At 38.1% G+C, this 144,179-nt stretch overlaps 5 protein-coding genes across 5 annotated transcripts; 2 read left to right on the top strand and 3 right to left on the bottom strand.

The window, feature by feature from the left end:
* The first annotated feature begins 3,245 nt into the window (after nt 1-3,245).
* Nucleotides 3,246-6,139, top strand: LOC139741623 (uncharacterized). The gene is made up of 3 exons (XM_071652201.1): nt 3,246-3,470; nt 4,216-4,465; nt 5,226-6,139. Exons 1-3 carry the CDS (start codon nt 3,246-3,248, stop codon nt 6,137-6,139), a joined length of 1,389 nt encoding a protein of 462 aa, XP_071508302.1.
* Nucleotides 6,140-9,933: 3,794 nt separating this feature from the next.
* On the bottom strand, nt 9,934-20,183 carry LOC139741622 (uncharacterized). Its single transcript, XM_071652200.1, has 2 exons — nt 19,517-20,183; nt 9,934-10,421 (listed from the first exon to the last, which is right to left on the bottom strand). The coding sequence occupies exons 1-2, from the start codon at nt 20,181-20,183 to the stop codon at nt 9,934-9,936; spliced, it is 1,155 nt and encodes a 384-aa protein (XP_071508301.1).
* A 25,550-nt stretch (nt 20,184-45,733) lies between these two features.
* On the bottom strand, nt 45,734-64,559 carry LOC139741621 (uncharacterized). Its single transcript, XM_071652199.1, has 2 exons — nt 63,722-64,559; nt 45,734-46,608 (listed from the first exon to the last, which is right to left on the bottom strand). The coding sequence occupies exons 1-2, from the start codon at nt 64,557-64,559 to the stop codon at nt 45,734-45,736; spliced, it is 1,713 nt and encodes a 570-aa protein (XP_071508300.1).
* A 12,762-nt stretch (nt 64,560-77,321) lies between these two features.
* LOC139741635 (MMS19 nucleotide excision repair protein homolog) lies at nt 77,322-102,586 on the bottom strand. The gene is made up of 22 exons (XM_071652214.1): nt 102,505-102,586; nt 99,879-99,927; nt 97,179-97,282; nt 96,567-96,652; nt 95,723-95,867; nt 94,788-94,913; nt 93,574-93,722; nt 92,317-92,469; nt 91,941-92,091; nt 91,345-91,499; nt 90,417-90,709; nt 89,726-89,823; nt 89,007-89,120; nt 88,127-88,373; nt 87,349-87,457; nt 86,292-86,490; nt 81,976-82,085; nt 81,022-81,259; nt 80,203-80,453; nt 79,411-79,470; nt 78,590-78,690; nt 77,322-77,346 (listed from the first exon to the last, which is right to left on the bottom strand). Exons 1-22 carry the CDS (start codon nt 102,584-102,586, stop codon nt 77,322-77,324), a joined length of 3,045 nt encoding a protein of 1,014 aa, XP_071508315.1.
* A 1,307-nt stretch (nt 102,587-103,893) lies between these two features.
* Nucleotides 103,894-133,444, top strand: LOC139741613 (ubiquitin domain-containing protein 2-like). Its single transcript, XM_071652193.1, has 3 exons — nt 103,894-104,036; nt 120,701-120,937; nt 129,064-133,444. Exons 1-3 carry the CDS (start codon nt 103,961-103,963, stop codon nt 129,450-129,452), a joined length of 702 nt encoding a protein of 233 aa, XP_071508294.1. The 5' UTR covers nt 103,894-103,960; the 3' UTR covers nt 129,453-133,444.
* The last annotated feature ends 10,735 nt before the right edge of the window (nt 133,445-144,179 follow it).

Genomic DNA, 144,179 nt, shown 5'->3' with positions numbered 1-144,179 from the left:
TTCAGCGGTGTTTGCGGATAGAGCCTAAAAAGTGAGTGAAGATGCTACCCAATCTGTGTTATATTGCCACAACGATCGCATAATAGTCAACCAACATTTTAAGCAACTATCATTACCATCACAATCATCAACACCACATGAGCAACAAAGGCCACTATCTCATCACAATCAATATCTGTATCCAGACTCTCAGTGCATATTTGCAGCACGGGAGGATATTGATGTTTAACAAAAGTGAAATTTGGTACCACGTCAATGAACAATTGCATTTATTTTCCCTTGAGCTAATGCATGACTTCATGACGTCACAAAGACATCAAGAACTTAATGCCAAAATCAGTATTCAGTAGCGAGGACAAAGGCCCGGATATTTAATTTGCATAATATCTCATCTCTGCCCCAACAAGGGACTGTCATCAAACTAAAGGCAGACCAATTTCCCAGGAATACTTCAATATTTAATCAAAGGTAGCCATGGATTATAAGGGGGGTTTCCGGCCCCAGGTACCCTTTGACGTGTAAAATTTTGAAGGAATGCCAAGGATCACTGAGACATTTATATCGGTCCTAAAACGCAATAATGAAATGTTCTTCAGTTGATTTTAAATGCAGAATATTAAAGCAACACCTGCTGGATGATTTCAATAAGATAAATCATTGTTTCATAATGTGGTCATTCAACCGTAAAATAAACCACATTGCATGCATAAGCCATTGTTAGCTTTCAAAAACATAAATTCCTCCTCTTCACATGAACTTACCTTGGGGATTATGGGCAAACTGCCAATTTTTCATTATGTCGGGTACAAAAAGGGTTTCCAGCCTCACGTGCTTATTGAAGCGTGACTGAAATGTCAGGTGGTCACTGATATGCGTGTGGGTATTAGCACAATATAAAAAAAGCATCATACAGTTTATATTAGTGCGTAAATTATCGCAATTCTTACTGCACAATTTAAACTGTCATTTTTCTCCGGTTTTAATGTGCTCATTCAACCGTGAAATTACGTGAATTGTGTGTAAAAACTGTTCAACACACGAATTCAATCTAAATTGACAGAAATTACCACGACAAACATGTCAAATCGGCCATTTTGGTAATTTTCACCCCGTGTTCACTCAACCGTGAAATTTTGTGCACAAGTCACATGGTACGATAAGAAGCACATAAATTATCGTTACATGCCTTTTTTATCCCGGAAAATTGAAATTTGTTTCGATATCACCAAATCAAAGTTGCAAAATTGGGCTTGTGAACTTCAAAAAGTGACCATTTTGACTTTAATTCATGCTTACTCAAGCGTGACCAAGTGATATCAACTGCATTTCACATGAAAAGTAGCCGAGAAATACAGCTACAAGATATTCAGATTTCCTCAAAGGTTCCTGATTGATAAATTACAGAGGGTTGTTTTAGGGGGAACTTACTTTTTGTTTAGTGTTTATATTTGTGTGTGTATCTTATCATAACATATGTATCATAAATCATTATATAAATATGTATATATATAAATATATATATACATATGTATATATATATCATATATATTATATATAATTTAATATACAGATACTGTGTGAAAATTTTGTACAAACTTGTTGTCATGTAAGATATCGTGTGTCTTATTCTCCTTCTCTTTATTTTTTTTCTCTGATTTACTGGAGGTTTGATTTCATGTCATACGTGCAGAAAATAACAGGCACAGCAAACACGTCCATCTTAATTACGCCATTTAAAATGACATGATCACTATGATGTGCATGCAATATAACATCCGGGCTCCCGTTTCATATAGATGTCTGCAGCCATGGTGAGTGCATGGCACTTTCAAACAGTCGCAGACATATCATGTGTGAAATATAAAACGTGATAATACGTTTTGGTTGGTTCCATACTTTCGCAAGTGTAAAAATTACAAAGGTAAATTCCCCATATATAACTGTTATTGACAAACATGAACTTAAATGGTGGCGGATTAGAAAAGAAGAAGAAGAAGAAGAAGAAGAAGAAGAAGAAGAAGAAGATAGAAGCACTGAAATAACCGCGAAGGCTGAACAATTCAAATATTTGGAGAAGTGAAGAAGAAAGGAAGCCCATTGATTTTGAACAGGTACCGTATACGAAAAAGTCCATCCTTATTCATAGCAGGGAGGTGATCTTCGTCTTACCTCCCTGTTCATAGCGACAAGGGTTCCATGACATTTGCTCCTGCGACAATTGCTCCCATGAAATATCTGCACGCTAAACCCATCATAAATTCTACACAAACATAACCCTAACCCTAATCATCATATCAAACTAAACCTAAAACCCTATCACAACCCTAACCCTAAGGCCTTGGAGAAAATAAGACCGGAGCAATTGCCTCAGGAGCAAAATGTCGTGTCACCAGCGACAAGATTATACGCGGTTGAAATGTGTGGAAGAACTATGCTACCTTCTGATTTGTCCATTCTAACCTCAGTCCTTGATTCCCGGATGTCATGCCGATTACTCCTGCAAGGTCCGGTTCCCAAGTTACAAACTGAAAACGATTACCGTCGTAGGTAACGAGTCTTGTCTAGATATCTGTATGTACCGTATAGAGGAATCAAATGGCCTCTTGTTTGAGTCCCGCTAATTACCCAATATGATATTGTATACTCAATGTTGAGTCCTGAGACACTCGTACACGTCATGACCAATTGCCGTTTACGTGAACGCAGTCGCAATTAACAGTTCCTGCTCTGGACAAAGTAGCAATTACTCCTTGAAAATCACTTATGTGACAGCTACTCTTACACGCGGTAATTATTGTCGATACACCATAATGGCTATGTCCACAAGCACATTCTGAAGACGCAGCACGCACCGCTTGCTAATTACTAAATTGCAAGTCACATGTAGAGAACGAGTTGCGTCTACGCTATCATTAGTGGTAGTATTTGTTCTGCATTCGGCATGTTTCAGTGACAGACGAGTCATTAAAGCTAGAAAAATAAGAACATATATAGCTACATTCTTGTGACGACAATATTATATAAAAGGACGCCAGCCAACGTTCGCCGCCGATCTATTTTCATGAAATGTGCAAGAAAATATACCGGCACTTCAGGTGTTAAGACCTGCGTAGTGAATGTTGAAAGAACCTGGAAAAAATGCTGTAAATAATGAAATCTTGGTGAGATTTTGTTTAACTTTGCTCACCCGCGAGCTCCTGTGTTCAGTGTGAAGATTTCCCCTAGTCTACCATCACTTGTTCATCATGGCGACTTCAACCAGGAAGAAAGAAAACGAGAAGGAGGAAAAGATGCCTGTCGCCATGGTTGCGAGAGACGGGCGTCGCAGTCTGATTATGAACGTTCTCTGCTGTGTGATATGGACGACGTACTTGATCGCTGGATCTTTTCTCTTCGTCCATCTCGAGTACGACAACGACATGGAGGAGAAAAGGGAAAAGAGGCTGGATATCCACACTAAACTACATCAGGTGGGTCATATTCTCGTTGCTTTTACTGTATTGTCGTATTTTTGATCAACAATGAGCCTACGGATGGGGATGTTTTCTTTCATCAACATGGATTATTTTGAAAGGTATATTTTGGATTAGAGATGATTTGCCGGGTATTGTTTTATTCAATGAGAAAATATCAATGTGTTTGTTCTGAAGCTTTTATATCTTTAGTGACAGTGATCAATTGTAACTTAATGCGTACTCTAAAATTTGAACTCTAAGGGCTCACTGAAATGGGTAAACATGGGAGGTTACAACATTGATGACACAACATTTGCCCCTCGACAATTCTCCGGTTTTATTTTCTCCAAGGACTTACGGTTAGGGTTAGGTTGTGAAAGGGTTTTCTGATGTAATGATTAGGATTAGCGTTAGGGTTATGTCTGTGGGTTGAATTAATGTTTGGCTTAGCGTGCAGACATTTCACGGGAGAAATCACACCTATTGTCGCAGGAGCAAGTGTCATGGAACCACAACATTATGCATTTCAGTTCTGGATCCCGCAAGCACTATAATAGGTTATCAAGAATACACGTTGCATTACAACACTTGTCTTGTGTAATCATATTACGAGGTAACGACTACACGATACATGTATAGTCAGTATAAATTAATTCTATTCAATTGAAACCCTTTCCTACTGCACTTACACACATACATACAAACGCACACACTCACACAGAGAAATCTCGCATCTGTGTCGTGATCCATTTAATCGCAGATATGGGCTCTTGGGGTGCGTGCGGGCCGTATGCACAGTCAACTCCATGACAACGACAACACGACGATCATCGATGACAACGGCACGACAATCATTGACGAGGTCATCCCTAAGCTCCCTGACGACAACGACACATCGGTCATCGATGACATCCTCTCGGAGCTCTCGGAGGATTTAGGCATCGACACGATCCACACATGGAATTTTTGCAACAGCTTCCACTTTTGTCTTTCAGTTGTCTCCACCATCGGTGAGGAAAAGGGCGATGTTCGATATTCCGAAGATTCGTTATTCCGAAGCGCACATTTTTCTCTAAACCTTGATGTTCGTTCATCCGAAAATGAAACGAGATTCGTTATTCCGAAAAAATGTTAATCCGAATGAGGTGTAAGGTTGTTAATCTCAAAATGAAAAGAAAAAAAGTTGCGTACTTTGCGTACTTACGAACTTTCGGAATGACAAACCTTATTTCATTTTCAGACAAACGAACCTTTGGAATGGCGAACCTTCATGTTCGGATAAACGAATCTTCAAAATAATGAATCTTCGAAATAACGAACTGTAACTGAGGGAAAGAAGGAACAAAATTCCTCAAACAAACAAACAAACAAACAAACAAACATCAAAAGACAGAAGAATCCTACAAGTACTATAATAGTAAACGAACAAACGTTTATACAAAGGAACATTGCTACAAAGGAAATGTTAGAGGGCTACGTTCACAAGTGTAGTGAATACTGTCATTTCAATCACAGTATTGAAAAAGACCTATCAGTCTATACCACAACATACTATTCATTTTGTGTGTGTGTGTGTGTGTGTGTGTGTGTTTAATAAATAGATTTTGTGTTTACTCAATCATGTAGATAAAAAGAATGCTAATCATTTTCCAAGAATTAATCTTATCGTTTGTTTTCTCCATCTCGTGCTTCTTTCTTATTTTCTCTGTCTGTTTATGTCGTCTATTCTTTTTTTCTTCTCATTCTTCGGAAAATAAAACTTCACTACAGGCTATGGATATTTGGCTCCAAAAACGCGTTTCGGTCGCCAGGTTTGCATCATGTACGGCGTCATAGGGATCCCACTAAACATTGTGCTCATGAGAAAGCTTGGCCGGATCAACCAATCTGCCGTCAACTTCCTTTACCGTCGTCTAACCAAAGTCGCCTCCTTGTGCTGCTGCGTATCGACGGCTAAAGTCCACGGACAGACGACCTCGGCGATCCAAGATGGCGCCTCTGGGTTGGTTACTGAAGATCAGAGTGACAAGCGATCGCGAACAACGACGCGTGCTGCAGCATGGGCGTTGCAATCTAGTCGGCCCGAGCATTTCCGTGGCATCAGGGAGTCGCATCCAGCTGAAGGTTTAGCGATGGGGACGAATGATGACATTGGCATTGATCGATCTACCCGGTATGGCTTATCGCAATCGGCAGGGGTTGATGCGAGAATGAGTACAGTAGCTACCATAACAGCGACGTCGGAGCAACTATCAGAAGAACACATAAAGAAGGGAAATGAAGAAGCTTATAGAGGTGGGGACAATCGTAAAGTAAGGTCACCTCTCTGGTTCATTTTTCTCATCGTCTTCATTCATCAAAACCTTTGTGCTCTCTTAATGAAATACATCGTCACCTCCGATGAGGGGTGGAGCTACTTAGACTGTCTCTATCTCATTTTTCAGATCACATCAACAGTCGGGTTCGGCGACCTTGAATACGTCAAATACGATATGAATGGCGTTGCCTGGATGATCTGCGACACGGCGTTTACCGTCTGTGGCTTATGTATGTTGAGCGCGCTGTTTGACGCGGTCACGTCTGCGGAGAAATGTTTGCCTTCCCTGGGGGAGCTTACGGCCTGCACCGCCAGATTTTGGTCGTGGCTTTGTCGTACCAAACACAGGCCAGAAAATCACCAGTAAAAATATGATTTCTTTCTGTGAGTAACATCTTATGTGTTCATCTAAAGACAAATATGCATGTTTAATTACCCGTACGACTGGTTAAGTGTGGACAATTTGCCCTCCCTTGTGGAGAGCAGACGTTAAAAGGAAACCATGGAATGACACAAAAAGGATACAAAATCCATGTTATCTCATGGTTATAATATTCAAATGGTAATCGATCACCAACCTATATGAATGAATAATTGACGCCAAGGCACATTTCATCGTATTACACTGTATATGTCATACTGCAGGGCAATTGGGTTTTATAACAAGAATGTGAACACATAGGCCCATTATTTAAGAATTAAAGAATTAAGAATTTCATTTATGGAAAATAAAAAGTAAGTTTTATTATCTTGCTTTATAAGTTACATGTATTACATGTCTTACATGTCTTACATGACTTACATGTACATGTCCATGATTTACAAGTATTCCTTATCAAATTGCTTGGAAATAGTATTATGTTTGAATTAAACTCTGATCAAAGTTAGGCGAATTGCTTGTGTTCTCCCAATATCAAATTGAACTTTTAGCATGATGATACCGAGAGCCAAGTTTAGCTGTGAGTCAAGATTAGTTTCGTTACCCCCCCTTTTTTTTTACAGGTGGCATTGTTAATTCATTACTTAATCCCTTATTTTCTCTTTCTTGCAATGGTTGATATTTGTACATGTATGTATATGTGTATATGTATGTATGTGTATATGTTAAGTGTTTGTGTAGGCCTATTGTGTCTGAGTTTGTTTGTTTGTGTGTGTTTTTTTCTAAACAATCATGTATTAGGATATATATTACTCATGTTCTAGGTCTGTGATGAAGGACATTATTCCGTGTTCAAAATATAAGAATGCAAGGCACGTACACCTACGTACATCATAGTTGCTACATTATGATGCCAAAGGCGTACTAGATAATGTGCACAGCGCGTCACGTGACAGCGTGAGTTGAAGTTGCCCGATTGGCTGAAAGTTTTAACCGCGATGACGCCCTCAATAGCATTATCCGCGTGTAGAGCTGCATGGAAACGCAACAGTGAACACCGACACTTTGTCCTAACCTATTTAATTGCATAGGGTGATACAATGAAACTTAGCTTGATATTCCTAAACATAACACAGTTTCACAAGATATTATGCACAATTTTCCAGATATAGTAGCTTAATTGTGTTTTATTTATGGTTGCTGCAGCACTTTACACATTTCAATGTTTCCATTTGTCTAAGTGTTTTATGTGCTGTTCATTGTCAATGATATGCTGAAACATACAGGCTAATTGTGTAATGTATTTCAATTTTCATGGCTCTGTTGTAAAGTAGGCCCCTAAGATCTGAACCAGGCCACCCTGTGTATTCTTGTACAAATATCGAATCGATGAATAAATAAACATAAATGAAATTACGGTGATTATTTGACAGAAACAAAAGACAATATAGAACAACTACTCGTAACAATGTTTCAATAACTTTATTCTATCAACTCGGATGATGGTTAGATTTCCATAACGTGACGGTATTCACATCAAATGACTACTACAGCACTAAAATCTGATCACCAGGCTTACAGAAATAAATTGTTACATGCTTTTGTCGCATTGTAATCAAATCATCTAAATTAGCATAACACCATAACCTTATAGCATCAGACAAAGAAACGTAATTACATGTGAGAGTTATAGCGTTGGGAAAGTAAATGCAATGCACATGACCGAAATAACCAGATGATATCAATCATAATGAAGAGTCTGATTACAAAACGAGCTATCTCCATTTGTTTTAATTTGAGATATTTGCGATTAAAGCTGCTAAGAAACAGAGAAAATAATGAGAAAATACGGATAATTTTAGTCGTAACTTCAAGAATATTCCTTGTTATGTAACAAGATTTGATCGTTGGCAAGATTTTATCTTGGTCTATCTGATGATGGACTTACTTTGAAATTTTTTAAAATGCCGCTTATCCCGTTTTGCAATTAAACTCTTCATATTTGAGCCAGAAAAAAAAAAAACCCTCTTCACGTAGGAAGATAATCTATGTCAATGATGTATATCAGATTTAGGGTTGTTACACTGTACATTCACTGAGATGACGTCATTTTCATAATTAAACCATAAGAACAGTTGGAATGCGACAAAATAATGAAAGCAAGGAAGAATTATGGTATTTTTGGAATGCTTCATTCACGAAAGTTTACAATCGTGGCAATGCTAGTCAATATGCCATTTATGACATCCTTGTGCTGTTGTTTTGAGTTGTCGACTTTAAAATTGTCGACTATAAAATCAACTGGTTACTGTCAGCACACCATGTAAAGGTGATGCTTTTAAAGCTCTCGTTTGCAAGGTGTTGTTGTTGTTTTTTCGAAATCGTCACACCTGCGTGTCTTCTAATACTATAAGAGACATGTAAATATATGGATCATAGTGCTGTTTAGCTCAAATTTTTGCCCCGGGAAACACGTGAGTTTTTGATATCGTACGAGTAAATCTGTGAAACAGATTTATGTTCACCTCCCTTGTAAAATTTGAATGGAAATATCACCCGAAGAGGAGAAAATCGTGGTGATTTATCCAGATTTTCAGCAGTGATCGATAATAAATGATATTTATGCATTAAACTTATAACTTTCAGTTCCACATTGACTTCAATCGACAGCACATGGAATTAATTATGTTATCAAAAAGATAGTACGGCACATTTCGTTTGGCTATTGTTTGATACTCCTATTGCTGTCGATATAAATAAGTATTTGAATAAAGCGATATCTGTATATAGGGTTCACTATGATGTAGACAATGGGTGAATAAAACATTCCTGCAAATGACAGTAATAAACGAGTTTCGGAAACGTACTGCCTTGTCTTTATCGAAGGCAAAAAACATAGAACTTTTATTTCAGGAGATGTCACATGGTCGAGAAGTTTCTTCTTTTATAGATGTTTTAAAAAAATCGTCTTTACCTCTATCTGTTTAAACGGCAACACATGGCATGAATTAAGTTATCACAAAATATAGAATGGCACATTTTGTTTTGTTTATGTTTGATATCCTTTATGCCGTCGACATAAACAAGTATCTAAATAAAGCGATTATCTGTGCACAAAACTGTGTACTTTTCTTAATACATATACTGCACAACAATTAGGCATATACCAAGTGTGAATGAACATGGTTAGCATCTAAGAAAACTGATCACTATTAGTTATAGTTTTGTCTTTTCATTACTTGACAGGAAAGATGTTAGCCTTTTGCAAAGACAGCTCGCAATGGACTCGCATACAGCGAGCAGTGGACTCGCACGCACACAGCGGTCGGATTGGAGCGAGCACTCGTAGCAGCTCGCCGGTCGCGCGCTGTGTGTGCGAGTCCATTGCTCTCTGTGTGCGTGTGCTGAAATCATAGCGAGCTGCCTTTGTAAAAGGCTAGAAAGACGCCGATAATCTCCCATTTCACACATCTTTTGAAGAAACTGCTATATACATGCGGTACCGAAATCACAATAGTCAAATTGTTTGTCCGAATAGCATAATAATAATAATGTAATATTCAAGTGGCAAGTATATATTGAAAGCACGCGATTTCATGTATGATGTAGAACAATGCAATACAGTTAATATCCTCGTCTTCACTGTATCCTTATGACTGTTACACATCAAAACAGCCATCATAGGTGCCGCTGGTTTTTCTCGAATTGTCAAAGGGTCTTCAATGGGTTTCTAGGTCTCTGTTAAACACGTTAGAAGGTAATCTAAACTAACGCTTGTTCCTTCAAGTCTTATAATTACTCGATTCCCACTCTCGCAGACTCGCCATTTGTCTCCTTGCGTATCGCTGGCATAACGTCGTATCGAGAGATGACAACCACTTCCTCACTTTCGTGTTCAAATTCGCCTCACTCTCTTCATCATCATTGTCATCATCGTCTTCTTTCGACTCATCCGAGGTCTCGTTATCATCGTTCTCGGCATCGTTGTGGTTATGGTCAGTTTTTCTGGCACTGCTCTTTAACGTCCTCTCCCTCGTTTTAGTTCTTTTCATCAGAAGTTCCGACGTCGGCTTCTGCACCGCCACGCCCTGCTCGTCTTCGTGGTGGAGTTGTGCGCGTTGCTGGTGGTCGGGCTTGGCGGCGCCCTGGCTGGCCCGGGGTTTGGGCGCTGCGGGTGCCGAAGTGTACCGCGTTTGCGACTTTGCGTTGCCGATGTTGAGGTGTGAACTCGCATGCGGAGAGAACCCGTTCGGATGACTGCCTTGTTGATCTACATGCGAATGAAAAGTTAGAATTATTAAAAGTATTGATTGATAAGACTGATTTCTGAAAAGATTAAGACTCATGATGAGGCTGATTAAAAAAAAAGATAAATATCGATTAATGAGAATGATTTCTCAAAACTCTTATTGACATAAAAAAGCCAAACGAATAACAAATTTTGCAACATTTTGAACATACTAACGCTCTATTTTTTCCAAAGATCAAGGATTTATTTTACTTCAATATTGGATCATGATAGGTAACCTCCCAGCTATGTTTTCATCGGTGTTTCGATTCCTCATATAATTTTCACATATATTCATCTTCTTATTTGTTGTATTCGACAATGAACACATTCAATTTCTTGGATTCTTTATGGTTAACTTAATACTTGTAAAACATGGTATATGGAACAATAAAAACAAACACAAGATATGTCTCAAATGTATCAACATCAAACTGATTTGGTATTAATAAGAAATAAAGTCACTTGACCATTGCTTGGGTCCAACTTTGGAAATGGAAAATTCCTGCCTGGGAAACATGTGATTAAGATGATGACATATACAAACGAGATTTGTAAGCATTATGATTATACATGTACCATCTAATGTCTTTAACATTTTGAATACACTCTTCATACTACACATATGTTTGGATAGTTACAGTGTGTTTAGTTATTGCTTCGTACGAATGAGACTCTGATTTTAGCCAAAGTGCAGCATGTTGTTGAGATCTTTGTTTGTTAGTGGACAAACTTGCGTTAAGCGGGGACCACATGGATAAGGCAGAATTTTGTTTATCTTGGTCTATTCTATTTCTAAAATATAAAGCAAAAAAAAACGTGCAAAACCTCAATAGATATGTATGATGCCATGGCTATGGATTTGGTAAAGAATTTGAAGGGCATAACAAGGAAAATATATGCATAAAATTAATGTTTCCATGCGTGCATCAGGATATCTAGAGATGAAAATAGTTGCAGTACATTTTTGTAATCATGAGTGATAATGTGTGAAACAGCAAAAAGAAAGTCCTTTAAGTCTTGGTTAAGTTGTCCTTCTACGACTCTTCAGTTTTCCCCCAGAGCCATCTCGATACTTTTGGGACAATATATATTGCGACAGTTGTGAGGTGTCGTCAAACAAAGGAGAACCCTTCTTTTAACCCCCTTGAAAGCAGACGATTGAGCTGGCGGTATCGATCCCTCGCTCGAGGTCAACACAAGTCGATCGAGCGTCCATAATATCAAATGCTGGCATTTTCAAGTGGAACTCTGAGGCTCTGATAGAGGTTTATTTTTGACGGTATCGATAATCTATCAACTCGGCTTTTTGTCTATCAAAGAATCTCATCGGCAAATCAAGCAAGGTCTGGTCTTTCTATAGGTCAAAGCAACCCTGCATGCCATTGCAGGTGCCAAAATTATGAAACACGAGCTGGTGATTAAAGGCTTCAAGAACTAATGAGGTTACATACTCCAGATTTACAATCGACCTGCCTAATTCTCTGAGTCTGCCCCTAAAGTTTAGAGCATCTAACATTTTACCACCTTGACTATCACGACCACTACCTGGGAATTTACTCTAATTACATATACATTGATGAATTCATAAGAACCTACTCAGAGATATCAGTAAAACATCAGCGAAATTTGGAGGAAGATCGGACACTCCGTTAAACAGTTATGACTTTATTCCAAGTTTCAGCGTATTACATCGCTGGACAAGTAGGTTATAACAGTTTTTCATGTCACAGTACAAATGGATTATTTTATTTTAAAAATGTAAAGAGAATTCCAATCATTCTTATTTTTCTGAAGGGTAAACGAAATCATCGCCTTCTGAAGGCATGCGGGGGAAATAACATTACTCTTAATATTCATTGTAGTTGTTGTTTTTCATATAGCTCTGATATACTGTGCATCATATCACCAACTGCTGGAGTTTTCTTAGAAGCCAAGACATCAAATGGATAATCCAAAACTTTGAAATTCATAACCTTGAATGAATGGTTCGATTTTCCTTTAACTTAACGGATGTGTTCCACTTGGTTCTACTTATATTTCTGCATTCACTCAATTCATGACACGTGTATATACTTATAATGTAAATTTCGATATCTTACCTAACAACATTAAGAGTAACAGCATTATTATATCAACATCAATATCGCCCGATTTCTCGTTTTTATTGTCTTTGTTTTACTTGTTTTATGCATCAGTTCCAATCGATGCTTTGCTTCAGAGTCAATGCTGATTAATACATCGAGTTATCCTTTATCTGTTTTTACTCTTATCGACATATTATCCAGACCTCTTTTTACTGCGGAAAAGCATGTTACTGTTTGGTGTATCTTTAAAAGCCAAGATTGAATGAATGTTTCCCCAAAGGTAAGTCTTTAACTAGTTCACTTTTGTCATCCAATGAAACGTTTCAGAGATTCTAAAAATGCCCAGAAAGTATCGTCATTAACGTGATAATGCAATTGAGTGCTGAAGCAAAGAAAACTGCTACATATCGATGTTTGATTCGATTTATCAGTTCGTCTTTCAACTCCATTTATTCCTAAACTTTGTGAGTTCCTCACGCTGCCAATACAGTGTCATTACCAGCACTCTCCTGCATGGAATCGACGCAAAAAAGCAAGAAATCATTCAAGTACACACCAGACCCTCATCGTTGTACGAAAGTTATGATAATGATAATATTGATAATGATGATGAAATAATAATAATAACACATCATTTGCTGACCGCAGAAACTATACCTTTAACCTATTACATTCTACTGCCCTAGACTGCAAGAGCTCCTTAATGTTAATTTGCTGCACTGTCCCATATAATTTGAATAAGTAAGTATTAGATAAATATCAGATCCCTTAAACATATCAATCGACTATACTGATTTGCTAAACAGAATAAATAAATGATTAACCTCACCATAACAAAGCAATCTTAAAAATATATGAGTGGGGGGAAGAAATGCAGGAGGCCTTGTGAATAGCCTGAAACCTATCGGGACAGGTGCCTGATCTTACTGCTTTGTTCACCGCTTTTTAGGGAAATTGCCCATAGGGCAATCCCAGCATCAGGCTCAATTGCGCTGTATAATTTAGGCTAAGGTACTCCCTTATTGAAAAAAAGGTATATACATGGATTCATGCACATTGAGAAGTATTCATACATAAACAATGAACACAATACACGCACACACTCGTGTTATCGTAAGCAATCTCACGAAATATACAATGTTATCCAATACAGCCACTCGTAGAATTATCAAAAGAAACTCAAGCGTATAGATAAATCCAAATCCAGCTGAAAATTCAGATAAGATTGACGGACATGACACGGATCGATTTTTTTTCCGCTTCAGTCTGACATCATTTCGAAAGAACAAAAAACACACCTCACAAAGTGCAGCAGAGCACACCTTTGAATCGCACAATAGAGAGTTTCACGATGAATGGACAGTTTCATGATTTATTCAAGTCTTTTTGACAACAAGCTGTATCCATGACAACATTAAATTTTGTATGATGCCTGAATAGAGTCTAGACAAGTCCAGTCGTAGGTAATTCTTTTAAATGGAAACTATGTGCAAGGACTATTAAACATAACTATTACATATTAGAAAACAGCGCTTTCTTCTTTTTTTATATTGTATGAGCAGCTGATGAGGTGTGAGTAGAGTTTAGACAAGTCCAGTCATAGGTTATTCTTGTAAAAAATGGAAACCGTGTGCAAGGACTAACAATTTGTTAGAAAACAGCGATATTTTTTTCTTTACTGAATCACAACCTATGGAAATCTTGGAATTTGAAGATTATCTTTAAGCCTGATGAAGCCTGTATGAATTTGAAGTCTTCATGAAACCGTTCTTTTCATCTTGAAGATATAGAATGATGGAAAGATGTACGAAATGAAAATACAAAGTACAAACTCCCAAGTTTTTTAACCCATGACAGCAAAAAGAATGACCCGTGCATACAGATTTACACTTCCATTGGGACGCCGCGAAATATTTCAAACAGGCACAACACTTCACGTTCATCAATCACTCAACAGGAACATTAAATTACATAGATCAATATTAAACTATAGCAAAAAAAAAAAAAAATCTGTTAATCACGGGGCAAAATGAAATGAACACGTTGCACCTGTTGTTTCGACAGGTGTTTTGCATGAACTTGCAACTGCAGCAAATTGCACAACAACAATGGATGTACTTCACACAGGATCTAACATACGCAAGACGGTACACAAAGGTTTACTTCTTTATCATATTGGAGAAAAGCTTTGTAGTCTGCGGACCGTTTTTGGGTGGCACTGTGGGAAATCAATTTGAAACATGAATGCATTTAAGTTTCCTATTTGACTAAGACATTGGCAGCTCATAACAAAACGAACACTGGAATATCACAAGTTCTGCCGTCAAAAGTGTGTGTAAAATGAAAAGAAAATAATAATTCATGCTTTGACTACAACATGCGTTCATAGTACTGATCATAAGAGTAATTCACTATTGTGTAAACAAAATCGTCCATATAACGTGATCACAATCATGTACGTAACAGAATATGGGAATGCAGCAAGTTCCTAAATAAATGTATGATATTTTCTATATGTATGGGTGGCTAGATAGTTTCAAACAAACCAGAAGAAAAAAAAATCAAGACAATAATGACATAAAGATAATTTTATACAACGCCCAAGTAGATCCTTGTAATTTGATTGGAGGATTGTTGGTGACGTGATATTCAATAAGTACTCCATTCAACGCGCCGTGCAATTTTGGTTCTATTTTTGCGTGCAACTTGGTTCGATTTTTTCGTTCTATCGGTTCGAGAAATTGTACGGTACTGCATGTACTGTGTGTTGCATATTGAGGATCGCGTGCAGCTAGCGCAGTGTACGTGTGCGGTACATGCATGCGCGTATGTAGGCCTACGTAGTGCTAGTGTATGTGTATGAGCGACCTGTATCTACACTGATTGCACAAGCCAGCCAGAAAGAGAATCGCAGCGGATCCACATGTAAGTATGGCTATATTTTTCATACATATATAGACTTCTAGGCCTACTTAGATCTACCCAACAATCCTCCAACCAAAAAGATCTACTTGGACGTTGTATAAAACAAATAGTGTATGGTCTTTACTCGTGCAATGGAACCTCTCGTACCATTGCACTCGTGACCATTCACTATTTGTATAATAATAGCATGCCGTAATATCTTGCAAAACTGTCCTTCTTTCCTTTTTTTTTCTCTTTATTTTTGGGGGAGGGGTGGGGTATAGTGATGAAGTATGTGTATTTTTACAATACTGCAACCAAAAGTATGACATTGTACTACAAATTAAATTCCACTAGAATGACCTCAAAATAAGCTTCATTTTAATGAATAATGACTTCTTGATATTCAGGATTGTACAGAGAGACAGTGCAAAAAAAAGCTCTGTAAAAATTCAAATCAGAAAAAAAAAATTATTTTGTGTACATTCCTATAGGGAAATCCACTGAAAATGCTTGGTGTCCTATGTAACAACCGTTACATAGAATATTGAAAATAATTTTAAACACATATTGTTGATCACAATATATTTATAAACTTGATTTGTTAATAATGTAACTAATGTGTTGTGATAACAGTGCAGAATTTTACTGTTTGTACATATTTTAGGCATTTTCCAAATATGCGTAACGCGTGTCGCAACGCGCGTCGCGGTTGGACACCAAAGAGAAAGAGGCAAATGGTTTCTTCCCAAATATTTCATATAATTTATATTCTTTTCTTTTGGAAACCTATCCTGGAAAGGAACTCAGAAAAATCAGAAAGGCCAGTAAATAGTATTGGAAATGTACAAAATAAAAGATCAAATCTTCATGTGTAACGGTGGTTACATTGGACACCAAAAAATTGCTGATTTACCATTGTTAATTTTGACATAAAGATGTAAATATTTTGGAACAAAAGTTACATATTTTTCATCCCCCATTGAGCTCATTAAAACAGCAAAAATGCATTGATTTTCAGAATTCCGATCAACCTTTTCTAGGATATCTGCGTAACGGTTGTCGCGTGGACACCAAGCGTAACACGCATTACGCACTGTTTATAATGGCATTTTAGGAAGGAAAAAGGTTTATTAACAGGATTTTTTTTTTACATGTCATTCCAAATAGGCATGTTCTGGAATAAGATCAGTCAAAAACACTCATAGAAATATATAATTTAGTTGAGTATGATGCATTTGATCTTAGGGGTACTAATCATGTTACAAATTTGGTGTCCTAAAATGGTCAATTTTTAAGGCATATTGTTGTAAGGTTTCATTTGATTTTATCTCCACTGTCTCTCATGTATGTGGGCTACATATCCTGAAAGTTTTAAATCTTAATTATGTTTAATTTTTGAAATAGGGCTAATCAAACTTAATCACCTTAAATCTCTGCAGTATTGTAAAAATACACATATCAAAAATATATGATACAATTTGAATATATAATATCGATCTTTTAATTTGCGTCCAGCTATTTTTAAATACGAGGAACAAATTCTTTCTGGGTGAATCTTTGTGCCTTGTTACTAAAAGGTGGCCTCAGAAAATGATGCTCTCTAGCGCTTAGCTGTAACTTATATGCCATCGACGCACATGAAACACGTTTCATCAACGTGTAAAAGGCGTCACCATTCAATAAAAAAAAAATCATATTATCATGTTCGCCCATTGTTTCTCATTGTTTCTAATTGTGTTTATGTGGATCATTTGAACAGTACTCTGCGTATCAGCATCGAGAATAAACAGGTACCTTCTTCATTGAAATGTGAACAAACAAAACTTGTTCTGTCAAATCATGCTCACGTTTTAATGCCCCCAGGAACGTGCGATTGGATGTGAGCACAACAGACAACCGACAAGCATTATTTTCAAATAATTCAGGTGATTCTATTCCTAGAACATGTTGAAGTGATGACGAAGATAACATCATTGCTTTGTAATAATTCCTGAGTCTATTGAGGCCGGTTTCCTTGGCTACCAGCTGCAATCAAAACAGCAGGAATGCTAGTCTACTCACACACACACACACACACACACACGCACACACACACAGATATGTATCGAACCCATGGCAGTAGTCAATGGGAATCAGCACATAACATCAGTCATCTATAAGAGCCACCAAGAAATATGACATTCATTTATGGAATAGACCCTCCTGAATATTATCACCAAAGACAATGAAATAAATCATGGAACATTAAAGGTGATAAGTCTATACCCAAACAAAGAATTCAGTATAGGTAACGATAGTAGTGAAACATTCTGTGAAAAGTTTGAAAAAAGTCAGATAACGCAGTTGAGACGTTATGAATTTGTGATGTTTTGGTTAATTCCATGTGTTATCTTCACTAGATTGAAACTCTACAACAATATGTGTTATTCCTCTAGTTGAACGCTGTAACGAAGATTTAAGCAGAATTTCATAAAAATTCATTTTTTAAGGACATCAAATAGCACTGACAATTTGGCTGCCCTAGCTGGCATGGCATGCATAGCATTGTGGATAACAATTAGCACTTATCTGCACACCTCCTTAAAAGGTCGAATTTTATTAACATGTCGTATTTTTTATTTTTTAAATTCTATCTATCTTCCTTCAATATCGTTCTACTATTATAACATCAGACATTATACATAATAAATAGTGCTGTTTTCCATGATGCTGCCCTCAGCGGCCTATGGTCAATATTTCTTTCCCTGAGAGTGCCCGATGATAAAAAGATATATAGTAACGTAATCTATCTATTCAAATAAAAACGTATATTTTGACGTTTCACTTTAAAATTGTCTATTGGGGATGATAATAGAGCAGTTTGATGGACTGACACAAAGAAAACTTTAATGTGCTAGATTGTCCCCCTGGGTCTAAGTAGAAATCCGAGAGCTATGCTCTTCACGAAAAAGCCTCCATTTAGCCGTTTCAGGTTAATGGAATACAAGATAGTATTTCATTTTCTGATTTTTCTTATTATTATTGCCGCTGTCGTTTACAATTTACAATTTACAATGATATGAATAGCAAAGCGTTTGCGTGAAAAATAACTGTGATTCAACACCTTCATCAAAGGCATACTTCCCTAGACTCGCACTTGCTTCGCGTAAATTTTCTAGTAGCAAATGCCTTGCTGTATGAAGAATGTATTGTAATTTGTTAATATTTTGCAGCCTATAAAATTCTAGTCAAATAACTGCGTTCCTTAACATAGCCGATGGGGTTTAGTGTTCATTTCAGAAAATTTCTTCGTCAAATCGCCATTCGACGGTACAATGTACTTGAGTTTAAATTTTCAAAACAATCCATACTAACTACTTTTTAGTTGGGCTATTTTTTATTTAATGATATCTCATTTAATCTTTGGTCGTCCAATGGTGATGTGATAATAAAGCGTTGTCTGAGATGATAAACCGTTTTCTAAACAGAGTAATTATTTAGATTTTATTTTCTTTGATGTATCACATTTTTAAAGATTCACGTCAAGTTGTCTGTGTTGGTGAATTGTATGATACTTCGTTAATTTAAAAGAGCTGCGAGGAGTACTTTGGTGACGATATCAAGATAATTTTCATTCTAAAGTAATTGGTTCCGCCAATTGATCAGGGAAAAATATTTCTCAGCGTTACAACTATGGCGACAACGATGATTATGATGATGATGATGATGGTAATATTGATAATGAATAAAGCGCTGCATCCACTTAATTCTAGTGCATAGTTGATTTACAGAAATGAACATCAAAGAAGTGCATAACATAGAAGACAGAAGATAATAAAAGGGGTCTCTATTTTTTCTTCATCGCATAATCTTATTACTGTCAATTATTTTCCAGCTGATGAGAAGGATTTATCGAGAAATGCAGTCACCCCAATGACAGGTATAAGATAAAAAGTAAATATGACACGAGTAACAGAATTCAGGGAATTACGTGAATTCCGTGTAGGCCTAATCTATACAATTTCGTAGATTAGGCCTACTCCACCTTTACCATTCATTTACTTCTGCCTTCTGGGTTTGTTAGTTCTACCATTGTCTACTTACCTCTCAACAGATGGACGTTGCGATGACTGTATGGTCGTGACGAGAGAGGGTAAGTTACCCATGATCCCACAGAAGTCCGTCCCCCAGCGTTGACATCCGATGAGTTGGTCGGGTGGGAGGACACGAGACTTCCATCTGACCTTTGCCACACCTCCGGAAGTGATATGGCCACGTTTTTGAAATGCGAGTGGCCATGGTCGCCGAAATCGGATCGAGTGCCGGACTTGAGAATACCTCGGGGTGGTCGTTGATCGGGTCCCGGCCCCGCTGGGGAGCCGTACTTGGCATGAGTGACTCGCAAACCGCTGTCGTCGGCGGATGAAGACGTCCCACTCCCGCGCAGGTGCATATCGGTGCTGAACGCGCGCCTCCGCAGGAAATGTTTCGTCATCACGGCAGGAAAATTGCGCGCGTTGATCATGTCTATGCTGCGCGTCCCTCCGCGTTGGTTCCCGTTCATGGAGACAGGCTGTTCCTGCGGCCCGAAGGCGAATAGCCTCCTGGGCTGAGTTTCGTCGCCCGTACTGGTACGTAGCGCCATCGAGGCCGAGTGCCGCTGGCTTAGATGGCGGCTGATGGACGGGCCGGGCTCGGAAATGGTACGCCGCAGTACGGGAAGAGCGATAGCGTTGTCGGCAGTTGGCGGCGGTCCTTGTTTCGAAATCATTAGGTCGTATGTCGACTGTTGTGCGACTAACATTTTACCATGCTACTGCGGATACTTTGGGACTTGAGTACAGTATGACAGACATCACAGGTACCGATAGCATGAGTCGTTCTTTATGAAAGTCAGCTTTGATGGTGCATGTAACATTATGGACGCGATGCTCGCCATATTCACGAATCCATTCGTAAAATCTGTAACGGTAAAACAAAAAGTGGATAGTAATGTGAGGTACACGCGTGTAATTTTGGACTTCGACTTGTACTGAACTAAAGAACGTTTTACTCTTCATATTATGAAACAACTGACAAGTTTCAATGGAAGTTGTAAGGAAAAACATTTATTTCAACTCAATTAAACTAGAAAAACTAAGCATGAACAATGTGAAGAAATGATTAAGAATATTCCACCAGAATCAGAGAACGAAAATATTTCGAGATATCATATTGCTATAGGAAAGCTTTTCTTAGCATATCATATTCGTTTTCAATCTTGTATATATATATATATATATATATATATATATATATATATATATATATATTGGGAAACAAATGCTGTTGTAATTATTTTCCCGTACATATCGTGTGGGTGTGTGGAGGTGTTTATGTTCAGAGTTATACTTGCGTTCATATAAAACAGCAATTCAAAGATGGATGAGATACTGTTTTTAATGCGTGAGTTCATAAAAAAAGTCAGACAAAATCATGTACAAGCAAAACCAGTCAATAATGTGAAAGATTTTGATCAAACAGAAATTTGAAAGATGTGTTTTTTTTTTCTACAGATGACTTGAGAGATCTGATCAGTGCAATAAATGATTCCTATCTGTTGAATAGTATTGCTAGCTATATTTCACATTTGCAACTTTGCAATCGGCTTTAGAAATCGGCAGTGTTAATGCGGATAAGATCACAATGATGGATGTGCCTTGCCTCTCACATCAGTCAAATTTCGAATCACCCCATTGTGGATCTAAATCTATTTTGTATTGTATTTCTGTACGTATTCTCTAGTTTTGTTTCGATGAAACAGGGCAGTTTTTGGATCTGTGACGCTAATGCTACGACATGCCATTATAGGCAAAACATGTTGTTCTGCGCATGTGCGAGACAGCTGTTTCCAAAAGAGCTCACTTTCTCAAAACCAGAGGGAAGCGCGCCGTAGCATTGAGTCGGAGTACCGCTTCCTATCAAGACTGAATCAGACATCATTTGCTTGATCTGATTATGTTAGATTTGATTCATTGTGTCTGCATGGCAGCATTTACACCGTGATGGATAGAACACGAAGAAATAATGTATCAACGATATTACACTGAAAGCAGTTGAATTGGTTAACAAATAAACAGGTCGTGTAGGTATAATCCCAGAGGGAGTTCAGGTTTACCTTTTTTGGCGATCTTATTATTCTTAAAGCTATTTCAAGCTATGGTATTTCCAGAAAGCAGACATAGGACGATGAATCACTTTTTTTCTATTTTGCAACATTGAAACTCAGAGAATTATCAGTATGTTGATATTTTCTGCACAGATGGGCCAGTAGCTTTATGGGGTGTTGAAATACAACAACGGTGCTTCAGAAATGTGAACTTGTACGTGACCGTCAAAATTAAACGCTCGTTTCACATATTGTGCACGTACACTGGTCGCAAAATCTATGATAGGCTCCTTAAAGATAGAGAGGGCAAAGGTGCATGTATAACATCATGACATAAGTTGTTTGCAAAAGAAATTTAAGTGTTTATCAAGCAATGTAAGCTTTTATTACCCACGCGAAAGAATAAATAGCAAAAGAAACACACACACACACACACACACACAAATCAATTGCTCAGAATGAGATAAGATTGTGAGGTAAATTGAGGCCGGATAAAGAACATGTGTGAGCAGAAAACACACACAACACACATTATACACACAATTATGAAAACATGGAAGAGTGTATATTGCAAAGTTATTGCGTTTTGTTTGCTTTGTGTCACAACACTTTTTTTTGCTTGCTTGCTTGCTTTCTTGCTTGCTGCTGACAACTCAATGGCATCTCCTTTAAAACCCAGCTTCATGATAGGAAAAAAAAAATCATGAAATGTTCTGGTTGACTTTAAAGAATAAAAGAAAGTCTGCCAACAGCAACTTTATCGCGAAACTTAGACAGACTGAAAGTATTCAACTTATCAAACTTAAAAGTTTTTATTTTCATGACGCAGTGACATCAGTCGCAGCCACGCATTCGAATAAACCGAGGCAAAATGACATGTTGTATATGCGATTTACCGACGAGAAAATCTTCACCGAATTTCGTGTCGTGTTTTCCTAACATTCCCATCGATTTTTAGCTCACCTGAGCCAAAGGCTCAAGTGAGCTATTGCGATCGCCCTTCGTCCGGCGTCCGTCGTGCGTCGTGCGTCGTCCGTCGTCCGTCGTCCGTCGTGCGTCGTGCGTAAACTTTTTACATTTTCATCTTCTTCTTGAAAACCCCATGACCGATTTTCATCAAACTTGGCAGGTAGCATCCCTAGGGGGTTAGGAACTCAATTTGTTAAAATGGGCACCATGACCCACCCAGGGGACCCCCAGGGGGCCCAAACCCCCCAAAATAAAGGAATCTGTAAAAATCTTCTTCTCTAGAACCAGAAGTGATAGAGCTAAGTTAATACTATGAGTTAGTACATTGATGACTGTAGTTTCAAGTTTGTTCATGGCAGAATCAGGGGTGCCCCCCTTGGGACCCAGGGGAGGGGGGTGGGGAAGGGTTCTAATGGGGCCTAAATTGTACATTTTCATCTTCTTCTTGAGAACTCCATGACCCATTTTCACCAAACTTGGCAGGTAGCATCCCTAGGGGGTTAGGAACTCCATTTGTTAAAATGGGCACCATGACCCACCCAGGGGACCCCCAGGGGGCCCAAACCCCCCAAAATTAAGGAATCCGCAAAAATCTTCTTCTCTAGAACCAGAAGTGATAGAGCTAGGTTAATACTATGAGTTAGCACATTGATGACTGTAGTTTCAAGTTTGTTCATGGCAGAATCAGGGGTGCCCCCCTTGGGACCCAGGGGGGGGGGGGGGGGTGAGGAGGGGTCCTAATGGGGCCTAAATTGTACATTTTTATCTTCTTCTTGAGAACCCCATGACCCATTTTCACCAAACTTGGCAGGTAGCATCCCTAGGGGGTTAGGATCTCAATTTGTTAAAATGGGCACCATGCCCCACCCAGGGGGCCCCCAGGGGGCCCAAACCCCCCAAATGAAGGAATCTTTAAAAATCTTCTCTAGAATCAGAAGTTATAGAGCTGAGATAATACTATGAGTGAGTACATTAATGACTGTAGTTTCAAGTTTGTTCATAGGAGATCCAGGGGTGCCCCTCTTGGGGGTAGGGGGGGGGGTGGTTGGAAGGGTCCAAATGGGGGCCTGAATTGTACATTTTCATCTTCTTCCTGAAAACCTCATGATGGATTTTTGTCAAACTTGGCAGGTAGCATCCCTAGGTGGTCAGGATCTCAATTTATCAAACTGGGCACCATGCCCCACCCAGAGGGCCCCAGGGGGCCCCAATTCCCCCAAATTAAGGAATCTTGAAAAAAATTGGGCCCTTATTGTACATTTTCATCTTCCACTTGAGAATGCCTCGTCAAATTTTGGTAGAGCTGTGAATAATTTAGATTAGTGACTGCGTGAAAGGTGAACTTGCGATACTCAGGTGAGCGCTAGACCCGCGGGTCTCTTGTTTTTTTTTTTTTGTGGCAGAATTATCATAACCTATCAACAAAGGCAATATTGGGATGAGGGTTGTTGTCGAAAAGTCCGAGAAAATAAGATTGACTTTTGACTTTATAAATCCATTACAGAATTTTATGAGGCAACGCATTCCTAGGCTAATAAAATATGCACGGGTTTTATCATCTCCCTCTTAAATGTATACATGTATTAGATTTTTATTACAACGTACTTCACGCTGATCGCTGGATTTCATTCTGCTAAATAAAGCCACTATGAACTCGGTATGACTGTTAGACTGGAATTGTTCTTAATAGGAGTTATTTGCATACACATCATATATCATCTCCTGAAATTGAACTATTCGATCAAAAATATTAACATCTAAACGTACATGCGTTTTGTTTTTCTGTTTTATAACGCTTCTCATTCAAGAGTAGATTTAAGTTGATTTAATGACAGATCGGGTTAGAAGCTCCAACTTCCGTGTTCGTGCTCGGCATTTCACATTAGTCGAGTTACCATTCATACAAAAGGAATGCGCGTTTTGTGAATGCACTAAACTATTGATCTTGTGCTGCGTTACATACAAGGGGTATACAGGTGTCAGCGCCCTCTGAAAAAGTGCATAGCTGAAACCACGATTCAACGGTTGCCATAGCAACGCGAACATACGACCAACCGCGTAATTTGCAAGATCAATGGTACACTCCAGAATGGTAGCAGCATATCGAATTAGTCATGGCTTTTTCGGTCTATGATTATATCTACGGGCCGGATTTGAAAACGTTTGAACATGCTGAATGATTTCATGAATATGGATACACTGAACCTTGTACCTACCAAAAATTTGTATTGGCATTGTCTGTGCTTGACCAACTGTTAGGTTTACATTGTCTTTGTATAATTTCAAAGAAGCTCTCAGAATCAACAAGGAAAGTCCTCCATTTATATTTTTTTTTTCTCGCTATGTGTTCAGACAATGCCATTGCCCCTTATATCTTCGTCGATAACGTAAAAAGGCAAAGCCATCATTTTTTTTTTCAATCAAAATCTGAGTACGTTATTGCATTGATTCAAATCTGCAGTTCTTCTTTTTTTTATTCCTGAAGAACGAAGCATTCATCAGTGTTTTATCAGTAAAAAGTAAAGACTTCATTATTAAATTCTTCTACGCAAGTAAAATTTATCATGCATTCCGCAGTCGGATGACGAAAAAAAAACAACTAATTCACCCTCATTTTCCATAGTAAACATGGAAAGATAAATACAACAACAAGTGTGATAAGATACCAGGGGGTGTTTGTCAAAGCTGACAACTTGAATCACCATAGTAACAGTCAGTGACCAGAGCATCTCAGCCAATCAAAACCAAGGATTTTGCTGAAAATTTGTCAGCGCTGACAAACGTTGACACCCCTGGTTACTCTTATCTAAAAGCTGTGAGTTGACTACTTTTTTGTTTTGTGTTGTTTTTTCAAGTAACACAATTGATTGCATATAAACGGCATTGGTCTGTGCATGCCACACTGGCCTCTCACCTGCTCACGGAAAAGAAAAAGAATGATAAAAATAAAACCCTGAATGAAAATCGATTCATCCACACCAATGTATTGTCACCATGTTTTTGAGTTATTTTTTGACAGCAATGTGGCTAATCTTTACCAGGTAGAATCAAGTAAAAATAGCGTAGATAAGCACGGACATTTTTTTTTTTTTTTTGGCGCCAAAACGTGGCAAATTTTGGCAATCACGTGTGACAGAAGAGAAGATGGGAACAGGAAAACAACAGCCACGTCTGCACCCCAGCACCGCCATTTTCGCTCCTTCGCGCGAATTTTACCTTCAGTTCCGTTCCATCGAGTTCAACCACCCGAGTTATGCTTGTACCACGACGTCTGACTTGGACGGAAATGTTCAGAAGTAACATTTTCCACCATTCTCGGCTGTGGCTGTCGAAAGTTACAAGACGTTCACCTGCCGAAGTATTCTTTCGATAATATTGTGAGTCGACCTATTTGTTTGTTTTGATTACTTTTTCTTTCTGTCCTTCCACAAATCTTGCTTAATCTCTCTCATTACCAAGGGTAAGTACTCACACTGATTTTTCAAGATCTTAATGGTATTCGAAGATGTGGCTTCAGGCGAGTTTATTTTTTAACGAATAGTAGAGTAATATCTTCATGTACCATCCAATATTCACTACGTTAACTGTTTCTCTACCCCGACATTCAAGCCTGCTGCGAATGAGTTGTACGTACACGCTTTGTGCAATGTATTGATTATTACGCGTATCATAGTTTTTTTTTTTTTTTTTGGTTTTTTAAGTATCATTCATGAATTACAAAGTGAAAAAACAAACAAACATATGATATGGTGATGGTGGAGATAGCGTTGATGATTACAACTTTGTTGATTGTTTATTACTTTTGCTAGTATTATCATTACAACAACAACAAAATTGCGAAAGAATAAATGTTTACAGAATAAAAATAAAACGAAAGAGGAGGAAATTGGTCCGTTACAATTAAGAACCAATACCACAAAAGTGTTTTTGCTGTTTTGTGTTTCCCACCCAGCATCATGACAGGCAAGGGAAACGATATGTCAACGTCACCCTATTCTCTTATCTCTTAGCAACAGCTTAGAGTTTTAACAATGTTTGCAAGGCTGTCATTTGGAATGTGACAAAATTTCGACAAAACAGCAGACGATGAAGACCCGCTGCATGGCCGATAGAAAACTTGTCACTATAATCTATGCTCGCTGAATCGGAATGACGAATGTGTCAACTTGAATGGTGTTTTGTGGTTTTCAGGTTAAATTTGACGTTGCTGCTAGATTAACAGGCGGGAGGGGGGGGGGCTATAAGTCAAGGACATAAGAACTTTAAGTCTGTTTGCTACACTTTTCTTTCCCTAAATCCAGAAGAAATGTATGTTATTCATATCAATGGAATGTCATAGGTTTATGACTTGATGGCGATCACAGCATACTTCGATACTAAACACAAGCGATACAGTATCGATCATTATCAACTGTAACTGCAAATCTTCAGAAAGGCTATAATTTTTGTTAGTATAATACGTGAATTGCCCCAAGGAGCCACACTGCAACGTGTGTATAAGCAAGGAGATTTGAGAAATGGAGTACGGTCTCATTCCCTTTGATCCCATGTTTCATGCCGCCATTCAGAAATATTTGAAGTATGTGCTAAATTGGAGCTGCCTCACAGATAGGAAGACAATTGATTCATGGGGCATTGCATCATAACTCGTCGCTCTCAAAGGAAGATATGTCTTTATGATAGTAATTGCTTTTCGCCGTCCCTTCTTAGAAAACAAGCGGCACATTACAGGCACGGGGATGTGCGAATAAAAATTGTACAAAAATTGCTGAAATGAAAATGAAAATTATTCATTTTTACATGACTTTACACTAATCTAACATATAAATGAATAAAGAACTATACTCGAAAATTATACCATATCAGTTTCATTTGTCGGAAGCGATCGGAAAGATGATAAAATCGGCTTTGTAGTGAGAGTACAGTTTCAAATATTTTCAAGCCATACAGCTCAGGTTTACTTTTTTGCACATAATCTTGGACGGGATTTAATTTTGTTTCATATGCTTTATAATTAAGAGAACATTCATTCTATTTGATAAATAAACAAGTAGAATATAGACGATGTAATGTTAGAGTTTAAAATGGATCTTCAGATTGCTCAAAAAGACGGCGGCATGGAACCCTGATCATCAAAGGCACAAGTGCACCTGTGGAATTCTTTTGTGCATCAATAGAAAAATGGCAGCTGTTTGAATAATTACAGCCAGCTGGAACTCCACCTCTTAAACCTCCTTGGTATAAGTAGTTCCATAATAATTAACCTGCTGCCCAGTTAGGGGAACATGTCGTATTCTACACAAAGTCTATGTATGAGACTCGTAAGGAACGGGTTAAGCTCGTTCACAGGGCCAAGGCCGAGGGAATATTGTGGCGTCCCCGCATGTGTTTTTTATAGCATTCCTTTAGAGCGGCGTATTTACACTATTCGAAGATCGTGATGCAGCCTTCATTTATTATGTACTAGAAGAGAAGAACTTTGCATTTCATACCCATTTAACTACGGTCAAAGTAAATTGTTTAATTGTGTCATAAACGAGTTTTGTGTAAAGGTTACGAGCAAGTGGGGTTTGACAAATATAATTATCTTGGCAACCTGAATTATGTAGAATCGACTGATGATATGATTTAGCTAATGCAAGCTGGAGCACAATACCGCATTAGACTGTCGTTGACGTGATATAAGATACAAATTGTATAGAATAAAGATATATTTATACGATATTTTCATAATACAATGTTTATTTGTTGTTATTTTTCGTGGAGGATCAAAAGTGAGTGAGTGTGTGTGTGTGTGTGTGTGTGTGTGTGTGTGTGTGTGTGTGTGTACGTGGTGAGAATGGGGATGCAGCAGCCTCCCCCCCCCCTTCCGCGGCACCTGTCCTAGAAAACTAAAACGCTCTTTTATCATAGATTCGATAGCAGGTGTTCATCAGCGGCTCGTGACCAGACAATCCCCGGTTAGCTATATATGCTTTTCACATTTATCAATCGCCTTCTCCTACTAGCTTAATGGAAATTTAGCTCACAAAACGCCACCACAGCGGGCTTATGTTCATCGTTCATGCCTTCCTACAATGTTACGATCTTCTTTGATTATTCATGATTAACTTGCATTATTGAGGAACCACAGCTTGATTGCGCCAGTTCGAACTCATTGTAGATGCGTGGAGTGAAAAGCTACTCGAAAGAAAGGTGCTCCTCAGAGGAGCTATGCAATTCAATGCAAATTCATATTTATTTGTATTGATTCATAATACCCATGTCATGTCTCAAATGATTATATAATGGCAAATAAAACTAAAGCTAACGTTATGCGCTATATATTTTATAAAATTTTCCCCCCTTTTCAGATTAATTGGATAAGCATACAAAAGAAAAACAAAAAATACATTCCAAATCAAGATTCTGTCCATGATATTATTTGTCAATCACTGATAAAGTACTGATGACGAAAGACATTCGAATGCACCTTTCCGTATAGACTGAGTATTTTCCTTGCAATGTCTTTTTGTTAATTATAATCATTAACATGGAACTATCCAAGGATGACCAGTATTCGCAACGCAGACATTGCCATTTTCTTTTAAACTTTAGAACGCTGAATGAGCATAAATCAATAAGAAAGGAAAATGATCAGTGAAATTAAAGTCAAACGATTAAAAAAGATATTCACAATATCAGCATTTCCTAGAATACAGTTTTCAACAGGTTCAATGTAAGAGTAACTTGGCGAACAGATACTTTCTGCAAGGGCTATTCATCTAGCGAGTGATAGATGAATAAACTGTTTACTGCCACATGAGTGTAAAATGATACTTTCCTCTGTAAACATAAAAAGAACATCGAATATAGTGTAGCTTTTCTCAACTATAAGTAAAAATTGTATCCTTCTGTAAGAACATGACCTGTGCAAGCATCGTTTTCTTGACTTTATCTTGTCGGCGGGAGTGCAGCTGGGTGCTCTGAAATTTATCGTTAGCGAGCTAGGGAATATGAAGCAAAATGAAGACATTCCTGGCAGAAGTCACATTTTTAAAAACATATTATTGATCACTGAGAAAAAGAAAAGGGGAAGAACATAATGGGCTTTTAGGGATCGAGGTTGAAGCTGGGTCAAAAGCCGACTCGAAGTCAAGGAGAGGCACGCACGTCATTCTATAGCTCGTCAGATGTTTCTGACCTCGCCTCGAGCCAAATGCATTGAGCGTGATTTCTCCGTAGTACATGTACAGGAATACCGACTGAATTGGGTCAAGACTTAGTCCCCAAATCATATCATTTCACTGAAATTGGGGATTTCCCTTTTATGAGAATCAGTCCCCCATATGAGATTCTGATCCCCTTGGTTTGATATATACATCTAAAGATAAAGCCATAATAATTCTTTCACAAAATCACAAACCGCAAGCAAACGAGAATAGTAGATAAGGAAAGATAATGATATGTTTTAGGCAAAACTCTCGCAGATGTTTCATTATGATTAGAATCAATCATATCTACTGAACAATCACCAAAGTTTTATCTAATTTAGTTATACAAAATTAACCAGCAGAAGTTGACTGATCCTCTACACGTTCTCTCGTAATTCCAATTTTAATTTCCCTCTGAATAAATACTGCAAATTATGGCAAGTCCAATCTTCTTTTCCCTGGCGCAAACATGTTGACAAGCCTGCGCCCCGAAGGCGACGGAAAATCCATTCAAACACTCACGGCTGTAATGGGTAAATAACTGCACCTTGAAATTGCAAATATTGATTCGTCGATTCTTCCAGTGGTCATCGCCATTGTACTGTGGGCAAACCCAAGGCTGCAATCACTAATGAAAACAAAGGGCCAACAAAGCTGTTTGTACATGATCCATTGAGATCAGACGAGGCGTCTCATCTCAGACGATCTCTGCCATTGATTTGAGCACCCTAGTCAAGAAACCACACTCTTGGGGGTTAGAAATAGGTAACGATTTAGTGCATGCTGAGAAATCTGAAACATGTTACACATTGTAATGACCTTTCTTGTTTTGTTTTTCATCATGATTTTTGGAACTTTTGTCACACCCAAGAGAGGAATATCTGCATACTTGCCAAAGCAAGTGAAATTTAATCCTAAAAAGAACTTCGCATTGTGTTTGATAAAAGAAAAAAAAACTTGAATAAAAGTTTGATTAATGGTATTTCATTTATGGATGGATGTTCTTAAAATACAAACACCCCCGTCGCCCCCCCCCCCCCCCCAAAAAAAAAAAAAAAAAAATTATAGCCTACTTGAACATGATACCTGTATCAAATTATGACATTTCTGAACGGCTCATCTTTAACGCACGAAGTTAACGTCATCATTAAAAAAAATAGAAACGAAACCAAAAACCTGATAGCCGAAAAATGTGGGACCCTTTTCACATGCATAGTATATAACGATCATTCCTTCCGTAGTTATAAAAACAGGTGCTGTCCAGTGTCATAATTCAAAAATCTGCATAAAGCTATAGCTTTCCCTCCACTTGTTTCATTGCTCTTGTACTTGCTAATAATCTTATAGTATTTCCGTGAAAACGTATGAATGATGAGATTACTAAATCATTGTTAAAACAAAAGCTGTCACAAGTTTATCCTTCTCGACATACACCAAGGACAGCAAAAATGAAATACCAAACAAACAAACAAAAGCACATCCAGTAATGTTATTGGAGAAAAAAAAACCCAGCTAGAAATCATTACGACAAAAGACAGAGTGTAGTTTTAGTCTACAAGATACGAAATATCAACATCCGGATAACAGCGCTTTGTCTTGCAGCATCAAGCATGTAACAAGTTTCACTACGACATGAATATCAATGCCAAATGAGTGACTAAATCATCAGTGACAATTGCTCATTTTATCAAGCTCAGATTCTCTTTTACTTTGATGACAATGAATTCATATTTATGTCATTTAATTTCGGGTTTATAATTCTCAGGTTATATTTTAATGTGTCCGACCCTATCCACCCACAATATACCGACGTAGTTGGCACTCTTGAAAGCATGTTTAAACGTTCCAGTTATTCATTCATTAAAATCATGTATTTCCCAAATATAAAACACAATATTCAAACTACAGTCTTTTCCCATATAGTTATCAGTCATGTTAAGGAGTTTGGACAAAAATTACTAAATTTCTGAAACGCTAACAGGATGGTACACAGTTTAAAATTGTATTCTCCGCTGGCTTCATCACCATATAGGCGAGTATCAGCTCATGATCATGATGCTTATGAAATGTATTTTATTTTGTGTCTATGTACTTATATTTACTTATATTTCATTTATCTATGCTTTCGAAGACGCGATGATATCGTTCAAACACACTGAATGCCACTTCATTTCATTCTCTGCTGGATTAGATTGATACGATAGTGTAGGTATCGCGGGTACAAAACACGCACATAATGACCAAAACATAAAAGCGGCTGAATAAAAATGCACGCTTTGTAACAGTCTTGGTAGCTTGAGCCGCTCGGTACTCCCTTTTTGTAACTGTATGGTTCTACAATACTAAAAACTGTGTCAATTATATATATATTATATATATATATATATATATATATATATATATATATACATATATATAAGCAAACATGTATAATGTCGTATGCAATGTTTATTGCATAAACCGCGTATATCATACTGCTGCCTTTTTTTTTGGGGGGGGGGTTGATAATTCTGTCGTTTTCAACATGGCAACGTAGTTCTTGTGATCATGCAGGTATCAATGATAAAAAGAACAAAAATTATAAGAACAAAAATAATAGTAATAAAAAGTAAATTGAAGCGATCTTCATCAAGCCGCAGTTTTTACGGTATTGTAACTCTGTTTATATACAATTTTTTTCTGAATTGACCAATACCAGGCGCAACACTATTTTTTTCTTTTCGACGCACAATATTTTACAAGAGCGTATGCAAAAATAGATGAGAACCCATCCTTGATAAGGATCTTGTCAGATACCGCACTAAGCTGTCATGTTCAAATTCCAACATGGTTTTTAAATACAAGTGAGATTTTTTTCCGTGAGTTCCTTCTTCCAAACTTTATATCCATTTAATATCAATACTTATGTTTTTAAACAATGACAATACTGTGAAACTTCATGACGTACAAATTAAATTGACACTTTAGCGAGTCCACGAAACTAACATGCGACTGCGAACAGTCACCATGTTCCAGGAACGCAAAACCCTTTTGTCACGTAATTTCAATAATTAGAGCTATTCATTTTATCTTGGGTTCGTATACTGGTAGCAATAGATACGTCACTAATATCAAAGGCATTTGCGTGTTAACTTCATATAATTTGGAGAAAAAATTAATATCTAAAGAGCGATCATGAACCTCATTTACTCACTCACTCTGTAAATCTTCGCTAATCTACCATTTATGCAAGATTGCTCAACTAGACAGCCAGAACAATTCATGTTCATGGTCTCGTATAATCATTCCAACAATAGAGGAGTTTGATGCTTACCTGACTGATCCGACTGGTTCGTTGAACATATCTGCAGCGAGTCTTCAAATGCTTCTTTAAAATGTTAGCGGTGACGCGGTGGAACTGTTACATCCTGGAGGGAAGAACGGAGGAAGGCCAACAACATCAGAACGTCCTGTTGACAAGACCGAGTGGAGCTCATTGTGGTCCCCAAGACGATCCGAAGTGTTCGTCCCACTGTACTGCGGTCCAGCGCATCCTCTTTTCACTATGTCTTGCATGATGTGAATCTTACAAAGCTCATGTCTATAAATCGATAGGAAGCACTGCTGTCCATTCACACTAGGTCTTATCTATGTCGCCACAAATATGTTATAGGGACTCCTCCAAAAAGAGCAGGAAACGGAGATGTAATGACCTGGAGCTATCTTTGCCTTGTGACATCCACCTTACGAACTACATACTCGCTTTCCTCTCGTCGAGGTTACGCGGATATTCGGGCGGCATTGATACTTCTGTTTTTTGCACATTCGTCGCAGGCGCGCCGCCGCTCGCGTTTACAGAAGAGCTATGATTTGGCGATTGTTGGGCAACAAAACCTGAATATTGTGTTTATACCGACAACGGTATTATGGAGTGCTACAATGACCCAAAAGGTCCGCCTTTGTTCTGCAGTCACATAAGCGCAGCCTTTCATCCCCCCTCTGGATTACAATCGGTTCGACCGCCAAACACCAGTCTAAAATCGCGATCAATATCGACTGTTATCGATCGCATGATGCGCCGAGCTGGCGTAGACAAAGGAGGGAAGGAAAAAAGCTGGGAGAAGGTTTCAGAAAGGGTGCGAATGCTCAACATTAGTCTCTTGTGAAGAGCCACGGAAGAAAGGGTCCTATTGTTTCCATATCCCAAGGAGATCGATGAGAGGGTGTAGGCAGGGCTTAGAAGGGGTGCTGATAGTCGCTCATCTGATAGTCGACCTTGATTTGATTCGGATAAATGAGATGAAATCTTCTGGATGCCCTCCCATCTATAAGATAACTAAAAAAATGGGAACCTCTGGAAAATTAAGACTTATCGATTACAATGATAGGCGCCATCACTCCGAGAGATTGGGCTTAGATTACTGCACCAGCTTGAAGAGACAATTAGTTGTTATTGGTCGTGACATGTTGTCCAAAGACATTAATAAAAATGGGTTATCAGCGATTTCGATCATACATTTCCTATGATGAGTGGAGATGGCCTACGATAAGATGGTATGCCCTAGTGTGTACAGAAATGAAAATACGGATTTGGATTTAAAGGTTTTTCGTCGGTCGAAATTACTATTCTTTTAAAGAATTGACGACGATAACGCCAATATTCTTTCCACAAGGACGCTTTATTCTTCTGCGCGCCTATTTTACGTACATTTTGTTAGCACACTTTTTGCGGTAATTCAAAATTCCAGATATTTGTCCTTCTATCTTATGATCTTCCTTGCTGCCTGATATATAGTTGTTTTTTTCTTCATCGATTTTTTTTTTTTGACCAACGGATGGCATGTTTATTTTTATAGTTGCAAACATGATTAAAAACGGTCAGTCGAGTAAAGACTATCAGCAAATGAAATAAAGATATCAAAAGAATACTTTGACCGAGGTCAAGCATCGATGGCTGAGTTAGAATTTACAGGCAACTAGGCCCTGTTTCACTCTTCTTCCTACAATAACAACAAAAACAACAACAACAACAACAACATTCCTTCCTAAAATTGTAATTACTGTTAAAGCAGCAAGACAACAACCAAATAATGATACAAGCATTAAAATCAGCGTCATGTCTGTTATAGAAATGCAATTTTTAACTCGCAAGTTGCAAATTGCACAGTTAAACAAAATGATATACCATCTCAAAGTTGTAGACTTAGGGAGGGAAAAGATAATAGTCTGAGAGCTGGCTGCTGGTCAATTTACCCCATCAAGCCCATAAGGTTTGACCCCTCAGAGTTGCTGGGGCCACCCTCCTCATTAAAAAAATGCCCGTCAGCCTGGTCCCTGAGGGCGGGTTCGGCCCCCAGGGACCCCCCGAAAAGGCCCTCCGGCGGGTGTAATTTACCCCATGGAGCCCATGGACCAAACTTGGCCTATATGAATGTCCTATGGGTGTACATAATCAAAATATAAAAACTGACAAAATATCTGGTCGGGAAAGGGGTTGCCAGACCGCTTGTTTGCAGGCATAAAACCTGTTTTTGGTCAAGGAGTCTGCGCCAAGACTACACTGTCCCATAGGCCCTGTACTGTAACGTCTCCCAACAGGCTGATGGACAGTGCCAGTTAGTGCATGTAGTAGTCTTGGCGCAGACTCCTTTACGCCCAACAAGGGTTTGTGCCTGCAAACTACCCGTTATACCCTGGGACCCAGGGTAGTTTGCATGCACAAATTGACCACACACACACCCACACCCACACACACACCCACACACACACGCACACACACACACACACACACACACACACACACACACATTCACACATGACTCTATGTATACTAAGAATACCGTAACACAAAACATGACCAGTGGTTTCTCCATACAGCCATGATACCTTGCACATACCTATAATTATTATGTTCATAACTTTTGAATGTTTTACATCGATACTATCAGTGAACCTTCAAGCAGGAACACTGAAGAGATTTTGAAATTTGTGTGAAATTGTATTCTGTTTTACTGGCCACACAACCTGCTTACCCTTTATTATGTATCCACCATATAAGACAAATATATATATATATACATATATATATTTGGAAAATGCTGAAATAAACCCTTTGTTGTGAGTAGACGTCAGTTTGTCAAATCATGCATTATACTGTATGATAGACTAAAATGTGAAATTATGTTTTATATTATATGAAATAAATTCATGCCAAATACTGGTCAGTTCAGGAATCATAAGACTGCAACTGAAACATGTGCAATGCTTATCATAGGCCTACATTATACGTAATTTATGTAAGCTTTAGTCTTCCATAGAGTGTGATGCATGGTTTGATGTGTAATTGCCATGGTTTTGAATGGCAACTAAATCATAAATATGAACTAGGACCTGCATTGTAACTGTATATAGAATGGTATGTGACACCCTGGAAGTATTATCTTTTTTTTTGGGGGGGGGAGGGGGGTAGACAAAGTATCTCAATGAGGAGTTGACAAAAATTCTAATATAAAAGAGAACACAACATGTAAATGCTCTCAACGTGCATGCTATTGTTAAAGAAAAGAAATTAAGCTAACATTTCATTTAGCTGGTAATTTTATGTTTCACGTTGTGTGTATATGTCCCGGGTTAACGGCAATCATAATGATGCGCTCTTTGCAGTGTGTGACACCGTAGGTTGAGTTTTGTTTGTGTGGGGCTGGGGAACTGAAGATGAAGTACAGTGTATCTCCAGAAATAAGGAGTTGACAAAACTGCTGATATAAAGAGACCACAAGACCAAGTTAATACTTTCAGCCTATATGCTATATAAAAAGAGAGCTATTATGTTTCAACTTGGTGTGTACTGGTCACGGTCATTGGCAGTGTTTGCAGTATGTGACACCATTTGTGTGGGGCTGGGAACTATTATAAATAAAATGTATCTCCAGAAATAAGAAGATGACCAAAAAAAAAAAAAAAGCGCTGAAGAGATGAAGAGAACACAAGATCAAAGTAAATGCTCTTGGCCTGTTTATTTCCATTACAGAAAGTTAGCATTCTATTGTGAAGCTTGTTATTTGAGGTTCCAAGGAAGAAATACATGTATATAGAACACCGTAATTACATGTTCATTAGTATTATAGATATGCAGATATTTGTCCGAAACTATGAGGTGACATGCACTACTGAGTATGAAAATTGATCAATATCATTTCTAAAACCATTAAGCTCCTTCCTTATGTTATGCAGTTTATTCTGATTTGGAATTTATTAGAGTCAAATAAAGGAAATGTTGGCATGGATGCTGTAATCCTTGCCTATTTTATACATCAAAGGGTGGTTTTTATCAGCCAAAAACACAAAAAGTTATTAGTTTGAGGTTTTCAAAGGAATCTTACATTAGGATTGAGACTTGTTATTTGTATCTAAAAGAGGATATCAAGCAGGAGAAAAAGAAGTAATCCAAGCTACATCCCACTTGTTGACATAAACTTTATTAGAGTTATGTTTAATGCACGGTTGATGAACATGTTTACTTAAATGTGTTATACAACTGGCCTTTAGCGCTGTTGTGGTTGGTCTTAAACTGAAGTTTACTCACAACAAAGGTTTTTCAGCATTTTCTGAAAAGCTCTATTTGAGTCTCATAAGGTGAATACATCATACAGAAAGAGTAGGCTGTGTGGCCAATAAAACCTAATACAACTTCACACAAATTTCAAATTTCTTCAGTGTTCCTTAAAGGTGTATCAATTGATAGCATCCATGTAAAACATTCAAAAGGTATGAACATCTTATAGGTTTGACATTTATTATGTGCAAGGTATTATGGCTGCATTAATGAAAAACCTATTAATTGTAACATGTTTAGTGTTATGGTATATACAGTTGTACATAGCGTCATGTGTAAACATAATTGTGTGTGTGTGTATGTGTGTGTGTGTGTGTGTGTGTGTGTGTGTGTGTGTGTGTGTGTGTGTGTGTGTGTGTGTGTGTGTGTGTGTGTGTGTGTGTGTGTATGTGTGTGTGTGTGGGGGGGGTGGGTGGGTGTGTGTGTGGTCAATTTATGCATGCAAACTACCCTGGGTCCCAGGGTATAACGGGTAGTTTGCAGGCAATAACCCTTGTTGCGCGTAAAGGAGTCTGCGCCAAGACTACCACATGCACTACTGTAACTGGCACTGTCTGTCAGCCTGTTGGGGGACGCTACAGTACAGGGCCTATGGGACAGTGTAGTCTTGGCGCAGACTCCTTGACCAAAAACAAGGTTTTATGCCTGCAAACAAGCGGTCTGGCAACCCCTTTCCCGACCAGATATTTTGTCAGTTTTTATATTTTGATTATGTACACCCATAGGACATTCATATAGGCCAAATTTGGTCCATGGGCTCCATGGGGTAAATTACACCCGCCGGAGGGCCTTTTCGGGGGGTCCCTGGGGGCCGAACCCGCCCTCAGGGACCAGGCTGACGGGCATTTTTTTAATGAGGAGGGTGGCCCCAGCAACTCTGAGGGGTCAAACCTTTTGGGCTTGATGGGGTAAATTGACCAGCAGCCAGCTCTCAGACTATAAGAGAAAGAGAGGGAGAGTTAGACTGATAGGTGAGAGGGAGAAGGAGATAGGGGAGAGGAAGGGGGAGGTGGAAGGTAAGAGGGGATGCCGTGTTCTGTCACACTGCAGTGGCGGATCCAGGGGCGCACCTGGCATGCCCCCCCCCCCCTTTAATTTTTTGACAAATAAAAGAAATAAAGAGAAAAAAATTTGCACTAGAAAATGCGCTGAAGCTTTTTTTTTTTTTTTTTTTTTTTTTTTGCTTGTCAGCTGATCAAACCCGGAAGTGGCACTTAAATATCTTTTTTGGCGCCCCCCTTACGGAATTCCTGGATCCACCACTGCAGTGACCTGGGAGATTATAATCATCATCGATCGTAAAGAAAAAACAATAACGATGATCTTTGTTCATTCATATCTTTCATTTTGTAAATTTCACCTTGGGTTATTTTGCTGTCCTTTCTCTGAGCTTAGCTGGTGTGTATGAAGAGCTAAAACTTCGAAAGTTGTTTCAAATTTGTTTTCACTCTAAATACAGCAATGAATTCAAATCTTATGCGATCATATCCAGTTAATATCTCTCCCTCTCCTCCCCCTCTCTCTTCGTTGATCTTTAAGTGGTGTGAGCGTGTTGCATCAATAATGGTGAAATGCTCCACATCGATTCTAATAGATAGTATGAATCAGTTAAACAGAATGAAAGAAGTTTTATTCAATCGGACGTAGAGTAATATTGTCAAGACGCGGAAACATTGATGGCGACCACAAAAGCACTCTTTGTTAAAGAAGAATACATGGAAATCCTGTGTATAGGGGTGTCGATATGATTCAACAATAACGGCCTATAACCCCTTGCCACTAATAAACCTTTTATTGCTATGTCGTAGCAAGTATGTATATCCTGCAGTGGTGGATGGGGGGGGGGGGGGAGGTAGGCGGTTTACCCCTCCCCCTGCCTATTTTTTCTTTGTTTTGTTTTGGGGTTTAGGGGTTAACCCCCCTTTGTTTTTTTTGCGTTTGTCTGTTTGTTTATTAATTTGTTTGTTTGTTTGCTTATTCATTTGTATGTTTTTTGTTTTGTTTTTGTTTTTGTTTTTTGTTTTTGTTTGCTTGTCAGCCAATTTAGGGAGAAAGTGGCAGCAAAAAAAGAAAAAAGAAAAAAATTGGAGGAGATTTGTTTTTTGTTTGTCATGAGCCACTTCATTGGGTCAACCACCCCTCTTTGCAAAAACAAACAAACAAACAAACAAACAAATAACAAAAAAACGAGATACGCCCCTGACCTACTGCGAAGGGTCGATGACATCATTACCTCTTCTAAGCGGCAAATGTGATTTTGACACATGTGACATATCATTATTTCATGGAAACACTGTGAAACTTTAAAACAGACTATTGAATTTGTGTCCGACTCAACAAATAGCTAATACATGTAATTGGACATTTGTATAGGTACGTGTGAACACAGCATTGATTAAAAAAAAATCGTCTACTTAATATTACCTGATAGGAGAGTATGAATAGCGCCACCTACGCTGCATATCGTGGCATTTTCATGTTAGTCAATATCAGAGTCTGAGACAACAGGTTGACGTTATGTCTTGTTTGAGAGTTTTTCTTCATTATGGTGACCTGTATCAACTTATCATGTTATTGTCCATTCTGTGTTCGGTTTTGTTAAGTTCCACGTTGTTTCAGGTTTATCATGGGTTTATGCAATTAGGCCTACTGTACTTGGGTGTCTTCGTTGGCATAATTATACCTATATTTAAGAACCATGATACATATGCTGTTCGTATTGTCAGTATCTCAAAGCTCGTCCCATTTTCTTCGCTGACGTTTTGATGATACTTGCAATCTATATCGAATTATGATTTTCATAGGCCCACTCTTTATATTAAATGTAGAATCGTACATCTGATTATTACACCTAGTCGTTTTGCAGTGGAAGTATTGTCACGTGTATAGGCCCTACATTATTATTATAATAATAATGATGATGATGATAGTGATAGTAATAATAATAATAACAATGACAATAATAATACTTATTATTGTTATTATTATGATTATCATCATTATTATCATAACTATTTCTATTATTATCATTATTGTTATTATTATCATTATTATTATTATTATCATTATTATTATACTGCTACTACTACTATCAAAATTATCAGTTTTACTAGTTTGATCCTGCGTTTTTCATCCCTGATATAAATATTTCTTTAACTTTCATAACGCGCGTCAATGAAGTTGATATAATATTGTCTGCCTTGGAATCCATGGTTACAGATATCATCATCAACTATAAACTACTACTACTACTACTACTACTACTACTACTACTACTACTACTACTACTACTACTACTACCACTTCTACTACTACTACTACTACTACTACTACTGACTACTACTACTACTATACTACTACTACTACTACTACTACAACTACTACTATAATACTCTCGATGTTATCATTATCACTAGTATTTGCTCCTGCGTTTTATTTCCTTGATATACAATATTTCTATCACTTTCATAACGCGTGTCAATGCAGTTGATATGATATTGCCTGCCTTGGAGAATCTATGGCTACAGATATCATCTGTTTGTGGAATCAACCTTCACAGGGGCAGGTGTCCGTTGTAATACTACCATCGATCATCCCACTTCCCTCTCAATTGTGTAAGTGGAGAAGGGAGCAGTTATAAAACAGAGCAAGTGAGCCCACGTGCTGTCAGTTTAAAAAGGAAGTTTAACGCTGCATGTCAGAGGTATAATGGATAAAGGGGATGAACGTAAGTCAAGGTCAGTAAAGTATCACTTTTCAGAGATCCATTCACAGGCAAATTCCCAAATAAAGTTCCTGACTCTGCAATATAAGCAAGGACATGTGCGTGTATGTGTGTGGGTGTGTGCTTGTGTGTGCGTATTTATATGATATAGATAGATAGATAAACAAAAAGATAGACAGATATGAATATAGCCGAATCTATTCCTGGAATTTCAAAGGAAAGTAAAAAAGGCCTTGATCCTGTGAGTCTCCTGACTCATTAAATAAACATTATACAGCTAGTCGCTTACTCTCTAAAAAAAAGCGAGTGAAAATTTTCACTCTAAAAAGAGTGAATACAAAAAATAGTGAATTTCGAGTGAAATTGGAGTGAATTTTGAGTGAAAATGCTCATTTTCACTCATTTTGGTGTGACGTCAGGGATCACTCGAAGATTTTGGAGTGATCCCTGACGTCACTCCAAAATGAGTGAAAATGAGCATTTTCACTCAAAATTCACTCCAATTTCACTCGAAATTCACTCTTTTTTGTATTCACTCTTTTTAGAGTGAAAATTTTCACTCGATCTTTTTTAGAGAGTACTTTAGATACATGTATAATTTTATGTACAACTTTCCTATGAGCACATGCATTCTTTTAACTTTAATGGGGTTTTTTCTTCCCATGGATGGTTTAGTGTATTCAGATTTCCCGAACGAATACAACGATGATTATCGTTAAACTGCATTCTGAAAAAGATATGATAACACAGTATGGTGGTAATGTCATTGACATAATGATAATGATATTATAGTCACAATGTTGATTTTTTTTTATGATAATGATGAGACATTAGGAGTTTTCACATCAGCCCGATGTTTCGAAATAGCGCGCTATTTTCTGACTTGGGAAGTTAAAAAATATCTCGAGCTTGGATTTTTTTCTGGCTGATGTGAAAACGCCTAATAAGGATGTTCATCCTGAGTACCTCTTATCAGGAATGGCAGAGGCATATAACGCAGATCGGTACAGAGATTGGTTAAGTGCAAATTCAAGGTAAATCTAAAAAAATAACAACATTTAGTCAGTAATAGGCCGACACACAATCCCAGACAAAGGACAAAAGAACAGGAACACATTCTGTCTGTTGACATTTCGATTTTTATCGTTGACAAGTTCGACATTCCATGATGTTAATGACATTATATTGAAGACTTTTTTTTACCTGTTCCAATCGAAAGTTTATCTTGCAATTATTTCATTACTCAAATTCGCCGACAGGACGAAATGCTGAAGAAGCAAATTTTCGCCAGTGGATTTTGCTACTATGTATTTAGGGTAATATGAGGAAAGGGAGTGATTGGAGATACTAATGGTATATATACGATCTCTATTTTCATATATTATCTAGCATGACACCAAAATCATTCTGTTTCACGTTGATCACTGTTGATTCTACATAATGAAGACTTCAAACTTTGATAGTTGGTGTATGTCTTTAACACATCTCATTTCTAATATGAATCATCTTCTATTTGGTAAGATTTGTGGGCAGCGTTTATACAAACTAAGTTTTGAAAACTGGCAATCAATATATAAAACGCATACACATCAAAAATATACCAGACCATAGAGACAGGACATTTCGTCTTACAATCTACTAACGCTGGTTCTTTCTGTGTAGAATGCCACGTGCGACAAATGAATGGATGCTAAGGTGACAAGAGATTATCATTGCGACGATGTGGTCTAAGGACTTGAAAGCAAAATCAAAAGGATGGTTATCGTTCTGGTTGAGATGGGAGATTCAGGTTTTTTTTTTCTTTTTTGCGAAATGAATTGAAACCACTTTAACATGACATCAAAGAGAATACAACGTACTCTAAGACGAATTCAACATTTTGTATTTTATAATGAAATTCGATTTCGAAATGGCTGAAATATCCTGAAATAAAATAAAACATAATGTTCCTAACAGACAACTTTTTTACGGATATTTCAGCCATTTCAAAACCGATTTTTCATCCATCACGCGTTCCTTTTAGAATTGTATGCTTCTTCATGGCTCATAAAAGGTTTCTCATTATGTCACAAAAAAGTGAAAACCTGAATCTCCCATATCAACCAAAACAATAACATCCCTTTAAGGGCTTGTGTCAACTTTGCATTTTGGTATCAGGATACTGTAATACGTGTCAACTTTATCTCAAACTCATAGCTTGTTAAGCAGTAGGAAGATAAACGTTTGTTACGAACGTCCTTGGATAATATTCCTGCATCCACTGTAGTCTTCGAGACGGCTGTCACATTATCAGCGTGACTGATCGAAACAAAAATGACATGCATATCTCTTTGTGATCCCAAACAAACTTCTTTCTTCTCATCCTCAGCACGATGTTCTGAAAATTAGGGTTATTGCATCTACCATCATTGTTAACTCACACAGCATTTTTCCGTGCATCACAAGTCTAGTTTCCAGACCCTTTGCCAACTAAAGTCCCTTCAACTAACTGCACCCGACGGCTAAATCGCTCAACCTGCTATTTCCTTCGTCATTAGAGGGCGTTAATATTCTAGATAGCGTTTTAATACAGTAGTACAAGCAGATGGTCTGGAAGCCAGAGTAATCAATACATCACGAACCCCTGCGATTGGCCTTCACGTGTATTATACGAAAGAAAAGAGTCTGAAATTACACACAAGAAGAGTGAGAATACCCAAAACCAATATCACTCGAATATTGTTATCTCCCCAAATCATGCAAATTATTACATGGAACAAGAGAATCACTCGCTAGTGAGACAAAAAGAGCGCAGTTAATCAGATTGCAGGAAAGTACTTGATACATTAACATGCACGGCAGACTTTCTTCTATAGTAGTGATGGTTTAGTGAAAAAGTTAAAATGACCATATTTGAACAGAAAAGATGGTTAATTTAAATAATTACACTGATTTCATAATGGACGTTTTCATCTTTGTCAACCTTAAGTAAACCGATATAGTTTTAATTTAAAAAAAAAATTCAGCAAAATACTATATATGATAGACATGCATTTACAGTGAGTGTCGACTCTTTCGTCAGCATAATGGCTACGTCATAGGAACAGTCCAAAGAAGGTCACACTACTTACGTCTACATTTCTAAAGTTGTTGCTGCGTGAAATTCGAAAACTATGTAGAAAGAAAGGAACGTGACATCATACAGTGTAAATATTCACCTCCACTGAGTTGAAACAAGACGATCCACAAAGCGGCCTTTGGGGGAAGTTGGAACTTACATGGCAGTTTTCCCCTTGCACTTGTACCTAATAGGCCTATAGTTTGATTATTATCAGATTATGATACAACGCTCTTATCAATATTGCAGCTCGCCCGATGAATTACAAAACATGGCTTTGCTTTTGAAACATTACTTGCGCAATCATGGCAATGTTCAGATTTTTCTTTTAACAAAGAAATCTAACTATTACACTGAATGTCTTTCGAACATTAAGCACTGGTTGCGTAGATAGGTCAGTTAAAAATCGTGAACAAAAACAACCATTAGTTTAAATAGCAACTCAGTCCAGGCAGAATGACAAACTTCGCTTCTTTGATTGTACCTGTGTGCACTTCATTATCCAGTCGCCCATGCGAATTTTGATAAGCCCTGAACAAAGTCTCCAGAAATTTCAGAATTTCGTTGGTAAATGGTGAATGACCTTTTTTTTTTTCATGCTAGAAACTTATATCTTTTTTTGCATGCCAGAAAGTATCACACACTTATATACACTTTTGTGCGATTCTTTTTTCTAAACATTATTCTGTTCACCTGTGTAAGAGTTATAATTATGCCGTTTTACTTCAGTGTAGCGATTATGATGTGCACAGCGTGGTATTTTAAGAATACTTTAAGAATTTACTTACACTTTTTGTATAGTATGTTGGTTTATTTGTATTCCACTCCTTAATTTTCCTACCGTTAGTTTTCGCCCCCCCCCCCCGCAAATTAAACCAATGATGCATGCGCCTTCTAGTGATTATGAAAAATACTCATTGCTCCACATGGTTGCATCGCGTTGCGTTTACAGAGGGACATCTACATTGTCGATGAATTACAGCAGAACCCAGAACCAACCACATTTAAGAATGAATTTGTTCACTTTGGTTCAATGTTCGATGCACCTAGATTTAACCTGTTGTTAGATTTTGAAATCCCAATATACTTTGGACAAAGCTTACTAGGCTCTCGAAAACAAACAGGTTTAGAAACCGTCGGTATGGCAGTGTATGGTATGCATAACAACATTTGTTTAACAAACAACACTTACGATTATACTTTATTAATCATTGTCGATAAAAGATATGTAGTCGTCGATAGTTGCACGATTCCATTTAAACATACTAAAGATTCATTCCATATTTTGATGAATGTGACGCTGCCCAGACATTGTTTTTGTATTAAACTCATAATGTACGATATCACCGATACATCATTCTATAACATACATTGCATAATGCATAGCTATTGATGATAGCGGAAGTTAAAATCACTACATCAGCAATAAGGGTGTAGCTGCAAAGATTTGTGCATTGCCAAATTTTTAAAGTACAAACATGATATAATCACTCCATAACAAGGTTTCTCTAATGGATGACACGAACATCAAAGAAAGCAAGAAGCTTGGTGTTAAGATAATTACTGTGCGTTTCAGATGCGATCTCCTTGGCGGGATTAGCTAATCTCTGGCAAAAATCGATCGATTCTTGAAGTGTTCTCGTCCGTCGGCCGCTCTAGTCCAGCGAGCCAGTTTTTGATCCGCGATTTCGTCGACATCGGCGCCTTTTGGTATTCGGGAACGTTCTCGTCATAGCTGTCCTCATCATCGCTGTCGTCTCCCTCCTCATTCTCTTCTTCATCCTCCTCTTCCTCCTCTTTTTCTCCTTCTTTCCCTGTATTGTCTTCGCCAGCTTCATTTTCTCCGGCAACTTCGTTATTGTTTCTTTCGCTTGTTTCTTCTTGCTTTTCGTCTTTAATCTCATTGTTAGTGTGAGGCGATATATCATTATTCATTGTTTCTTCCTCGGTGTCTGGGTGGCTGACTGCCTGGCATTCCAACTCGAATTTTTCGCTCAGGTTCTGCATCTCCTCCGCCAGTTCCTTCGCCTCGTCGATATCGTACAAATTGTTTCCCAGTCGTCGGCTGGGGTCGTCGCTGGACGCCTCGTCGGCCTTCAGTCGCTCGCTGCCGCTGCTGTAGCCGCTCGTGTAGCTGTCACGAATGGTCTCGTGGCAGTCGATCAGACCGACCTCGCGAGTCGGCGAGTTCACTGGCGGCGGACTGCAGTCGACATGACCGTTCCTATCCGCCCAGCCTGTCCCGTTGACAGTTGATGGCGGATGTTGGTGAGGCAACTGTTGATAATGATGAGGGTGGTGGTTCACGAGCTGGTTCGGCTGCTGCTGCTGTTGCTTGCGTAGTGGATAGTGACCACGTGTGTGAGCGTTCCGGTCGTCATGGATCACGTGTTCTGCGGTTTCCGCATAGCCGACATGACCAGCGTTCAGCCAGATGCCGTCTTCGTCGCTGCTTGTTGATCTCCGATTTTCTGGAATGCAAAAATATGAAAAAAAAATGCATATTATAAAAGAGTCTTAGTATATTGGTTTTGTATTAATATTATATTCAAGTCTTATGCATACCTTCAAACAGTGGTTGCCCTCAACAATCGGAAATCTTGCCAATAACTTGCCCGACACAGCAACAAATTCATATTCTTTATCGATCAGACTTGCTCATTTCCTCTGAGGGTACAGGATTATGATGATAATGATAATCATATGAAGTTCTGGCTTCATTTGCCGAAGGTAGCTTCTTCAGAGCCAGCACGGCTCTGCATGGGGGTCCGATTTAAACGATTTAAACGATTTGAAGAATGCAAAGATAATATATGTAGTTATAGTAATCAAACTAGTAGTAGTAGTAGTAGTAGTAATAGTAGTAGTGGTAGTAGTAGTAGTAGTAGTAGTAGTAGTAGTAATAGTAGTAGTAGTAGTAGTAGTAGTAGTAGCTAGTAGTAGTAGTACTAGTAGGTGAAGTATATAGTAGAAGTAGTAGTGTGATGGTAATAAAAGTAGCACTAGCAGTCGTAGTGGTGGTGTGCCGTAGCTCAATGGTCGTACTTATTGTATTTCAGGTTGTTGCGGTATTTGTAGCAGGTCTACATGCACTACGCAACAGGTGTAGTTGTACGTAGTAGCTGTGAAAAAGGGTGAAAAAATTGAGAATGATCAAGTAGATATTAGAGGCAGTTGTAGAGAAAGATGTAGCGAAAGCAAGGCAGTAACAATAGTAGTGTAAAAGAAAGATAATAAAGATGAAGTATGAAATGATATGGATCTCTCGAGCGACGCATACAATATACATCTCCTACTCTCTTGTACCGCCAGATCCTGTCCACGGAGCATCGTTTCTTTTTCCAATATATATAGATCGCTGTGACTGCATTCCCCCCCCCCGGCACCTGTTAGTGTTAGCATGAATGGCATCTCCGACGATCTTATTTCTCTGAATTTTACCTATGACCTACTGCCAACAGACAATCCTTTATGCGTGCGCGCGCGCGCGCGTGTGTGTGTGTGTGTGTGTGTGTGTGTATGTATGTATGTCATTGCCATGGTTGACGGTTTAGTAAAAATCTTTTGTCATCTTTGTTTCCATTATTCTCAGGTGGATTTTATCAACATGGATTTGATAAATTGATTATTATCTACAGCAACACTGACTGTTCAGTCGATAGCTTTGAGTGGTTTTGTAAACTAGGTCGAAATTTACTCTTTTATACAACAGCGACTGAGCAATGAATAGCGAGCTTTACTCAGGCGCTGCCTCTCGGGTTGAACAATGGACACAGCTGTCCCGCGCATGTGCAGAACACCTTTTTTTTTTTCTTCTTTTTTTTTCGCCTTATTAGCGTTGTCTTAGTATTTGCGTCGCAGATCTAGGGCTGGCTAATAAGTTGAGCGCGTGGAGTACCATAAGGCCGACGAGCTTTCCCGGTTGATATCTCTAAAAGATACAACACACAAAGAAACAAACAAAATGCATTCAAAGCAAAGTATTTATGTAACCTGAGGTGACAGACAGTACTGTGAACGTTGCGATGTGTCAGACAATCTATTGACTCCATGTATCAGAATGCGTTTGTTGTGAAAATTACAAAGGTCGATATTGGGAACAAAAGAGCAAGGTTAAAGCTAGCACTGGCTCCTTCTCCCCTTCCTGGGCCCTCCTTTGTGACGAGGAGAAAGAAATACCTGGATACACATTTATTGATTTTTAACTCAAGTAACATCAACAGATGCACCTGGTTGTTAATAGCGCTATATAAGTATGTGGTCGAGCAATGGCGTGGAATTCACATGTACGATTATACGAAGAAGCTATTTATGAAGGTGTTTCGTCAGTTTCAGATACCAGTCACACTACAGCAAGTCTTCATTATACAGTGTAAATCTTTAGTACGATATCAAATGTCCTTCCTTTTAATTTTTCAAAAATACTATTATAGACATATTCATTGATTATTCTTGGATATGCAGATGTGTGTACAGCTTTGCTTTGGCAAGGAAGTTGTTGAGTATACAAATTTTAGTACCATATTCCTCACATCATGTCGTAAAATGCGTGTCTTCGTGTTTCTCCGTTGATGACCTCTGCAAAATACAACCATTTGCAGTAGAAAGTCGCTGTGGACAAAATGATTATTCACGATTGGGCAAGAATAGTTGATAATCGAATGTTGTACAGTTATGACCAGATATTTGAAACATCAGTCTCAAGTTTCCCAAAGCTGCCAAAACATTGTATTTTTCTTTTGATTAGCTTTGCCTTTCGAAATTCCCTCAACAACTGCTTGATAGTCTGAGAAGATAATTCAACTTCTCTTGCCCAGCCATCGGAATCGTTTGATGCAAGGACGAAATTTGATCGAGGGCCAAAAATCGATATACTATTGCCTCTAGGCCTAGTACTTACTCATGAAAAATTCAAAGATAGCATACGATGTGAGTACATAATATCTTGGTGGGCCATGTCGGGCTGCGGTGTTCATGTGCTTATGCGCGTTCCCCTTATATAGGTAATTTCTTTGCGGATTTAGTAACTCTTTAATATTCTATCTCGCATGTGCAATGTCTGTAAGTCACGTTGTCGCGCTCATCAAAAGATGATTCAAAACAACCTTTGTCAAACTTGCCCTTTACTGTCTTCTCGTTAAATATTTAGCAAATATTTAGTCGATATAGAAAAATAATGAAAGTTTGACTTCAAGAATTTCCCAGGGTTTCTACAAGGGCTGTGCCGTGTGCATTTGTAAGCAAACATGCTATAAAAATGGGCCGAATGCTCGACGCCATGATTATGACGTATCAAAATGCACAAAATGACTTGTTTGATGTACACAAACTTCTCTCAAATCACTGTTTGCAGACGCACATCGTGTTACAATGATCAGCACACACACACACACACACACACACACACACACACACACACACACACACACACACACACACACAGCGTTTCTAGCATTTAATATGTAGGAATGTGTACATCATGGACGTAAAGTGACAGCATGCAGCTATTAAACATGTTTAGTAGCTTCATGGTGACACACAGGCGAGAAAAAAACGTACATGATGTGTTAATGACACATTTGTAAGCAAATTTGGATATATTAGAGTAGACCTTCGGATATTTGCTTTCGGGTCGTTGTAGGGGTTTTTCTGACCAAGATATGTATTCATTAAACATTTATACCAAATAGCGGCGCCACCATGCCTATAGCACTACGTCACGACAGCTCCATCCGTAACAACAAGGCAAGTGCACGTTGAGAGTTAGTGACTACAATGTTAGAAGCAAAATACACCGGCAGGGCTAGGATGGTGGCAGTGAAAATAGAAACGATAATGCTGAACATTGTATAGCTACAATAAACGTGAAGACTATCATAATGATATTAACACCGTAAAATACGAAACGAATTACGAAATGTAATCTCATTACATGATTTGCGTATGTCTCGATGCATTATCAATAGAAGATAAAGCTTAAAAATGAATAAGACATTACGTTCTGAACACCAAATAAGGTTGTAAACGAACTGGATGCTTTTCTCTTTTTTTTTCTTTTGAGAAAAAAATGGTCTTAGCAAGCGCCATAAACTCATCAAGTGACAAATCGGTACACACATACATACATACACACACACACACATACACACACACACACACACACACACACAAACAAACAAACAAACACAGTAACATACACCCCTTAAAGATGGCGCTTTTAGGAAGAGGCGTTCGAGGCTCTCTATCTGTCATGGTCTAATTGTCGTGGTTATGGCCGGGGCCCTTGTTGCACTGGGGCGATTAGGACCCACGGAAAGAACCGCGACAAAGGGAGCGATTCGGTATTAAAAAAAAAATACACACACTACATAGACTGTGACTTTCCATGCATTTCTACAAGCGCGAGATTGCTTTGGCTTCTGTTTTGTCCGTGCCAATAAGACGGGATAATTTAACGAAAAATTTAGACGAGCAGCCAAGTAATTTCGAGAACATAATAACAAACGGTGGGTGTAAATAAGTCAAAAAAGGGTTTGGAGTTTTATCGCCAAGAATTTAAGAGTTTAACAGGCATTGATTGTATACAAAAACGCATTTTTCTTTTGCCGAAAGGGTCGAAAATTGAAAAAAACAACAACAACAACACACGAATGAGTCATGTGACTACCTACCCTGCAAGGTGTGCTTTCATCTTGATCAGACTGTTTTTTTTTCTTTCAAATGTGAAACGTACCCTCCATATAACTCAAAGAGAAACCTGACAAATGACTTTGGGGCATTTGCGTCAAACAGATTTAATGGTGTCGCCTTTATTGTCCAACTGACCTAATGGTGTCGCATTTGCTGAAAGTCCCTGTAGTGTGACAGATTAATTCTGTTCCCTGGATTTTCATCAGCAAATACTCGGAAAATCTGAAGCGATTTCGTTTCCCAAACATGATTGACATGTCTTTCTTAATTTGCTGTATTGTTTGTTTTTTTTTTGTGTACAGTCGTCTTCTCTCTATATCCCTATAGACATGGCGAATCTCAATAAATTTATAACGTGTATTTTATTCTTTACTTCGTTAGCTGAAAATTCGCTTTATGGTTGTACGCTACTTCATGCAGATACTTTCGACAGTTTCAAGAGGCTCCTTGAAAATCATGGTTTAGTATGTATACTCGTTTGTTTGCTTTTCCACTCTCGTTAACTCGACATGGACTTCAATTTCTCATTGGTGTTATAATATTTGTTATGTTTGTGCAAGTTTGAGTGCTGTGTTACAGCACTTTTTATCTGGTGATAAAAGGAACTTCATAAATGATAGTTATGAGAAGTAAGTACGTATGTTGGTATATAAGTCCACGCTAGGATAATATGAAATATTTGTGATTGATTGTAAAGATGGTATTGGGAATACCTCTCTGAGCAAGTCAGTACAACTTCAGAGTCACCAATTCCACCAAGGCATGAATTCATCGTATTAAGGTACGGCAAAGGTCTGGCCCATGAATGACACAACAGACTGGTCTCTTAAAATATGTCTTCTGCTGATGGGAACGTGTAAAACCAGAGGCAATTATCAACAAGGTGACTCACTGTAACCTTGGGATCAACATTAACTCTTTACTCATGGTTCTATTTTCATTGTAGGGAAACGGGAAACCATTTTCGTGCCGCCGATCAGATAATACCATTTAATTGAACAGTGACGACAGATTTCTTCAACGACTGAACTTTGCTTTCAGCCAAAACAGCTCAAACCTGTCGACGGTGTCATGTGAGGGACTTTTGCAGTTGAAATAGAAATTCGCTCATCCGCGAAGCTATTCAATACTATTATGTGACTAGAAAATTGTGAACAAGTTATCAAGGGGAAAGCGTTTTTCTGAAAAGTTGCATTTTGTTTGCTGTGAAATGCAAATTGAAAAGTATTGTTGTTTTTGCGTGGTCGTACGTGTTTTTTGTTTTCAGAAATATCATGTTAAGATATCCTGTTGATTCGCTGCCATGATCTCATAACAATGACATTCAATCAAAGCCTCCACCTTCAAAACCAATCTACGAAGGACACATGTGACCTCCAGCAAACAGTGAGGGATACTTTTGTTAAAATCAGGAAAGAGCAAACAAACATACAGAAATCAATCGAGAGAATAAAAGAACCATTCATTTCCCGCTATGACGCGTTGGCCCAACACTAAACAATACGACCATCGAACTGTGTCTATCTATGTGGCAGTCACGTTCATCATAATACAGACCCTATATACCAAATTAGTTGAATTCATGAGCGATAAGTTACCTACAGTGGTTCACTCCGTTCGTTCGTTAACCAAGAACTGATATGAGACCCGACCAGTAGTCGTACTTGACCCAGATCCTCAAGATTAGTCTAATCCTTTACAAAAGCGTCCAAACTACCCACTTTCAAAGAAACCTGAATGCCCCAAACCTGTCAAAAGCCGGGTGGGACCATTAGGTGTTGTGGATAGTTTCTCAATTGCGGGGTAAGTCAAGCGTTTTGGTCAGCAGGGGAAACAGCTTTTCTACTAATTTTGTTAAGCCCTTTTCGAGTGCAGTCATAGCTAATGTACGATGGTTATGTCAAATAGAAGATCGGGAATTTGTAAACATATATGAACAAACCTGTTCACTCTGAATGTTATGATTACACGCATCAAAGCTAAACGTCTTGGGGCATGTGATAATCACAAGTTCCTGTGCAATCGTTAATTTTAACTCGAAATCCATTGGAGTGTTTACAAAAAAAATGCATAATTATGTACGATGGATAACTGAACAGAAGATGATCAAAGTCTCGTGCATTGCAATGTTGAGATTCGACGTTATGTTGTCATGGTAGATTTTCATATTTTCAGGTGTAAAGAATTCTTTCCTTTTTAATGGGGGTACTTAAAACAATATCTCTTGGCGAAAAGAACTTTCAGAACTTTGGTTTACCTAAATAGAGTGCGTTCCTCCGCACAGAGGTACGAAAACACTCGAGAACGAAGGGAGGGTGGGGTTCTTACTCGATTTAAATTCGATTGTGAATTAATACGAAATTACTTTATCATTCAAAGTAAATCTCCCTCCCAAAAATTAATGGCTCCATTTCATTCGCGTTTGTACGAATCAAAGAATTCATTATCACATGTCTCTTATAGACTCGTATACCATCACGACGAGAAGTTAAAATAACACTATATTTCTGTCATTAAAATCAGTCAAAAACACGAAAACAATAAACTCATGAGGCAAACAGAAAATAGAGACAGAACACGAAAGGGAAAATTGTGGAAAGACGGTAAGCTATAGCAAGAAGGCTAGTTCACACCTTTCGTTCACTAATAAGTGATAATTAAAGAGTGATTTGAAACCACAGACTAGTAGTAGTACTCGTACTTGACCCAATTCTTCAGGAGTAGTCTTATCCTTAAAGAGTCCAAACTAGTCTATACCCACTTTCAAAGAAACCTGACTGCCCCAAACTTGCCAGGTGGGACAATTAGGGATTGTAGTTTCTCAATTGCGCGGTAAGTCAAGCGTTCTGGTCAGCAGGGGAAACAGCTTTCCCACTAATTTTGCTAAGCCTTTTTCGATTGCAGCCATCGATGCATGCTATCATGTACAACGGTGCTCTCAAATACGAGATCGTGAATAATGCTTGGGTAATTTTTAGAGAAAAACAAGATCATCTGTCTTCCATAAGCTAAACATCTAAACAAACGAGCAAACCTTGGTACACGCATCGGAGTTTAACATCTTGAATCATATGACAACCATTTATCATATTCTTGTTCAATTATTTATAAGAAAAAAAATCTACAAATTTACAAAGAATATCTAAACAGAAAGGTAATGAACGCCTTGGTGCATTGACGTTACGTTGTCATGGTAAGTTTCCATATTTTTATGTGGAAAGAAAGGGGAGATTGAACATAAAACGATAAATATATAAGCTATAGGTACAATATTCTCTTTTCGCAAAAGGACTTTCGGAGCTTTTGATTAACCAGAGAAGAAGCGTTCTTTCGCACAGAGGTGAGAAGACAACCTCGAACGAAGGGAAGGCGGGGTTCCTGCTCGATTTAAATCTGGCGATGAATTAGGACGAAATTACGTTATTATCAAAAAGGAGATTTCAATCACAGAAATCACAGCATTTCATTAACCATCTGAAATAAGCTTGTTTGTATAAATTAAAAAAAAATCATTATCACTACAACATACCCTAGTTGTCCTTGCAGAAGTACCAGCACGACGAGAAGTTTTGTTTGTTTGTTTGTTTGTTTTGGGGGCACTATCGTATATATTTTTATTATCAAAGTCAGTATAAAAACAATAACAAAACAACAAACTTATGAGGCGAACAAAAATCCAGACTGAAGATAGCTGGGAAAATTATGGAAACAAGCTATTGCTATGATGAATGCACATAAACATTGTTAGGAAGAAATGAAACAGCATTAGAGCATCCAAGGTTTTATCAGACAAGGCGTATGGTCTACACAAATAATCCATTTGATTCTTCCAAGAATATGGAAACAAACACCTTGAAGGTGAATCTCCAAAACATTTATCTCATACAGCTTTCTTCTTGATTGAGAAGTTCTGACAGTGCGATCAAACAGGGCACAGCAGGTATATATTGAAGAAGTTTCGTCTACAAATCGCTATACCCTTCAATGACAAACGTTTAGCATCCCTGGTATAGTTTCACTCAGAAGTGAAATCGTAGAAAATCTCTCATGTTTTGACCACAACATTAATCGTAATCCTTAATTGGCTCACACCCCAAACAGATGTCATGCGTGTATTCCTAAGAGGCTTTAAAGACAATTTTGTTTTCTAGAAAAACACTACACGCATCACGGTCCCCAGGCTGGGTGTATCGACAGTTCTTGTTACTCCCTTTCACAATGTTGTATGATTGTGTCACTGTCTTGACTGTCATTGACACAGCACTTGTTTAGCTCCTGGCAATTAAGTCCTACGTTCATAACATCAGATACGTGATATGAAACACATTACACAAGACTTTGCATAACTATGAGTTGGATTCTTATATGTATTCAAGGGAAATCATAGGATGAGCGATCATTTTGTTGTATCTTACAAATAAATAGTGCTTTTTTTTTGGGGGGGGGGGGTCGCATTGTAATCGCGACTATATACGGATCAAAGCATTTGCTATATGATAATATACTGCGGATAAGAAAAGTTTATTTAACACCGTCAAGACCTGTAAGATAGACAGATACAGCCGAAAGAGAGAGCTGTTGTCAAGATGTCAGCAACCATTTCTTATTTGGTTGATTATTTGATATGTCAAAGTGGAACATTTTAAATGCTGTATCTCATCTCGCCAACGTCTAGACAGAATGGTTCATCAAAAAGGGACATACTGTGACGCGAAGTCCCACAAATGCTTTATTCATTGTGAGGGTTGAAGAGAGGCTAATGGATATATACAAAACGCCATAATTCGTGGAAATGAATGGTTTGTTACAGATTTCTCAGGCCATTCACTTTTGAAGCTGTTAATGAAGGTCTGTCTGTATCATTGGTTGATTTCTATTGCGCGAAATGCAAGGCCAACTCCATCTTGAGGATCGGGTCTATTTTCAAACAGCATTTTCACAATACTTAATAGGCAGAAGGTCTTAGTTAAGATAATTAATAAGATTTGAGGAAAACTTCCAAGTGATTATGATGGGGTTGAAAGTATATAACATTGTTGTTGTGTAGTCGACGCAAGGAGAAGAAAAATAACCTGCTCTCTCAAGAAAACAAGGCCGAGGCTTAAAGATATTATTTTTTTAAATATAATAAATAGTCCATTTCAATTTTGTTGGTAAACGGCAAGGTAGTACTTTTGTTTTCGGAAAGCCTTTTGAGAAATGGCAAAATCTAACAAAACTGTATACAGTCACCCTGTGCACAGGTAGGCCCTGTATAATATAAATGTTGCTTTATGAACTGTCACGAAGATCTTTGCGCGAACTAAAAGAAGTAACGATCACGTTCCGCTCACTAATGGGCAACAGACTCGTTAGATATTGAATCTGATTTAAAAAAAGGCTGTAAGATCTAACATAACATTTAAATACACGAGCAGCTTCTTGACAGTGCTGGGTGAATTCTTGCAAGAAGTATTCACGGTATAGGGCCTACTAAATTAGATAGCAGTGTCCGAGAGCTTACGTGTATCTAGGCCCATATTGGCACATTCACGACAGTCATATTATATTCAAGAAATTATAATCTGAGTCTTGATCACGAGTAGTTCGCTGTCTTTGGTAAATATGAAAACGGGATGTGGTTTTTCATACCATTTCTGCAAAAATTTACAATGACGCGTATCAAAAAGTACGTAATGGAATAAGCGGGTCAATTCAGACACTGAACCCAAATAACCTATACTGCGGCCTCAAAGCATGAAAACAAGCTGGTGTGAGATTTCGATGTCTTCTAACCTTGCTTTAACCCTTTGACCACTATCCCAAATCCCAATGCTATTGAACAATGATAGTCTCGAGATTGGTTGTAATGGGGTTAATTTGAAAAGAACTATAATGACCAGGTATATGAGGCATTCCGGGTTCTCTATCTCAAAAGAAGGAAGAGTGCATGCATCTGCATAAAGTGCGTTCTTTCAAAGTTGATGTAAAGAGACAATAAGATTGTTTGTAGACAATTGTAAGTATATATGTATAGTTAAGAACAAAGAACAAAGGGGAATGACGTGAGACGGTTGTAGTTACAGTCTGTTGATCACGTCATGGGGTATACTTTCAGCTGCAGCAACCTCGCCTAGTGAAGGGTGAATTTCGGGATCGCGATCCTAACAATTGTTCCGACGTCGTATAGATCAATAACTCATTGGTGTTTTTCTGCAGGTACAAAAGTTTGTCCTGTATGTTAACCACCTCATGAGAAGCTTTAGACCATAATATCAGAAAGGGGTCAATAGACAGGGATAGGGGAGGGAGAAACTTATTCGAGACTTCCAAACAACTTTTTATAGCAAAAGCCAGGGGATTAACAGTAATAAAAAAGAATCGAACTGTAGAAAAGTTGATACATTTTACGCAGCTACGACGTCAGTACCTATCAGTAGCTAAATGCAAAAGGAAAACAAACAATGTGTTTTTTTTAATCAAAAACTGGATGTTAACTGTTGTGAGATTAGGTCCGTATCATTTCAGCCATGACGTACATGTAGATCGCCTTGCTACCTAAGTTGCGTTTCTGAATGTCTCTGTAAGCAGTATCCCGAAAACGTGTGAAACAATGAACTCCAACACATTTAATGGTAAGACTTTAAACCTCTATCATTGTGTTGGTTTGATTTTACCCTGTTTAAAGCCGGCTTGAGCATGGAGTTAAATTTTTCCCATGTAGATCTTGTAAGTTTGACACGATTTAAACGACCCCATGCGTGGCGTTACCTATTTAAGATTGTCAGTGCTTTATGATGGCTACACAGGAATGAGATTGCCTTTCCCAGGGTTATTTGTTACGACAACGGACCTGCATTATTGAGAGTTGCAGGTGACTGGTAGAGTGGCGTCAATCGCAACTGATTATGTCCAACCGTGTAGAGAAGAGAATGTGAATGCAGCATCGTATACCATAGCACAAAGAAAATTTCATATAGTCATCAGGTGTTATACTTCAAGGTTAGATAAAAAGACAAAATGTCCACAGATGAAAGTAAATAAGAAAGAACTACATGAGTATTTACGAGAAGAGGATATAGGGCTAATGTTAATATCATACTTATGGCCAGGATTGGATTAATCTTCCTCCTGCGCAGACCAATACTGCACCACAACCAAGAAAACGAATCAGCGTATTCAAATGGCGCGCCCATCTTGAGCGGAATAACTCTCTATATATGGAACAACGTCAACAACAGAAGTACGAGTTGTTAATATGCATATGTATTTTGTAAAAAGGCGTCAGCATACAATCTACAAGTACATAACATAAAGAGAGAAAGAGAGAGAATAATATGTACGCATATATTTTGTCATCAGGAAATGCATTCTGAGAGAGATCTACAAAACGAACGATAAATGTTATCCGTAACACACGGCACGGTATATTTGTGATAAAGAAAAAAAAAATCTCAATGTCAAGAGTATTTCTGTATTTTGACAGATTCACGACAAGGAATGGTGGAGGATAATGGAAGAGATGAGCAAAGCCCGCTCCGTTTTTTCCCCGTCCCTGCATCATCACCAATATAGGGCCTACTTTGCCTACCAAGCCAGTCTCGCCGGCGGGGCAGGTGGCAGAGGAGGTCACCCCTTCCACAATACCCATGGCATGCCATCATCATCCACGCTGCCGCGAGCATGGATCAATCGTTGCCAAGTTGAAGCCAAACAACAGGTCCGCCAATTCAGGCTGACGCGCACGTAATCCAGCATTAAAGCTACTCTATCACCTGTCGCACAATAGTGCACACGCACCCCGGGGCGCTCGATTATTATTATTATCAAAAAATGAAATCTAGTCGTTAATTTAATCACAGCTGGTAGTTTGGACGTGATACCACGTAATACATAACCATACCTAATACATGCACACGTATACACACACATACGTGATACACCCACACACAATGGAACCAGCGAAAATATTTGTGAGTAACTTAATATAGGCACAACATTATCATCAAACCTTCCATGTCATGATCTCAATGTCAAAGGTTGACATTTTTGGCATGTGCACACTTAAACAACTCCCGTATCGATTACACTAACAATGCAAGATTTTGTTCTTTCTAAGAGGCTAGAAAAAGACATCATACTGTATGTATTATCGACAAGCCCTGATGGGAAATATAGTATAGTATCATTCATTTATTCACTGAAATTTGAATTATACACCATCATGATATCTTATCTTGTTCAAAAGCATTATCTTTAGTTTCTGGCCCAGAAACAATGTTGACCAACATACATACAAAGGCAAACATACTTTTCTATTGCATCTTCCGAAGATCTTGGTTTTTGTTTTTGTTTTTACAAGCGGGATTAAAGGGGGGCGTGGTTTCTTTATCAAAATGTAATGCTTGGTTTAGTAATTTCTATCCCTCCCTCTCTTCTATTGTCACAATTATGATTGGGCCTATTCGTCGCTCAGAATTCTCGCTCCCTCTTTTATTTTTCTTTATACCTGAAGTTGCTGGTGCAGGACCCGAGAAGAAGGGCAAGTGAAATGAGAGTTCACATCTTTGATTAGATATCAAAATTAAAAAAAAAAAAAACGTACCTATTCGCACTTCTGCTAAGCTGTTTGTTCGTTTTTTAACTCTTTGAAGCATCCTTTTCATTGCTTTCGAATGTATGATTATAGACCTTAGGGAAGAACAACAGCAACAAATGAGAATTTAAGACCAAAATACTTGCACTTTCACGTTTAATTAATATTCAAAGTCCAACAGAGAATGTTTCACATGAGATATTTTAATGATACCCCCCCCCCTCCAGACAGAGGTGAATACTGAAAGGTTGCCGAGTTTTTCAGCAATTTTAAGTGGAATTTCCCATTTCTCACTTTGTAACCTTACCCCACATACCTCTTTCTTTGTTGCAGTTTTCAGCTAGTCATTTTCAAGGTTTGCGAGTTTAGATACGAAATAGCTCTTGCCATGCTCATCTTGAAAGATAATACAGTCAAAATATGTTTACCCATATTAGGATTTTTTTCTTCTAAAAGCTTATAGTTTCAGTAGATCTATTTTTCTCGTTTGTTTGTTTGTTTACTTGTAATGTGCTTTCCCCCCCTTGGGTGTAGTTTCTTCTCAAAGTAGCACGACTACAGAGTAGATTGGATCAGGTATAGGTTTTGAGTCGTAATTAAGGCTTCCCCCTTGTAAAAGAAGTATAGGCAGCGGATTTGACGATTTTTTGTAGACATATTATTATCTGTTTCATGGAGTCATTCTTTCAATCAGCCAAGTCATGGCGAGATTTTGCTGCAGAAATTACCATCTCGTCATCATCAAGTTTGCACTTTTTAATTTCACTGCACACTCTATATCTCATATCAGAGAACGATCAGATAAAATGGATTAAATTCCTTAAGTCTTCACAAAATCAGAAGTGAATTTTGCAGAAAATCGTCGATCGGAAGAGGAACCGGAACTTGAATATCCTAAATACAATGAGAACCAGATATATATCTAGCCGTTGAGAGGCTGTTGAAGACTCTGCAACGGAACAAGATAATTTTTTTTTTGAAGAACGAATGGCTAAAATGATTTGTAATTTTCTGCCCTACCTCAAGAAACACTATCATCGAATTGTGATAATCACAGGAAGGAGATACAGCATCAATCCTAGAAAAATGCAGTGTCTGGGGCTTGAAGGGTTAATAAGCCAGTAAAGCAGCCAGTGGGAGAACAATCCTGCGCGATGGCCCGCAGGATTTTAAAACAGTGGTTTTCAGTGGTTTAACCCTTTGTGTGCTTTGAGAGCTGATTGGCAGAAAACCCCCATGCTGTAGCTTGGTACACACTGTCCAAAGTCCTTGGTGCAGAAAGGGTTAAACAGCGAGAAAATGTACTCTGTTGACACCAACCAGTTAGAAGCAGCTCTAAGAGATTAGTTAACTCTCATTCAGGAACGCCTGGCCCAAATTGACATGAGTTCTGAATAAGGTTGCGTCAAAAGCTGCACTCGATGGACTCGAGAGTGTACAGAACATGTCACCTGTGTTTGCGAAATGTTAAAAGGTGGCATTGTGTTTCGGCGTTTGAGCCTCGGGATGTGTGGGTCTTCACATTATGGTATCCATTCTAAGGTGAAATAACACTACCACTGATATATAGCACTTCAATTTTCCTTTCTCCTCTTACATTCTATGCTCTTTGACTAAACTGTAATTCACCAGTAATTGAGGTCGTAAGCTTCACTGAATACAACTTTAGAGAACGTATAAGACGAGCAACGAGTTTGTCGTACTACTTGGTAACGTGTCCCAAGTACTTTTGTTTGCATGGCACGTCTCAACAGCAAAAACAAGCACTTAACATACTCTGGAATGGAAAGTACATTAACAGAAGGTAATACAAAGCGGCTCCGCATCACTGTACGCGAAAGAATTGACAAGATATCTACAAGCAACCTCAGCCATATTGTATACTGCTGGTATATATATATAATAATACATATATAATCAACCAGTGAATTGACATTGCTCCACAAGAACATATTAGTATTCAGGGGAAAAAGATGAATAACAGATACAAGTGTGTTATGTCAACTCTACTGGCATTAAAGAAGATCGAAAACTGTCTGAGACATCGCAAACATATCATAATAGCCATCAGAGCATTGAGGCGTCGGATACATTAAACATTTTCAGTTTCTCGTCTCTTCTCTTGAATGAATATACTTCACTAAAACTTCAGAAGACGGTAGAGAAATATCGCCCTTTTCCACCGCTTCTTCTCTGATGTGCTGTAAAATAGCTTGTTAAAATGACACGAAGAATTGAACACCACAATAGTAAGGCATGCAGACGGGAGGTTGAATAACGTCATTTTAAATCGTTAAGCAAATACAGGCACGATGACAGGGTCATCATATTTTGTCTTATTTTCATTTTTCGGTCTTACTTCCTTTTCAGTTACGTCAGGTATTTCGAGCACAAGCATAAGAAGAAGCAGAACAATTCTTATGTGCCCTTGGTGGTATTTGTATATCAGATAGTGGGAGTAGCGACAACATTTAAAGTAGCATTATTTATAATTGATGAAAATTCCTGCACAGCGATATGATTATATTCCTCATTCCGCAATATGTTACTCCTGGTTTTCTTCTTCTTCTTCTTCTTCTTCCAAGTTAGTGCATCCCTCTTGCAGAGTATTGTCGCACTTGATAGTATCAAACAAAAATCAAATTAGAGGGCTCGTTAATTTTGGATATAAGCAAGAATGTTATAAAGGACTTCTGAATTTTCTCATGTTTCCATAAAACAGTCATACTGTAGTTTCTTTGTTTGATTTCCTCCATTATGGAGAACTGCTAAGGTTGCAGGGTTGTCTAATAACATGATGTATTCTAATGAATAGTTGACACTGTCACAGGTTTACAGCGATGATTACACAATATTTAGTACGTTTGGTAGGCATGTATGTAAAGAAGAAAGTTAAGGGAGAGAGAGAGAGAGAGAGAGAGACGGAGAGGGAGACTATGAAACAGAGAGAGGTTTCTCCAGTCTGAGAGGGAGAGGGAGATGCAAGAGTTACAGAAAAATCCAAGTAGAGTGAGCCTGGTAAAACATATCAGCTGTTGTCGTTGTGGTTGTGTCTTTTACATCGCTTCGGCAACTTGGTAAGAAAGTTGTCTTTGAGGGTTTCGTAGATTGAACATTCACCCAACAAGTAGCAACGGGTAGCAGGTAGCAGCAGGTAGCAACTATGATTATGCAATTAACTTGAAGACGTACGTTGAATACCACAAGTCTCTTACTGACCCTTTCGCAAGTCTTCATTAAGTTTTATTTTTCTGAAAAGAAAAACAGTAGGCTGTATCCATCGCATCAAATCATTTTAGACTGGTAATAAACTTGCAACAATATATTCATATTTATACGTTTTTCATGTGATGCATTATAATTTAGCCTTCGGGCTACTACTTTGCATGTTTGTTCCAATAAACCATTATCAATCAATCAATTCATCAGATGGAGAAGGATTATATTTCACAATTTTTTTCCACAAACCATTATCTTTAAATTTATGGCGCTTTTGAAGGGAATGGTTGGAGAATTGTGAGGTGATTGCATTACGGTGTTTGTGCAATAAGAAATAATTTATTAGTTTGTGTATTTGTATTGTAAAGTATTCTTTGTTTTGTGTTTTCTGTAATAATTGATATGAGTAATTGGATTTGGGGAATTGACGTTAAGTTCAGTTAAAAATGAATGCAAACACAGTTATTTGAGTATCAAAGTGTTAATGGTTAATGAGGTTTTTTTCTTTTTTTTAAACAGATGATACGCATAATATATTTATTGAATTTTTATATTGCATTGAATTAATCATAGGGAAATGTGGTGTATTTGTAATGGTTAAAATGTTTATATAATGTCTGTTGTTTGATGTAATTTATACGTTTTTCATGTGATGCATTATAATTTAGCCTTCGGGCTACTACTTTGCATGTTTATTCCAATAAACCATTATCAATCAATCATTATCTCCCCTCTATTTGCTTGTGTGGTTGCGACCAACAATATGAAGTGAAAACATGTGGAAGTTTGCATTCAATAACTTTCTTATATACATTTGTCCGATTGTAATAAAACTTTTACAATCTTTTTCACTTGGTTTGACTTTATTATTAGGTTCATCATAAAGATGGTATGCCATTGAACTTCAAGCACATGCAGAAGATAATTCAAGTACCGGTAATCGTATAGTTGTGACACTGATGTAAAAGATCGTCGGTGGTCGTGGTCAGAGCGATGTCGGTAGTTCCAATAAGGGTTTGGTTGTGGTAAGTGCACTGTAAGTGAAGGTAGTGCAGTCACAGTGTATAACTATATGATATGATGACATTAATACAACTTACCATGTGACTGGTGTGGATGTGATACACAGCCATCCACGTGTCCATTTACGGCCGGAAGTGGGTCTACCGAGCTTGGTGTCACCGGGTGCATTCTCAGAGCAACTCCTCTCGCTAATGTGAGCGTGGGGGGCATTCCCACGTCAGGTCTCGAACTCGGGGTCTCGAAGCCAAAGTGTCCGACCGAATGAGACCTACCTGGCTTCTGGTGTTCGTTAAAGTCCGTTGGGATTGCGGGGGAAGAGGGAGGTGGTACGGTGATGGACATAGATCGCTTGATGATTCTAGGCGAATTCTCAACAGACCTGGGCGTGAGAGGAGAGTTCGGCACCTGGCTGGCCCCTTGGAAGGACCTCATCCTGCGGAGGATCCGAGGCGAGTTGCAGTCCGAGCCGTTCTGAGATCGGGGAGAATCCACCGGCGGAGGACTCGGCGGGATCATCCGCCTAAGACGACCTGGACTTCCTAGTCCCATTGACAGTCCTAGCTCTCTGGCAACGATCATGTCCGGCTCGGACTTTTGTCGCACCAGAATTTTCAGTCGTCGGCGAAGTGATGGACTTGTTTGACGAACCTCGTAGAGGCTGGTTGTCCGTGTGCTCTTCAGTTCATGGTTCGGCATATTCTCCTTTGCTAATAATCCGTTAGTGTTTTCGGTCACCGCGTATCGCGACGACACGGCACTTGTCGGGGCACCGACCAGGGGCGGCAGATCGTGCGTGTCGTCATTGGAATGCTGACTTGCCGTCGACGAGTCCAATGTATGTCGATTCTGTTCGCTCTCCGATGCATCGCTGCCGCATCGGAATTTACGATATTCTTTCCTCGGCTCCTCCGCCATGATCAGGGGCAAGAGACACTTCCTCAAGCACCGGTCAAATCATTATTTGGGAAGGAACATCTTGCACATCACTTGAAAGATGAATCCACCCGCGTTGCTCACTTACAAGTCACAATAGTAACGCATGAATATCGCTGCTTAATCAACACCGGAGTATTCGATCCGCTCCAGACAACAATGACAAAGCGGTGTGAGGAACCCCCTGCGTGCCTTCACCTATACAGAAGGGCCACTTTCATGCTATTATATTGTCCATCCCACACAGCTGTAAGCAAAGAAAGCTTCTTTTTAAAAAGGGCGAACTGCGAGAGTAAAGTTCACGATCACGAATCGAGGATACTTTGTGAGGAACAATCAAGTCACGTACTTACTGCAGGACAACTGAGAATTTACGAATGCCGAAATTGATTAGCATAACAAGCATCCGGGCCATTATGAGCCACAGCCGAGTGAAGAAGATGTGAAGCTAGACTCTCGTGGGAGAGGCTAAAGAACCTTGATATGGACGGGTCTCGAAAAGAAAACCAATATCGATCATGTCCCCGAGCTAACCTCTCGTCAGCTTCCCTTACTGAGAGGACTAGCTTGGAGGTAACCGTATCGAATTATTGCAAGGTCCGCAAAGATCGTCAACTCGCACTGTATGAAAAACCAGCGTAGTATAGCGTTGAACAAAGAAAGGGGTGACGTACACGGCGATCACAGAATTGTTATCGTTAATAGTCCTGATTATTATTATTATTATTTTTTTTTTTGGGGGGGGGGGTTACTGGCCAGATACGATGTTAAGTTCAAGGTTTTGAAATCCCACAAGCCATGAACTGCTCTGAAAAAAAAAATGGGAAAAAACTTACAAAAAGAGCCGCTCATCCGTGAAAGCCATTTCAGTGTCCAGTGCTTATCGGGATTATAATAATGCCCTCAGTGGAACTAACAGTGATGCTTGTGCACATCATACAAAGCCACGAAAGTAACTCGAGTCGAGAATTCCTTAGGTCTCTTTGTGATGTCAGTGATCCATACTGTTTTGGTCCTTTATATCCGTACTTGTGTGGAGGCATTCCGTCACTGTTCCCTGAAAGCAAATGACTCGTTCCCTTTTCTTCCGACACCAAACTATACACTTAGCGATCGATAGGCCTGCGGGCGCAAACCGGTAGTAGAAGTGCGCAGGACGCGGCGAGGGGGTGATGGCCCATTTCGCCTCCCTCTCTTTACGTTGCCATGCGCACGACCCACGCTCACGTCCCTGGCCGTTATATAGTCTGCTTGTATGATGCTTCAATGTCTTCATGAAGTCATGGGTATGGAGTGTCGTGGTAAATCTGAACGATTATCTACAATACCAATCCTCATGCTTAAAATAGTGACAGCCTGCTCCGTGGTTTTAACACGGTTATCTTTCCACAGAACTTGAAATGAAAAGTACATTCCAAACCGGTGCGTAATTTGCAATTAGGGTCTGAGGAGAGACTACAAGGATCCAAACATGGCAGCCACCGTAACCCCAAGGTTTGGGTCAGATGACGTGATTTTCCGATAGGTCACCTGTCCTTCTTTTCACCCCCTTGCTCCCGAAGAACGAGGGGAATGCAGATTGTGTGGCGTCGACATACGACACCAAATTCTGACGAAAACAGAACGATCCTCGAGCCATAGAATCTATTCAAATATGCCCGATTTATACCCCGTCCAATTCGGTGCTCCTCCCTCAATAAATGTCTGCTTTATCGTTTTATGGGACTTGTTTGATTTATGGAATTGGAATGTGTGTTTTGATTTGGAAACATAAGGCTCAAAAGTCAAGGATAGGTCATTCCCCTCGTTCAAAAATAAGAAGCTCCGACTAATTGGATGACATCCATAAATCTGTCGATCACGTAATTTTGAATATAATTCCTTATCTTCTTGTTTTACACGGAGTTCCGGGGGGCGGAGGGGAGGGGGAGGGGGAAGGCCTCGAATGTCATGGCATATCTTGGAGACCCACTAACCAGTATTATAGAGAATATTGATTGAACGTGTATTCAGCAATGAATTACACTCTAATAACTTCTAATGAAAATTCCCTTCATTTTGAATTGACTTTAATGAGGAAGATAGAACAAAATATGTAAGAAATCTGAAGTTTTTCCTCAGAGTGAGACTTCCTCTAAATCATACACACACACACACACACACACAAATATATATATAGATATATGAACAGATAAAGATAGCTAGATATACAAATGAATAAAAAAAATGATGAATAAGTACATGAACGGAGATTACATTGCAGCCAGTTAAAAAGTTCCTTTGGGTTTTTTTTTTACGAAAACGATAAATAATCAATAATGATGATATCGTGCAACTTAGGTGCAGCAGTGATGATGTAGGTTATGAATAAAAAATACTGTCGAAATCGTATTTGGTCTCTAATTTAGCAGCTGTAACTCTCCCCCCTTTTTTGACACCATGAAAGTGCTTTTCCACTACATCAAGTTGTCTTTAGTATCTATGCAGAGTAAATTCAAACGAGCAGAAAGTTAAAGATTCATGTGGATTGGACCTTAAATTACAAGAAATCTATAGCATTTAAATCGTCACATGTATCTAAAAATCAATGATATTATTCACAATCACGTGACATGCGCAAGTTGAAGAGGTCCTTATGTCATTATCTCATAAATCGTCCACTATTTTGAAATTCACGAATTTCTTTTTTGCGTGATATTGACAGGAATAAAATGGTATCCTTTGTATCAAATTATTGAAGTCAGTCTATTACATAATCTCGCGACGATGACATTTATTGTAAAAATTGGATGTGGATGTTAAATTTCAGATTAAAAACGTGACTTTCACAATGCTTTTGTGAACAAACTAATATGAAAGTTATGATTGGAAGACATCTTCAGATCTCTTTTAAATTACGTTTGTAGTTTGCGACTTATATCACTTTTTTTGTGTGTGGCAAAGTTAAAAATTTTGTACTTCGTAGAGAATGAGAACACATTCTGTTTCCCTAATTGCATCTTTATGAAAGGCAACTTGAAGATTGTGATCAATAATTTAAACAATAAAGCTCTTGAATGATATTCATAATGATTCTTCGTCTTCTTTTGAATTAATTTCTAATTCGAGGTACAGTGAAGAATTGTGTCAAACCAATGTGAAACCTTCGAGGCCATTGCATGAAAAACAAGGCTAGTTTGTATTCCTGACTGTGAGCTATATCACCCTCACGTTAGAGAAAAAAAGATAACTACGAATTCATCGACTTTCTTATCTATGTCCAACAGTCCAATATCAATTAAGATTGCTCTGTTCTGCTTTCTTCGCCGTTGTATGCATGATTCTTTTTTAATCAGTGTAAACGTGAAGTAGAATTTCCTTTGGTAGAAAAGATTATATGCTTTCCAATATCAATTAAAATTGCTCTGTTCTGCTTTCTTCGCCGTTTGTTTGATTCTTTTTTAATCAGTGTAAACGTGAAGTAGAATTCCCCTTTAAAGAGAAGATTATATGCTTTAGGGAAGTAAGTTATTACATCGAGAAAGAATAATTCTGTTCAAATAATTGATGCCTCTGTGCGATTGTAGCAGGGCATTTGATTTCTTTAACCTGGCTCTTTCATCGGGTCGAGATCTCATCTCGAATTTTCCAGTGCAAATAGACCTAATTGATTGCAATGCGAAGTTTGTGTTCATTATCATTCTCATCGCAATTTCCATATACACATCGTGCGTAGGTCTTGGCACCGTCCTTTCATTCATGTGCAAATTAATCCTACATGTGTTTTCGCAATCATCATTAACAAACACGCATTACATTGCACGGATATGCGAAACGCCATGGCACTGTCGACTATTATGCACACTTATTAGAGAAGGGAAGGAAAATAGAAAGCAAAGGAATTGTATAACGTCATACAGTTCACTACAATTTAGTTCCCGTATCTCTATTCTGTGCTAGCTAGCTGTTTGTTTGTTTGTTTGTTAGCTTGTTTGTTTGTTTGTTGTTGTTGGTTTTTGTTGTTGGTTTTTGTTTTTTTAGATTCGGGTATTGGGTACAAGAAATATTTATTATAGTCTCATAGAAACATAACGCTTTGTTTGTATCTTCTATCTCCAGCCGTAAGTCAGGATACAAACAACTTCAGTGTACCAAAATATGCGGATTTTTATCAAAAAACGCCAGTTGCTTAAGATTTGTTATTCACTGATTGGTATCCTTTTTCTATGATAAAATTGAATATACGTAGGCCTACTCAGTAGGTCTATATCAATTTTACAAGTTTTGTTGGTTCGTGAACATTACGCATGAATAATTGTCATCCAACATGCTATAGTCCCTGCCTTTGCCAAAGACAATATTTTATTTTATTTCATTTTATTTCATTTTATTTCAACATAATTTTTGACAGGATAACAAGATCAGCAAGTGAATGCTGTTTTACATCAAGGTCCTGTACAATCCAACTATATAAATACAAAAATCATGTTACATAAATATAGGCATAAAAACCACTACAATCAAACAAGCAATCAGAGCTGAAAGGAGCAATACGTTAAATTGAAATCAGTAGTAACCAGTCTAAGTATGACATAATGAAACAATATGATAAAAAAGGATATATTAAAACAGTGAATAAAATGATGCAAGATCATATACACAATCATACCATTTGATGTACAAATTTAAAGGAATGTAAAAACTCTGCCAGAAAGGACTTGAATCAACAAGCCAACGATCATAAAAAGCAGATAGAAATTCTATATAAAAATCTACAGATTACATGCAATCTGGCAGTCATGCCCGTTTAACCTAAACAGTCGAATGCATGTATACCCATAACACACATTGAAGGATTCACGCACACATAATTTGCACCAGGCAAATTTGGGTAACACAGTGTGACAAAAAATAATATGGTACATATTATGTAAAAACAGGGCGTTTGATAAAATCAGTGAAAATACATTTTCTTATATAACAATTTAAAAACTGACAATGACTTTGATTTCTTTAGAACATTTGGTAGTGGGTTCCGTACCTTTCCTCCTGCATATCTAAAGCAGCTTTTAAAACACTCTACATTCGGTTTAGGTGGTACCACATTCAATATCTGATTTGCCGAAATAACACGTCTTCACCCCCCCTTCTTGTCCCTCCATCCTCCTTCCTCCCCCAAATCCTCACATTCTTCGGGACGTTGGACGGCTTGGTGATAGTCTTTCCTCTGGCTACAAATCTAGAGCAAAACTTCTGTTCTGCCTGGCTGTTTTGTGCTACTTTGCTCTGAATTTGGAGTACCAGACAAACATGAGGTCTTTCCTGGCCTGATTATTGTCTATGTTAGTTTTGTTGTTCTTAGTGCTTTTTTATTTATTCATTTATTTTATTTTCAGTTTCCCCGAGAATGCACGAATCATTCGATTCTGATAGAGTATAACTTTGCATACTGTAGAGTTCGGCCTCCGATTCCCTCCCCGACAAAAGAAAAACAAAATATAAAGGAGAGAAAACAAAAACAAAAACGCGTTCCTCTAGTAAGGAAGAGGATGCGTTGTTGTCATCCTCCTCTCCTTCAGGAAGCTGCAGTTCATATAGCTTTGAGATGACCTCTTCCATTCTTGGCCTGTGATGACAGTCAGCATTATGGATATCTGTCACATAACAAAGTACTACTTAAGTAGGAGAGTAAGTAAAAATGCGCCCTCTCTCGCCCAATGACCATCGGCAGCCTTCCTAAATACAAGGACGTCACTGGACATCGAACAAGACTTCCCTGCCAGCACACAGGTTCGTCATTCTGAAGATTCATTAATCCGAAAACGAAATAAAGCTATTCCGTTATTCCAATACTTAGCAACACCTTTGCATCGGAGCTATAAATGTACATGTACTTCATAATAATGGAACCATTTAATCTGTTTTGATTGTGTAAGTTGTAGAAGAAAAACGGTGAGCTACAAGAGCGGAAAATATGGAAAGAGAGTATTTTTTTTTAATTGCAATTCGGAGTAGAGTGAATTCCATCACGTATTAGTCTGTAAGTCACTCGCGAGTTCAGACAGTAGCATCAGAAAATACTGTCATTGATTGAATAGATTAGTCACCTACAGGTCCTCCGTTGGTGAGTTGTTCTTTTCCATTTCTGTGAACTGCAAGACTCGAGTTGGGAAGCGTCATTATAGTTTCTGAGTCGCCTCCATTTTCCTTGATGCAAGCTAGCAACATGTAGACACATTTTTAGGGGCTTCGGGCTACCGCAAAATCTGCAAAAGACACTGCAGGAAAGCATACAAGTTATGCTCAGAGTAGGTGAAGGTGCAGTCCAATGCTTTTTAAAAACTTATTCGCACTGCAGCAGTGATTGACAGATGACGTCATCGACAGAAATTTGGCTTTGAGTTTGTCGGTGTGTTGTTTTTTTTTTGTGTGTGTGTGTGGACGTATATCCAAGTTATCTGAAGATTAACAGTGAGAAAAAGTTGTCATATACTGTAACATACTATGGCACATATCACAATATCCATTCTGATCAAGGTATTAAAAATCAACACATGCCAACATCGCACAGATCCTTTAGATTGAAAGTCACAGAATACAGGGCTCGCAAGCTATAAAGCCAGCACATACATCTCCCGCGTATAAATGCGCATGTCTGTATGCATCGTCTCACGGCGTGGAAAAGTTGCTTCTTCTCTTCATCAACGGCCTCCATGAGGTTATTGACCTCTGACAGATGTGCCTCCTTCCATCTCGCCGTGACGTCATCCAGGATGTTAGATTCGTCACTTGGGAATTTCAAGCCAATGTCTTATCATTTTCAAGGCTGCCGACAAAGAAAATGGGGTGGAGGGGGTGGGGGTGGGTGGGAGGAGTAATAAAGTCTGGTCAATTTTAATTGTGCTAGCATTGATAATATTTTTGATCAGTGATATCAAATGAAGGTTGTTTTCTACAATGCTTTAATTTTCAATATATCCTGTGTTCTGATATTTGGTATTGCAAACCCGCATCGGCAGTCAGTGTTATTTCAATTGCCATAACAATTTTTTTTTCACAGTAGTGGAGTAGCGCCTACATGCTCCATAATTACCATTCCTTAGGCCTATAAAACAGACGGAAAAACATACGTGAAACGAGATCAAAATGTGTAGACCAAAAAATGAGTTTAGTTTTGATGTTTGACCGTTCCGCTCCCTTGAAGGATTCTGTTTCACTGTACATGCATCAGGTTTTATAGAGAAATATCGTTTTTGGTTTCAAGACTGCACACAGAGCATCGTATTTCATTCCCTTGATATCATGTTGGGGTAGTGTGACGTCAACACTGACGCACGCTCGGTTCTCTCCCGTAATTCGATCAATTTTAATTGCCGCAATGGTGATGCAATAATTTGTTGTAACATTTATGGTGGCCAAAAGGCGGGAGAAAAAGCCTCACAGAGAAGTACACATGGTGATTAGCTATTTTTAACTATACCAAGGCAGAGTTCTCGCATTCCCAAATTGAAAGTGTTGCGATTGCATTATGAAATCTTTCCACATTGGATTAAATTGCTTTGTTGAAATCGCTGTAATTGCCTGCATTCCAACTTTATAATTAAAAAAAAAAGAAGGGATGAACATTAATCGCAAACGGTTTGCGGTATCGCGTATATTGTATACTATAAGCACTGAATCCGAGTGGAAATCGTTATTATATTTGAAAAATATTATATTGAGAAATGACCAACAGGCAAGGACACTAATGGAAAATATCAACATATTAATGTTAGACTAAATATTTCAAACTGAGACATCACTCTGTATTTACCCCTGCTGTAAAAGTGAAATAATAATCTTCTAGGCTGTCATCGAAAAACGTTGATCCGAAAACCATTTCTGTGGAAAAGTCACATATTTTACGTGATTCTGTATATCTTTGTATAACAAAACATAAGAGGAATTTTTACATGAGATAAACTGGTATCATCAAATCAAAGGAATAACTTCAGGCTCTCTTGGGGGTAAGACTGAGTTTGTTCATTTCCCCTGGGGAACAGATTTCCATGCATAATTAAAAAACGGAATGCGGTCATGCCAACTCTGCGGTTGGTGCTGCATGCATTTCATCATTCAGGTATTGATTCAAAGATCTGTATGGACGATTGGGAGCTTGTCTAAACTTGCGACAAGGTCATGCCTGTGACTGGATGATGTCGGCCTACCCTGGCACAGAGTTCGGTCACACCTCCGGGGTCTCACTCAACCTCAATAGTTTGACCTACGGTCTTTATATAATTAACGCACACCGACACAAGACCTATTTACAGATTTTATGATCCTCATTATTTGTGTCTTTTAGGAGTTAGGCCTACATATTCATAATCTTGTCTTTGTTTACTTGATTACAGAAAGCCTTTCATCTTTGAGTTTGTTTTTCCACTATTAACCCTAAAAAGACTGGGCTATTTTGGTAGCTCGAAAGACTGGGGGGGGGGGGGGGCCTAAAGGCCCCCCCCCCCCCTTAAAGGGTGTGTACAGTTCTGGTCGAGGTGAAGATTTTAACGTTTTGTGAGATATTCAGAAACCACTCTATGAGATGTCAAAGAGCATGCAGTCCTAAGGGGTATCAAAAGTTTATTCGATGAAAATCGGTATTGAAATGGCTGAGATATCCAAAAACAAAGTGAAACAAAGATATACTAATAAAGTTGGGGCATGTCGCCTTTTATTATTAGCACTTTTTTGGATATCTCAGTCATTTGAAAACCAATTTTCATCAAATAAACGTTGAATCCTTCTTAAAATTACATGCTCTTGCATATTTCATAAGAGGCTTTTCATTATCTCACTTAGGAATGTTCAAAACATGAATTCCTACCTCAACCAGTACTGTACAGTCCCTTTAAGATCTCGGCCGTGGATCACGCGATCGCCGCGGAAATTTGCACAATGGTAGTGTGCGATGTAATCTACAAGATCCTATATTTAAATTTTCCAAAATAGTCTTCTTTTATTTTATTTTGATTAATTATGCTAATTTATGCGAGAAATCAGACTTTTTTATCTAAATCAGTAAATAAAGCTCCAAAAGTGCTCATTTTTGGTCTAGATATTCTTTGTAGCATTCTTAGCAAATGTACTTGAAAAAAAAATTCGGTATCAAAATTAATTTCTTATTTATCTTATCGTTTTATGAATTTCTTATGTATTTCTTTGTTTTTTCGACCTCTTGTTTTGTTTTTTTTTCAGCAAAATCTGTGGCAGACCCTTTTTGAAGCATAATACTACTAAAACAAATTGATTTTAGCCATTGAGCGTAAAAATAAGCATATTTATATGAACCATGTGATAAAACTCAATTTGTATTGACTTTGTACACAAAATCACATTTTTGAGCCATTTTCGGTCTCACGTGCATGTACAAAAAGTTATGTAACTTCAGAACCATACCCCCGGGCATCACAAATTTGGTGTCAAAATGTGCGGGAAACTCGAAAGAAAAAAGTCATAGAGCATCGCGGCGAGAGCATTGCGTGTTGCTGAGTAATCGCGCGAAAGGTCTATCTATATATCTATATTTATTTATTTATTTATCTATTCATTTATCTACCTACCTACCTACCTACCTACCTACCTACCTACCTACCTACCTATCTATGGTATACAGTACCTTTATCATACCTGCCAATTTTCACATAATTACCATGCTTGATAACTATTTTTATTTGTATCAAATTTCCTTTTCACGTACAATTGGGTGGGTACTTTTTAAAGGATCCTTTATTCTTGGTTTTGGTAAATTTATACAAGTTTCATGTATTTTGCTAGTCTATTCTATGATATTTATTAAGAATATATGAAAAATATGAAACATTCTAAGCAAAATGAAGCCTGCTTCTTGATAATGGGCTTTAACCTCTAAAGCTGTACTTGGGATGTGACATCTCTCAAAACAGATTTTTGTTTGTTTGGAAAGGTTTGTGAAATGCCAAAGTATGATGCAATCACTGCATTCATAGATGGATATCAAAATACATTATACTGTTTTCTGCAAAGGTTTACAGATACACACACCCCATGTAGCAGGGGCATTGAGGAATTCATTAGCAAGGCTCTACCAATATTAGACAAGAATTTTGTGCCTGTAAATTTTCTACAACATGCTACAATGTATAGTATAGAGGCAAATACATGTGTATGTTTGTACACTCACTCTCTTTCTGCTCCCTCTCTCTCTTTCTCTGGCAAATCATGTGTTCAATTATCAAAAAAAAAAACCCAAAAAACAAGAATAACAGAAACTACACATAGTCCACTACCTCATAATTTGTATGTTTAATAAAGCAATATTAGACCATGTTTAAATTCATCACCATACACCTTGAATATACACAAAGCACAATGTTTTACACAATGTTTTACACCAGTGTATCATCATAGACCCACAATGCATGACACTGGACATTTGAGGTATACACTGCAGAGGATTCCTTATACACCATATTGGATATTGATACTGACCTCAGACACTTTATAAAGCAACCTTTGGAATTACTGCACAGTCTATAAAGTCGAGCATGTCATTAATGTTTATTGCTTGGAAAAAATCCATGCTCATTTCATATTTTGTGGTCTGCACAGCAGAAGGGTCCAAAGGATTGGGAGTTCAAAAAATCACAAAAAATGATGGCTGCATCACATGAAAGAATGTCAAAACTCACTCAAATTAGATCACATACAAACATTTGATTTGAGGTGAAATTTCATGCTTGGACCCTTCACTGAACAGGCGTCAAATTTTCATGTTTGCCTTTAGTTTAACACAATCTGTACTCACATCTTTATGGTATGTGATTTACATTTGACAGTTAGATCAATTTGTCATGATATCTACTATAGTTGTTTCTACATAATGGTGGCACCAGTCAATGGTATAATCCTGGTAGTTGGGGAGAATTTGAATACTGTAAAAGTGGATATTTTCGCCCAAGTAATTTTTCGCACTCTGCCAGGTATTACAAGCTTTGCGTGTTTTTAATTCAGCGGAATCAAGACACCATCTACTGGAACATGTGGCAGGCAGAAAATATTTCTGTGCTTTTATTTTTGCGCTAGTTTCTAAGTAGTAGAAAATGCACAAAAATCACTATGAGTGCAATATAAAATATCCTCCTCCTAGAATGGCACTCTGGGCTCCATTTCATTAAAAGTTGATATGATATCAACTCTTGCTGAAAATGGCAAGTGTCATGGTAAATGAAAAGAATCCTACATCCTGATTGGCTGTTGCTACGGGAAGTTTCTATTCTGGCAGGACTTGCTACATAATGTTTCTTCAGGAGATGAGACAATGGTTGAGTGCCTTACGTCTGCTCTTACTTTATTCAGTTGACCCCCTCATTACCAACAGCTAGCTGTATGCACACAATTCTAATGACACTTGAGGTGATGGTGCTCAGAGGGTTACGCAAGGAGTATTATAGAAAGAGGAGGGAAAGCTCTGCAATCTCATTGGTCAAGAGCTGTGCTTTGATTTTTACTGGCCACACATCCAAATGAAATAATTATAGCGATAACTGATGATAGCCGCTGTAAACATGCTACTGCAAAGATGTTGCCAGATTTCATGCACTTAATAGCAAAAGATGGCTTGTCATAAATCCAGAAAATCTGCAACATTTCCAGTAATTACTAGATGCACAGCTAGCCATGCATCAAGAAAATTTGCCAGTAATGCCGGTAATGAATAGACAGACGATTACAAAAAAGAAAAAGAAAAGAAAAGAAAAGGATTTTGGGCAAAAATGTGTCTACATTTCTATAAAACAGATGATGTATAGAGGTGTATGCCTTTTTTATGCATCAGTAGGAATAGTGTGCACGTGATATCTATGGAACCTTGTCTAAACCTACTCAGCTACACCTGCTGAGTTAAATATGAGTTTAATATGCACGCAATTCCTACTGACACACTCAGACCTGTGCATCATGTGTATGACTGTATTAATGACAGTAACAATGTATCCTAGCTCCATTTCTGGTGTACACTCTTGACAACAGACTGTTCAAGTTCTCTGTAGCCATTTAAACATATCTAGCACCATTTCTGGTGCAGACTCTTGACAACAGAATGTCACAGTTCTCTGTAGCCATCTAACATATCTAACTTACACAATACTGTATTACATAGATCTCATACAGCAATATGGTGTACAAGCTGGAAACACTGATGGACAACTTGACTTCTGTAGAAGTCTGTTGTCTCAACAGGTACAAGTCAGTCATTCCACTTCTAGAGAAGAACATCTTCTCCAAAGGGTTGACATCAAACTGCAGGTACAAATATTTAATGATGGACTGTTTAATGAATGTTGTTATTGTTGTCAGTCTTTTTGCTCCTTTAAAGGGTCATTGGTTCCTAGGCAACAGAGGGCAAAGTTCCTGAGAGAGGCGGAGCTTCTGCTCTATGCTGGGTGGTGGACTATACGATGTGACTGCTCCACGGCAAGGCGGTTTCTCTGCAGACTGTAGTAACACAATTTCATATATTCAAAGCGCTTCCCATGTTTATGTAGTCACAGATTCTCTTGGCAAATCTGCAAACAAAAGCTTCATTGCACAATTTGTTTCCTTGCTGTCCAAGGCCATATGACACACACAAAGTGGGGTGGGAAGAAAAAGCTCAGCACACCTGTCAAATGATGATTTTAATGTTTGTCCCTTGATTTTAACCACTTGCGAGGAATCATTCCAAATCTTGTCCTATCCACACGACACTGGTCAGGTGTCTTGTTTCAGAAGGATCCTGCATGTCATGACAAGTACAAAACAATATCAAAAATTATAACAGTCACATGGAAGACATGTCAGCACATGAACAATAATGTCTTGACAAAACAGGGGTCTGCAGATCATCCTTCAAATACTAGTGAATACATCAAGAAAGTCTAAGTAATAATTTTCTTTTTTTTTTTTTTTTTCAAAAAAGGAGAAATCCAATCAGTTCTGAAATATCCACTCACACAGCAGTTTATGTGATTTCACCTCTCGCAAAGAAAAACTATGATCTGGGCCCCATTTCATCAAAGATGTTAGGATGGCAACTTTTGCTGGAATGACAACTTCCCATAGCAACAGCCAATCAGGAAACTGGATTATTGTTGTTACCATGACAATTGCCATTCCAGCAAGAGCTGCTATCATATCAACTTTTTATGAACGGGGCCCTGATTGGCAAATATCCCATTCATACTACAGTCCAACCTCGCTTATCCAGCAATCTCCTATCAAGACTTCTCTATCATAATGACGTGTTCACACAGTGAAAAAGGAAAAAAAAGAAAAGTGATTTCAAACTAATTAAAACTCCTAAAAAAACTCAAAAGATTTAACTAAAATATTACCAACAAAAACATGTTTATGAATTTGCCAATTCTACACTAAAATGTTTCAATAAAATGTCTCAATTTCTATAAAATGCAAACTATGAATCTTAAGAAGGTGAGCACAGATTACACCACTGTTGCAGTGTATCTTCCTAGCTATCACTGGGTCGGGAACTACATGTACATAAACAATAGGGAGCTTTAGATTTTAGACTCGCGGACGTTCAGAGGGAAAAAACATGTTCTGAGCGTGCGCAGAAGTGCGCGTCAAGTCGATCTATTTTTAGCTTGCGTCGCCTGAGTTTTTCACTACGCGTACTGGGCTAATTTTACATCCGCACAGTTTGCAACGTAGAGAGCTACTTCATGCACCGATCATAAAAGGGCGCGATTTTATTTTTTTATACGTTGCGTCCCAGCGTAATCTAAAGCTACTTTTCAATGCGACGCAGGGGAGAGGAGAACGTCCAGCGCACTCGACTCAAACGACCGCGCGTCAAAATCTAAAGCTCCCTATTGATTCTCCCATATCCTGCCAAACTGTTTATCTGGACAGGTGCCAATCTCAACATGGCTGGATAACAGAGGCCAGACTGTAAAATGTGAGTAAACCTCGAATGGGTTAAAGAAAAAGAAAAGAATAGGGCAGTTGAGGATGGTCACCATTTGGTCCTGGCAGCCACCGCCTCCTTCCTGACCAGTCTCTTCTTGTCGTCCAGTCTAACGGTCAGAGCTCTGACCACAGTCTGCTGGTAGGGAAACACCTGTAACAGTCAACAAGATCCCTTTAAATGAATACTGTATGGCAATAAGTACCATTATATCTATGATTACACCTTATTGTGCAAATCAGAACATCTTTAAACTCAAGAAATTGCTTGATAGGATAAAAGATATGATCTATCCAATGGTATGCCCACAACAAATTATCATCATCCTATACATTGCAGGCAGCTCCATTAAAGAGACATTAATCAAGTACTGTAAAAGTGGAAATTTTCGCACATTTGGCGCAAACGGAAACTAGTTCGAAAATAAATGCACACAAATATTTTTGCTTGCTGCATGTTCCTGTACTTGATATCTTGATTCTGTGGAATTAAAAACACCCAAAACTCTTCTTACCGCGCCAAGCGTGAAAAATTTGTCATGCAAAAATATTGACTTTTACAGTATTGAATTAAACAATTAATGCATTTATTTACTTGATTAAATAAATAGCTTACTAATCAGCTGGTTTGTTCTTCATCTATTTGTCAGTTTACCTAACAATTTACTTGACCAGTTGGCTATCTACTTAATGCCAGTGTAAATATATACATACATAACTACATACGAACATATATGCATACATACAGACCTACCTACATACATACATACACACAAACAGGCTAAAACACACATTCATAACAGAGGTCATACATGTTCGTCTTTCTATGAATCAGGAGTAGTGAATATGATGGAAATGTTTGAAATCAGCTCACCTGGTGGTAAGGCAATGATGTCAGGGCACCGATGCATTCCAATGCTGTGATCCGCACCTTCTGCAAGATGAAACGCAATCCAACACGAAGGCCATTTTACAGGTGGTAACACGGGATTCAAACTTACAGGGGATTGCCTGCACTCACTTTTTGTTTTCAGGAAGGACTTCCATTTCATTCAACACCAACTGATGCTACACAACACACAGATAATTATTGCTCCTTCTTCCTTGTACAAGAAAATCAGGTTGAAATCTTCAGATGTATCAATGTTTCCCAAATCATGTATCACTTTAATTTTTGTTTCTTTTTTGTTTGTTTCTTTTTTTTTTTGGGGGGGGGGGGGCAAAGTGGTTTGGAGAACCTACCAAAGTTAGATCTCACAACAAAATCTAGATGCTGCTGATATCACCCCAGCATGACTGTTATGAACAATGAGGGTAGGGGACTAGTGTAATTGATTTTTTTTACTTATTTGGGGTTAAGAAATCACATTGAACGAAGACAAGTAATTTATGGGAAGTTGTTGGTTAAAAAGACAGCAAATATTTATACGCACAGTCACAATTTTAAATATCACTTTTATGAAATAGAGGATGGTTTCATACTTCTGTGATTATGACAAAATTTGCTTGTGGATATACAGCCACATACACAGGGCCGTTTGATATCAATATGAAGCTTAGTCTGTCATAGGAATTATCACCTTACAATCAGATAGTTAGTCTCAATGACAGAACTTGAAAAAGCATCAGAGTGATTCAAACCCATTAAACAGTGATTCAAACCCACCATGGAAGCCTCAAAGTTGCAGAGTTGGAGTAGGGTCGGGACGAGCGCATCCAGTTGCTCGGTAATGGCTGGGATGTTCTCCCCAACAAGAGAAGCGAGGATGCTCAGGATGGGGAGGGCAGGACGTGGATCCACCTGCCGGAGGAACCCAACGAGGCGTGGCACCAATGGGGGCAGCTCTGCCAGCAGAACAGGGCGTGGTACACTGGGGAGGAGTTGGCAGAGTGCCTCCATGGCCAAACTCTGCTGACCTGGTCAGTGAGAGTCAAATGAGAGAACAGATAGCTTCCATGGGTAGCCAGTTGGATGTAAGGCGGGACCACTTGACCGGGTTATGCAACCTGCTCTTTGCGATGAATTAATGAAGCGGGGTCTTTTACGTACATAAGTTATGACTCTCTCACACACAGGACCTATATTTTATGTCCCATCCAAGGGACAGTGTTTTGCCTATTACTAGAGAAAATAGTATGATTTCAAACAATATTGCTCAGTTAAGACTGGATTAAAACCCTGGTCCTTTGGATCTGGAGGCAGACGCATTTCCAACTGAGTCAAATCACTGATCAATATGGGATTTAGTTTGATTATTTTAGGTTTATTGAGAATCCATCACTATACAGCTCACAAGCAAAAGCAAATATTATAATGATGGGCACAGGGGTCATTACTAGGACACATTAACCCATTTCCCCCGAGGACATTATTCTATCTCCCTGCAGGGATTGGCATGTGGCAACACGTGGCTCCCACAAGCACTGTGTTCAAAGCACACATATATCCCCCGATCCGTTGCCCTGACGATGAGAGCAGGCTTACCTTCAGTACCGAAGAGTGCGGAGATCGCGGGCAGTGACTGGATGAAGACCCTCTGCTTGTATGTGAGCCTGATGTCAGCGTGTGTCTCCTCCGAGAGCACCTCTCTCATGTCCTCAACGATCAGGCCCAAGCTGCGGGGGACCTCTCCTCTGAATTCCTGGTCGCTCAGCATCCGTAGGAGTGCAGACAGGAAGGGTGTGGCCCGGGGGTGAGATCGCATCAGCAGTGCTTTGGTCAGCTGCGATGGGGAGAGTGGTAAAACAGATCATCATGCAATCTGTGCTCTCCTTAACCAAATCTCTATGTTAGAGTGGCACAGACCTTACAGACGCTCAACTTTCTGTACACGCAAATATCAACCTACACTTCTACACATCTCGCTTGCCATTTCATGTCATTTTCATTTTATTTCAACATGGTAACACAAAGGAAACTTGCTCAGCCATCGGCTGTTATTCTGCAAGTCTGTGCATATATACAATATAACAGAACGTAAACATAAATTCAGTAACAGCATATAACAATTCTTTCTTGTTATATCCATGGGAACAAATGCTTACCTGAATCCATGTCACATCAGTTTATACATGTAGATTCTGACCTTTGAACTGCACTGAGTAATCTACTTTAATTACATAATACATGACTCTCTATTCATGTATTATATACCATGTAAAGTTCTCTCTTTTGCCATTACTGATCAGCATACCCTCCTCCCTGGGCATCACTAACAAGGACCAACCTCATCTGCCAAGTCATTATCTCAATGGCAACACATACTACAGGCCTGGCCCTACATCACAAGACCATGGTCCAAGGGCTGTTTAGAGTTTACTCCAGACCCTGGAACTACTCCATCACCATGCTTCACCTTTACGTCTGTGAACCTTCCAAACTTCTTCCGACCTACCCACTCATGATCGACATAATATTCTTCTCCCTAATAACACCTACCAGCACCCAAGCCATGAGGGCCTGTTCCCGGGCGAGACCTTCTTTGTCCACTGAGAGCTGGCCACTAAGTTCCCTCTCTGCCTCTGTCAGGACATCATCCAGGATGGCTCCTGACACAAACAGAGAAAGAGACAGAACAAAACAAACAAGGAAAAGTAGAAATTACGTGGTGCGTAATATATGTCCCCGCCGGAAGTAGCATTTTGTAACAAAATGTACAATATAGGTCAAAAATCAAGGTCAAAGGTCAAAGAAGTCAAAGGTCAAAATACTGTGTAGAAGTTTTGAAGCCCTCACCTAGTGCCATCACATAAAGCAAACGGAATCAAAATCGGGTTAGAAATGGCGAAGGAGTAGCATTTTGTAGCCAATGTACAATATGGGTCAAAAGTCAAGGTCAAAGGTCAAAAAAGTCAAAGGTCAAAATTCTGTGTAGAAGTTTTGAAGCCGTCACCTAGTGCCATCACATAAAGCAAACGGAATCGAAATCGGGTTAGAAATGGCGAAGGAGTAGCATTTTGTAGCAAAATGTACAATATAGGTCAAAAATCAAGGTCAAAGGTCAAAGAAGTCAATGGTCAAAATTCTGTGTACAAGTTTTGAAGCCCTCACCTAGTGCCATAACATAAAGCAAACGGAATCGAAATCGGGTTACAAATGGCGAAGGAGTAGCATTTTGTAGCAAAATGTACAATATAGGTCAAAGGTCAAGGTCAAAGGTCACAACTGAAATTTTGTGTAGAAGTTTCAAAGCTCCCATGTAGTGCTATCATATAAAGCAAACAGAATCAAAATTGGCTCATAAATGACAGAGAAGTAGCAAATTGAAGATTTTGATCACACACGGACGCACACACGGACACACAGACGGACACACGTACGGACACACGGACACACACACGTACGGAGCCCGTTTCATAGTCCCCTGCTCGAACTCGTTCGGCTGGGACGAAAAACAAAACAAGGTTTACATGTGAGCAGCCAATCCATCTTAAAAGAAACCTGTACTGACATTTTTTACTTGTCTGATAATTCTAATCTACATTTTTTGATGCCTACGACTAGAAAGAGAGGATTCTAAAACCCAGGATAAGCTTGTAATGATTTTTTGAAAAAAATGAAAACGAGCAAGCCAAGGAACGATCCACACAATTTGGCATACGTCACAGGTGCCAACCTCCGACTTTAGCAAAACGAACTAGAAAGGTTCTACACATGTCAATTTACTGATGAAATCTCACACGAAGTAATGCAAAAACTGTTATTTAGTAAAATTGCAATATGGAGCTGAAATAAACATGTTAAACAATATCTATTAATTTTAAAAAGGAATCTCTTCAAAAGCTTTTTATTTAGATCAAATTTGTGGGGAATATTCCAGATATGCAAAATGAAATTGGCATCATTGTCCGAACGTGCTGCCCATAGAAAACTGTGTGTAAGTAACGTTGCACTAACTATGCATTGATGATGAGCGATAATGGTTCGACATCACAGTTCAAACTATCTAACGAAGATGAGGACTGAGTGATTCTTAAAATCTAAATCCAAAAAAATAGTCAACGGCAATCACGGTTTACGCCTAGTTAGAAGAAAACGGCACTCAGTACATATAGACTCTAGACTAGAACTAGGACTAGGACTAGTGAGCAGTCAAGGACCGAGAAGATTCTACTCGCCGCTCCGTCGACAGCTGTATGTGCACAGCGCTAATAATAGGCACAGCGTAAACGTTTAGTATGCAATACATACCCCTGCTGCCAGAACTTGAAGAAAGTCCAGACGAAAGTCCAGACTCCAAGGTCTAGCGTTGCCGCTAGAGGCCCTTGTGCTGCAGGCCCTGTTGTTTCTGTGCTGAATTTTGCAGGTAAGGTATCTGCTTTATGGATTTTCAATGTTTTTGTGGTCGAGATAAATCTCATGGTGGTCGTATTAACACCAAGGACTAACTTAGATCTAGTTTTAGTAGGACCCATACCTCGGAAGAGTGGCCCGACCACGTAGATACAAACAGTGCCACCGCTTCACGATCCAAGCGCTGGTGTAGGCATATAGTGCTAGAGTACTTCCGTATCCATGTAGATATCTCAAAATTCACTCAACCAAATTGCACCAAAATCACAAGAAGTATTTTATGACTCATGTCCACTTGCTCACGCTAATTGGAACCAAATCGCAAGTTGAGAAGCGTAAGTGAAGTTGTCGACGTTCCTGTCGTCGCTAAAAACAATCTGCTCTGTACGACTAAACAAGAGTGATCGCGGCGTACTTATAGCTTAGCCCTACTTGCCTGCCTGCGCACGCACAGACTGAAGTTAGCCATCTAATATCATGAGACAAATCTTTCAAGTAATCGGGAGCAAAAAATCAATTTATAAATTATTTGAGCTAAGTTGAATGAAAAATAAAGTTCGTAAATCACACAAATCGCTAAAATCATGACATTTTTAAATTTAGTTCCCGCGTAAATTCCCTGTTCACACAGCACTAGTCGGCTAACTTCAGTTTAGATTGTGCATATCGCGTTTACCAAGATCTCTCGCGAAGAGTGAGTTTTTTTTTAGTGACAACTTTAAATTCGGCGTCAAATATTGATACTTCTCGATTACCGATTTCGTTCAAATATAATACGGTATTTTGGAATATGCTTAGAAGTATATCCTGTAATTTTGGTGCGATTTGGTTCAGCGAAATTTGAGACAGCTGCATGGATAGGATGGTACACAAGTGCCGCCTGCTAGCTAAATTGGGCCTAAGCGTCGTCTGCTACTCGGCAAGATTTAGCGCACGCGTATGCGAGGGCTTGTAATCAGTGAAACATTTGGCACCTGTGACATCACGACATCCGGGCTCGTCAGCTCATTAGCAAAATTCTCGCCCAAAAATTTCCATTTTCAACATGAAATTACGGACTAAATCGTTATGAAATTTTGATTCTGTTTGCACCGCTGGGTCTTTTAGAATTAAAAGAACAACATATAAAGAAATAAAAAACCGGTACAATGCCCTTTTAAAAGGATGGTATAGTTTTGGTTGAGATGTTGCTTCAGGTCTCCAACTTTTTTTTTGTGTGTGAGATAATGAGAAACCTCTTATGAAATATGAAAGAGCATGTAATTCTAAGAGGAATTAAAGGTTTATTTGACGGAAATGGGTTTTAAACTGGCTGGACCCATCTTTTATAAGAATGGCTTTATTTTGCTTTGTTTTGGGATATCTCAGCCATTTCAAAACCAATTTTCATCAAATAAACTTTGAATTCCTCTTAGCATGGTAAACTCTGTGACATTTCATAAGTGGTTTCCTAGTACACGTGTATCTGGCAAAAAGTTAAAAGCTCAATCCTCATCACAACCAATACTATACCAGCCCGTTAAAGTAACATACAACATAATATGAGGAAAGAAAGTAGATTGTCTGGATATTTTTTTCTTTTTTCATTTATAACATAAGATATCCTTGATGAATGGTAGACAGTTGACAAAATCAGTATCTCAAATAAACAAAACAAATTATTATGCAAGCAAGGCAAAATACAAAAACAATAAATTTGTTCCTGTAAAGGAAAAATGGTATACTGAATAAAAAATTGTTATTTTCCTTAGCTAATGCACATCTTCATAAGGTAACATCATCATGCCAAATATATGTAAGGCAGGTGGAGGGAGCTTTGAAAAGAGGCATTGCACTAAAAAAAGGAAAAAATACATATACAGTTGAACCTCTCTTATCCGGCCTCCCTTTATCCGGATCTCTCTATTATACGGACGCAATCTCGCCGTGATTCTTTTTTTAAATAATTACGGGAGGAAAGGGGGATTCCCAACTCCTTGAGAACTCCTACACAAACACACATGAATTACATATTACTTACAACATGATTAACATACATTATATCACATTTCCTCCCAAATTGCTTACCTTCAGACATTTTAACATCCCCAAACATCCCCAAATGTAACAATGAAAAGGTTGCAGTATACACATTACTACATGTGGTATGGGCTACATCAGTACATGTGTATGTATATGTACATGTATAAAGCATTGAGTCTCCCGTATCCGGCCAAATCCCTTATCCGGATGAGCCCCGGTCCCGACTTGTCCGGATACGAGAGGTTCAACTGTATGTTGATAAATTTCTCTAACAAAAATAAAATAGCTCCCCCCCAAAAAAAAAACCAAAACAAACAAACAAACAAACAAACAAACAACAAAATGTGATGATAATCAAACCATAGGGACAAGGTGGTAGATCAATTTGCTGTAGTGGTCATCTCAGGAAGAAAAGACCAGAAAAAGAAACACAAACTCACCTGCTGAGTGTTTGTTGACGATTCCAGCAAGAGCTTTGGCCGCAGTGGTGCTAGCAAGCCATAGAGTACTGTGAGCTGCTATGTACAGTAGACTCATCATCAGCTCCTTGGACGATGGGATAACAATATCTCTCCTCAGGGAGCACACCACGGGCTGGACTATAGTGACAAGCTGTGACTGGTGGACTGGTGCCGAAGGCTAAGTCATCAAAAAAAAAAAAAAAAAAAAAAAAAAAAAAAGGTCAAGTGAGACCAAATATATATATTTAGCGAGCCTAATTTTTTCACAAATGGGGACTCTCCAACAATTTCACAAGTGGTTACAATCGCGACCAACAAGTACAGTAATGAGTGGAAAAACGTACATACGTATAAACGTACATGTGCATGTCACATTCACGTCGGGATCAGTGTTGATATTTTCGCATATTGTTAAAATTTGCAAATAGCAGCTGATTCATGAAAATACATGTGGTAACCCAATGAATTACCGGTATATGGCGCATACAGTACTCTGCTACGATGCAATCTACCAGGTCAATTCTTGCTACACATTCAGTATTTGGCTTGGTAGGGTAGGGTTTGATGACTTCATAAAAGAAGAAGTTTGAAAAGTGATTTGAACAACAGAGTAAGAGGTTATGGGCTCCATCTACTGTTTGTGTTTTTTTCAGCTTGTCAAAATCAACTCTTACAGGCTCTCTTTCAAAATAATGCCAACTTTTGAAGTGTAATTACAATTTTGGAGCTACTAATGGTAATAATTCTTGCAGAGAAAATGCTTACCCTGCAATACATACACAAGTTCAAACATTTTGATCACAAGAATTAAAAAGTAGAATGATTGTGGCTACATATCAAAACCGTGGCATCCTCAGCTGTACAATAAACCTCATACATGAAAGTCAAGGACCTGTGAGAATCAATGCTCACAAAATATCACCTTTTAAAATCTTCACTTTTGGCAGGAAACACATATAACAGGCAAATTTTGATTCTAAACATTTTGATGCACTCAAAAAAAAAAAAAAAAAAACTCAATGACTTTCACACTTACATTCAGAGGAGAGAATTTGACCAGCTTGCTCTCATTCTTTAGGTCCAGTCGGTTCAAATCTCCATGGAGGAAAACATCTACAACACATTGACACAACTCACTGTCTTTCCTGTGAAAAGTTGAAATAACCATTCAAAAATTTATTAGCAGTACTCTAATTCTCTTGCAAAATCTGTTTCTTTTTTTTCTGAGTACAAAAGGAAAATAATTCCATATTCTTCATTTTATGCCCCCCCCCCCTGGAAATATTTACAGCTTCCAAAACAGTACACAAACAGAAAGTGTACAAAACTGTTTGAGTTCACTAATTATCTCTTATCTAGCTATGAGCCAGCATTTCAAGACAATAGAGCGATGCACATGCACAAAAATGAAGCAGTTTGAAACAAAGACAGGACAAACATTATGATTTGAACATGGTCAGGCAATCTTCAGCATCATTTTGTTTTGTGTATATATAGCAAGTAAATTAAGAAGGAATAAAAAAAGATCCATTCTTTGGAGACAAGGAACTGAATTGTTTTAAGATTTTAAAAAGCTTTCCTGTGTTTGCCAAACATATGTGAAATCTCCTAGCATTGGAACTCATGTAAAATGTCTAATCAATATGAAAACTAAGTTACAAAATTCAATACTTGACTAAAACATTTCCATATTTTTGCATGTGATAGCACATTGCAAATGGATAGCTGTCATGTGATCATGTTTATCCAATCGCTGCCCAGTATTTGATTACCTGACATAATGTAAACATTTACTCCGCTAATGGCAGACTTACTTGCTATCTAAATGAGGGATTATCGATCGTATGACTTTTGCCACGCACACGAGAACCTCTCCGCAACAGTGTGGACACTTCCCAGCCTCTACACTGCTCAGCAGGGCTGCAGACGCAACCATCTTCAAGAATGGGTAGATAACAGATGACAGGAGAGACTCGTGGCAAGAGGCTGTGCTGCTGGCAAGCTTCTGCGTGACAGTCTGAAGTGTGGTGAGGTAGACACAGTGATAGTCTTCCTTTAACCCTAAAGCAAAGCAAAAAAGAAAAAAAGAAAAAGAATATGGGATAATTGAGTTAAGCGCAAATAAAAACATATACACTGCATCTGGGCATATGTATGTATATGAATTTAAACAATTACGCAGTACCTGCTTCAGACTGCAAGGATTAGAACCAGCACTGGCTGTCGGGCAGAAGCTCGGTGGTCTAGTGGATAAGATACCTCTCCACAGATCAGGAGGTCGTAGGTTCGAATCCTGTCCGAGTATGCTACTAAGACACTGATCAAGTCAGTACTTACTTACGTAGATGTAGGGCAATTTGCTAATAAGTTGCAAAAAGAAAAAACTCGACGGAAGAATTTCATGAATTAAAACAATCAGGAGGTTGTGGGTTTGAATCTCACCTGAGTATGTACGCCCATAACTTTTTATCATGGCTATTACCTGTACTCAAAAACTGTATAACTTGTGTTTATTCACGTCAATGTAGGGGAATTTGTCAATCAGTTGCAATGAAATTGTTTCTTTCACACACAAGACAGATAGTGGTCACAGTGATTCAATGATTGTCACGATCAGCATACTGGGCAGGTCAAGTACTCAAGGGTTTAGGAAATGTAAGGCACAAACTCAGAGCTGTGTGTTGCAATACTCACTCTTATCCCGAATCTTGTCCATCAGTTCGGAGACAAGCATCAAACTCATAGCATCTGACGTTCTGGTGACTATCTCGGCCATGTCGTTAAGCAACTCGTGGTAACCTGGTTCACCTTGTGTATGTATGAATACAGTAACCATGACAACAACATCATTTGGTTGAAGACAAAGAGTGGCTACAGTGCTGGACACACAAAGCGCAATGTGACGTATTATCCCAGTTGTATCATCCCAAGTCAGTCTACACATCATTTTGATGGGATCATATCAATTACCGGTAGAAAATATCCTACGTTGTAGTTAGGTCAATATCCTGAGATTCTAATCAGGACAACTTTGGTCTACAATGGCAAACTATCTTGCAATTTATATCAAAATTGCCAATTTTGTAAGAAGTCATGAGCTAATGAAACTTTTGGCAATGAGTTGAATGCTGTGAAATGATGAAACATCAGATTTTGACTGAAAATGAAGGTAACTGTAAAGCTGGAAATAATCGCAGCATGAAACCATCGCAATTTGGAGCCGACAGTCCTTTTCATGGCATGAAGCTCTCGCAAATTGCCACTGGCATTCAATGCATTGCGTAGACAAAAACTTTAGGTGCATCTCACTTTCACAAGTCTTGGCTCTTCACAAAATTCACGAAAGGTTCTGGCTTTACAGTACTCTCTTTCAAACATCCTGCGATACGCTGCTACAAAAGGAGGCCACTAACCTTTCAGTACAGTGGTCCACAATGGAGTCATGATGACTTCCTTCACATAGTCTGTGTGTTGTCTGGCTAGGCAGGATACGGTCTGGATGCACGTTGACCTGTTTAAACAATAATATTAACAACAAAATTAATAGAGGCAATTATGATGATCATAGTAATCAGGAGAATGGAAAAACTGAAATACAGTCAACCCTGCCTAAGCTGACCTTGCACACGTCAAAAAAAAAATGGCAAAGTCAAAGAAAATTATATCCTGGCTGGATACAGTGATGTGTACATTCTAATGTGTCAATCAAAATTCAGGTAGGTTGAAGGATTTTCTCTGGCCCCATTGTATTTGACTTAGGGAAAGTTGACTTTAGTTATGACAACAATGATTATAGCTATGAAGACAAAAATTATGATATCATTGTTTTTAAAGGGTTACATTAACGTAGAAGCACTTTCGAGACTATGAGAGCACATATCAGCAGAGTTTGTTTTTTTAATCTCTATATATGCAATGGGAATTTGAATACAGCTCATTACCATTGCTAATCTTAAAAGAGTTATAGTGAAAGAAAGACAAGAGATAAGTTACTATTGATGGCTCTGGATTTGCCATGTATGACAAGCTATGATGGGTACCATATCTGGAATACAGCTGGTCAAAAGAGAGACACAGGTGTACCATTTGTCAAACTCCACTAACCTGACATTCTTGTTAGTTTCCTTCAACATCAGTGCTAACAATTCCTGTCCCACCAGGTCCAAGTTCTTCTGGTCCATCAAGAGTGGAACCTGTACCAACTCCTCTAGGGCCTCCAGTGAGGATTGCCTGAGGTCCGGAACTGTGGTCTCGGTCATGATGGACATGACGGCTGCTGTCACGGAGCTGGAATGGTGGGCAAAGACCGACCTCCACTCGTCTGACTTTGTGAGAAAGTTGTGCCCAGTGTGAACAAGTCTCTGGATGACATCTAGTAGAACCATTCTATCTCTCGTCTGCCAGGGATGAGAAAATCATATTGATGTCATCTGTGATCAGTACATATTGCTTGATGTCAAGAAAGTTCATAAAACCTTCATTCAAAGAATCTTGTCCATACAGAACCTTTCATCAAAAAATGTTCTTGCTTTCATGTCAGAAGTAGCTGTCCTGACATATCATAACGGGATCTTTACAATTATTTCAACTCTTGTTTGCAGTGACTTCTCATGTCATAAACATACTATCAAACAGGATGTAAAACCATATCATCACTGTTACATGACATTGGTGTTGTTTCTTTTTTTTTTCCATAGCAGCCCAGAACTATTGGAAAACATCATGGATGCATCATGAAACTACAAACTACACCCACAACTGGTAATCTTTTTAGGTGCACATTATGGACTCATTCTCCACATAAATATACTGTAAAGCAGGATATTTTCACAGCATGAAATTTTTCGCAAATTGCAACTGGCATTTAATGCATTAGGTGTACACAATAACTTTTGCATGTGTTTTAATTTTGCAAATCTTGGCTCTCACAAAATTCGCAAAAATTAAATGCACATGAACATTATCATACTAAACTACTGTTAAACTGAAACTTGCATCAGAATACACACACACATGCATACACACAACTTACCTGATCACATGTATTCAGTTGATCCATAAGCAGTGGAATGGAATATCTAAGAATGGTAATGCATGCTGGGTACGAGGCTGACGCCATGGCAACGAGAAGCTTGCTGCAGGGATGGATCATGCGATGGTTTGGTTCACAGAGATGCTGTCTGCACTCTGTAATGAGAAAGTGTTGTTAAAATCATGATAGTAAAGAATCCATAAATACTGTCATTTGTTGGTTTCTGTTTGTCTATTCTAATCAACAAGTAGATGTGTTCAAAAAGTACACCAAATACATGTACATATCTTTCTGGGACATGAGTAGTTGATTATTAGGTTCAATTTTGCATATCTAATGATGCATAAATGATTACATTACAAGGCCATGAAGTAAAGGAACACCTGGAAATATTATCCATAGCATTATGTATTGTCACTGACTAATGAATGTAAACTGCTTGTAATTACATAGCTAGTCAAAATACCTGAACTAGTCTACAAAAGTATGTCTGATGACTGAGATCATTTCTATTAAATGAAAGCAAGAGATTATTAAACATGGACTGATTGATTAATGGATTTGTTGATAAAGTGATTCTGTGTTCGTTTACTCACCTATAAGAACATTCCTGAGAAACGACATGAGATCTCCATCCCCACCCCCTGATGATGCTGGTGTTTGCACACCTGTGGAAACCACGGCAACCACTGCTCTGAGTGTCTTCAGGGCCTCTGCATCCAGCTCCACACTCACACCTTGCATTAGCTGAGGACAAAAACAAAGAGGTTGGGGGAGGAGAAGGACAAGATTTGTTAGTCTAAAGCTGCCCTATAACACCACACTTTCTACAATCATTCTTCCGAGTCTAAAATGACAGTAATGTGCACCACACAAGTCATGCAGCCACTATCATACTGATAATTTAGCATCACCATGACACTGCGAAAGTTGGTGAGAGATCCTGTCTAGTTATCATTACACCTCTCTTACCTCTTTCCTGCAGTAGGCCCAGATGGGTTCTAAGTAGCCCAGGAGAGTTCCCTGATGGTAGGTGGGAGCACAGGCTTGCAACAGCTCGTAGGAGTCTAGGCGGGCCGACTGGAGGTCGGAACTCAACTTCTCCATGATCAAGGGCAGACAGAACTGAGAGAGGAAATTTGCAGAGAGAGAGAGAGTACCACCGAGTGGCAAATTTCAAAAGAATTACATTTGAATGGTTCTCACAGCATTTCAATTTCATAATTTTTTTTGGTGGTTTTCCACATAATTCAATCATCATCGACACCATCACAGTAACAATGACATTAACGCCAATAAAATTTTGAAAAACTGCACCAACATAATATGAAACGACTACTGGTCTTTGATAGTGAATGATCATCCATTCATGTGGAAGAAGCCAGAGCATGTGATACACTTCACAAGTTCTAAGCTTTGTCTGGAAGGGGCATACATGTCATCGGCTGAGAACCAGAAGAGCACTATTGGGTTCTAAAATTTGAATGTACATAAAAACAAAACAATCAATTTTCACAAAATAAAAAGTTTATCTAATCAAAAGTGGATAGATTTATAAGCATTATTCCAAATGTCGGGTAAAACAGCACCTTTGTGGTTTTGATTTTTAACATTTTACTGAAAATGAAAACAATTTAAGATTGACACATTATAATGAAGAGGAGATTGAGCTTTACAATGTGATAATAATATTTCATTACCCATCTCCCCCCCCCAAAAAAAAAAAGAAGATGAAATGTGCTCAAGGCTTTCTGGTTCTCAGCCGACAATATAAACTCTGAAACTTGAACAGGCATATATGAATTGCCACCTGCACATAAACTTTCAAAGAAAGAGGAAGAGCTGCAAAGAAGAGTCACTATCACTGTTTGATTCATCACAGAGGATAAACGGAAAAGATATCTTAGAGAATCATATCATTGCTGGGGTGACAAGACCTTGTATATGAAATTTTGGTGAAAATGACTTTTTTGATTACTGGTCAGATAATCAGTTAAGTGATGTCCTGTCCAAATCCTAGCTGTCTTACCCCACAAATGAAGCCACCAAGGCATGTCAAAGGAAAGGCTATCCCATTTGATATAGTGCTTTGGCTGCCACGTTTTTTTTGCTCTCCTGAACATGTAACATTTTGCAGATAAGAGGTCTTGTTGTCCCAGCAATGATATGACTCAACCCATGTCTACTCCTCTCCCTATTCACTGCAATGCATGGGACTATGAAACATACCTGGGCAAATTTGGGTGTACAGCTAAGGCAAGTTTTCAGTCCCTCTACGAGGTCCTCCCTCGAGATGTTGTACGGGTCGTTGGGTGGAGGACGGAAATCAATCGGAAAGTAGCACGCAACAACCTCAAAAGTCTCTTCAACAAACATATCTGTGGGGAAAAAAATATAAAGGCAAAAAGAATGACACAAATGTTATGGTGCATGGACTGCTATTTATGAATGCTATGTGCCATATCTAGCATGGAAAATTTTGCTTCATATCATTTCATTGCACAGTGAAAAAATAAAGTAAACATAAATTTAAACATACAGTGATTTAATCTCTTCTAAATGCAGCTGTATGTTGTTAGGATGAATATGTTGTCAGTGTTGGCTGTTTTTATTTGACTACATGCACATCAACTTGCATGGTAATATCACTGATGCTTTATATTCATCTTCATATAACAGAGGTATGCCAACATACCAAATAAACATGGAGAATAGAAAGTAATAAACAAATATAATGCTGCATCTACAAACTAAGGCAATACATGTGATGATATAATTAGCCAGTGGCAATGGAATAAATTTTTAGACGAAAGAGACAGATCAGATGAAATAAGAATTCCTACTGTGTAATTTTCATTTGTTAACAAAAAAGAAATATTATCATTATCATTTTTACACACAGGGGGATTAGAAGAACATACAAATTGCAGGTTATAGAATCACAGTCCATGCCACATACACAGATTGAAGGGGATGGTAGAACAAATAAAGAGGGCAAATAACAAAGAACCTGAGTGGAGAAAGGTGGAGCATTGAGGGTTTAGGGATATGTTGGGTGTTTGCCATCATCCAAGCTCTTGATCAAAACCTAAGATTTGCATAAAATACATCTTGTGAAGACATAATAATAATTGTTTGGATATAAACTCCAAATGTTATTGTCCGAAAATGGAAATTCTTTTTGCCCAATTGATCGTGGGCCCAACAGCCACTGAGCAGCGCCAGATCGACGTTGCTCTAACCTTTTCAACTGTTGAATGGCAAACAAGGTAGCAGCAACTCCCATCTTTTAACGTCTTTTGGTATGACGCGGCCGGGGTTCGAACCCACGACCTCCCGATTGTGAGGCAGCCACTCTACTTACTGAGCCAACACATCGGTACATGTGTTGGCTCAGTAAGTAGAGCGGACATATGATAATTGCAGCTCAATGATCCGCTCACCAATCGAGAAGTTGTTTATGACTGTTGGAAGAATGTTGAAGACAAGGATGAGGTTTCGTGGGTCCTTCTCGCCATCCACTGCATGCAAGACTCCAAGCACAAATTCTGACCCCATCGCCTGCAGCTCTACAGGAATGTATGAAGGGGGAAAAGCATCCACAAAGAGAACAAAATTATTGTGTGAAGTGTCAGGAAAAGTAGTGTTTACACAAACAGGAAAAAAAATCAAGAAAAACTGCAGTTTATGCGATATCATATTGACATACAGAGTGGAAGAAAAACCATGACAGAAAAGAAATGGAAACACAGCACATGGAATGATAAGTTCAACAGATGGGTGTAAAATATTAGGCAAAAGTGTCGGGCAAGTAAAACAGATACACAAAGTTGGTAGCAGCAAAATACAGCTCAAAACATGTCAAACAAATTATCAAGGCACAGATGAAGTTTTGCGGGTATCATATACAACCTTTACAAATGCACACATGACTGTAAACTTATAGTATTTACAATATTCTCCTAATGATTTTACAAGTCAATGTCTAAATTTTGCTTACAAGAATCACATGCATCTCACTTCAGCAAGTTGTTGAGGTCACAATACACATGAATAGTTCACAGCCATCTGCTGATAGACAAAGATATAATTTGTACTGATGATGTGCTGCAACAATGCATCTTCAAGCTTTAATACTGCATTGCTGAGGCTTACAATCAGAAACTTGGAAGAATCTGTTTCTTTGGAAACAAAACAAAGCAAAAATACTGAAGCTCAAACAAACTTTCAGGGAACTATCTAACAACAATAAACACAAAATTGTTGGGTGTGAGGGAGCTTCTTGAATGATTTGATAGACGTTTTCAAGAACAGAATCACTCACCACCTTCTCAATGAGAAAGTGTGGCTTGGAGTGCTTAAACTCCTGAAAAAATACCTTGCATGCTTGTACGAAGCAGATTTGCCATGAGGTTGTAGACTGTGCGGCGGTCCACCTGGACCAAAGTTTGGACCTGGACCTCTTTGAAGATGGCCGTCATGACTGATGTTGCAAATCCCACTGGAAACCTGGACTGAGAGCTCTGAGGAAAGCAAAAACAGAGAAGGACCAAGACCTCTGGTGATGCAAAGTTTGAATGGTGTGCCTGTGTTTGGCATGTTTGTATGTATAAGTCATCAAAGCTGCCTTTAGCACTGGATTAGTCAAATTTGCACTGCAGTATAGTACCCCGTCACATTTTAGCTTGTTCTGGGAGTCTTCATCATCTTATTTCATTTGTAAAAATTGTCCTAGTGTTTCCCATAATTCTGTGTCTGGTGCCACAGTATTTCTGCTGTAGAACAGTTACATATCTACATACTTGCATAACCATTGTTGTTTCAATTACTTATTATGTACAATGTACAGATACCCCATGCTGAGTCATCCAACACTTAAAATCAGACAAAACTAAAATGACAATAGAATAAATCAAAACTAATGTTAAATTAGAAACAACCCAGAGAAAGTTTTTTTTTTCCTTTGCATATTTCAAATCTCACTATTTTCAATGATTAGCCCCTTTGGCATCTGGGACTTTGGATAGTGTGTACAATGCTATGGAGTTTTCTTAGCCAATCAGCACTTAATACACACAAAGGGTTAAGATTAGACATTACAGTTTAACAGAAGAGCATGCTTACTTTCTTCCCTTGCACCATTTTTTCATGGTGATCTGGGCAACACATATCTAAGCACCCCTCGAGGTATATTCTATACAATTTTATTAAGTAATGCATACCAAGGCCAGAAATCCTTTGAGAGTGTGTGGCGTGATGGAATAATGATCCAAAAGCCGCGCACAGAAGAATTCCAGTAGTACAGTGACTGCGTGGGTGGGAGAGAAAGAGGGAGAGGGAGAAATAGAAATATGGTGCATGAATGAGGACTTATAGTGATGCCTTTTGTAATACAAACATTTTCTACACAAATGTACTCTGACTGACATGACTGCACAAAAAAAGGCGCGAGGCAGGGAGAGAAAGACTCCTGGTATGGTCTACCTTGATTCATGCCAATAATTAATGTGAAGTGTACAGTGTACAGTGTACAGTGTACATGAAACATGGCACATTTTATTCCCAGCTTTACAGCAACTGGAAGACACATAAACAAATTTACCTGCTCCATGGAAATCAAGAAACAGCATCAACCTCTGCTTGTTGAATCAAGAGATATTTTGATCTAGAAGTTGACATGTTGACAAGGATAAAATCTATAATTTCAAGAAATTCATAAGCAGGCTACCATGCAGTATATTCGAAAGCCTTTCGTGTGCTCGCAGCAAAATAATATCGTAGTGTTTTTTAAGTCACCATAAGATTAATCTCTAAAGTAAATGTGACCAACCAACCTTGCTGTTCATTGAGGAGGTTTCTGGGAAGACTCGACATCACTTCCGCCATCATCTGCACCCCACGACATCTCACCTTGGTGTCCGTACTTGTCAAGGATAACCTGTTAATTTAAGCCCAATATTCATTATCTGCTTTTCTCTCCCTTTGCCAAGGAACTTATCCAGAAGGCCAAAATGTTTCTGACCATCCAAGATTAACACAATGTAATATGCATAATGCATGGACATTGAGCACAAAATGCTTTTGAAGTATGATTAAGAGGTGATTTTCCATGAACTTAGGGGTAGTTGTTTCACATGCTTTCTGAGAAAGAAATGGGTCTGGGTGATGTTACACCTCTCTGTATTACTGATGCCAAACAATCAATGAAGTGTCAATAAATGAATGCATCCCCACATCCCACTATCTCCTTTGCAAAATCTACATAAAAAAAAAACAAGGCTTACTGTCTCAGGGAAGGTTAGACAATCTACAGAGACTTGGGTGATGGAAAAAAAAAGTAGTCAAATCTGTGAAGAAAGACCTCACAGCTGCCAACTCTCACACACTGAAAAAAGTTAAAAGATTCTATAGAGCAGCTTGGGGAGATACTTGTGTGTTACTTGTATCTAATATTAGACGAAATTCCAAAATTAAGGTAGATTTTATATCATTCCCTTGTCAGTGTAAGAAGAGGTATTCAACTTTTCAGTGGACTTTGGCCTGCGGATTCAGGACTGATCATTTCACACACAGGTGACTGAAACTAGAGAAATCATTCAAGGTCAAATTCACACAAACTGAATATTAGTGCGAATCTTGTTTTTTTTTTTTTCTCTCTCAATTATTTTGTGGTCTGCATTCAACTGTGTAACATTCTAATAAAGCATCAAAATACACAAGAAGTCTGCATCATCTAGCTAAAGAAAAAAATATACAGTAAACCTCGGATAAGTCGACGTCGAGTGAGTCGAAAATCACTTAACTCGAAGTAAAATAAAAAGTCCCGATTTTTCCCTATGTATATTCTCTAAGAAATATTTGGATAAGCCGAAGTACGAGAGTCGAATTTCGGATGTGTCGAAGTAAAACATTCAGTCCCTTTTGTACAAAATACACGTAGTTTACATCACTTGAGCCGAAGAAAATTTATCTGGCATTCTCATTACATTTAGAGGAGAACAAAAAAATCGGCATGTTGCAGAACCCCGTCCCTGACTTGCTGCAGTAAGCATGCACACTCACCGTACCGCTCCGCACGCATGTCGAATACATACACATCTGTACATGTATACACACAGCACATCGATCCATACTTTATCCATATACACACAGCACATCCATACTTTATCCATGTCAAGCCAGAACTCCTTGGTCAACCAATCGCTGCTTTAATATTTTGGTGACAGGCCAAGTAGGCGGAGCTTGTTTGTGCGTGCCCGGCTGGCTGTCTAGTTTTGTTCAATGGAGGTGGGATGGGCCTGGGAGAGTGTTTGTCTCAGGGTAGGTCAACAGAGATGGCTACCTATGTTGCACCATAGACATATAGCACATGCACATTGCCACATTAGCGCAGACATTCTCAGAACTACGTCTAACTACCAGTATTGATGCAAATTCCATGTTCAATTTAGAACAAGAACATTATCTTCGAGAACAGACAAATTTGAATGCAAACACACACAAGCACACACACACACACACACACACACATGCATGCAAATGTACTATAACACATGTACATAACTGTGAGTCGAAAAAAAATCGACTCTCGCGAGAGTCGAAGTTCACTTAAGTCAACGCATTTTTGTCAGTCCCGAGAGCTTCGACTCATGCGAGGTTTACTGTATATACATATATATATATGTGATGCTGATGCAATATCTCCTCAAATATTACATTTTCATATTCATTTCTTGCCTGTAATATCAGATTGTAACTCCTGCATTTTATCGAGGCAAACTACCTTGCATCAGCAAATAGGCCTACTACGTGCACACTTGTATGTTTACACAGATTTGCACTAATCAAACAGCTTGACCGCTCTGAGGATCAGACTTCAAATTGCCCATCCAAAAAGATTTTAACAAGCATGGATATAACACTCGGCTCCACTTTGGGTTGAGGCTAATGTGTGAACACCACAAAGGGTCGACATCTGCACCCTTACTCCCATTACACGATATAAGAGTCAATATTTGTATCGTAACGTCATATTCACTGGTACTGATTTTTATGAGACCAAAACGACTGCTTACCAAACCAACTGTCAACACTTATTCTGAACTTTAGAATATCTGACTGAAGTTCACATATCATTCAGTAAAGCATACCATCAATGGTTTGCTCACATGCAAACAGACATATTGCCTATGTTTATGATTGCTTCTCTCTTGCCATACATGTTGATGTTGTATAAAGTGACATCACAATGCAAAGAGATCTGCACAGTGCTGTAAAACGAGGAATTTTAGCATGCATTTTAATTTCGCGAAATTAAAATGCATGCGAAAGTTCTTGTCTACGCTATATGCATTGAATGCCAGTGGCAGTTCGCGAAAATTTCATGCCGCAAAAAAGGCCATCGGCTCCAATTCGCGAAAAATTCATGCCGCGAAGATATCATGTTTTACAGTACATCACTACAGGAGATCCGTACATCTCGTCACAGCCACGATATCATCACTTGACTTGTCCAGTATGACAGACATACATACCCCATGCTTTCAATGTACTTCTCTATAGTTCCTCTTCCTTCTGCAATATCTGGTGAGAAAAATGGATAGATACATTTTGAGCATTTAGTACCCTTAAAATCATATCTTAAAGAGTCTATACACATTGTCATGCATCTATTTTGCATGTCTATTTATACACACATTATCAGCACATTCTAAGTGTTAAATTGATATACAGTCACAAAGACTGGCTAACAAAGAAAGAGTTTTTAGATGAAGGCAGATACACACAGATGATAGTCAGAGTTTCAGCTGAACACCACTTTATACAGATATTGCTACTTTTCTACATATTTTTAAATTTGGTCATATTTGTCATTTTTTCAAATCTTTGTTTTACTCTCTGGATAAAAGAGAAAAGATGAGTAAAAACAGCTAGAGAAATGAACATGAAATGGCACAATGAAGTTTGGTACAGGTAATATTTGCAGACTTGTCATACATGTACTTGCAAAGTTGCATGGAAATTGAAATGTGTTGTAGAAGTGGTAACTTCTCTGTCACTTGCAATATAAGGAAAATTTCAAAGACTTCAGTGCATTTTTCTGTGTTCACAGGTACTGCTGGTAACATAATGAAGAATACACATGGATTTTAGGATTCATATCAGATCACAACTCAGTGAGATTAAAAAAAGAAAAAGGAAACTGACCAATACTGATACTAACCCAGATTTTGCTTTTTCACAGAAAATGTGAAGATACAGATGTTTGAAGTAAAATCTTCATCTGATCCCCATTTCCACATGGGGTGGGGGGGGGGGGGGGTATCCACTCCCCTTTGACATTTTGCGCAATAATTCTGAAATGCGAGAAGGCTACAATATCATGAGGCTTCTTGACTTTTCTTTTTCAAGTCCCGTGCACCATTTGAGACCAAATCTGTGATGTCGGCGCGTACGTGTATTGTACGTTATATAGCCACGCCCATTGTTGGAACTGCCTGTCACCCAAAAACAGGCACAATTTTGTGATTTTGTGTACATTTCCTATAAAAAACAGTGCTCTGTCATGAAACTCGTAAAAACTTTTTTCCTATTAATCACTTTTATTGAATAATCTTATGCCAATTATGGTAGAGAAGTGGTCAGTGACAATTTCCACTGAAAAAAAAAAGAAGAAAAGAAGAAAAGAAATAAAAAAAGAAATAAAAAGAAAAAAAATGAAATACATAACAAATTCCAACAACAATGAAATACATAATCTGAAATGACTTTTGTAAGCTTTTATGATGGGCTATTGTTGAAAACGTTAAAACAAACATACAAATAAAAAAATTAAACTCTCAATGCATTTGAGTAAATCAGTGTTTAACAGGCTAAAATAAGATCTGGGGCTTAATTCGCATAATTAAACTGATGAAATTAGAAATAGATAATTTAAAAAAAAAATTAAAGGAAACCCCAAACCAAAGAGAAACGTGGATTGAGTGAAAGTAGACACATTAGTACTCGTAGAACATATCAGTGAAAGTTTGAGGAATATGGACAATCAATGCAAAAGTTATAAATTTATAAAGTTTTGGTGCTGGAACCGCCGGATGAGGAGACTACTAGAGGTTATGATACATTCCTTTAAACTATAATAATAACAACAACAACGTCATGTGTGGATGACAATATAAAGAAAATATAATGGGAATTCCATAAAAATTCATTTTTCATGAAAATTACACATTCGGCATACTCGTGAAATAGGCCCCACCACTGCATGTCGGTACCAATACTTCGGTGACTCGCCTGTTTATACTCGTGAATTCAGCCCCACCGTGTGGCGTTCATCGGAACATCATCATTAGTCATTAGCACGGCGGAGGGGCTTTCTTCCACAGTATTACATGATAATACTCGTGAATGCGGCCCCACCAACAGACCAAACTGTGTTTATGCGAGATTGATACAGCAGCGGGACCGATTTCCACAGCATAGCATCTTTCATCCTCACATTTTTTCTTTGGTCTTCAACTTTTTAGTCCCGGAAAGACTCCGCTCCCTTACACATATGTCCGGCATGTCCCTCGACTAATTTTACGGCCAATTTAATCATAAATACAACCCTAACCTAACCCTAACCTAACCTTGCTTGCTAATCGTAATGCACGACGGGTGCATGTGCACTGCGGTGGGGCCGATTTCACGATTTTGCCACACATTCCATCAACTTGATGCTAACATACATGTATGTTTTAAGGGTAGCAATTAAAATTCCCCCTGCTTCAATCTGATGTTATGTGATGAAAGCGGTTAGAGATAGTCAAGAAGTGTTCTTTCTTACAATGCTAGTAGAATAGAGAATTTTTGTGGAATTTTCTTTACATTTTCTTTTAATTGTTGTCCACACATACCATCCCCCAGTGTAAACCTGGAGTCAGCCTTTATTCTTATTCTTAGAGTCTTAAATTAATTTAGATCAAACGTTACCCATTCTTATCTTACAGGCAAGTCGTGGTAAGCATGGGTTACACAGTTAAGCATACATGGGACTGTTACAATGAAGCGAAATTTCTAACTGCTAAATCGCATACGGCTATATCCGGCAGAATCATTTGTGTCCATATTCTTATTACACAACTTCTCCAAAATGCACATCCCAGAAGTTCGTTTTACCCTTGACAAGCTGATGTAGTGCCTCATTCTGTTCACCGCGAACATAGTTCTCGATCATTTCTTCCCACATGAGAGCTGCCATGTTGGCTGACAAGAAGCGGCTCTTCCTTGAACGAGATTCTCCTAAGTAAGGTATCTCTAAAATAGCCAAAAAAAAAAAAAACTCTATTCAAGAGATTATTCTCACTACCTCCTGATAGTAAGTTCTTTGTGCAATGATCACCCCCGGGTGATCACCGGGTGGATGTAATGAAACTTTTCTGTAATAATCGTTGTCATAGATAGGCCTGTAATAATAATAATTGATGATGAAAATGGATAACATTACGATAGATTTAATTTCTTCGTTCCTTTAGCATTGGAGAAGTGGCGGATCCATAGGACGGGGGGGGGGGGGGGGAGCACCATGCACGCCCCCTTTAATTTTGCTTTTGTGTTCTTTCAAATAAAAGAGAAAAAAGAACAAGAATGAAGGGGAGGGTGTGCACCCCCCCCCCCTTTAGTCTTTTGTTCTTTTTCTTTTTCGCTCGTCTGCTGGTTCGAAACCCAGGGCGAAGTTCGAAACGAAGGGCACAACAAAATAAGAAAAGTTTTTTCTTTTTTTTTAGTTTGTCAGCTTATTAACCCCGGAAGTACAAGAAAATTCCTATTAAGGCCCCCCCTTTTTTTTTCGCTTGTTAGCTGATTCCTGAAAGTGACACCAGAAACTGTTTTGTGTCCTCCCCTGGCCATCCCCCTCAATACCCCTTACGAGATGTTAAAATGGCTCACCCCTGTTGGAGTCAATGGTACAAGATCTCTACTCGGGTTATTTATTTATTTATTTATCTTTTTAAGGGGGGGATGGAAAGGGGCTCAGTAAGGGGTTAGGGTAGTCTCAAAATCCTTGAAAGAAGAATCCGGAGATAAGGACAAATAGGGCTATATTCATAGATTAAAACCCCTGAAAAATTGTCGGAATAGGAGAGGTGCAACAATGTGCTTTAATACTGTGTAGGCTACCTACTAGTATATTTCCCCTTCCAAAAGCCATGGGGTGATATTTTCATATAGCTTCCCTTCCAAAAGCTCGCCGGGGTCGAACCCATTTCCGTCCTTTTTAAAGGGGGCACCTCTAAGAATCCAGAACAAGCATATCTCTATGCGTGTATATGGTTGACCGCCGAAAAGTGGTTGGGGGGAGGGATTTACATATGATATCTACATGTATTTTTAGAAGAAAAATAACAGTACATGTAATTAAAAAAAAAAAAACTGTCCGAGATCAACGGGACTACAAGCATAGCGCATGACAGACGCAGTACGTCGTGCCACCTCATGATAATTAGCTGCTACCTTCCCATTCGTCACCATAATCGTACGAGTCCGTGTATTGCAGTAAACAAACGGAACAGAGAGGAAGTGAATGAAGGGAAAACAAAAGCTCTAAACACGTTTATGTGGGCTTTCTGCCATCATGGGAGGTTGTTTTAGCTCCTCGCATGATGGAACAAGCGGGAGAGGAGAGAGCACAGATGGGACAGTGGGTTCAAGTAAGTATTATTTTTCCTTCTCGTTCATTAATTTCCTCGTATCCAACAACATTGAATGAACTTGTCGAGTCCGTCCGTGCTTTCGGCACTGCATTAGTACACGGTACGTACTGGCCCATGCAAGTTACACGACACCACGGAACAGAGTCTGGATCTGGATCTGGATGAATACGCTGAAAAACTCTGGATAGAGTATCACTCAGCACTGTGGTGTGTGATGTGCAGCTAATCACAACGGAGGTGACGCTGGAGCGCTTCTTTGAATGTGTCAAATTTATGAATCTGCTTTATGTTACTCGGCAGATTATTCCAATCCTTCGCTGTTCTATGGAAGAAGGAGTTGGCGAGAGCAGTTGAGGAACCGTGTAAAGTAGAGTAATTGTCCGGATGATAACTTCGGGTTGTCATACCTCTCGGTGCTTGAGCAGGACTGATATAATCCTCGAGATTTAGATCAATATTGCTGTGCTTTATTTTATGAAATGTTGATAGCCTTAAAAGCTTGCGTCGTTCTGGGAGTGGATGAAGTTTGAGATCCTTTATCATTCCGGAGACGGAAGATTGCCACTTGTAATCATTACAGATGAATCTGGCTGCTCTATTTTGTACTGCTTGAATCTTGGAGATGTTACGTTGAGTGAAGGGGTCCCATACTGTACAGCAATACTCCAAGTGGGGACGCACTAGGCTCTTGTATGCTTGTAATTTAACATTTCTCGGTGCATTATGTAGATTACGACGGAGAAAGCCAATCATGCTGCTTGCTCTGGCTGTAGTTATATCAATATGTCTATTCCATTTTAAATTGTCTGATAAGACAACTCCTAGGTATTTGTGACTGGACACTGTTTCTATCTGGTGACCGGCTAAGGTGTACGTGTGATGAATGGGACGAGACTTCCTTGTGAAGCGCATAACGTTGCATTTGTCAAGCTTGTATTTCCTTTGCCACTTTTTTCCCCAAGCCTCTAAGGTACGTAGATCTTGTTGAAGTATGACACAATCTTTATGTGTCTTAATGGGACGGTAAACTACACAATCGTCTGCGAATAGGCAGACGTTGGATGAAACTTGATCAGGGAGATTGTTAATATATAATAAGAAAAGCAATGGGCCCAGAACAGTGCCTTGGGGCACTCCTGAAGAAACATGAACGGGTCTTGAGGATGACCCTTGGACTACGACTGTTTGTTCCCTTTCTGTGAGAAATTGTGAAATCCATGAAAGTAATGAGCCCTGGATTCCAAGATACTTGAGGCGATGAAGGAGCCTCTGATGTGGTACAGTATCAAACGCTTTTGCAAAGTCTAACACAACAGCGTCAACTTGCTTAATGGTTTCGACAGAGGAGAAAATATGATGAATTGTTGTAATCAGTTGGGACTCACACGACCGTCTGGATCTGAATCCATGTTGTGTGTTACTGAGGATATTGTTATCCTCCAGATGGCTCATAATGTGGCGATAAATGATATGTTCTAAGACTTTGCAGCAGGTGGATGTGAGGGATACCGGCCTGTAGTTGGCTGGGTCGGATCTACTACCATTCTTATACAGAGCATTTATATTAGCTTGTCTCCAATCTCGGGGTAGCGTGCCAGTCCGAAGACTTTGCGTAAATATGACTTGCAATATAGGTGCTACTTGTGCAGCACATAACTTGAGAAATTTGGGAGAAATGCCGTCTGGGCCAGAAGCTTTATTCACATCTAAGTTCTTAAGAAGTTTCATAATACCTTCTGTAGAAATAATCAAATCTGATATTGTTGGGATTTGTCTCTGTCCCATATGAGGAATATTAATCAAATCTTCTTTAGTGAAAACTGATTGATATTGATCACTTAAGACTTCAGCTTTTTCACGAGCTGTATCGGCTAGTTTTCCCTTGGAGTATAAAGCCGATATACCATTTGTGTCACGCCTCTTTTGCTTAATAAAAGACCAAAATTTCTTGGGGTTAGAAGTGAGTGAGTCAAAAACTGTTGTTCCTAAAAAATGTTGTTCAGCTTTTCGAAGTTCTTTTTGGACTTGCTTACGAAGCTGCCTATAACGGCACCAGTTCCGATGGGATCCATCTGTTTTGGCACTATAAAACGCCCTATTTTTCTTTCTAATCAATCGCTTGAGGGTTCCGTTTATCCAAGGAAGATTAAATCGAGTACTCTTATACCTTGAAGGAACATTTGAATCAACACTGCTATAAATAGCTTCCTTAAATGCGTTCCAGTTCTCCTCCACTGTCTTATGTGCATAGTTGGCCTGGAAAACTTGAAAGAAATTTTCCATATCCTTTCTGAGATTAAATGTATCTGCTTTATCCCATAAATAAATCTTTCTACGTTTTGCTTTATGGAGAACTGGGCGTAAAGAAATTTCTGCTATCATATTGAAATGATCAGATATTCCTGCTTTTGTTACAATTGGTGCAAAACAGCCAGGGTTTGTTACGAGAAGTAGGTCCAGGATATTTCTAACATTGCCTGATCTCGTCTTCTGGTTGTGATTGGGTTCGTAAGCCAATTGAGTGAGTGAGAAATCGTGTATTAAATCGAGAAGCTCTGTGGTCAGTTCCTGGGGGTACACGCAGTGGTGTTCAGGCTTTCTACACAGATTGGACCAATCAATGTCTGGGACATTAAAGTCACCTCCTACCCATACTATAGGGTTTTTACTGAAATCTATCCTAGACAAGGATTCCCTGAGTTTCTTGATAGGGTCTGAACCCTTACTTGGTGGGCGATAAAAACACCCAATGTGGATTTGTTTGGAGTTCACCATCTGCAGTGAAATCCATATCAGTTCACAATCTACATCCAAGGAGATTAAATGAGTGGAGATGAGATCATTCCTTACTGCTATAAATACTCCTCCTGCTTTTCCCCTCTCTCTGTCTTTCCTATACACTGTATAATTCTCCGGAAAACACTCACTATTCTTTATGCTTGGGTTTAACCAAGACTCAGTGCCAACAATGATATGGGGGTCTGAAGAGTGAACAAGTTCAGCAAAGGTGGCTCTTTTACCAAAAATACTTTGACAATTGAGTATTAATAATCGCAATTTATTCTGATCAGCTGATTGCCTAGAATGGTGGCTTGGCCCTGAGAAGGACCTTTTTTGTTTCTTACTGGGTTTACTAGGTGTGGATGAAGATACAGGTTCTCCTACAGAGCTATTCTTTCTGGAAGATGGTGAATCTGATAAATGGCTATAATCAGAATCAGAGTTGTTGTTTGATAGCTCTGGGCTGGACAATATTGCAAAACTATTATCATGAATAAAACTATTAGTTCCAGAGGTCCAAAACAGACTAGAGCTAAAAGAGGGCATGCCACATGTACAACAGCACCATGAAAGCTGGGAGTGTTCTGAAAGAATTTGGTACATGCCAGGGGACATAGGTATGCAGTCTCTATGGAGCCACTGCTCACAATGGTCACACTGAATGCCTTCTTGATTCCACCTGACTGCTTTGCCACAAATACCACATGGCCATTTACACTTTGGGCCTGGGTTGGGATGTATGTCCCCTGAGGAGGACAAAATGACTAGCATCTGAGACATCAATGACATCTTGCATAAAATGAAAAGAGAGTTGGACTTTTGAAGGTGGAAAATGTGAGTGCTCACAATTGCAAAAGAGGGAGTAGTGATGTGAAGACCTTTTATCTTAAACCTGTTCTTCACTGGGTTGTGATCAAAACATACTATCTTGGACAAATCATGTGCCTGTAAAGACTGACAGAATCTCTCGTCTATGTAAAGGACGACAGTAAAGCCACATTCACGAGTGTGTGTGGACATGTTATTGCTGAAATCATGAGATGTGTAGGGGTTGGGTACCGAGTCAGCAAGGTAATCAAAGGGTAAAAAACTGACAAAAACCAGCAACAGGTATGAGGAATGACTCTTCTGGTTATGACTGATGTCAGTACTGAGGTTCAGAGCTGGGCTATGGCCAGCAAAATTTTGTAATCCTAGGTTTGTTGTAAAGAGGAGAAAAATAACTGCTACAAGAACCCATAGGTTCTTGGATTTGCTGCAGGTATTGATGTCATACATTGTCATTGTCGAGAAAAAGCGTCTGAAGTTCTTTAATAGGCAGACAAAGTTCAGTGAACTGCTGAATATCTCCTGGTAGAAACGTCAGATAATCTGAGCCGATATGATAAGTCTGCGAATTCTGAGTCTAACTGTTGATGCTCGCTTTAACATCTAAGTAGAGCAGATAAATGTCGACAATCAGTCAGAGACTTTAAATCTGATATCGATAACAATATCAATTGTTCAAATAATTCTAATTTCAATAAGGGAGGAATGAATGAGTGTACTTCCCTTCTTGCTGTGAAACTTCTCGGTGCTCAAAATTGCTCTGGATATACTCCTTCTCCTTTTGGTTTGCCGAATACTTCAATAGGCTTCTAATCCTTCCGAATTCCCACTGTAGCCGACATGAGACAAAATGACTGCCGAGGTTCCCGCCACTGAAATTAGGTACACGTTGTAGCTTGTAGTAGGCGTAGAAAACAAAATGGCTGCTGATATCCCGCCAAATGAATCAGGAGTGATTTCTCATAAAATATACACAAATATGATGACAAAACCGATGAAAAACAATCCTTCACGATGTGATGAAGAACGATGATAATGGATTGCAATTCATTAAAAATGATTTCAGTCTTAAAACACAAGTTGTACACGCTGGTTAAAACTCCGAGGCAAGGGTTGATGCAGTAGGACGTGTCGTAGGAACACGTGCGTTTCACCGCCGCAGCGTGGCGTGGGTCGTATGTTGAGTAGCGTGGAGAAGTGTGTTCAAATGCACATTGACCGTGTTCCTCAGTTTCCTCAAACTTTTGGGTGCTCCATCCACAGATAAAATTTGAAAATAACACCGCAAAACTCACAGATGAATTAAAATACGCGGATTTTAATATATGCAGGTTTAAAAACACCAAAAGGTGACGAATAAGTTAACAAAAAATAATCATTCAGAAATTAAAAGACGGAGCTCCGAGCAGACACGTCCGTTCGCGAGCGCTGCACACCACAATGACCTGTGTATCACACTACTGCCGCAGCAGTACCGGTGTCGAATGTTCATGTTCTGAACATTGAACAGGAGCCCAAAATCTTATGAAAACCCTTTGAATACTAAAAGTAAGTTTAAGGGGGTCTTTGTAATCCACAGCACACCCACAGCACAGGTTTAGGGATGGGACCATTCACAGTTCTGAGTGTGACCTTAACTACACGCAGCGCTGTTGCGAAGCGACAGCGCTGCACCTCTATTCCTTCGCTGACGTTGTTATCGTTCACTGTTTCCTTCATGAATATCTTTATTAATCGTGGAAAACTAAAATATAAGGAATTATCGTAATCTATGACCATCATTCAATAACCGGTATGCGATTTTTTGTTTAATTACGTCTAAAACTTACCGAAATCTATGGCTGAAATCAGGTCTGTAAACGTCCTTACTGCTTCACTCCTCATCTGCGTGTTATATGAATGGCATTCACTCTCGTATACTACAACGTAGGTAGTCGGGGCGGAAGTGATGAGATAGTCGGATGACCCCGACTAAAAAAGTTCAAATCATTGCCGGTGCAGCACGCGCGGATCTACTACAAGCTTTACGTAACACATGAAACGCACGGGCGCACGGGCGTACGTAAAAAGCAACCACTTCTGAATGCGCATGCGTGGTAGTTTGTTGCTTTTGTGAAGCTCTCGAAGGAAAAGATGCCACCGCACGATCTACTCCGAAAAATTCAACAATAAGGTCTGGATACCAACAAAACGCCGAATTCAACTCGACCATCAGGAAAATACGCTGTAGGTAAGTGTTGCAAATTATATTACTCTTAAAATCATACAAAATAAAAGGTATTTTATGTGATTTTGCCGTCAATAGTGACGGTCGTTTACAACGTTGAAACACTAACACATGTCAGACCCTGTGCGCAGCACAGTGTCTGGTCAGGCTAAGTGTGACCTCAAAAAAGTTGTTCTAAATGATTCAGATTAGCGTTTATCATATGAAAATCAAATCATGTATAATTTAATTTACACCAAGCCATGAAATGAGATCAGTTATCGGCAGATTGATAAGTAATAATATAGGCATGAATAGTGTTTAAATCTGCCGATTTTTTTTGTTTTCTTGAGAAAATCTCGCATTTTAATCACTTTTTGCGTAGGTACCTACACGATTTTCCCATTGGAGTGGCGGCTTTGATTCGCCCATCGTCGTAAGTAGAGAGCTCGCTAGCGCTGAGCCAGCGTGCGGTGTCCGCATACACGGAATGGCAATCGTAAATCACACAACACCCATAGCAACTCCCGCGACAGCAACCGCGAAGCTCTTCGCGGGCTCCGATCGGGCAGCCAATTCACTGAAATCAGGCATTGCAAGGTCCATTTCGTGTACCGTTCTTACCACATGCGCTTGCGTGAGGTCGATAAATCTTTCTTTCAAAAACTCAGAAAACATTTCAATCTTGAAAAAAGTGAAGTTTCAATACTGCCATATTTTGCGCAGTGTGGATTAAGTACAAAATACACCAAAGGTCACGACAAATAAGGGCGAAATTTCAACTTAGCGTGCGGAACAGATCATCCTCCTCGGGCTACTAGCGGTAGGTAACATAGCAGACGCAAACCCATGTACAGGAAGGCAAAAGTAGTTCAGGTTTGTGATTTGAGCATGTTGTTTGACATACGGCCGTATTACTTTTGAAAAGAATGATATCAATGCACCCCTGTCATAACTGATACAGCTAGCGATCATCGCGAATGGGTTCAGAAATTGAGCACTGTGTGCGTAGAAAACGATGTACAGCGCGAGAGCGCCATCTAGTGCTGAATGACGAATGCTAAAATTATTGATACTTTTTGGGTTATATGATATACAGCATTTTAGCCTGATAATCTCACTCACGTTTCACACAGCTTCTCTAGCCCCTAGCAGGATGCCGATGTCATTGCCATCCAATTAACACAGAAAGCACATGTAATACATACAATGTATTGATATCATCCTTATCTGATCGTCAGCATCATGATAATAATGATAATGCTGAGTCTGAGGCTTGGCACTTCAAATGCGCATGGAGTAGAATGTAAAGCAAGTTACCCAATGTTCGACATCCTAAATTGCGGAAGCAAAATAGCGTGCATGATCCGAACACTTGCGCTGCAACCATCGTTCGAACGCCTGTGTTTATTGTTCGACATCGGGTGTTCGTGGTTCGACATTTGTGACGTACCGCGACGTTCGCTCGCCCTGCCTATGTGAATGTATTAGCGCGCGTACCACGCACGGGCGAAACTGTACATTGTACATAGTACATCGCACTATGAGAGCGCGGTACTCCATGTACTCCACGCTGTGCGAGAGATTCAATGCATACACAACACGTTGCGATCGAACCATGGTGATACCGCAAATTCTGGCACGGGTGGCATGCAAAATATAAATATCGCGTAAACGCTCAAGTTATCTCAGAAACGGCTGCCATCATGGCTGTAGGTGTACATGTACATGCTGTACAGATTCAATGCAGATTCACGGACTAGTAACTTCAAAACTTGGAATGAAACGAGTCTATATGTGTTGCTATGCAACTTTACTTACCCGTTACTTACCCGTTGAACTGCTTACAATGTGTATATATGCGAGTTGACTTGGGAGGGTTGCGACAATGATTTAGGGGGTCCGGCGACGTGGCCCACTGTTGTGCTCTTCGGAACATGTGTGGAGGTAGTTGCATAGTTTGAATTTCGCACTTGATATGCGCCATTTTTAATTCATGAATTTCAGTGAATTTTTATTTGTAAGAGTGGTGTATTCATGGAACCCTGTCCAATCAAGGGCCACTTGTTTTGTACAGAAATGCAGCATCCATTGCAGAATAGATTTACATTTTATGCATAAAATGCTCATGTTATAATGTAGTCTATCTATCAAGGATGGAAAATAAACGAGTCTACAACTTGTGAGAAAATAATTTTTATGCTGGCGTAAATGATATATATCATGGTATGATAGATCTACGTACATAATTATGATAGACTTAACTGAAATGCAGAGTGGCAAATTACTTAGTAGTCCAAACTTTGTGTGCATGCACTGCAACACCATTTGGCACAGTCGCAGAGCCTACCTCTACCTCCCAATCCAAATAACCTTGGTTCAATTTCCAAGTCTAACTGAGCAAATTTTTATATAATCATACTGTCCCCTCTAGTAAGAGACAAAACACTGTCCTTCAGATAGGACATTAAAACTTAAAAGGAAGGTGTTGTGTGTGAGAGAGTCGCAACCCATGCATTTAGATCTTAATTTACCCATTCATAGTAAAGAGCAGGTTGCTAACCCAATGAGGTAGTCCAACTACTGTACATACCCACACAAGATCATCTTTGTGACAGGCTGCAGCCCTTTGAAGATCTATTTAAAAGTAAAGAAAAAGAAGGAGGAGGAGGAGGAGGAGGAGAAGGAGAAGGAGAAGAAGAAGAAGAAGAAGAAGAAGAAGAAGAAGAAGAAGTAGTAGTAGTAGTAGTCAGTAGTAGTGTCCAGCAAGCAAGAAATATAAGAGCTTAGTTGAAACATTGCTAGAATTCAGATTATATGCAGACTTTATGCACAATAGTTGTAGATATTTGGAAGCAAAAAGCTGTGGTAACATGGTTCAAGGCTTAAGTTACAATCAGTGAAGTTCTATTTAAAGAGACAGTTTATAAGATTTTACTTGCTTCTCAGAGTAAAAATTCTCTGTTTACAAGCAACACAATTTTGCATACACTCTCAATATTGCTTTTGTTTTGATTTGTATGTGTTTGTGTTTCTTTTTTGTTTGTTTGTTTGTTTGTTTGTTTATTTGTGGTTTTTTGTGTTTTGTTTTTTTTTTTTGGGGGGGGGGGGAAGGGGGGTCAGTATGGGTAGTAGATACTTTCCATTCTCAATTACCTGGCCATCTCTTATCCAGACTTTTCTCGATGTGTTCACTGATGTAGTGAAGAGAGAAAGAAATGATTTCAATTTCAATTAGAACTCCTACAAAACACATAATTTACCTGTAATTTTCCCAACAGAAACATGTTATGAATTCTAAATTCAAATGTTTAAATCTCTGTTAAAATGGACTACATGTATCATTTGAAGTAGGCTACATGTAGCATAGATTATAACTGTTGCAGTGTTCATGTTGTGTTTTCTGGGGTGTTCAAAAGATATGGTATGGGAGGTGAATAATTTTACTACTGATGTCCGACCAAGTAATGTGCATTATTTGTTTCATAAAATGTTAACATGATTTTAAATTTCCCTGTTGCCATTTTTGCAAGATTCCGTGGCCAGATAACTGAACTACACGCAGAATTGATTGCAATGCATTTGTAATACACAGGCAGTGCAGTTAAGTGCAGATGAGCAGCCGTTAGTATGGTCATTAGTACCCTGATGACTGGTGAAAGTAAAGTTGGGCCTTTGGAGAAAATAAAAGAATGGTCACATTATTGCTCCTCGGTAATCATTTGATTAGGGTCCGTATCACCATTTTATAATACTTTCTAAATCTGTCACTCTTCACTGCCTTGTATTTCAAACGCTTTCAGACATAAAATGTACCTGTTTACCATTTTGTGTACCAGTTTAAAAAGAAGGGACAGGGTGGGGCTTATGATTTGTTTACATTTTCACTGCAGTCACCCAGTAAAGGTTCAGTCCATAGGAGGCAGACACATAAAATTAACAGCCATATTTTCTTTTTCCTTTCTTTCTTTCTTTTTTTTCTATCCTTTAAAAAAAAAATCCAATTTCACTTACATTACAGATATATGAAAGAACAGAGTTTCAATTGAGCTGTAGTTACATGTGTACTTTGACATTTTTGTCAAATGAGTGAGTTGATGATGTCATACCCTCACAATTTGTCATCGTACACACATATATATAAAATTTTAAAAAAAGTCATTTTTAGCTAATACAAGTAAAAGCATGTTCCAATACCAAGATATATCAGAGTTCACATTTGTTTTTTGTTTTAAGACGGTTTTAAGACAAGTTTGTATTCAAACAGCTGAAGTATGAGTTTTTTTGTCATTTCTCAAATGAAATGAATAAGAAATAGTGAGAGCATGACATAATCAACTTGTTGATATAACGTGCATATTCATGGACTGGTCAAGAAATGTTTTGCAAAAAAAAAAATGTGAAATTTCAACATGTCATATTTTCCTTATTTCTTATCCAATTTTTGGCCATTTTTGTATTGTTTTGTAAGGAATATTTTTCTTTTTCTTTTAAAGTTTATTTATTTTTGGGGTGGATTTCCTCTTTAACTAAATGAGGTAGTATTTGCAGTAATACAAAGGGGTTAAACTTACAACCATGTAAGCCATAATTTGTTGTGTGTACAGAAAATGACAGTGTACAAATTGAAAGGTGTTGTTAATGTGTATTTATATAAAATTCTGTAATGTTCCTATCATCCCATCCTGTCACACTTATGTAAAGGAAAAGAGGTGGTATAAACCTGATAAATTACTTTCAAAGTGAAACTCTGAAGCCACACTGAAACTGAAACATCACAAGAGAATGAATCAGTTACGTGCCCCAGCTATTCATACATTTGTAATTGTGTCAGCAGCTTGTAGGGGACACACAAGAGCTTGGTTATTTTGCTCATCTCATTTTATTGTGCCTACTGTACATGTATTTTGCAAACTGGTAGAAATGAGGCAGAAACTTTCATTAGTGGTACAATGTACGTATCTCGCTTTCACACACGCACACACAATAATTATGATTATAGGCACCCCACCAAGATTAGTTTATAGTATGACAATCTTTGTACTTGCTTTATGACTTATTTGATTTCATGTTTTTACTCCGTATGTGAGTGGTACAATCAGAACCAAAATGCCATTTTGAAATTTATAAGAAAACACTTAACCCTCCAGCTTTACCTGTACATGTACAAATGTGTGCGTGTTGATGCTTTTGATTGTGAGGTGTAAAGCATCTGCAAACTCATCCATTTGTACAGTGTACACATACATGTACATTGTAAGTGGAGATGCAATGGTTGGGACGCTATGCACTGCTGTGAATGTACAGTGTACAGGTCTCGGCACCAGTCAAGGTCTGAGAGTAGCATACAGTGTATTATATGCAAGAGCAGTGGTTCATAGCCTATGGAGTCCTAGAAATTCATTCTGTGGTTTGATACGGTTTCTCTCATATGTCATTTTTATCATTCATTGCTTAGCCTGTCATATCGCAAGGTAGAGCAAACATTGCTTTTTCATTTTAGCCATATTTTGGTCAAGATATTGTCGTACCGGTACTAATTGTGAAATTTGATTGCAGCAATATGAAAAGCCCTTAAGTTGCACTAGTTTTACAGCTGGTTTTTGTATTGGCAACACAATTCAGAGGATCATTAGGTAAATATATTTGTCTCAAACTGGCAAGTTTTTGTATTTGTTTTTTTTTTCTGAATTTCAATATGTGTATGTGCAGATTTAAGATGTTTTTAGCTGTTTCATAAACATTTTTTTTTTTTCAAATATAATACATTGTAAGATATTCAGTGAAATTCAGAAGGGCCACTACAATTTAATTATGACAAAATGGTAATATCTGTAGCAAAATTCACCCAGGACTTGACTTGGTTTAAGGACAAGTTCACCGTAATAAGCATGCACAGTCACGTATAGGGTATGGATTGAGTGAATGCTGCAATTTAGTCAAACATGTCAATGAAAGTTTCAGGAAAATCAGACGATCCATTCAAAAGTTAATGAATTTTTAAAGTTTCATTGCCACCATTGCTGGATGAGAAGACTACTACAGTTTGTGATATCACATGTGTAGAATGATATGTTAAAAAGAAATTTATGTTAAAAAATTCACCAAAAACTAAAATTGTTTTTCTCACATACAATGTACATAATAAAAGAACACTTGTCAAGCCTCTTTCAGAAGGGAGGGGGAATGGTATTACTTTGTACTCTTAACATATCAGAAACAGGTTGAGGGAATATGTACTAAACCCCCCCCCCCCCCAAAAAAAAAAAAAAAAAAAAAAGAAAAAAAAGAAAAAGAAATAATGAATTTTGTGGGACTACCTTTATGTATGTCTTTGAATGGATTGTCTAAATTTTCCGAAACTTTCACTGATGTATTCTACTTATATTGCTGCATTTAGTCCATCTATGCCTAGTAAAGGTGAACTTGTCCTTTAACTAATTGTCAATGTGAATCTGGTGGATCCTAGCGTGCACATTTTACAATGTATGGTGCACTACAATTGTGTTACAACGCACACTGTACATGTAGTGTGTACCATGTATCCATTGAATACATATTGTACTTTATCATTATAAATGATTACATGTACTACATCGTTTATCATACAGTGTACAGTAGCTCATTTCTATGACATTAATGCGTGGGATACTCCTACATGTGAACATGTAACTAACACTCATGGCCTCACTAACTAACCACTGACATTTCTGTGAGGCCTTTATTTATATTTAATCACCATTAGCTTGCACTCTGTTCAGTGAGGGGTGACGCCTGTTGTTCATCCAGCCATTTGCAATGACTGTCTTCTCATGACGTCTAACCACGGGCAAAGACGTCATTATGACATGCCCCTATGGATGGGTTGTGACTTGGGCTTGGGTTGCAAGGTGTGACCAGCCTGATTTGAATCATATCATGCCCGTCGGATCTTGCTGGTACGCTTGCATGGCTCCCTGGTTTTGTGCAGTCCGCCACCGTCTTCGAGAAGGCCATTTCTGCTGTCGATCTCTGGGGCTGGCATTCCACGAAAGCATGATGATTTGCACCATGCTCAAGGGACAGTTATCATTGAATTGTGCCATCATTAGGTACAAGGGTAGCCAATCACACAACTTGACAAATGGCGAATGCTATACATGTGGCATTGGTCATTATCGCAGACAACTTTTCGCACAGAATATTAACACAGGCACACACAGAAATGTAGTAAAAACTACAAAGTGTACAATTGGTCAAATGATGAATGTAGTGGTCGTTGTTGCTTACAACTTGTCATGAACATGAGTATACAGTGCGTACATGTACTACAAAGTATACAACGTACTTTGTACAATGTATGTGTCATCCTGAACATCTGGGCCCTGTTCTATCAAAAGATAAAATCAATGTTAAATTCCCTTACTACACAGGCTGCCATAGACTTACAATTGAAATCAACTATATAATCAATTTTAACTTTTCATAAAACAGGGCCCAGACAACTTAATTTTAATTCACATTGCCACATGAACACTACAAACTGTATTTCATGCATGTGCTTCAACATTTTCAGATGGGATAAAAAGTACAGTAGCTGAGGTGCTGGAGCACTTTTTCTCTGCCATGTGTATTTCTTCATTATGAAACAAAACTTTGACACTCGGTTGCTAGGTTACCATGAAGAAATTATTGATTGATGACATGAGGCTATTTTACAAATGCTGCCCTACTCCCCCCCCCCCCCCCATGGAAATATGCATTATTTATTTCTTTTATTGATTATCAAAGCAAATATGTATAATCACTATAAACAACAATGATAAACAAATTATATCTTTGGTTTTCGTATACAGAAATCAACCAGCCTGCCAACATTTTTGTGCAAGAATACATACAATGTATGTGCCCATAATGTCATCGTATACCCTATTCACCTGCATTGATGCATACAACAATTACCTGCATGTTTACATTTTTAATTCGACCGATACTCTGAATACTTTAATAGCACATTTCATCATGATATATTAAAACAAAAGGAAAGAAGGAACAGCCATTAACTATAAAAACACATCAAACGACAAAAAATAAGACCTGAGTCAGGGATATTTTTATATCCTCTTATAGAAATGCAAACATGAAAAGATAAATTATATATTTTATGCAAGTTTTCAGGAAGCTTCTAGCAGAACAAGGGAGAATTGTAGCAGTTCTGGTTCTACCTTGTAGATTCACACAAACATGCATAGCAAGTAGCAGTACGGGCTTATTGAGGCGAGATAAATACGGCTGGATGATTACAAAGTCATCAATGTTCTTCATTCCTACCTCTTGTGCCTGCGATGTTATTTCAGGTGCATACATGTGTACAGTAGATACCCTTCCTTGCCAGTCATATGTACAGTGTAATATGTCGTATTGCATTTGCAGTCTGTGGATGCTGTTTGGCGGTGTTATCTATTTGAGGATTTTATGTTATAATTACAAATTTTGCAAATTTCTATTTCAATTCATTTTCATATTTCTGAAGAAAATGTCATACACATAACAATACTGTAATATAAAAATTACAAAATGCCAATTAGGTGAACCCTTCGTTTGAATGTACAACTGTCTTGATATGAAAATAAACATAAAAGTCTGTTTACAATACTTCATACTGGACTGCAAATTTTGTATTCTTACAAAGTCAGAGAAATATCATGTGGCCTGTGTAAAAGCAAGCTTGTTTAGTTTTATATTCCAGGATAAAATCAGATATTAATAGGGAAATGTGGAGCATGGATATTATAGTTAGACATAGACCATACATAATTATGGGGAAATATTATAGAAAAGCAAACAAACAGACAAATGTTAAATGGGACCCTCAAAGTCAATTCTCATGACAAATTATATAAAATTCATTGGCATCCCAATGACGGAATACCATTTAACATTGCAACGCCAAAATGCAAATTTAATGTTGTATGAGACAACATTATTTTGTCTACCTAGCGTGTTCTATGTAGCACACGACCTTCGTGCTTGGCGAAAGACCATGTCAATGTACTCTGAATGTGATTGGCACGTTGCAAAAGTTAACCACCTGCAAAAATGTTTGCATACTGAAATATGTTGGCTTCTAAAGAAATGCTTTATAGCTCTTTACTTAGCAAAGCACTACCGAAAGTATGTGGGTTGAAATTGAACATAGGCTGCTGTACACTTAAGTGCAGCGTGGTATGATGGTGACTCATATCGCAAATGTATTTGTACACTAAATATGTCAGCATTTATCATACACTCCTGTCAGACTTGGCGTGTACTTGTACAGATTTGTACATGCCAAACCATTTGTATTGGTCATTTGGAGCTTCTGGAAATTGGTATTACATAACAAATCAAGGATTCTCAGGAAATTTGGGGGAACCTCACTCAGATGAACTTGTGCTGCACCATAGTACATGTATATGCTGGGCTGAGATCTTAATCACAGTGGTGTCTTTCATAACATATTTTGTCTGATTTCTTAAAGTTTGTCAGAAAAGAGAATCTCGTAGAACTAATACCCTTTTCATGCTAGTGACTCAGACATATTTTGTCTGATTTCTTAAAGTTTGAGAGAAAAGAGAATCCTTTATATAACTAATACCCCTTTCACGCTAGTGACTCTGGGGTCACCCACGAGATTTAATGGGGAATCAAACATGGAGCACACACAAAGAATTTCTTTCAGACTAGCGAATGAGCTCGCAGTTAAACATCAATTGCTCTTGTCTGCTCTTCTGCAGTGGAAGTACATGTTATGGCACATGCGTGAAATGACAAAAAATCTTCGTACAAAAAGATGCTTCACTAAAACCATAGAATTATGATTTCTCAGATTTGATGGTCCAAGAGTTTCAACCTCTTAAATAGACATCTGCGTGGCTTATTCGTCACAGTACTGACTTACTGGTTTGTTGTGTTGTGTACATTGTAGCTGCCACGCTGGATGGTCATATCATTCTTTGCTTGGATTGGAGCGCAGTAATTATTGCTTTAGACATGAGACACAAAAAAAGTGGAGCTAAAAGGGTTTTGCCCTGATGATTAATGCCAGATTTGTAGACAGGGTAGACAAGAGAAAGTATGTCCCAAAGCAGCTCTATGTAGTTACAGTTACCATGGTAACAAATGTCAGCACCACTTGCATTATGCATTATACCATCGAATCCAGATAGGCGCTGGTTGTACACAGTACCAAACAAATAATGAAGGTAACTCTGCAATAATGACCAATTTGTTCCACACTAAACTGGTGGCACTTAGTGAAATAGTCACCAAATAGAGGGAAACGAATATTAAAGCAAAGTTCTCCTTTGCTGATCAGAATCACCGGTTATGCTGCTGAAGCTGTATTTCAGTGAGTTACTGGTATCTTATCTTTCACCAGCTTTCTCCATTTGGTTTTTATTTTTTCCTATGGGGATGCAGTGTATATTGGGTTGCAAGTCATCTTTTTGTATGAATGCTGCTTGAAATTTCATTGCAATACTGCAGCATACTGAATTTTGCTCTATTTTTATTTAATCTACAGAGCCTTTTGTAATTCATCCAGAATTTTTTCCTTCAATGAGATCACAATCAGCCTGTAACACTATAATAACAACTGAAAATCATATGAAAATATGGGCAAAAATTGGACAAAAAAAGAAAAAAATTGAAAGGTCAGTTTTCAACTGTTGAAATATTTGTGTCAGTATCTAAATTCTCCAATTTACAGTAAAGAATTGACACAAGCAAGCCTCAGATGTGTCCTTTTATGAAATGGAAAAAGAAATGAAAGTAAGTCACATTGTTTCCGATAAGTAATTCACAAATCACAATTTCTATTTTACAGTGCCTATAGGGCGGAACCAACCCTTGAAACCAGAGAAGCCAAAATGGAAGAGCGACGTTCCCCTGACGACGGGGCAACTACAGAGCAAGCGAGATGAGTTCTGGGAGACCGCCCCAGCCTATGAGGGACGGAAGGAGATTTGGGATGCCCTGCGAGGGGCGGCCTCCGCCCTGGAGTCCGGCGACCATGTCCTGGCTCAGGCCATCATCGACGGGGCCAATATATCATGTCCGAACGGTGAGTTAACCCCATTCCATTCCAAAGCATGATAGGATGACCATGTGTGTCATATCAGTGAAATTCGATACTGCTGATGGCGCTATGAGCCGATGCCTGCTTGCCAGGGACAACAAAGACTCACTTTCTAATTGAAATGAAAGCTACTTATCATCTGAAATAGTTTAAAAGAGTGCCATATACAAATTATGTACACACCAAAAGTATAGTGGAAGGCATTTTTCAATCTTTCCTCTTCACATTTTGGGGGTAAAATCCTAGGCACAGTAAAGGTATCAGCATAACCAGTGTAACAATGCACTACTGTTTAATACAGTACACAAAAGTGCATTCCAGTCAAATCAGAAAATGGTCAGCATTTAACCCATTGAGGACGTGCTGATTTTGCTACACTTACAACACGCATTTTCCATAGACCCTGCCCGAGTATACTTGGGACTCGTCCTCATTGGGCTAAAATGCATCCATAGGCTAAGTTCTTGAGCCCATATCTATATGGCATTCATTGAAAAGTTTCCCACATGTACATTTGTAGACTGATATTGGGGAGGGTGGGGGAAGCAAAAATAGAAGTGGGGCTGTGATGTTGCAACCTCATTTCTCAGAATTTCAACTGCCAGCGAATCGTGACCCACATGTGCGCACACGTACCAGTGCTTCTCTGAACACTTCCCATGGGGACAATGTCGTGCCCTCGGCATTAACTGAAGGGTGATGGATGTCGAGCTTTCGAGGATTGTCTGCAGTCTGTGAGGTGGGCAACGACCGACTTGGATCATTTTTATGTGTTCCGTTTGTTAAATGCTTCATGCATTCAAATTCAAGCATGACTGCTCTCAGAAATACACCCATACCTCTTTACAAAGTTTGTGTACATGACCTACAATGATCACATTCAGAGTTAAAGGTATTGTTTACCATTGGGAGTTTCAGTGATTTAAAAAATGTTAGAGTTAAAATCACATTTGATGCAAATGTGCAGGTCAGTTGTCTCACAAAACATCCTGCCATATAAAAAATTTGCAATAAAGCCTAAAATATAAGGAGATATCACTTTTTCTTAATAAACCATAACTGTGAACAGTTTATTCTAGAAACATATTTATTATAATTATTGTTCACATTTTGTATATTTAACAGTATTTACTTAATATTGATAATACTGATAAACATTTTTATATTGGTTGTTTCCATCTCTTACTCATATTTTAGAACTATTTTGAAGTGCTCACTAAAATTGGGTCTTTGTTTCATCTGCAAATGGTTAATAATGTCTTTAAGTCATTCTCCTGATGAACAGTGACACCTCAACTTTGTTTGTCTGGAAACTATGAATATCAGAAGGAGTTTGATGACATTTTTGTTTTCTTGTATTGGGCTGAAGTAGTTTCTAAACATTACTAATTTTATGATCGGAGTCACCTTTACATGGCATTGCCTGGACATGTCAGTATGTAGAGCTGGTCTTTTGGGTAGAACTAGCTAATGTTTTCCGCCACCTACACTGTATGTACAAACAGCTCCATTCACTGGGATTTTATTGTTCATGTATTTATTCAAATAAGAAGCACATTAATGCTTTTAATAGTTAAAAATCTGGATAATATTTAAATTTAAGAACATACAAGTGTACTTGCATGTCAGTATTTGGAGCTCGTCTTTTGGTAGCAAATGTTTTCTGCCACCAGCTTCCTTCATCAGAATAGCATTGTTAGTTTCTTCATTCAAATAAAATGCACTTTACTGCATTATTAAAAATATGTATAATGTTTAAGAATATTGTATGCACTCATGGAATACAATGTCTTACTTTATCCGAATTTGCAACTGGGAGTAAATTTTGGGATTCTTCTGGTATGTGTAGGAGAGAGATGTATCCTTGATACTGTTTTGTACTGTGTATTATTCTTTAGAAAAAAAAAATCATGATTTTACTGTGAGTGTGTGTGTGTGTGTGTGTGTGTGTGTGTTTTGTTTTCTTTCTTTTTTTCATATCCTTTGGGGTGGCCACTTAGACAGGTTTGACTGTACATTTATGTACTTCTAGGCTACTACAGAAAATCTAAATCATATTGTATTAGCCCAATATGATTCTGCAATGCTAACGTATGACTGACAGGGACTGATGTGTATGAAGTACAGCTGTAAGTGTAACATGCATTTTCACATAGCTGATGTGTATCAAATTACCTTCCAAACAGCCAACAGTTCTTGTATACATTTTACTGAACAATATAAACACATGAGTACAGCTGTATTTTTCAAACATGCATTAACATATGATCTCTTGTGGCGATCAGTATTTGTACATGTACTTTCATTTTCTATTTAACTCATACAAGAATGTAACTATAAAAAACAGTAATGAACATGTAGCAAGGCATCAAATCACAAAGACTGGTTTAAAAACATCATTGGAACTTTTACTGTGCTGTGTCTGGACCCAATGCATACAAAGTAGAACTTTTTGATCCCTCCAAGAAACCAAGCCCTTTTGTTTATTAAATGCTCATTGTCATTTAAATGAATGATGTCTGTATAGTTGTAGTGTACATTTCCTGGTGTTGAATGCATACAAGTACAACGTGTAGCGGCACATAGAATGTGCCAATGTGTTGACAAGTACAGTCTGAATTATACATTGTATAGCAGAAAATTATATGTCCATCAAGCCCTCCCCAAAAAACCAACAACAAACAAACAAGCAAACAAACAAGACATAATTGCCTACAGAGTTTTTCGAAGGAAAGATGCAAAGCATGAGAAAGCTTGGGATTTGTTTTGACTACACTTACACTCCAGTGGCAAACCCATCCTTTTAATTGCCTGTGTGTATGGAAAGTGTCTTCACAAGGGGTAGTGGAATCAATGCAGTGAATGACTGACGGTCTTTCCATTGTGTAACGTTCCAACAGATGTTATCGTTGATTTCAGCAACAGATGACTGGCGCCCCTGGCCTCTTCTTGTCTGGTCTGACCTGAGTGAGACTTTGCTTTCATGACTCGTGTGTGACACTGAGAATTGATAATCAAAATTAAATTTCATATGCAGTGTATTGTATATGCCATATGAGTATATGTACATTTTTTGTACACACACAGTAGATGTCTGTGGGTTTACAGACTTGGTTTATGAATACAAATCAAGTCTCACAGAAATAGCACTGGGCTCAATACCGAAATGCAGTTACAGTATTCTTGCTCTTTTGAATCAGCAGAGAGTAAGCAGATATTAAGTAATCACCCGATTTTGATGTTAAAGGCATGATTTACCATTTGCAGATGAAACAAAAACCCCTCTTTAGTGCTTCAAAATAGTTCTGAAATGTGACTTAGGAATAGAAACAACCAATTAAAAAATTTGAATCAGTATCATTAATGGTTAGTACAACATACAAAATATGAACAATAGTTGATAATAAAAATGTTTCTAGATTAAACTGTCTACAGCTTTGGTTTATTGAGAAAATTAGTGATATCTCCTTATAAATACTCTAGGCATTATTGCAAAATTTTAACATGGGGGATGTGATGAGTGATACAACAGACCTACACATATGCATACAGTACAATGTGATATCTCGAATATTTTTTTTTATATCACTGCTCCCAGTGGTAAACAGTACTTTATAAAAACCAAAGAGTCAAACGTCATTAAATAAATTACATGATCTGCAAATGCATGTTGACTTCCGTTATTTTTTAATGCGTTGTGTGCTCAGTATCACTTATAAAATGCATGCAGCCAAATGAATATCTGATTGTATATAATGATATGTATGTGCCATATACTCATATCATACATCTCATGTAATAATTTTTCTATTTATCTTCAGACCGTAACTCTACTTGGATATGTACAATATGTGTATGCCGACAAAAAACCTTCCAAACCCAGATTCTGCCAGTGACATCATCTGTCAATTATTGCTTTAAGCCATGGTAAACAAACAACATTGGAATGTATATTTCCCTAGACTGAGCATAATTTGCAAGTTTCCGTGTCACTATAATTCAGTATATCAGACATTGAAGGGAAACATGGAAGTTATGCCTGGTCTGATAGGGAAAGATGCACACCGTTGTCTTTTGGTAATCATATTAGTTCTTAAAGGGATGGTAAGTATTGGTTGACGTGAGAATTCAGCTTATAACTTTTTGCGAGATACTTAGAAACCACCTCATGAAATGTTGAAAGGCATACAATTCTAAGAGGAATTCAAACTTTATTTGATGAAAATCGGTTTTGAAGTGGCTGAGATATCCAAAAACAAAGTACAATTATGTAACACAAAGCGATCCTAATTAAAGGTGGGTCCCACGTTTTATTAGGATTGCTTTGTTTTGGAGATCTCAGCCATTTCAAAACCAGTTTTTATGTAGACTTTGAATTCCTCTTAGAATTATATGCTCTTTCATATCTCATTTATAAGAGGTTTCTCATTATCAAAAAAAAAAAAAAAAAAAAAAAAACATTGGAAACCTCATGCCCCATCTCAACCGAAACTGTACCATCCATTTAAAGCAATGATTGACAGATGATGTCATTGACAGAATCTCGATTTGGAGAGATCTTTGTGGGTGTGTCCAAGTGCAAAGTATGTGCAATCTGAAGGCTCCGGACAATTATTGAAATATTGTAATTATAAACTGCATGTATAAAATCACACATTTATATTTAGATATTCTTTTGGCCACGTGATTGATGATCAGGGTATTATGAATCGTTAAGTCAAACTGCATTTACACTGCATACTGTAGTTTCATGAATTGTTTCTCTCTTTTTCTACGATTTTTTTTCCTTCTCATTTACAAAGCAAAGCACAAGTTAGCAATGTCCTCATGCATTGTGTTGGCAGAGTAAATGAAGAAATAAAGCAGTTATTAAATCAAAACCAAATTAATTTCAGTCCAGTGGAATATTCCAGCCATGGTGTCACAATGTTCGTAGGGTATTGCTAGCTGTTGTTACGCTATACTCCAGTTGTGAAACAGTGATGCTGCGCACATTAAATACAGTACATGTATGTGCAGTGTTTGTGAACAATCTATCAAGGCACATCAGATATTTCTAGACCATGTCAGTAATTTCAGTTTTGTATGATGTGCAACCAGGGGAACATTCAGACGATGGTCATGGAAAAGTAGGGTGTGGTTTTGATTAAGCTGTCAAAATAGCACAAGTTTTATTACAGTGGATGTTGAATTTTTGTTGCACATACGATGTAGTCAGTATTCTCACAGAAGCAGCGTGTGATTACATTGTATGTGGTGAGTACTGTACTACAGCTGAGACTGAGAGCCAGATCAGAGGCCATTTAGCAAGGTCATGAAACAGCACAATGTCGCCCATGCACTGGGAAGGCACTTCATGGCGCTCGTCTAGAGATGCATGGAAAGTTCTTTTGTTTGAGATAGAAACCTACATTGTTGTACTAGTCTTCAAGCCTCTATTGTGCAAGCTCAGCTTGCAAGGTGTGATTTTTAAGGGTGGAGTCATTTCATAAATTGCATTTCAACGGTACCGGTATTTGTTACACATGCAGCTTCAAAGGGAAATCCCCCAAATCAATCGTTTTATTATGTCTAAATTTGTGGAAAATGTTATGAATAAATGCGATTGTGTCTGTAAAGAAGGCTTTCTTTGTTTGATCTACTGTTTATTTGGATATTCTACTACACTGCTCAAAGTTGGTGTGCACAGGGGGCAATTCAAATAATGGGTATCCATGTCTCCTGAGAAATTTATTGAATTCACATATTGTATAGTGAACTGCCACTGACATTGTATAATGTACATTGTATATCAAATGAAGTGAACATGTACACAGAATGATGTACACTTGTACATTTGACCTCAGCCTGACCTGGCGTGTCTGTCACAGACATTTACATTTTCTTGGAGATATTGTACACGTACCCCTTGTAACAGCTTTGAAACTGCAAAATTTTCTACTTTTTGCCTTGAATTTCAAGGTTCACTCACATGTAGAAATGTGTGTATGTTTTTGTAATATTTTGTGATTTTTCTTCACAATCAAAAATAGAAATAAGGATTTTTTTTTCTTAAAGTAGGTTTTTCATGCTTGACATGTGCAATTTTCCCACAGATTTTAAACCAAATTGTGAATTTTTACTACAGAACATGTATGATTTGTATGTACACTGCACACCATGTTTCGGCATGAGTCTGTCCTGTGCAGAGTTTTTGCAACCCTTATATAGACTTCAACAGAGAGCAACGTACTTGTACTCACATGATATGTACAATTTATGTTGGTGCTTGCACTTCAGATTGAGTTCAGAAAATTCTGATTTTGCTAGATACTGGGAGAACAAAGTTTATTCTCTCCGAAGTTTGGAAGTTACACAGTCGTATGATGGGAGTATTGCTGGTATCCTAATGCAGAGACTCCAACTCTCCCGCTTTCGACGGGAGATCTCCCGCTGAAAGCCCATTTTTGCAGAATCTCCCGTTCTCCCGCCTGAAATGATTTCTTACTTAATTTCATTGTATGTTGAAAAATAAGCCTTAGATAGCACGAGAGAGCATCTACATTGTTTGTAGAACTCTAGACCGCAAGGAACTTCGTGCTCGGCGCACATCAATTTGAGTCTCCCGTTTGCTAGGGGTTTCAGGCGGGATCTGAGAATCGCTGGATCTGAGAATCTCCCGATCAGAAGGTGCTTAGGGTTGGAGTCTCTGCTAATGTTACTGCTTCTTCTTTTGTTTTTCTTCTTTTTTCCCTTATTTTCACCCACTTTGGTGGATGCAGCGATATTACTGTTTGAATGTGGGTATCCCTGTGGAACAGATTTTAGGAAATACGACATTCAACTAGTTGTACAATTACAAGTAGCTTTGCATCCGAAATAAATGTGGTGCGATCCTTCATGCAGTATGCACATGCCAGGATTGTGAGTCATCACTACACAGAACATTCATTCAGAGCCAGTGCACACATTTAGTGTCAAGAAAACTGTCATGGGATATAAACTTGAGATGTTTGCATTTTTTTTTCATTTAAATTCTACAAATGTACAATCATATCAAAGGAAAAATTAAAGAAGGAAAGGAACAATATTATAGAGCTATGTGTGCAGAAGTTGAGATATGAACTGTTTTTAAGACTAACAATCTAGTGATACAGCTGTACTTTTTTTTTATATTTTCTGTAGTATTGCAGGATAATAATGCTTTAAAGTTCTCTGAAATGTGTAGTTGAATTTTTTATTCCGTTTGGTAATGTGTGTATGTTTAATCTACCAGAATACATACACATGTATGTGGTCTTTTGTTTTGTTTTGTTTTATTTTTGAAACTACATGTAAACAGCATGGTTATGTTGTTATACCATTTGAGCGGCCTTGATGTGGCTGATGTAGAATATGTCCTACATTAATTTTGTAGATCCCATTTACTATGCCTCTCCCCTTCTAAACTCTTGGTTAAGTGCAAGTCCATGTAACCCTGTATGACATTTTAAAATGTATGATGGCTCTACCATCTGGTATGTTTTTGGCTACAAAATGTATGTTTACCACATGGTAATGTACGGGATGTATATGCTTTCTTCCTTGAAAATAAGGAAGATATTGTGTGTGAATGAGAAAATGGTTTCTGTAATTTGATTTGACAACAGTATGGTTATAGTGTGTAATGTTTGTTCTTCCTTTTTTTTTCCCCCAAAATATGGGTTTTTTTTCCTAAAAAAATATGTTTTTGCCATGTATCCGTCCATATTTGTGTTTTGGTGTGCAGAGGTTGGCAGGTATCAATGATGATAATAATAAAAATAATAAATATAATGGTAATAATAATAATATTAATAATAATAATAATTATAATAACAATAGTAATAGTAATAATAATGATAATAATTAATAGTAATAATAATGATAATAATAATAATAGTAATAATGATAATAATAATAATAATATTATGATAATAATAATACTACTGATAACAATAATAACAATAATAATAATAATAATACTAACAATAACAACAACAACAATAATAATAATAACAATAATAATGATTATAATAGAAAGATTCTCATAAAAGCACTCATTCTACCTAAAAAGATACTCATGTCATTGTTGATTCATATCCTCCCTGCAGGTGCCCTAACGGACTGCTACGATGAGCTTGGCAATCGCTACACTCTACCCGTCTACACCCTCAGTGCGCCCGTCAACATGGTCGAGGAGACAAGTGACATTGATGTCATTGACCCGGAGCCGCCAGCAGAGGGCGGCACAGAACTGACTGTCAAATTCCGCCTGTCCACAGGCAAGGAAATCAAACTAACTGTGCGATCCACGGACACGATGTACCAGGTAAAGAAGCGCATTCATGCCTCGGAGAGCATGGAGCCCTCGCGGCAACGGTTTTACTTCGGTGGCAAACTGCTCACGGACAAGACACGAATAGAGGAGGCTAAGCTAATGAAAGGATATGTCGTGCAAGTGATAATCAGTCCGCCGAACCCAGCACCTGTGGATGGTTGACCCCTGCAGTGTTTCGGCTCCAGCCCTGGTCCATGCAACTGGCAAGTCCAGTTCTATGAAAAACAAATCATCAGAATATACTTTATGAATGATTTATATTTCTCATTCTTTCTTTACCATCAGTTTCACTTCAAGTTCAGTTTACTTCTTTTTCCTTTTTTCCTTCTTTTTTTTTTTTTTTTTTTTTTTGATGAATGAACTGGCCTAGTAACCAGCTCTTTTACCTGTTCACTGTCTATCTTTATTGCCTTACATTCGTCTTTGATGGTTATGTACAAATTTCAAATGTAGATTCTTATTTCAGCCTAAGTTTTCAAAGTAACATGTCAATTGAGACATGCCTGTTTTAAGTTTGTTGTACCTTTATATTCACACTCTGAATGGGTGGGAATGTGTAAATGCCACAGTTGTGGAAGATGTCATAAAAGAAGGTACATTGTGCGTGAGCACAGTGTACTGTAATGCACATACGACAGCCATGCGGTTTGAGTGGGACTAACTGCAGAGATTACTATAGGTAAGAAAAAAAAAGCAATATTTATTGAAAGGTGAAGTGTTGATGACGGGAAATGAGTAGAATTTAAGACTGTGCTTATTAGTTTGCATCACTTGTAGGCTTTCAGCATCATAGACATATACAGTAAAGTACAGCTTAGATATCTTATTGTTATTCATACATGTGTGTTATCATTCCCAGAAAAAAATTTCATGTTGCACTGATAATCAATGACCACATTTTGGAAATATTTTCTGATGTGGAAAGTTTTGTGTACTTCACTCAATTTGACAAGAGTGAAGAGATGAAAACTTGAAAATTTTTCAATTTTAATATTCTATTATGTTTACATAGATTTATACAATTACTAATCAAATGTATACAGTCACCAAAATTACAAAGTTAATACAACATCCATCCTACCTATGAAATATAATATGACAATTTCTGCACCTGGTATTAGTTTAACTGTCTCAAATTGTTTATTTTCGGATGCTGACCAGTCAGGGTCCAAGAGGATAAATGGCATACACTTGCTATAGATATATTTGTACATTCATTGCAGGAATATACCCTACATTTTAAAGGCACCAATTCAGTTAAAGAAACCAACCTAATTGACTTTAAAATTGAATTTTGCCCTAAAATGTTTCATTGGACAAATACCCATATTTTATATACATATTCTTGAATTTAGGGACCAGCAAAATGAAGCAAAATTCCACCAAATACTGACTGGAGTATGTGCATATCAACCTGTGCAGGTGTACCTACACAAAATTAGTGTGTGAGGTCATTTTGATAATGATGATGATGATGGTGGTGGTGATGATGATGATGGTAATGGTATTTATATGAGAATTATTGTGATTTTAGTTGTTATCATCATCACCATCATCGTGCATGTAACTATTGTTTCGTGATGAAAAACATCAAATCACAAGTTTGATTAGTAAGAACTTTGGCCTTTTATTTCAATAGCATTGCCCCTCTTTTAGCTTTCTATAAACGCTTAAAACTGGTATGCATAAACTGGTTGAACAAAAATGTATTTATTGTCTAGAGTGTTGTGAAAGAAAAGATAATTATTGCATAAATTCTTACAGTTGTATCTAAAGAATATACACCAGCTCTAAAATAAATCTGACTTACTTTGAATCGTGGATTTGATTGATCTGTACACTCAGACAAGTAATCTCAGAGGGACATCAACCCATGAAATTATATTTGTGTTCAAGCTATGTACATGTACTAGCATCATTCAGGTGTTTCATCTTAGGGAAGAAATGATCGACCAGTTGTATACTTTTTTTCACAACCTAATTGAAATCATTGGCCCTATGTGAAACTTCATTACTATCAACACTGTCAGACTGTATGCAGTATTCATGCCATACAGTCTGTATCATTCTATGAGATGTTAAAGGGACTCTTTAAAATACGCAACTTCAAGATAACCACAGAGACACACGAAGTTTACATGTTGCATTCTTCAGTGCTAAAGTACTTCTGTCTGTGCCTGCAATATAAACATTTTTATGTAAATGCTCGTACATTGTACATGCCTTTACCTCATCCCAATACAACTCAGCTCGTTGTTCAAGTATTTTGTCAACAGTTCTTATGAAGCCTTTTGAACCCCCAAATTTACTTTATTTTATTTTTACCACATTAAGTTGGAATTTCTGGAGTGCCTTTGTCAAGTTTGTCAATTTCAGTTTTGTACATGTACATGGTCTATGTGATGATACCACTATGCACTTATCACTGCAGCCAATCATACACCCGCCCGCTGGCTTTATGCACAAAATGTAGAGTGATACACATTCTCCTTTCTGTGGAATACAGGCAATTTACGCTTGCACTGCAATTTATTTTAAAAAAAATTTAAGAATATTGTGTGATTCATATGTGGGTAGAAAAACCACTGGAGTCAAGATGGGGAATGTTGTGTGCATTCCTCTATTATGCCATCATCTTCAAGAGCATGGTAAGTGGTTTTTGAAGTCTACGTATGAGGATTTCAGTATCTCGTAGTGAAGGGGTTAAACTTAATGTGTGGTTCGTTCCCAATGTCAGACCAACATGGTTCCATGTGATCAGTACGTTAGCAATGGCTGTTGTGTGATTCACAGGCCATCACTGCACGCACCGAAGCTGATAAGGAGCCCTCTGAGTTACTGTACACTGCACGCACAGCAGACCGCTACAAATAATTAGTGCAGTTTACAACATGCCGGCTGAACACATCACCCTGACTTTTCGCATCTGTCAGAATCTACGTGGCAGCATGTTGTGAATCTTAAACACCATTGAGTGTCAGAGGGAGAACAGATAAATTCATTTAAGCTTACAGGCATGTGGAAATGACACAAAATAGTGTGAAGAACAGTGACACATCTTCTCATGATCATCATTGTGTTTTTAGCCGATGAAAAAGACACTTCATTTTACTCAGCAGGTGTTGTAAATTTTAAATGTTGCAAATGCAGATTAATGTATTATTTATATTCTTATAAGTTTTAGATACACATATGTATACATGTATCCAAGTGTACATTCCATGGATTATTCAAATGTTAGATTACAAATCCCTATTTCCCATAATTGATATCAATTCCTGCATTCCGTCCCATCAATTATTTAGGAGTGCATCTCGTGTACGTGTGGATGCGCCTTGTGTGTCTGTTGGGACCGGGTTATAGCATGCCCTGTTTGATGAATGGTATTTAATTCCAACTGTACATCCCTCATACATGTACTGGTCTGCAGTTGACAGTGATGTTGTTCAGAAGGTTACGTAATCCTCTTGTCTTATCCTACAGTGCAGACACTGTTGTGCGTGATACAGTGCACGGCATTTTCCCGATAGCAGTAACACCCCTGGGACCCTCCTTGCATAATGTTTGTTTGTATTCATGTGAGGCTTGTAATCAGCCGCTGATATGTAGCATGTGGATCAGGTCACCCAATAAAGGGTAAGTGGAATCAATGATATGTATGTTGTTACTTCTGGTAAAGCATGTACGGTACAAGTGTACAGTTGTACATTGTATTGTTTTCTTGATGAGGCTGTGTGAGAAACGTGGTGGAAGTGTTGAGGGAATAGTAATTTGTCGTTTGTTAAGAAAGATGTACACAAGGTGATGTAGGATAATAGCCAGAATCTGATTTCTTTTTCTTTTCTTTCTAATGGCATGAATTTCCAGGGGGGTCTGCCATCTGTCATTTCAGTAAAAATGGCCATCCTCATACATTGTATATTGCTAGCAATTGATAACTGGCAATTCCAACAAGATCAAAGCAAAAACTACCTGAATTAATAATTCTTACTGTTTGTAATGATTGTGCAGTTGTATATGCATAAATTTGAAGATCTGTAAATGGTTCATTTCTTGATATATTTTCCTATCTGTCTTGCTATATAATTATCTGTTTGTTTATCCTCGTTTATACATCTGTCTAACTTTCTGTACTTTCTCTGTCTTTCCCATCTCTCTGTCACACAATACTTTATCTATAGATCATATCTATATATCTATCATTCTGTACTATTCCCTATATATCTGTCATATCCATATTTTTCTTTCTGTGCTATTTCTCTATTTCTCGATGCTATATATATATCTTTCTGTACTATTTCCCCATATATCTTTCATATCTATGTATCTATCTTTCTGTACTATTTCTCTATCTCTCATATTTACATATCTCTCTTTCTGTACTATTTTTCTGTCTCTCATCTTCATATCTATCTTTCTGTACTATTTCTCTATTTCTCGATGCTATATATCTATCTGTCTGTACTATTTCCCTATATATCTTTCATATCTATGTATCTATCTTTCTTTACTATTTCTCTATCTCTCATATCTTCATATCTATATTTCTGTGTTATTTCTCTATCTCTCATATTTAAATATATCTCTCTTTCTGTACTATTTCTCTATCTCTCATATCTACCCTATTCATCTCTTTTTCTGTACTCTTTCACCATCTCTTATATTTTGACAGTCTGTCAGGTGGCAACATGCATGAGCTGAAATTAAATTCACCATGCAAAACTTAATTAGTGCAGGAAGAGACATGTAAGATGAGATTTTGAGGTCCCCAGAAGAAGGTCATTGTTGTAATTCATCAAACATTGGTGACAATTCTTGTGCGCTACAAAGCTGACCATACCAGGAAGAGCTACATGTATCACTGATCATTACCATTGCTATTGTGACAACACAACTGTGATAACCAAGCCTTAAGTGTTATGCACTATTTATGATGATTCAATGTGGCGATGTTGCACACCAGTACGCAAGCTCTGTGGTCTGTACAGTGATATTTGCATCAGGAGCATATTACAATTTTTTTATGCTTGTCTTTTATCAAAAGTGAAACCCTCCAGTTGAAATGGCTTGAGCTGAAATACATTTCCGAGAATGCATGCAGGAAGGAATAACACTCTGCCTTCCCTGCTGTCTCACAAACTGGATAACTAGCATCAAAACTTGTAATCACACTTGTTGTAGGAGTTTATGTTGCTATGCAGATATATATATATATATATATATATATATATATATATATATATATATATATATATATGTATATGTATATGAACATGTTGAGATTTCACGTATTGGCTCCACGAAGAAATGAAGAAACAAATTGGTAATGCATTTTTGGCCAATAAAGCATGAGTTTATTCGACTCAAATTTTTGGCGTCCTATGTCATTGTCAAGATTCCTGAAAAAGGCGTAGGACGCCGAAAATTTGAGTCGAATAAACTCATGCTTTAGTGGCCAAATATGCATTACCAGTTCGTCGGGTGCCCGTGCATTGGCCGCTAACGCAATACAATTTGTATTGCGTTAGCGGCCAATGCACGGGCACCCGATGAGTTTGTTTCTTCATATATATATATATATATATATATATATGGGTCGTGATGTGAGAAAAGGGCCCTTAGTGCTGTTGCACACAATGCCATAAAACAGCACAGAAGTTTGACAAACCAATACGCGCAAAAAAGATCCAGCTAACTAGCTGCGCGCACATGCATAGATGCGTCAAAAAGTGGCAGGATTTGACGAAAACATGCTTTTTTAAATGTCTTAATTAGGGGACTTAGGAGTGGAATTTCAGAAAACGGTTTGCATATCTAAGAACGTCAGAGTTCATTCTACAATGTGGAGGTGAAAACTCTTTTTCTGTATTTTATGCACTAAGGGCCCTTTCCTCACGTCATGGCCCATTTATATGAACTTGACTTTCAGCCTAACATATTCCACCATCTGTAATGTTCTTGTGAAGTTTTCATTTGTGTGAAGACCCTTGTGCATCAAGACCCTGATCAATTATGAAAAGCTTAATTTTCATAAAAGATGTCATGTCATGATGATAATTGCATATTCTGTCTTGTTTAAGGAAAATAGAAAAAAAAAATATTCTGTCATGTTTGTGATGATCAATATAGAGATTTGAAATAGAAATGAAGACTGGATTTTGATTTGTTGAATGCAGTTAGTAGATTTATTTTTGTGTTAATTTTGCGCTGTAAACCCAAACCATCAAAGTCACAATTATCCTTGGAATCCCTCCTTTTCCACATTATATTGGGGTTTTGTCTGCCTAAGGTTAGCCATCTGAAAATTTCTAGTGGTCCAAGTGAATTGAACTATTGTTTTCCCTACATAATATAATATGTATATATATATATATATATATATATATATATATATATATATATATATATATATATATATATATATATATATATATATATTATATATCATATCTGTATATATACCCTTATGTTCCTCAGTGGTTACGAAGAAATTATTCACAATAGTTTCCAAATTGCATTTGATTGCTATAGATAGAGATGGATTGTGCATTGCATCTCTCTTTGAAATGCTTTTAAGATCCCAGAAAATCAACAAGAGGAAAGAAGTTTGCCTCCTGTAGCACAACCCCTGAAGCACAACCACTTCTCCCCCCCCCCCCCCCACCACCACCATTCAAAGAGCCAGAGTTGGTGTAGGTTCATCCTTTGTACCATACAAAGTGTGCTCATGTAATTGGATGCTTCGTACTCGCTTCGTATGCCATCCAGTTATTTCAAGTTGTGAAAATCACAACAACAACAAAAAAAAACAAACTTTTAAGTAGAACAGATCTAAACCGAAACTGCACAAGTGGCATGACACAATGATGTAGGTTTATGATACCTCACAATCCCTGGGCAGCGATATTAAGTTTTGGCAACTCTGTTTTTCAGCAAACACAGCCACTTCTCCCCCCCACCACCACCACCATCACAACACAATTGTTGTCTTGCATGCCTTGAACACAATGACAGAAACTTGAATAAATTACTGTGGTTCTGAAATTCAAAACAACAACAACAACAACAAAAACCTTTAAACAACGGCAGTGACCCGTTCATAACTGAAACGAGTCGATGACTATCATTAAAACTTGAAGTGTACTCACAGGTAGCAAGACTCGAAGGTGAAGGGATGCATTTATCTCTTTTACACATTCAACCAATCATATGAGTGGATGCTTGTGTTCACTATATGTGGCAGCACTGTGACAAAGCTGAATATTGAAAAGACTCTGGACTTTCCATTGGAGGTCCCAAGTTCAAATCCTGTTGAATGCCTAAGTTCTTGGACAAAATGTTTTTAACCCCCCATATCCCTCTCTAACTGGGTTTATGAATTGGCGCCTGCTGGCAACGCTGGGGTAATAGTCAAGGCAGTAAGTGCCCTCTGATAGAACAGTAGCAACACTGAATAGACCACCAGGGTAACCTCAATGAAGAGGACCACACTAGTAATAATAGTAATGATATCGCTGATGATAGATAATGATAATGATGATAATGATAATAATAATAGTAGTAATAATAGTAATAATAATAGTAATAATAATAATAATAATAATAATAATAATAATGATAATGATTATAATTGTAATAATGATAACAATAATGTTACATTTATGCAATTATTTTTATAAGTAGTTGTGGTAGCAGTATTTATTTCATGTCTAGCATGTACAAGTGTGTATTATCCCCTTCCTGCCACTTCATAGGGAAGGCTGCGTGGAAGAGGTGGGTTTCAATTACAGAAGTGTGAATGACATCATTGGCAGAGATAACGAAAGTGAATGGGGCGTAGTGCAGGTGGAAATACTAGCTTGTCTAGCAGGTGCATAGACTCCACAGACTCAGAGCATTACCCAGTTTACTCATGAAGTAGAGTGGCAAAACCTTTGAAAGAGGACGATATACCACAGGTGATCGATAAAAGTCCAAGAAAATTTGAGAGCTTTTAACTTTTCTCTTTGCTTGTGGTAATTACTATGCAATGCAAATGCATGTTGACTTATGTCGATTCATGATTTTCTTAACATCACTTATGTTGCCAATTGAATATCTAAATACGTGCCATATATTTTATGATGATATTTCTACTGCTTTTCGTCAGATTACTTGGATACACCCACACACACACACACACTAAAGTCCAAACCAAGAATACATGTTACTAATATGACTAACAAAAGACATGGCAAAGAAACATGCAAGTTATGCTCAGACTAGAGGAAGGTGCATTCCAATGTCTTTTGTTAATCATAGTTAGTACTTTGTCAGTGATTGACAGAGGATGTCACTGACAGAATCTTGGTTTGGAAGGGTTCTTTTGAGGGAATATCCAAGAAATATGAAGAAAAATGATAGAACAATTATAAGGTACATGTCACATTTTTAGATATTCTTTTAGCCACATAAGTGATGATCTGGATAGTATTATGAATCAATACAAGTCCACATGGATTTGCATTGCCTAGTCCCTTTAAAGTGACAAAGATTTATGATAGCATTCTGATGTCTCCGGCAGGAATAGATTTCTCCATGACAAGGTGATCAAGGGCAGATAAAGGATGTCTTTTTGGGTCCAGAGCTTACAGAAGATTTTGCAAGACAACAAAGCCCCTTATAGAATCTTACATGATGCTAATACATTTTATGGGCTTTAGAGATTGTATGACTTGAGTAAATGTGCTTTAATGTCAGAGGCATCAATTAGACATACAGTAATGAATCCAATTCGAATATTCCATGGAATATTCACAAAGCATTAGTTAACTGATGCGATCAATCTCCATAAACAAAAAGGGTGAAACAAAAAATAAATGAAGTGAACTTTGCCCATTCTTCTCCTTCACCAGTTGCAAAACCTAAACGATCAATTTACTTGTCACCAAATCAAATTGTAGGTCCACTCTTTATCCAACTAGGCATAGTCTTGTAATCATGTAACTTCAGACTCCGCTCTTTGGACTTCGGTCAGGGTTACATTTTGTGCTTGGTAAAAGCAAGGAGGTGACCACCTCCCTGGTCATACAAAAGCTATTGAATTAAATCTTTATGTATCACTCATTTCCCATGAAAGAGCATGAATGGTTCCTTTCCATGGCTGTATTTATCCCTCATGCTTGCACCAGAACATAGAGAAAAAATGGTTGGTATTCTGATGCGGATCCAGGAATTCCGTGAAGAGGGGGCACCTTTACAAAATTGAAGGGGGGGTGCACGCTCCCCCCCCTTTTTTTTCTTTTTATTTCCTTTGTTTTAACAACAAAAAAATAAAGGGGGACGCGCACCCGGTGCGCCTCCGCCTGGATCCGCCACTGGTATTGAAGTGTTGGTAGTGAGTAAAGCAGATTTCACTTATGCTGCTTGAACGGCAGATTGTAGATCATTTATCAAATTATTGTATTATCCATCCAGTACACAAAGTATGGGCTTGTGCCTCCTCCCCCCCCCCCTCGTCTATATTCTGTTCGTACTTCCTTGTAGCACATAAACACACAGGCCACCCACTGTCTCATTATTTTGCATTTGTGGTTTTGATTCTTGTTTTCTTCCAATTGAGCTCACTGTCGTGTATTCATTAAAATTTTTTATAGTTAATGCACATTTATCCACAGTTTTATATTAATACAAATCTTTGTGCTTCATTTCTTTGGTAGATATGAATTCTTTTCGTTTGATTTGGGCAAAGCCATGTGAATGAAAACACAGAAATGAAAGTCAACATTGTAAAAGTGTTACTCCTTTTATCGAGATAATTCATGCCAAATTATACAAGAATGGCAAATGGTGTTTTGGAGAATTGACACATTGCATGTGTTTTTTTTTTCCTCCGTAAAGTTGTATGTGACTCTCAGAGCTTTCACACGCCAAATAGTGACTCCATATTGACTCATGTGGATAGTACAAAAGAAAAGAAAAAAAAAAAACTAAGACGATGCCTCTCTGCCACTTTTTGATAAATCTATTTCTCTGTTTTTAGTGATAACCACTTTTGATGGTAGGCAGAACTCCTCAAAATGTTGACTTGTTCTGATTTTGTGAGCAAATTGAGGCAACTCTATTTGAAATTGTATAGACAGAAAGATCATCTCTTGATGCACTTTCGAATTAATTTTGAATTAATTTGGTCACAGATCAGTCACACATTAGTTTCTGTTATAATGCGCCTAGAAACACTGTATTAAGCGCATTACAAATGTAATGTATTATTATTATTATAACTGTTACATTTAATTTGGCTATGTGTCCTCTGATCGAATTACATGTGTCACTGTCAAAGTATGATGAATATACATCTCGGAACCCGGAATAATGCTGAGTTTTTAATCCTACTTAGTTGGTAATACGCACTGGCTTATGATGATTGATGTGCACTATTATGAAATCTTTCTATCCTTTGGATTATTTTTCCGACCATTCCTCCCCTTCCCAATATTTGTATGTGCTTCATTACGCTAATGTTTAATTTCTTTTTTAAACTTAACAAGAGTTGTATATTTGCAATTATGCTGATTGTGTGGTTTGTAATTATAACTCATTTGTTGTTGTTTTTTGTGATTTGCAAGATCAATATGTCCATATCATGAAAAAATATGATGAAATAGCCATAGATATAAATACCTATACAGAGCTCTCCTCTGTAAGTGTAAAATGAAATCACAGCTGTCATTTTGTTCAAGGTAATGCAGTAGTTTGCAATAGCAGGTCTGTGGTGAATTTCTTGATTATATTGTTGTTTGTAAACAATAGCTGTGAGTGAATGAATGAATGAATGAATGAATGAATGAATGAATGAATGAATGAATATGTGTGTTTGTGTGTTTGACTGTAGAAGTCTGGCGCTTAAACCAAATAAGATTATGAATTAATTGCTTTGATTTGAATTGAGTAGATAAGAATTATGTCTTGTGGATGCAGTGGTCTAGACCTCAAATGTTTTCACTATGTTGGCAGCATACGTGTGTTAAAAAATATGGTACAGATGAGTGCTTCATAAGTTTGACAAAGGACAAGAACAATTTCTTATAAGTCTACAATATAGTACAATGCACATTAAATCTGACTCCACTTCTATTTTCCACTTTGCACACATTTTGACAGTAAGATACTCTGCTACTCACCAAACCTCCAGCATCTAGGCCAATTCTTTTTTCTTTCTTTACCAGTGTACTCTACCTAATTCAATAAATGTTTCAGTCAAGAAAGAAACTACAATTGCATAATGAGTTGCACTTGTCTTTGTCTTCTGCACATAGATTTGGTGTGGATATACGTTGTAGTCTTTTTCCAATGCATGTGTTAGCTAAACAGCCGTAGTGGGATGGTAAAAGAAGAAATTGAGTAATGGCCATCATTTAGCTAATCGCACAAATTACAAAAATATAGTGTTTACCCACTGATATTGCCATTTTATGGTGCCAGTTACAAACAGTGAATATTGACAATTGACAGGTCATTATGCAGGAAAACATCGAAAATGAAAAATGTGCTTGAAATATCATACACCTTTAAGAACAGCACCCCGCTCTATGACTATCAAATAGCCATCGCGTATTCAATTCATTTCCCTCCTTTTTTTTATCGTCATTTGGCTTGGTTCAGGATATGAATTAGAAGGGGGCACTCCTAGCTCAGCTCATGTTTCTGTTTGTAGACATAATTTGAGTTGAAGTGACAGAAACTACTTCACACAAAAACCAAGAGAGAGAGAGAGAGAGAGAGAGAGAGAGGGGGGGGGGGGGGGAGTGAGCCTTTGGTACTTTTCAAAACAATGAAAGTAGAAACTTGTGTTAAAGTCCTATGTTAAAGGGTAAAATGAAGGATCAACCACAACTACTTTCAGAGCTTTTTCTTTTTCTCTCCTCTCTCTCTCTCTCTCTCTCTCTCTCTCTCTCTCTCTCTCTCTGAGCTTAAAGCACTTGAGAATGATGGTGTCTAATTCTACACAGTATTTTGTTTGAAGAAAATTCACAGGTCAAAGGTTATGAGGTGACATCTCCAATAAATGGTACAGGTATATGATGGAGCTATTTCTAGTGACAAGCATGAATACATGTTTTTCTTGGCATGCTGATTTCTGTTTTTCAAATTTATCAACAGGATTTGCATCCTATAACACTATCAAACTCTGGTCTTTCAAAGAACAGTTTATTGCAGTGAGATGAGTGAGCATAGTCAGAGTGTGTCAGAAGATGTAGGGTGGTAGGAATGTACCCTTAATCTATCATGAACACTGAGAGACCTTAAAGTTCACTACAAGTTCAAACTGTCCTGATTAGCATTGAACGTATTTGTTTGTTTGTGTTTCTGTTTATGTATGTATGTGTGTGCTCATATGCGTGTTCATATACTCTTTCTGAATTTACAATTTTCTGAAGTGGCTGTCCTAAAGCTTTTTTCTTTTTAACCTTCACTCACGACAAACTCAAGATTATTCAACTCGATTAAATTCTTGCTGGGAGTCGTTTTCATTGCAACTGATTGACAAATTGCCCTACATCAACATAAATTTATCTATTATTTTTTATTGATTTACATTGAGATATGGCAATTTGTCAATGAGTTACAGTGAAAATCTGAGATTTTTGCAGGGTCCCAGGACCTCCGTTTATCTCATTGTGGTCAAAGTTTCAAATTAAGTGCAACTATAGATGTGGGGGGGGGGGGGGAGGGTTTATGCTGACACTGCACCGTGATATTGATTGAAAACATAGGCCCCACATGCAAATTTGAGATACGGTGGTGATATCCCTGTAGTTCTGTATCTGACCTTAATGATATTGATACTCTTCTGTGAGGTTAATTACACTTATTTCACCAAAGTCAATCTGAATTTGGAGAGGCCATGAACTTTTTGATTTCAGGGAAATCTCGTACATTTCCTTGGCAAGTTGTCTCTGATGTTGAGGCGACGATAAATATAATTCTTTATTCCTTCGCACTGACACAGAGAGAGCCAAAGGATTCAAACATGCAATGTTCTCTCAAAACACCACTCTGTTTTCACTATACCACACCACTCGAGTGGTGTGTGTGGTCTCTATGACTGATATTTGTATTTTGTGCATGGTTTCCTGCTCAGAGAGTACTACATGCAGAGTGCACAGTTGAAGTGTCTGGCTCTCGCAGTAGTTTCACTTTATTGAGACCTTCCTTTTTTTTCTGTAAGTTTTTTCTTCTATTAAAAACTCCTTATGTGATCTCAGCAGCTGTCACTTGTAGCACTTATTTCAAAGAACACATCTCTCCAGTTTACATCTTGTGGCGCTTTGAAAACATAAATGTATTAAAGTGTATGTAGGCCTATTGATATAGTATAGAATGAAAGATTACTTTTCCACATATTTGTTGTCCATGTGTGGTTGCCCATTTTCAGCTCTGATGGGCACAATTATGATCGACTTTTGTAGACTTCAAAGTTCAAAGTATCATATTGTCATGTGAAAATATACATAAAATATGTTGTCTGAAATTTGTGCAGAGTGCATACAATGGTTACAAACAGTATGGTAACCACTCACAGACATGGAAAATAAATGGTGAAAAAAATGAAAATTACAAAACTTTGTGAAGGTGCAAAGTAAAAGTTTGGTTGCTGCAGTGCAGTGCCCTCTCTATAGACTTGTTTTCACTGAACCTATTCCCCATGTGTATTATACACATACAAATCAACCTGATATCAGTCTGTAGATTCAGTCTCTTGGAGGATTATTTGTAGATTCACATGGATTAATCATTTGAATAGATTTATGGATTTATGAATTTCAGTGGTTTATCCTTATTATAGTATATCCTATAACAATGATACTAACATTAATAATGATAGTAATGATGATAATAATGGTAATGATAATGATAATAATAATAATAATAATAATAATAATAATAATAATGATAATGATATTGATAATAATAATAATAATAATAATAATAATAATAATAATAATGATAATAATAATGATGATAATAATAATGATAATAATAATAATAATGATGATAATAATAATAATAATAATAATAATAATAATAATAATAATAATAATGATTAATAATGATAAAATTAAATACAAATGTTAACCAAGTGGAGAATGATGCAGATTTATAAAACTGTATACTGTCATTGAACCAATTTCGGTAATGTTGTGTAGTAAAGAACATTGTCTTTCAAACCCCAAAGAGATGTGTGTCAGTATTTTTGTACTTGCAGTCAAGTATGGTGCACAAATTATATCAGATTAGATCAAGAATCAGATTTAGCTGCACAGATCACATACAGTCCTACTGCTCTTTTTTCTCAGCACCGGTTGAAGATGTTGCACCCCACAAGACACTTTGTTCATCACTCTTTGTGGGGTTGTTCTTTTCTGTCACCTTTTTAGATATTCACTTAATTTCGTCACACTGTTGTCAAGAAAATTATAAGTGTCCCATTACGTGTGTACATAGCAAAATGGTGCACAGAGTCCTGTTTGAGATGTTAAGATGTTAATTAGTGTTGTAATGGATGGCAGCTGGTGTTGTTAAATGAGTATTCCCAGAATTGGCAACAACCAAGGAGCTTACTCTAGGATTTTTTTTTATTCATTATTTCTTTGTGGTTTGTTTTCCCGAAGTGAAAGGACATTAAAGAATCTGCCTGTGGTGTCAGTTGCTACATTTGTCCTCATATATTGCCCACATCAAAATGAAAAGACGAAGAAGTAAAAACCTATCAGGTATGCTGTCACACATATATGCCAAGCAATAGTAAGAAATTACCGGTATGGTAAAACATGTAGACTGTAATCTGGATTACCATTCAAAGATTTCTGTGAGAACAGAAGTTCCTCTGATAGCCCCATAGCTGAC

This window comes from Diadema antillarum, unplaced genomic scaffold, assembly GCF_040938485.1.
Source record: "Diadema antillarum isolate AM-2024a unplaced genomic scaffold, OU_Dant_1.0 seq00000941_RagTag, whole genome shotgun sequence".
Taxonomy (NCBI): Eukaryota; Metazoa; Echinodermata; class Echinoidea; order Diadematoida; family Diadematidae; genus Diadema; species Diadema antillarum.
Note: the sequence above shows the minus strand (reverse complement) of the source record. Positions and strands in the feature narration are given on the sequence as shown.

Bases quoted from the DNA above. Each gene is read 5' to 3' on its own strand.
- LOC139741635 (XM_071652214.1), bottom strand. From the start codon at position 102,586: ATGGCAGCTCTCATGTGGGAAGAAATGATCGAGAACTATGTTCGCGGT. The intron at 93,723-94,787 runs GTGAGCGGATCA...TTTTCCCCACAG, and splicing joins CATAAACAACTTCTCGATTG to ATATGTTTGTTGAAGAGACT. The intron at 90,710-91,344 runs GTAAGTTGTGTG...CATCCCTGGCAG, and splicing joins AACTGAATACATGTGATCAG to ACGAGAGATAGAATGGTTCT.
- LOC139741623 (XM_071652201.1), top strand. From the start codon at position 3,246: ATGGCGACTTCAACCAGGAAGAAAGAAAACGAGAAGGAGGAAAAGATG. The intron at 3,471-4,215 runs GTGGGTCATATT...ATTTAATCGCAG, and splicing joins TCCACACTAAACTACATCAG to ATATGGGCTCTTGGGGTGCG. The intron at 4,466-5,225 runs GTGAGGAAAAGG...ACTTCACTACAG, and splicing joins TTCAGTTGTCTCCACCATCG to GCTATGGATATTTGGCTCCA.
- LOC139741613 (XM_071652193.1), top strand. From the start codon at position 103,961: ATGGGAGGTTGTTTTAGCTCCTCGCATGATGGAACAAGCGGGAGAGGA. The intron at 104,037-120,700 runs GTAAGTATTATT...TCTATTTTACAG, and splicing joins AGATGGGACAGTGGGTTCAA to TGCCTATAGGGCGGAACCAA. The intron at 120,938-129,063 runs GTGAGTTAACCC...TCCTCCCTGCAG, and splicing joins CAATATATCATGTCCGAACG to GTGCCCTAACGGACTGCTAC.
- LOC139741621 (XM_071652199.1), bottom strand. From the start codon at position 64,559: ATGGCGGAGGAGCCGAGGAAAGAATATCGTAAATTCCGATGCGGCAGC. The intron at 46,609-63,721 runs GTAAGTTGTATT...TTTGCATTCCAG, and splicing joins ACATCCACACCAGTCACATG to AAAATCGGAGATCAACAAGC.
- LOC139741622 (XM_071652200.1), bottom strand. From the start codon at position 20,183: ATGATTTCGAAACAAGGACCGCCGCCAACTGCCGACAACGCTATCGCT. The intron at 10,422-19,516 runs GTAAGTAGACAA...ATTCGCATGTAG, and splicing joins CAACGTCCATCTGTTGAGAG to ATCAACAAGGCAGTCATCCG.